At 42.6% G+C, this 131,757-nt stretch overlaps 7 protein-coding genes across 9 annotated transcripts; 2 read left to right on the forward strand and 5 right to left on the reverse strand.

The window, feature by feature from the left end:
• Nucleotides 1–6,115: 6,115 nt before the first annotated feature.
• Nucleotides 6,116–23,300, forward strand: LOC146393091 (voltage-gated potassium channel regulatory subunit KCNG4-like). The gene is made up of 3 exons (XM_084926167.1): nt 6,116–6,570; nt 11,586–12,425; nt 16,882–23,300. Exons 2-3 carry the CDS (start codon nt 11,667–11,669, stop codon nt 17,716–17,718), a joined length of 1,596 nt encoding a protein of 531 aa, XP_084782293.1. The 5' UTR covers nt 6,116–6,570; nt 11,586–11,666; the 3' UTR covers nt 17,719–23,300.
• A 24-nt stretch (nt 23,301–23,324) lies between these two features.
• Nucleotides 23,325–24,935, reverse strand: LOC146393092 (uncharacterized). Its single transcript, XM_084926180.1, has 4 exons — nt 24,681–24,935; nt 24,239–24,460; nt 24,030–24,159; nt 23,325–23,677 (listed from the first exon to the last, which is right to left on the reverse strand). The coding sequence occupies exons 2-4, from the start codon at nt 24,300–24,302 to the stop codon at nt 23,563–23,565; spliced, it is 309 nt and encodes a 102-aa protein (XP_084782306.1). The 5' UTR covers nt 24,303–24,460; nt 24,681–24,935; the 3' UTR covers nt 23,325–23,562.
• A 20,901-nt stretch (nt 24,936–45,836) lies between these two features.
• LOC146393093 (interleukin-17C-like) lies at nt 45,837–51,205 on the reverse strand. Of its 2 annotated transcripts, XM_084926197.1 has the most exons (3): nt 50,901–51,205; nt 50,602–50,822; nt 45,837–48,993 (listed from the first exon to the last, which is right to left on the reverse strand). In XM_084926197.1, the coding sequence occupies exons 1-3, from the start codon at nt 50,922–50,924 to the stop codon at nt 48,759–48,761; spliced, it is 480 nt and encodes a 159-aa protein (XP_084782323.1). In that variant the 5' UTR covers nt 50,925–51,205; the 3' UTR covers nt 45,837–48,758. The 2 variants fall into 2 exon arrangements, with proteins under 2 accessions (XP_084782323.1, XP_084782315.1); XM_084926189.1 differs by having other exon boundaries at nt 50,602–51,205.
• A 10,608-nt stretch (nt 51,206–61,813) lies between these two features.
• LOC146393094 (uncharacterized) lies at nt 61,814–63,156 on the forward strand. The gene is made up of 3 exons (XM_084926224.1): nt 61,814–62,011; nt 62,091–62,220; nt 62,718–63,156. The coding sequence occupies exons 1-3, from the start codon at nt 61,948–61,950 to the stop codon at nt 62,884–62,886; spliced, it is 363 nt and encodes a 120-aa protein (XP_084782350.1). The 5' UTR covers nt 61,814–61,947; the 3' UTR covers nt 62,887–63,156.
• Nucleotides 63,157–66,105: 2,949 nt separating this feature from the next.
• LOC146393095 (gamma-aminobutyric acid receptor-associated protein-like 2) lies at nt 66,106–78,255 on the reverse strand. The gene is made up of 4 exons (XM_084926237.1): nt 78,001–78,255; nt 75,536–75,591; nt 75,277–75,449; nt 66,106–66,590 (listed from the first exon to the last, which is right to left on the reverse strand). The coding sequence occupies exons 1-4, from the start codon at nt 78,032–78,034 to the stop codon at nt 66,500–66,502; spliced, it is 354 nt and encodes a 117-aa protein (XP_084782363.1). The 5' UTR covers nt 78,035–78,255; the 3' UTR covers nt 66,106–66,499.
• LOC146393096 (uncharacterized) lies at nt 72,037–75,270 on the reverse strand. Its single transcript, XM_084926211.1, has one exon. It carries the CDS (start codon nt 74,144–74,146, stop codon nt 73,334–73,336), a length of 813 nt encoding a protein of 270 aa, XP_084782337.1. The 5' UTR covers nt 74,147–75,270; the 3' UTR covers nt 72,037–73,333.
• A 1,322-nt stretch (nt 78,256–79,577) lies between the features above and the next one.
• On the reverse strand, nt 79,578–93,979 carry LOC146393097 (NAD(P)H dehydrogenase [quinone] 1-like). Of its 2 annotated transcripts, XM_084926259.1 has the most exons (8): nt 93,865–93,979; nt 85,685–87,928; nt 85,541–85,608; nt 84,579–84,746; nt 83,378–83,508; nt 81,753–81,866; nt 81,371–81,472; nt 79,578–79,995 (listed from the first exon to the last, which is right to left on the reverse strand). In XM_084926259.1, exons 3-8 carry the CDS (start codon nt 85,542–85,544, stop codon nt 79,636–79,638), a joined length of 879 nt encoding a protein of 292 aa, XP_084782385.1. In that variant the 5' UTR covers nt 85,545–85,608; nt 85,685–87,928; nt 93,865–93,979; the 3' UTR covers nt 79,578–79,635. The 2 variants fall into 2 exon arrangements, with proteins under 2 accessions (XP_084782385.1, XP_084782376.1); XM_084926250.1 differs by having other exon boundaries at nt 85,541–87,928; nt 93,865–93,978.
• Nucleotides 93,980–131,757: the final 37,778 nt, after the last annotated feature.

Genomic DNA, 131,757 nt, shown 5'->3' on the forward strand with positions numbered 1-131,757 from the left:
ACGAGCCTCAGCCAACGCTGGAAACACCAGCATAGGTCAGATTTCTATTCTGTACCATGTTACTCTCTTTTAAATCGTTTGTAATGTATCTGGGATTTAAACAGCCATTCAAACGTTTAACATATAAAACCAAACATACCATTAGGAAGAGCTGGAGCTGAGCTAATGTTAAAGCTGTTAGGTCAAACGTCAACGTTAACAAGCAGCCCTCGGGTTACTGACTTTAGGGCAGCTAGTCTGTAACAGTAAAAGGACACCTGGCCCATATAATCTGATTCATTGCTGAGGGCTTCCTCCATAGACGCTCCACAGACTTCCTGTCTTTCTTCATTCCATTATGAGAAACAGGAGACTGACAGGGAGCGGTTCAACCACAGCCTGAATGCTCGCTGAAGCATCGCTCACACCAACATGTCATATTAATGAAACGCAGTTCAGCTGCATTCTGAATCAAGGACAAGCCTTTACAAGTAGACGTTGGAAGGCCTGATAAGGGTTTGGAGGCAGAAGCTAATTAACAAGTGTTTGAGAGGACTGTTTGTGCCGAATCAAGGGTGGGTTATCAGTTGCCCTGGTGAGCGGGTCCCCTGGCGATTTGCCACAAATTGAGAGAGTGGAGCAATTCCCCAGGAGTTTGGTTTAATTTCTTCTGTCGGAGCGATTCCACTGAACTCTGCTAAGCCTCGACACCATCAGCAAATTAAGTTGCAAAAGAAGCTTAAGGTTTCCAAGCAAGACGAAATGAAAGGCTGGCTCAAATCTTTGACATTGCAAACATTTAAATGAGCTGCAAGGAGTCAAAACAGGGGAGAGCCCCAGTATACATCCATGTCCAACACAGAGGAGGTTCCTCTCTGATATAACAAACCTGCCACAGGAGATAATAAACCCGGAATAAACTGGAGCAAAGGCCCGGAAACTAATCTTAAAACTGGGCTTAATGTTTAATCCATTGATAAACCTATTGACTTTGTACAGGGGGGGTCAGAAGGGGCCCAACATTTGCCTCGGGGCATTTCAGGAGGTTAATACGGCCGTGCTCGACAGTCTCTTTGTGTCCCAGTGCGCTCTCTAGTTTTCCTTCCCCCCGCCCCCTTTCTGCTCCTGGATTATCATGTAATCCCTGATATTCATCAGCCGGGCAGGTTCAAGGTCATTTCAGTACAGTTCTCTGACTTTGCTCTCTGTGGCTGGATTCTGCAGTTCGACATGAGAAGGTCTGAATATGAGAAGTAGGTTTTACCTAAAATACCACGTCACAGTGACCAAAGAGATCCAATACCAACAAAATAAAAGCATTATTTAATAAAAAAAAACTGTAAACATTGCAAAGAAACCCAGTCACGACGCCTGCATGTTCACTGCCGTACCTCCACCTGCTTCATTTAATACAAAAACACTTGCTGTCATCGACTGTTTTAGCAGAATTCCTCGGGGTACAGAGGAATTGTTCCACACAGGCTTAAAACACATCTGGAGTGTTTTCAACACAGTCGTGCTCATTAAGTGGCGAAAACTCAAGTGTTTGATGGCCGTTAATTACCTGTCTGCTCACCCTTTGATTCCTAAAACTGTCACATAACCTCCTGTCCTCCTGCTGACTTCCTGCCCGAGGCAAAGTCTTCAGTGTCACAAAGGCGCCTCTTTTTTAACCCAGGTAGATCGCTATAGTAACCTGTTGTGCACACCTGATCTGCTTCGTGGCAGGTTATGTTCAGAGTTTGGATTTCAATCAACTCCGAGCTGATGCATTTTTAACTGTTTTTTTCCCTGATGATATTTTAGGAATAGTGTAACGCATTTTCGTGACTCTAATGTGCAGCTATGAAAAAGTGCACTGAAAAATACTGACTCACAAATGTGAAGAGTTTCTGCATCATTTCTCTCTTACTTTATTTGCACCACCAGCGTGTTTTTTTTTTTTTTAACTTATTCAAAATAGGAACTAAAGCAGACGTGAAAAAATAAAGATGAGCTCTATAAAAGCACCGGGGACAAACTTGAAGACACAAAAACCAAAGCAACAAAGACGGAGGAGCAGGTGAGACACAGGTGGAAATGTGAAGACGGAGACAGAAGAACACCGACCACAGGGGGAGCACACAGCTGCAGATGCAGGCATCAGAGTCGGGGTTCTGACCCTCGAGTGAGCGTTTCTCTCATCGGCATCTTTGGATTTTCAGATGAAATTCATTGTTGTCGTAATCACAAGCTTACAGAGAAGAAGCACGGCTGAACTTGGTGCTGACAAACAGACACAATCAGTCATACCATTCGCATAAAAGAACAATAAAAAAGAATAGCTCCTATTTTATCATAAATAAATTGGCAATATTCATAATGATAGCAGCTTTAAGTAGTGGAATAGATGATATAACAGGTTTTTCAGACTGTTGCACTGCACTTACTTAGATGTTGCACAGGGATCAGCGACGCTGCGCGCTCATGCGCTCCTGACTTGTCAGTCACTTAGTAGCTCTGCCGTAAAACATCAGCTGAAAATGAACATCATGTTTTATTCAGTGAGACTTTAAACTAGTGACCGAGACCATAAGCTCACGAGGAAAGTGTTTCAAATCTGCCTCTTCACAAGCTTCCTTTATTCATATGACTTATTTTACTTGAATTTCTTTTCCTCGTCTACAGTTTCATCTTTTTTATGATGTAGCCAGTACTCTGTGTAAAGTGTTACAAAGTAACATGTTACTGTTACGTATAACTGTATTGGATACAGTTACTAGGCAAACAATTATGTCTTTGTGTTCTTTCTTCTGCAGGACGTGGAAGTTTGACCAAAGATGAACCCATATTTATTCCTGCACTCACACTACAATCAGCTGACTTCAGTTTCCGAGGGGGGAAATGAAGGCGTGGTCTGCTGTTTCAGAGGAGCGGAGATATGAACATTACTCTGATTTCTATTGTTCAAGAGGACAAGAAGACAAATTGCAAACAGGACACCAACTCTTAGAAAGCGTCTTCAGAGACAGCAGGCCGACACAAAGCGAAGACGTGTGATGTTAACACTGAGCAGCGATGAGCATCAGACCTGCAGCGCTGTGGCCTCCAGTTCTACAGCAGAACAGCTGTCCAGAGCTCTGCGAGTGTTACTGTTGTGTTCAAAGTCAAACAGTAAAAGAAAGCGTGTGTGTGTGTGTGTGTGTGTGTGTGTGTGTGTGTGTCTTCTTTAGAATAAAGATTTGTGTCAGTGTGTAACCTCACACTTGTATTGCTTGTTATGGCGTAATTTGAAAGTAATGTAAGAAGTAGGGTAGCTAAATGCTGCGGGGAGGTAATGTGCTGTGGTGGCGACATTTTCTTGACATCATTTATTTGACCTGCTGTTTTTGGACTTTTAGGTTAATTTGAATCTCATTTTAATTATTTGATAATTTGTCTGTTTAGGAAAATCTGTCAAATCAAATATGGAGGGAGCCACCGGGGTGACCCTTGAGAATCTTCAGGAGCTGAAAGCAGCTTAAATGACTGTAAATTGCTTTTCACCATATGCTGTTTGTTTTATTACAGTTTTATGATTTTGCTTCTCAGTCATCTGTGAAGCACTTTGAGCTGCAGTCACCTGCACGAAAAGTAAAATACAAATAAAATTAGAATGATTGACTGATTGATTTTTGTTTCTCCCACAGTCTACATGTGAGCACATGAGTCGCCCCCTGGTGGTCATCAGCAACAATGCAGGTTTATGGGACTTCTGCACCTCACTACAGCTAGCCACATGCCCATCTTTTATATACAGTCTAGGCAGCATTCAGTTGGACTTTGTTGGGAAAAAAAACTCCAAAGGTTTTGTTGAGCTAACAGAGAGACCCTGACTTTGCTGAACTGCTGCTGTTGTACATGCAGGTTTGTGTGTCTTCTCCCTCCGCGTGTTTTTACAGTGCACAGCTGCTTGCATACTTGCTCGTGGCTCTTCTGTATAAACTGGATTTTACTGAAAAGCTTTTGTTTAAGTGCAGCGAAAGCCTGATTGTTAAAGTTTGTGCAGGCTGTCGTCCAAACGCAGAGAGGATTAATAAAATGGACAGAAGATAAAACACAGAGCCTTAGTGTGTGTGTGTGTGTGTGTGTGTGTGTGTGTGTGTGTGTGTGTGTGTGTGTGTCTCACAAACACAGTCACACACACAGGAAAACACACACTATTATGTCATTGATGATTTGCATTGCTGCTTTACAAGAAGCAGGTGGTTTCAGTCCAGATCTAATAACCAGAGCAACAGGCGCTCTGAAGGTGACATGCACGCTGCTATAATGTGACCGCCGTGTAATAAACGATTGGTAGGTTTGAGGAACGAGGCTCCCGATCAGCATTGAGCTACTGGTTATACGGTTTAAAAGTAAAAACCAAAAAATAGCTCAAAGCTATTTCTGCCTCACCCCTCCCTTTCACCCTGGGGGGTGGGCTTTCTCTAAGGCAGGGCCAGACTGAACCTATTATCATAACATAACCTTTGTTTTGGGTCTTTATTGATGGACACAGTGGAAATACAGGAAGCACACCCAGGCAGATGAGGGGACTGGCAGTAGCGCGCATGTGTTACCCTCCTTTAATATCTGGTTGAACAGATTGCTCCGGCAACCTTTTGTAGGAGGTGACAGAGTTGTCGCATTGTACACACACACACACACAAACCTGTGGTTTTTCACCACAGGTTTGTGTGTAGGAGCTCTGTCACGGCTGTTTTCAGCAAACTACAAAGCAACCCTGACTTTAAAACATGACATTTTTACACAGCTTAACTGCAAATTACATCTGGAGGGAACATATTTTCTCTCTTTCTAATATATTTACTGTTGAAGGGACCGACAGAGTTCACCTAAGCAGGTGGGTGAGGTTGAAAAAAATATACTCGACAGGCTTTTTAGCCAGTAGATTAAGGCTCCCCTGGTTTCTTTTAAATTTGTCTTTTATTGACTTCCAACTTTCATTTTCATTTGTTGTCTTCATGTTTAGAAGAAGAAAAAAATGTTCCACAGCATTGTTGGTTTGTTTTTTTCCACAAACCATTAAATTAATATATATGTACACACATGAGTAACATAAACTGTGTGAGTGCATGTAATCTCTGTGCATTCCCTTTTAGGTCAGATGATGTCATTAAAAAGGTTCAGACAGCACAAACATGGTCCAGAGGTCCAGTTCAGCGACTCCAGTTAGCTGAGGTGAAGCCTTGCAGACAGCTACCAGCTACAGCCACGAATAGGCCACGCCCCTTATAATGCTAACTTTAAGCCTTAAAGCAATTTAAACAGGTGAGTCATGAGCACATCCTCCCCCTGTACAGGTGTTATGAAGGAGGAAATGATCCACACAGAGCAAACAGTTTGTGTATCAGGCTGTAAACATGTTTATTTCTGCTGGAAAGCTTTAACATGGGAGTCTATGGGGACTGACTCACTGCTGCCTCTGCTGGTCGTTAGAGGAACTGCAACTTTTCATCATTTGTTTTTTACCACCTGTAATTTGTGACATTTAGTTTTGAGTATCTGAACAAAAACAGGGACTAACTCTGCGTATGTCCCTCCAGGAATAGAAAATAAGAACATACTGGTCTGTGGTGTCAGTCATCAGGCGTCTAATCAAGCTTTATATTATTTTCTAGAAGGCCTGCAGAACGCATGTACAGCAGGGTCCTGTTGTAGTGCAGCAGCACCAAATTGGAGTCTACAGAGTGTGTACATGAAATTGAATCCACTTGCATGTAGATGTGAGAAGCACAGCTCTGGCTAATAAAGAGGCTGTGCAGTAGACCCGCTGCTCTGATCAGAATGGATGCAGCGCGCTTTCTTTTTTCTCTTGGTTACATCAGACTTACTGTTGCAGCTGAGAGTTTTTGCAAACTGCTTCTCATTCTGACCTGTGATGGAGTCACACAGACTTGCTGTAAGTTTAAATCCTGCAGGGTGAATTATCCGGTCCGACCTCAGAGCTGTGGAGCTGTTAGTGACTCAACAAGATCCTGAAGATTAAATGGTTAAACTTTTACACGCGTCTCTTTCTTTTACCTCTTCTTGTCTCTCACATCAGACAAAACCGCCCCAAACTTCTTCCAGCACATTCAGCCTGTCTGTGTTTTACAGTGCATCGGCGAGAAGGGCTGGAGATGGGAGGGTGTGAGAAGAGGAGGATGGGGGGGGAGGAGGAGGACGGTCCTGCTGTCAAACACAGATGAAAATCCAGCGGCAGGTTTCAGGAGGACACCGCCGTTAGGTAATCGCATTTATCGTCTCCTCGGAAGCGGCGGGGGCGGGGGTCAGCGGACACCGAGCGCCGAGCTGCGCACAAAGAAATCCCTTTCATTCCGTTCCCTCCAACTCCGGAGCTGCTGGAGAGGCGACGTGTGCGTGTAGCCCGGTGACGGTGCACGGACACACACCGAGCCCAAACTTCAGACTGGATTCAGAAACTGGAGCCGGAGCAGCGCCTGTGCCTCGTAATTGGCGCAGTTACGCGGACGGTTGTGCGCCAGTCTCAGTGGCCGAGGAGCGTCTTCTAGAGAACATGAACGGGACACGTTAAAGAGCCGAGGCGGCTCGTATCCGCGCTGAAAGGTGAGTGAATCACACCTGGCCTGTATGGAACTTTGGCCGGGGTGTAGTTCAGGGTCCGCCCCTCATTTCTGTGTCAAGTTCAGGCTGAACTTTAATTTCAAAAATTGAGTTTGAGTCTCAGATCTTAAGCGAGAAAGTGGCTCAGCTCGCATTTTAATAAAAAATATGAGCTGACAGCTGGTTTCAGGTCGGAGAGGCTGAGGAAAGCTTTAGACTGTAGCTAAAAGATGGAGGACTCTACAGTCACATCAGCCCCTGGTATCTGGCTTCAACATTTTAAACAAAACTTGGACTGCAGCCATGATGTTTTTGATTATCTTATTTACATATAGCTTTTTTTAAATTACTTTATGTCTTTCTTTCTTTTCTTTGGAGTGAAAGTAGTTTGGTTCAGGCATCACACAGACACAGATGTCTGGTAATTACTGCTGAGTAAGAATTGAAATCAAACCCAAAAGCCAGAGCTCAACCTTCTTGGATGGTCTGTTAGTGCAGTGACCTCACAGCAGCCATATTATTGGTCACATGATGTCAAAATGCTCCAACAGCAAAAAAAAAAAAGTGGTCCAGAGGTCCAGTTCAGGTGAAGCTAGCAAACAGCTAGCAGCTACAGCCGCCTGTGTCACCGTCCACCTGTCATTCAAGAAGCCACGCCCCTAATGATGCAAACTTTAAGCCTTAATAAGCTTTAAACAGGTGAGTTATAAAAATGTTCTCCCCTGTACAGGTGTTATGAAGGAGGAAATGATCTCTTGAGACAAAACAATTTTTATAGTTTTGCTTTTAACATGGCCTCACTCCTGAAACCTCTTGTTGATATTAGAGGCGCTACATTAGCACAGCATAAATGAAGACTGGGCTGGAACACTGAACGCTTTGAAACATGTTCAGCTTTTGCAGGAGTGTACAGAGGATCTGTTTGCACTCATACAACCATTAAATGTCAGTTTTTCACCAAATTATGTTTTTAAATAAACCTCCTGTTCATTAGACTGAAACACACACACACACACACACACACACACACACACACACACACACACACACTGCACTGTTTTGTAGATTTAACAGTAAACGGATTAAAATGACTTTCTCCCTCCGTCACTCTATACTAAGTTTTAATGATTTTTCCCAATTTTATATTTCTTAATTATAAAGTATTGAGATTCTCTGCTGTGGCTCCAAATTGAGCTGCGTGCATCCTGCTCACTTTAATAATCCCTGACGTGTGCCTGAAATTGGGATCATAGATCATAGAGAGCAGCATGGCACTCAAACAGAATCTAGGACAGAATTCAGCGACAGGACAGAGCCATCAGCAACACAAACCAGGAAGTGGACTGGCTCTACTCTACCTGATCACCAAGTGCCTTGAATGATGTCTTACACATCCATTCACACACGCACGGTTTTCCTTTGTGTAGCTGCTTTGTGTCTAACAAGAAAGCTTCAGAGGTGGCTGCTTTTGCAGGAACGATGTAGACAAGAGTCCATAATGGGAGTCAGCATGGGATTTTATTTGAAATTACAACATCATTATATTTACTTACAAATATTTAAAGGTACATACACTAAAATAAGGAGGTAACAAGTCGGGTTTTTACAGAAAACGAAAGAAATGTGATGTAAATAAACTTTAGTACTGTGTAAGTAATTTAAAGTGGTTTCATTCATTAAGTAATTTAATGGGAATTCTGCAGAAAATCAAAGAATATTCTCTGATCTTGTGTTGTAAACATGGGGTAATTTTTGGGACATTGTATTATTAAACTGTCCTTTTATTTAAACACTATAAATATTTTCCTTTATTAACTTGTATGAAAAAATAAATATCTAAATCTGTAGCACAGCATGGTTACAACATGAAAGGGGAAATTTTGTTTGTTTTGCTTCACAATTACCACAAAAATGATGCAGTACTTAAATGACTCCTCCTTTCCTGTAAAATATATACAAATCTTTAAATTATTCATGCATTACTTAAATGTACTTACAGCATGACTTACAACTTATGTGTGGTTCGCTGTCACGAGAAGTGAGGATCTCAGTCTTTTATAGCTCACACTGAGCGACCTGTCAAACCCACGTTGCTTTCATACGAGCAGATTCTATATTCATCTTGTCGACATCAGGCCGAGGTGAAACTACTTTCTGCTCAAACCTGTAGAGCTGAAAGAGCTTCTTTGGTGATTCTCAGGCATTTTCTACTCTCTGGGTTCGTTCACGCCATCACTGTGTCTCACCGTCGAGTCACACAAATCGAGGCGTGAACTGGTGTGAAGAAACTGTGCAGGGTGTCGAGGCTAAAATGGGGAGTGTTGAGAGCTTCTTCCCCTTTCAGTCAATTTTCTATTTTACTGAAAAAGACACACGAACTAATGTAGACTCATTGATTTGTTCTTTAATGACTGGCATGGAAGAATTATTAGAGCTGTATATATTGTCAGATTTGACACCTGAAGCCCAGCTGGTTTAATACAGCACATCAGGATCAGTGTCTGATTTATTTAACAAAAAGCTTCATTTTTTTATCGTTGTCCTCGTTGTCTTGTTTCATCTGCAGGTTGGCCCCGCCTCTGGTCTAAATGATCATATAACACGGAAGAGTAGAAAACATATGGAAACTGAATGAGCTGTTCTTATAGGGTTTCAGGATTAGCAAAATTCTTATCTTAGCTACGTCTAGGTAAGCATGGTAATGTAAATGGTAAATGGCCTGTATTTGTATAGCGCTTTTACTTAGTCCCTAAGGACCCAAAGCGCTTTACTCTACAATCAGTCATTCACCCATTCACACACTGGTGATGGCAGCTACATTGTAGCCACGGCTGCCCTGGGGCGCACTGACAGCACATTATAGTCTTCAATGAATCTATAGTCACAAGCTGCTCTGCATCCAGGTCTAACTCCTCAGTATTGCCCATTATCAATGGAATATGGTCTTTAAGTCTGGCGTCATTAACTGTTTCCGTGTCAAAACTCTGCTTCAGGTCCCAAAGTCAAGCAAACACTGCGGCATCACTGTGAGTTACAGATTATCTAAATTCTTTCATCTGTAATAAAATAATCAGTGTGGCTGCTCTACCAGGTGTAACATCCAGACATCCACGAAAACAGAATTTTTTTAATTTAACAGAGTTAGAAGTTAGCAGGAAGTTAGCTCGCTAGTTTCCACCTAAACATGATATAGCATGTTCTGACTGAGAGATTTCTGAAACAAATTAAAACGTACAGCTCTGCTATCACTTCCAACATAAATGAAGACAGAAAACTAAACAGCAGTGATGTTTGTAGGGTTACTGAAGTTTGGCTAGCTGGTATATAATGATGTGCTACGTGATACAGCGACACAGCTAGCTTGTTAGCATAGCATAAACACAGTGAAGCTGGAGGATGAACGCTAACTTTATTCCACTCGATAAAAGTTAATGTGAGGGTTCCCGATGGTTAGGGACAAATGCAATCGCATGGCAGGATGCTGTAAACGGACCAAACTTCAGTCAGGAGAACAACTGAGATAATCCATCCACAATACGAGGTTAGTCATTCATATACTGCTGCATGGGCTGGGCTGGAGTTACATCGTAAGGTATTAAACACTGAGCTTTAAATTTAACGGTGGTAATAAAAACTGAGAGAGGCCGACAGTCATCACTGACTGTTTTTAGGGGTTTGTTGAGATTAAAAAGAACAAGATACAAAGAATTAAAACATGTTAAAATCACAACAGCTTTAATAAACAGAGAGTAGTTTGGACCTGGAAGCAGGGTTCATCACGTCATCACTTAAAAACTGGATGGCTTTGTCTTTTAGCATTAGCCTAGCTGAAAATCCTGCTTCGTATTTGACTTGAGAGTCCACTTTAGGTTTTCAGCTGTTGTTGATCCAAACTCTGCATTCTTTCTAAAGAACAGAAAAAACCTTTAATACTGAATAAAGAAAGAAAACTTTGTCACCCTGCTAACCTCACTCCCGAGTGGAGAATAAACGTTCGGACACAGCAGGTGGGTGGGGTTTTTTGACCATATTTGGGATATCCCCTCACCAGCATCATCAAAGAAGCTTCTAGAATAGAAGGAATTGTCTGAATCTGGGTATTTATTTGTACATACACATTTCATTATTTGAAAATCAGTTTTTAATATGACTGTTCAACATCGGAACAGGAGATATGACAGGAAATAAGAAAAAAAAAACACAATAAGTTCACTTCAGAATCCATCACCAAATTCATAGCAGACTAATAATGATTGCCACTGAGTCTGAGATTCAGTATTTTAGAAGATACGCATCAAATTGGGTGATATTCATGGTCCTGTGCTTCACTGAGGGTTGTTGTTCTCCTGGCAGCGACTGCAGTGATCCGAACTCTTTTTCCTGGCACGCTGATTTGTTTTGATCAGACTCATTACAGAAGATGAGGCTTCGCACAAATATGCGAGAGGCCTCATCTTCTCTCTCCGCGTTTCGGGCTGCTTTGCTGCTGTGGCTCAATATGTCTGTTCAGTGTTGTCTGTGATTAAACACATCAGAAACCGGCATCCTGCTCACATCCCATTTACTGCTCTTTGTTTCTTGATGGTATCTGACAGGTTATGACAGCGAGAGCTCGCTTTGAAAACTGCAATACTGACTCTGATGTCACGTCAAGCTTCAAGCCAAAACTTCTTAATCATTCTGAATTTGGATGTTTAACACCGATGTAGCAGTTAATTGAATGTGTCAGACAACATTTCCTAATAGTTTTACGTTGTGGGTACGAGTGGGGAACATTAAGGAAGATATTTTAGTCTTCTCTGCAAAAAAGGATGATTGAGTTGGAGTAACTTTAAAACATGAACATGAAAAGGCTCGATAAGTGACGTAAAAGGACTTGGATTTGATATCAGGACAGTAGGAGGTCTGGGACACTTCCTTCACTACATGTTGGTCCCTATTGAGCCCCTTGGAGACAAACAAGTTTGAATTAATGGAAGATTTCAACAGACTGAATCTGTCTTTTTGCTTCCCTACAGTTTCAGTGGAGCTTCCGTAAAACTCCGGTCAGTCGGACATAATAAAATCTCATCCATCCCGTCACACATCCAGCTGCCAGCATGCCCATCATCAGCAATGCCAACCACGACTTCAGCACCTACTCCATCAGCAGCGACGACAGCAGCCTCGACCGCTTCTTCACCGAGATCCCGGAGACCGAGACCCTCAAAGGCGTTTACTTCCAGCGCGCCCAGCTGCTGCGTGACCCGAAGGCCTCATACGTCGTCGACCGCACCCTGCAGGTTCTGATCAATGTCGGCGGCAACCGCTACACCTTCCCCTGGAGCACCCTGGAGCAGTTTCCTCAGAGTCGTCTGGGTCGCCTGCGCTTCTGCACCACCCCCGAGGAGATCGCACGACTCTGCGACGACTACGACGAAACCTGCCAGGAGTTCTTCTTCGACCGAAACCCAACAGCCTTTAGGGTCATCCTCAACTTCCTGGCGGCAGGCAAACTGCGTCTGCTCCGGGAGTTATGTGCCGTTTCGCTGCACGACGAGCTCGACTACTGGGGCGTGGACCCCGGACATATGGAGCGCTGCTGCCGCCGTCGCATGATGGCCCGGGTGGAGGAGGTGGCGGAGCGGGAGCGTAAGGAGGAAGAGTGGAGGCAGAAGAGGACGATGCTGAAGAAGAGCAGCACACAGACGGAAAAGGGCTATCGCAGACTGATCGTGGTGCTGCGCGATATGGTGGAAAACCCTCACTCCGGCCTGGCCGGGAAGATGTTCGCCTGCCTCTCCATCGTCATGGTGATGGTCACCGTCATCAGTCTGTGCATCAGCACCATGCCGGACCTCCGAGATGAGGAGACGAAGGTGGGTACAGAGCTTACAGAATATGGGTTTAAATATGGGTTTAAATAAAAAAGAAATTTCTGGGATCTGGCTGAATGTTGAACCTGACGTCTGCATCTGGGGCCACTGTGTCACGGTCCTGGGTCGTTTAACCCAGTGTTTCATTGTATTTTGATATTCATTGTTTATGTTTTGGTTCTTTTAGTCTTCTTTAGCTCCTCGGTTGCCTAGTTATAGTTCTGTGCTCATTTAGACTCCTTGTGTCATCTTCCCCCGTTCCCATAGTTTCCCAAGTTCCCCTTGTTGTTGGGTGTGTCTTACCTGTCATGTTATGTCTGCATGGTTCCTGTTGTCAACTTCAGGTCACATCTGAATCCCATCATGCTTCCTATTTACTTTGAAGGTCTTGTTGTCTTGTTCTATGTGCCTAGTTTACACTTCCCTTGTGGCGTCATTATGATTTGTTTGTGTCAGCTGTTTCCCAGTGTGCGGCCACTTCCCTTGATCTCCCCTTGTTTGTATTTAGTCTGTGTGTTTCCGTTCAGTCAGTGTCAGGTTGTCTGTATGTACCCCCATGTCATCGTAGCCAAGGTTATAGTCATAGTTTAAAGTCATATGTGTGGTATCCACGGAAACCTCTAAATCTCTGCTAAAATCTCAGGTAAACCATTTCTAAAACCACCAAACAAAGCGAAGATGCCAAACAGTTACGTGATTTTCTGGACTTAAATGTGACCCAGAGCATATTTTCAAAGGTGTTATGTGCTATAAAACACTTTAAAAAATGAGGCGAGGGAAATAAAAAATCAAACTTTTCTATGTTTGAGTACAGTAACTTTGAAATAGTAACATCTGCAGTACTACTTACACCTCTGATGAAATCTCACAAGTATTCGCTTTATTTTGATACCAAGATTGGTTACACAGAATTTATAATTGCAGAGAAATACAATGAATTTCCTTTTTGAACAGGAAACTCAGAAAACCGCTGTGGGCTTAACAGGTTAAACACATGGAAGTGTGTAAGACTTCTTTCTAACGGTCAGCAGCATCACAGACTCACCCAGTTTGTTCCTCTTCACACATTCGGGCTAATTGCAGAGTTCAGCAGTGCACAGCAATGCTAGCTCACACTCTGATATAGCACGTAGCACTGTAGCAGCTGGAATACACGCTGCACTCACCGCTAAACTGGAGTCTGAAAGGGGATTTTTCTGAAATATCTAAATTAAAACATGTAAATATTATTCAGGACTGTAATCACACAGGTGCCAATAAACCAGGAAATGTTATAGGAAAGAGGAAAACTGACCCCGGGGTCATCTGGCTGACCAGTAGAGGCATTTTAAAGGGAAGATTCATGGATGTAAAGAAGGAGGGCGCGCAGAGGGTTGGCGTGACAGAGGATGCTGGGATAGGGTGAGATGGAGGCAGGTGATGTGTTTTGGTGACCTCTGCAGGGAGCAGGTGGCAGAAGAAGAAGTTTGTGTGAATGTGTAAATGTTGTGATGTGTGATCGTGTTGCTACCTCTACAGAGCTGCACATGGCGCATAACTGCTTTCTGCTCCTCACCAAAGAGTCTTTGCATCTAAACTTAACAACTAAAGCTTTCAGATGGTCCAAGAACAGCGTGTACTCCAGCAGTGGTACAGTCTGTGCGCTCGCGTGGACAGTAAACAGTCCTACATGATGATTTTCATGGTACATTGTTAGTTTATGATGACTGCTTTGTTGGAGGACTTCTTGTAAAAAAGATGATCTAATGCAGAAAATGGTGCTGAAGAGGGGACCTGCTGATGCTGGTTAGAGCCGGTTGTTGCTATAAAGCTCTTGTTTACTTCCTGACTTACAGTTTTATGTGTTGCAGAGATGAAAACATCATTTCTGCTGTAGTTGGCTCTCTGGGTCGTTCCCCTCAGTGGCGGAGCCGTTAGTGAAGGATGGTTTTTAGCTGGAAATTTAATGAAAGTAATGAAAACTTCACAGAGCAGACTGTGTGTTGACTGAGAAACATTTCCACCACAACACTAAATATTTCATCCTATTAACGTCGGCTCACGTAGCTGTGATGTAAAGTGGGGCTGATTGTGATTAACTGACAGGTAAACTGATGCCGACAGAGCTGCAGATTTTGTTCTCTCACTGTGATATTTACAGACAGAAGCTTCTAGAAAAAACCAGAAAGCTCGCAGTGATAAACACGCTGCACGGTACCTGCACCCAGCAACAGACAGGAGAGTGGAAATGTGACGACAGATGAACGTGCGATGTGTGGGCTGGATGTGTAAAAGCAGCTCTTAGCTAACACATTAATCACATCACAGTAATATAACAGAGTATTTACATGTACATGTACAGTCTAACTGCACATTTAATCCCTGAGATATTTTAATATAAGAAAAAGAACAGATGCAACAGTTTATCCCAGAGTTTCAGTGATACAGAAACGCTGATTTAATTTGAAATTTTTATAAATAATTGTTTGTGCAGAAAATCCTGTGATTCTAAGACTTATATTTTTTTAATTAACAGAATATGTCTGTTTTTTTTACTATGACCCTAGTGTAAAAATATACATTTCTATGGCAGATAATTAAAAAAACTTTCTGATATATTGTTTATCTATTAGTTGTTTGTTTTGGTGTGTTCTGAATGGCCATGGAGATTTTTTTATCAGTAGGAAAAGCTGTAAAACTTATGAAAAGCTTAAAGTGGAACATTTTTGTCCTTTACATTTTCCAAATCCATCCAGTGGGCCTGATTCTGGCCCCTGGGCCTTATGTTTGCCAACCCGACTCAGTATGAGAAAAACGGGCATCCACAGAAGAGTCCAAGAATAAAGTTATGGAGAATAAATCCTCTGTAATTACAAATAGGTGCGGTTATAAATCAGTGTAACTTCAGTGATGGAAAGAGCGATGACAGTAAAAAGACAAATTAAAGCACATTAATGGGGCTCAGGCGTGGATTGAAAAGCAGCTTTTGTCAGCGTGACTGTTTGCTGGTTGTTTTCTGCCGGCGGTCTGAGGTAACCAAAGGAGACAGCGTGCAGAGCTGACTGCTGTTGTCAGTGTAACGAGTCTGAATTTGGCTTTTGTGAGCTGGAGACAATAAATCAATTCCTCCCGAACGTTTTTGCAGTCGGTCAGACTAATCGAGCCGACAGAAAATCAAAGTGTGGACGTGAGCGCTAAAAGAAGCTGAAAGTTCTGAATCTGGCCGACCTGTAAGGTGGATGGTTCTGCTGCAGATATAATCGTGCTAACGTTAGCTTACAGAAAATACAGTGTTTTTATTTAATGTTAATTATCAGGAGTCATGGTTTGAGAAAAAAATAAGATCTGACGGATTTGCTTTTCAAAAACAAAATTTCACCTTATATCTCTACAACTAATCAGCGCCGGCCAAATTCTAAAGACACCACTCAATGAAATTAGTAAATTAGCATAAAGCACTATCTTGACACAGTTTACAGCAGCCTCATATTTTATCCTTTGACTCCACTAGAGAAGTTTTGTATGATTTACAGATAGAGATAGCCCTTATTTAGCTCCTCCCACTTCAAGGCCACCCTTTAAGACCACTTTCTTTTGATTGGATACTCTCTATGACATCATGTAGAACCAGAAGTAGAAAAAAATTGTGGTAAACTAAGTGATTCTGGCTCACATGGATTACTTGTGCATACACTGTCCTCGTTATTAGAACGTCTGGTCATGTTTGTTATGCACATCATGGCTGGAACAGGATAGAAGAAGATCTGATGGAGTAAAACAGGAGAAAGCAGAATGGAAGCAGGAAAATCATTTTTATTATACAGCTTTCACCAAGTACCAGGCAGAAAGTTCAGGTGAGGTTCACCATCCTTTCCTGAATCTTAGCTCCCTCACAAATAATTCACCTGTTTCCAGGAGTAGTATTTTATCAGGGAACACAGAGTTCTAGATTAAAAATATAAATTTTAATGCTTGATGGAAGCTGCCCGACGGCGTCTTCTTGCCAGAAGTCGTTCACATTATGTGCAGTTAGAAAAGCCCGTGTTCTTCCAGGTTGTAATTTTCACTTTTCTTTTTGTCACTCTGGTATTTGTGGACAGTTCTTCATTCAGTCGTCTTTCTTTCTCATTTTTTTGTCATCATTCTGTCATCTGTTAAACTCACACTGGAATAAAAATGGATTTTTTCCCTGAGGCGACGCATACTTCTTATTACAACAGACACTTTTCTTTAGCATTCACCTCCAGAGAAATCAATGTAAGTGCTCTGCAGCTTTTAAATGTTTTCCAATTTCTGGCTTTGTGCAGACAGACGTGGAATTAAAGTGATGGTAAGGAAAACCGAGAGGCCGTTTGCCCTTGGCACGGCGAGAGGCAGCGGGCCTCGCAGGTCACTGTTTTCTGAGGCTATCTGAGCATCAAGTGTGAAATCGATGGAGCGACACTTTATATTTGCTCTGTGTTTCTGTCCCCGTCTGCAGGGCGAGTGCTCCCAGAAGTGTCACAACATGTTCGTGGTGGAGTCCATCTGCGTGGCCTGGTTCACCTTGGAGTTTGTGCTCCGATTTATCAACGCCCAGAGCAAGCTGGCCTTCGCCCGCGGCCCGCTCAACATCATCGACGCCGTTGCCATCCTGCCGTACTACGTGTCCCTGGTGGTCGACATCAAAGACGAGTCGCACGAGGATGTCATCATGGGGGCCGGCAGAGGCTACCTGGACAAACTGAGCCTGATCCTTCGCCTGCTGCGAGCCCTGCGGATCCTCTACGTGATGCGGCTGGCTCGCCACTCTCTGGGCCTGCAGACGCTCGGGGTGACCATGCAGCGCAGCATGAGAGAGTTCGGCCTGCTGCTGCTGTTCGTCTGCGTGGCCGTGACCCTCTTCTCACCACTGGTTCATCTAGCCGAGAGCGAGCTGGCGCCGTTTGCCGCCACGCACCCCCACCACAGCTTCAGCAGCATCCCGGCCTCTTACTGGTGGGCCATCATCTCCATGACCACCGTGGGCTACGGCGACATGGTGCCGCGCAGCATCCCCGGACAGATAGTGGCGCTGACGAGTATCCTGAGCGGCATCCTCATCATGGCGTTCCCGGCCACCTCCATCTTCCACACCTTCTCCCGCTCATATCAGGAGCTCAAGCAAGAGTACAAGCGGGTGTGGAAGGAGGAGCGGGACGAGGAAATAGCCGCCGAGTCGGGGAAGAGCTGCTCCAAGGATGATTCTTCACTAGATGAGCTCAAATCCGTGTCGAACAATGGGAACGACGGGATGAAGTCGAGCAACACTCCCACGCTTCCGTCTGCAGCGTTCTGATGGAGGTCATGTGACACTTCTGGTTCATTATGTGTTAAAAACTTTCTCCTTCCCGTACATTAAAACTCTGGAGCAATTGTACGATGAACAAAATAATATTCCACGCTCTAGATTCATGTTTCCATCAAAGTGTGTCCGCAACTTATCAGGTTGTAGTCGCCTCTTAACTTCCACCAGGTCACTGAGGTTTGTTTACATCAATCTGATCTTGATCCTGATTTTGGCTTCACACATTTAAATGGATTTGATCACGTAATATTATAAATGCACGCTCCTCCAATAAAAAGGAAATCGAGCGCTCCCTAAATCAGCGTCTGGCCACCTGCCTGCGTGAGCCAATCGCAGCTGTCCCCTGCACTGTGCCGCCGGCTGCACTGATTAACCAAGAAGATGTTATGCAAAGAGTGCAGGAGAGCTACGTCTGCACCATAAAGCAACCCGAGAACACCCAGAACTGTAGAGTAACAATCATCCAACATCAGCTCAGACGTCCATGACAGCGAGGCTGTGCAGCATCCACTCACAGAGAAACACTCAAATCTCATTTCACGTGGTCAAAGATAAGTGCCGACTAACCACGGTGAGTAATGAGAGCTTCGGGAAAATGGTCAGCTTACTGGCAAAACATCTGTTGTTACCTCATGCAGTTATTTTTCAAAGCAGCAAAACGTCGCTCGTGCAGGAACAACAAACACAGACTTTAGATCTTCCTTCTAGGAGATGAACGAACACTTGATTCATCTGCAGATATTCAGTTATAAAGAATAACTACAGGAATGTTGCATTATGTAAAAGTGGAAGCAGCACCCTGCTGATTTAAATTTCTGCAAAGTTTTGCGAAAAAATGCTATGAATTTATTTTATTTTGGTGCAAATATTTGTACAGATGTGAAACCATCGAAAAATCCGTGAACGATTGTAACAAATAATCAAAATAACGGCTTAAACCGTGCAGCCGTGCTGAACATTCATTACTTTTTATGGAGTTTTAGGGAAAAAAACAATACAAAAGGAATATAACATCTTCTGGTTTTTGCTGCAGCTGAAACAAAGTCCGTCTGTAACTCTGCACACGTCACTGCTGACCTGGTGGATGTTAGAGGTTCAAGTGTCCTGTTTCCTGTCCCAGCCGTGTTTGTTTTTAATGACGAGCTCGGCGTATGTAAAGTAATCCCTGTGCACCGCTGTGCTCTACACACGTTTATCGCAGGTTTTTCTATCGTTGGCTCTCTGTGATGTCAAGTGGATCTCCTTATATGGTCATCTCCAGTCCACAGCCCTGGCTGTGAGTGCAGAACCACCCCATGTTCAAACCTTTGTGTCTGTGAGCCACTCAGAAGATTGCTTTAAAAGGGGGAGGAGCTATAAGAGTTTGTGTTCAACGCTCAGTAAGATATGAAAGAGTTGTTTGGTATCGTGAGTCAGAGCAAAAGCACGGAGCTGGAAATGAGTCGTTCCCAAAGCCTTTCCCGAACGTTGAATTCTCCCTTTGTTTTCTGAGGAGCTCCAAACTGTGGTCTTAATAATCTTACTCCTCTCTGTGGCTGCTAGGAGACACTGTGTCTGTAGTAATACACTATTTTTGTACACACTCACACACACAGTGCACCAATCCAATTACAGTATGATTGTCTGGAGAGCATCAGTGTAATGGAAGATCACATTTCTTCCTCTTGGTTCTTTCAGTTTTAATCAGATAACTGAAAGAAGATTCTCAGCATCGTCTTTTCTTCCCGTTTGCTTTTGGACTGTGACGCTGACCCGGCTCTCGAGTTTCGGGATGTTGGAGTGTCCTCGAATGGACCATCGGCGCTCGCAGAAGCCGGTGATGAAAACTTCACTGTGATGGATTGCACAGCACAGACGCCGTCACGTCTCAGAGAGGATTTTTCAGAGGGAGTCGGTGGCAGCCTGGAGGGAAGAAAGTCATTTAAAAACCAATCAGCGGAGGTGTCGAAGCATTTTTGAGAACCACCAACTCGGTCCTTCAATGTGCACAGAAATTCGTGTCCTTCATTCTTTAACCGCTCACGTCTTTCTGGCATTTTTAAAATAAAATAACACTTGGATTCATTTGCTGTGATGAATGCTTTGGATTGTTTTATTGCACTCGAAGCTCCCGAGCAGTTTTAATGACTACATGACAGAAAAATGTGACTTAAAAAGAGGCCTTAGAGAACGAGATGGTGGGCTCCACTGTATTGAATGGAAGGACTAGTTAGTAATGAGAAAAATGCAACACTGCAGTCAGCAGCGATGAATTACACACTGTGGTAACGACTTCCTGTGGAGCTTTGTTATAAAGAAACTAAAACGGTGCTTAAATTCAAAAGTCACCCTCAGGCACCTCCTGCAGTGACCGGCTAATACCAGAAATGACCGTAAAACCTGCAGTTCCTCTACCGTCCAGCAGAGGCAGCAGTGAGTCAGTCCCCATAGACTCCCATGTTAAAGCTTTACAGCAGAAACAAACATGTTTACAGCCTGATACACAAACTGTTTCATCTCTATAGATAATTTTCCTAACATAACACCTGTTTTATAACTCACCTGGATTAAAGTTTGTATTATTAGGGGCGTGGCGTCACTGACTGACAGGTGGATGGTGACACAGGTGGCTGTAGCTGCTAGCTCTCTGCTAGGCTTCACCTCAGCTAACTGGAGGCCCTGAACTGGACCTGTGGACTGAGATGTTATGTGTCTGTGTGATCCTCTCGTTCACTCTGGCGATGGCCTTCTTTTCCCAGCTTAAAACAAATCTAGAACATTTAAAAAAATAAATCTAAAAAAATAAATAAAAGTGGAGCCTCCTGATGGCGTCTAAATCTTGGACAGAATTATTCACACCTCTGCTGATAGAAATGTAATGTCAGATCAAATATGGTCCTCACTGTAAGACGGGCAGGCAGACTGATGATGCTGAAATTTGGCAGGAAATCAGCTCCAGATGGCTAATTTCTGTGTTTCCTTTCAGTAAAACAGAAAAGTTTCAGATGAGAAATCTGCAGGGAGTTTGTGCTTTTTGCCCTGAATTACATTCATTTATGCAGCTCATACACATTAAACAGGCTGAAATAAACTGGAGTGACCCTTTAATAAGCTGCTGTAACTCTGCCGTCACAGCTTCATGCACATTTCTACTCTGAACAAAAACCAAAAGGTCTGACTTTGATGTATCTCATTATTATATTTTGTCATCAGTTTAAATTCAGCTGCACTTTTCCTCCAAATGATTTGTGCTGGAAGCCGGACGGATCATTTCTGTGTTTGCTGCCTTCGTGTGCATGGCTGTCTTCAGATGTGTTGTCACGCTGACATCTGCTGTTATCGTTCGTGTTCGAGACGCAGATGGAGGCTGTGCGAGAGCCTCTTTCTGTCTCTGCAGTACTTGTTTGACACTTGTTGGCACGACGGCTTCAGTTTAAATTACAAACAATGGGAACATTGAAGTCCAGCAGGCACTCGTTCTTCTCTTGTATCACTTCTTGTTTTCCTCCAACCCGCACGGCCTGCTGTCCTCACAGGAGACGAGGCTAACGGCGTGACACTCACGTGTCCTTCACCCCCTGCATCTTCTCCTTCATCATCCTTTGTCCGATATATCCAATATATCCACTCTCCCCCGTCTGCACATGTGCAAACCATCTCAGCCTCGCTCTTCTAACTTTAACTCCAAACCACAAAATAATCTAAACAGCAGTACATGAGCGGTCCTAGGTTTTATGAGCCCCGCCCCCAAACCGTGTACTCCTAGCAACAGTCTCAAGCTTAGATAAATGAGGACGGTTGAATCAGGAAGGGCGTAAATCCATAATATCCAAATCAAACATGCAGATCATCAGCTGCACTAATAATGAAATAAACTAACTGATTGATATTAATAAATAAAGTTCACTGAGTAGTGGACCCCACAGTTTTGACTGTATTGCTGTAGCGGTGCTTTGGCGCACCCTGCTGGTGATATATGGTCCACCATAAAGAACATATTATGGATCCAAAAGGATGCTCTTCAATCTCAGAGTCTAAACAAGTAACAGAATGTGGAGGAGACGTCAGAGCTGGACCCTGGTGGAGAGTTAAATGCCTGGGAAGAAGCTTCTCGGATGAGAGGTGGAACAAAGAAGTCCAGTTGCTTTTCTTTCCAAGCTCCTCAGACTGGAAAGACTTTAAACTTTGCACAAGAACTTAGACAAGCTCTAAATATTCACAGAATCCAAACGCTTTAAAAGCACCAAGGTCCTGGGACCATGCAGCCTCAGGGCCGTATCTGCTCCTTTGTGCAGGGAGAACAAATCAGTTACACGTTTGGGACCAAACCTTCAGAAACAAGCTCTACGAGGAGCGGCGTGAGGAACCAACCAGCTCGACTGTCCAGGGGACCAGAGGACAACTGGCAGGTCGCCACTAGTGACCCGATCCCGTCACAGGTGAGATCAGGTTCACAGTGGGTACACGTGACAGACACGAGTCTGGAGGTGCCGTGACGAGCGTTATGCTGCCTGAAACATCATCTGTGAAGGGACAATGGGCCGAAGACAAACGCTGAACGAGCTGGGCGGCGAGCGCAGGTCGGAATAAAAGATGTCGATAAAATTAGAGAGAAATCAGTCAGGAGGGACAAGCAGAGAGCACCAGCTGCTAAACTGCTGCCTGTTTGGTTGTCTTGTTGTTTCCTCGCCAGTGCAGGTGAACTGCACACAGCGAACGCTGTGAGGATCATGTGATCATGTGTTAACACGTTTTAACATTATTCACAACAAACGTGGAAAAGCTGGACCGAACGCGCTGCTTACACATGAACCCACACATGAACCCACACATGGAAGAGAAAACCAAAGCCCGAGGCAACATTTCCTGATTGGACTGGAACTTTTTAAAGGTTGTAATTTCTGCATCTGCTCTCGGATGTTCTTCTCATTTTGTGATCATGTCTGACGTTTTCTGTTTGTCTGCTCTTAACTGTACACTGGCCTCAAGAACAGAGATCTCAATCTTAATGTAATAACCAGCTCAAATAAAGCATCTAATAATTAAAAGGAAACCAAGTCAATCACAGCTCATCCAGACCCTCATACAGGACATGCCTGTAGTTTAACCAATAATCTTTGTAGTTTGTTTCATAAATAAATATCGCTGTAGGAGCCTCGATGCAGTTTGTGGAGTTTATATGTTTAACATAATTTGGCTTAATGATTAAAACTATAAAGTTATGGCTCACTTGCTTAGAGTTGTATTATATTGGAAGGAATATTTACAGACTGACATATTAAGAATAATGGAATAAGTTCTTAGCTTGATTTCTTGTGCTTAAAATGTATGCTTTTATTTTGATAGGGGACAGGAAGGGTTTTTTTTTAACCTCTCAGTGTCTCTGCATCTGTTTGAACTTTGTCTTTGATAATTCTGGATTGAGTCACCGTGTACCTGAGAGGACAAAGTGGCGCGTCGAGCTTCTGGAAAGCTACAATCGCTGTTTATTGTCTCCACTGAAATGTCTCATGATATTAGCTAAGAACAGCACGTATAATGTGACAAGCTTGTGGAACGCCATGACTAACCTTTGTGTGTGAGGAAGACATCCAACTCAGATTCAAACTCCAAAATAAATTGCAGAGAATACTTAAGTTCAAAAGTCTTTTATTCTGAAAGGTTCAGATGTACTACTTGGTATTATCTCAGTTTAAAAAAAAAAAAACAACACATGAAAGGTTTAAATAATTCAGTTTTCTTTGAAATCATCAGAAATATTGGGTTTAAGTTCTGTCACAGTTCAAACATGAACATGAGCACCGAGCTGTAAAAATCATTGATGTTTGACGAACACGCCCACAAACGAACAACGTGTTAAACTTTCGGGGCTCCTGACTGTCGGGATTTCTTCTTAAATTCTTTCAGATGCATCTGCGCGTGTTTCCATTCAGGGTCGAGGCAGAACTTCTTTTTGGCCTCAGTGGTGACTCTGTAAGAAACACACAATGCACACTGTAAGGACCACACACAGCGCCAGTGATGGGAAGAAGCTGAAAGACACGAAATACCCGAAAACACGTAAAAATGTTTCATTCAAAATCATTTTAAAAAAGTGGAACGATGATGAACCCAGTGAGAACGATCACATGAAGCAGATTTACAGGTCTAATGATTTGGAGACCAAACATGGAGCAAAGAGACTAAAACTAAAGCTGTAGCTGAGCAGCTGATCAGGGAGCCACAATAACACAAAGTAATTATGCCAGCTGTAAAACTCAAAACTCCAAATTAGATAACATGAATGTTCAACACCTGTCACATGACTTTCTGTGTTTACTCACATGATCGCTTTAAGGTTGCAGTCGCTGGTCATCGTCACGTTCGTCACCTTTGTCACTGGTATGTGGATTTTATTAGTGACGGCCTCGCAGCATTCGACACCGTTTATCACCATGTCTATAGCGACTGGCACTGTGAACACACACACAGAGTTAATACGAGTGCAGCTCAGACTCACGGCGCTCAGAGGTCAGAGGTCAGCGGTACTCACTGGCAGAGCTGTGCTTCAGGAAGCAGATGAGCGTCAGGACCGTGAGAGCCAGCAGAGTCTTCATGGTTCCCGACACAGACAGATGTTCTTCTCTTTGAATGTGCAGGGCTGATGTGCTCTGACCTGCTCTCTGCTCCCTTTATATCCGACGTCCACGTTCATGGCTCAGTGTGTTCTAAGAAGTTACGGTTCCCCTTTGGTTCCACTTCTCCTTTCTCCTTTCTTTAATACAGAGAAACAAAAAAAACGTTTTTGTGCTGCATTCTCTGAAGAAGTTTAACAGCTCTGATTTTAAAGCCTGAGGTTTATCTGAAAATTACACCCTCAGCAGCTGTGTACACCACAAACCACACAGAGCTTTCTCAGAGTGTCACAGTGACAAAACGTCCACTTAACTTCCATTAAAAGGTCCAAATCCAAATACAGAGTCCGCTTTATTTACCCGCAGTCGTGATCGATGGCAGCGTGACGTGACGATGTTTATGGAAGCTGCATCGTGGTGTTCAGGATTAAAACACAGTGAAGGTTTCATCCTCCATCAGCTGTTTAAATGCATTCCACACATCAGCTCTCTGCAGGAGCCTCATCATAATCCTCGGGGAAGCCGATCCATCCGCCATGGACTCTGCAGTTCAATGATTTAATGCCACATGAAGGTCTTTCTTCATGTGGCTATTCCAGGTCAGGGCTGTAGGGGTGCTCAAGCCCAGACCAGCCAATAGGGAGAGAGGCAGGTACATCCTGAGCAGGTCGCCGTCTGTCACAGGGCTGACTCAGAGAGACAGACAGATTCACACCTATGACCAATCGTAAATCACCGGTTAGTCTAATGTGCTGCAGACTGCGGGGAAAAGCCAGAAAGAACCCACATGCAGAAAGGCAAGAGTGATGTAATATCGATGAGAAGAGGAAAAATTTGTAGTAAAACGTAATTAAAGGGGACTTATTTTCATTTTCAGCTCCATATTTTAGTTACGGGACTCTAGGGTAGTTTTGCACGATGCAAAGATGAAAATAATCCTCCTTTGTCTGATACAAAGGAGGATTATTCAGAGACTACACCCTCCCATTGCCTCAGTGTGTAGTTCCTGAAATGCACTGCACCTGCAGCTCTGCCTGGGACCCTTGGAGACAAACTGGGAGCGTTTCACACCTATGTTTAGTCTGCACAAGGTCTTTTATTTTGAAAAATGACAGGCTGCTGTGTGCCATCCCCGAGTCTGACTTCCTGCCCTGCTCATCAGCTCTCTGCAGCTCCACATGCCATCCTTAAGAAATTAACCTGGAGCTAAATTTAGATCCGGGAGCAGAGGGACACCTCTGAGGCGCTTCTGAAAACACATACCATAATTATGAGCTATTAAGCTGCAGGCTCACATAGAATCGTTTGTTAAGACGGTGTAATTAAAGGGAAATACTTCATTAAAGTCTGTTATGTTAGTAAGGTTTGTGATTAGAGTTTTGGGGTCAGACCTCATCGATGCTTTGAAAGGACCGATCTGTACAACAGGCACAGAGGACGTCGTCACTGCTTGGCTGCAGTTCTTGCGGCATCAGCGAGGTGTGATTGTAGAACCACTGAATGAGTTTTATGAATGATGTTTCAGTCGGTTCACCCTGAACTATCCCTGAGACTCACAGCCCCACAGAACCAGCACGTAGAGGACGAGTGCAGTCACATAACAATAAATCAAAGTGAAGTGATTGGAACAGCAATGCTAACACTGCGTACAGCACTTTGTCTTTTAATCAAAACAGCATTAGCAAAAATGAATTTAAGACTTCGTGTTGGCAGATGAATGAAGGTGAATTAAAGACAGAACAGAAAGACTTTCTGTTTTACTTCCACTTCCTTTTCCTGTTCCCATGAATTTTTCTGCTGATTAATTCTTCTAAACATGTCAAATACGTCACAATGAAGAAGTTGTGGTTTTACGATAAACTTCTGCTGATTACGATTTATTTTCTTCTATTTACTGAATTCACTGAAGTTATTTTATGTGTGAAGCTGACCACAGAAAAGCCAGAACGCTGGAAGTGAACATGCCTCTGTGAGACATGAGCATGGAGCACATATAAATCCACCTAAAGCTCCATACAGCACATTTAATATGAAGAAGTTCAATGATGTAGGCAGGTGCTTGTCCTTGAAGAGCTCTATAAGTCAGGACCAGAATCTTAAAATGGGCTCGACGGGGATCCAGCGCAGGTGTGTTAGCAACGGTGTCACGTGCGAGTACTTCGATGTTTTGGTCAGAAGTCTTGCTGCAGCGTTTTGAACAGTCTGTAGACGCTTCGAGGAGTTTTTGTTTAAACATGTAAACAGTGAATTACAGTAGGCCAGTCTTCATTAAATGAATGCATGAATGACATTTTCCAGTTCAGTACGAGATACAATAGGACTTAGTTTGGAAATGTTTCTTAAGTGATAAAAGTGATAAAAGCAGGACCGAACCAGAGATTTGACAGCCGGGTCAAAGGTTACCCCGAGGTTCCTGATAGATCATTTCACAAATGTTGAAAGAGGACCGAGAGCATTCATAATCTTAGGTACATTCTGTCAGGAGCACATACAAGGACTTCAGTCTTTCCTTCGTTAAGTTGGGGGAAGTTGTCAGCCATCCAAACTTTAACGGATTCTAAGCACTCATTCAAAATCTGCAGCTTAGAAATATCTTGGGGCTTGAAAGAAATATATAACTGGATATCGTCTGTGTAGCAGTGCTAGCAGATGTCCTCAAAGGAGCTCAAAACATGCTGGAGGGGAAGTAGATATGTTAGGAGCGATAAAGGCCCCAGCACAGAGCCATGTGGCACACCATAGGACAGGGACGTGGAAGATGACCTGTACTTAGGCTACGTTCACTCTGCAGGTCTTAATGCTCAATTCTGATTTTTTGATCAAATCCGATTTTTTTGTTTGCTTGTTCACACAACAAATAAAATGTGACAGCAAACGCGCTCCAGTGTGAACGCTCAAAGCGGCCGCATGCGCAAAAGAAGACGTCACACACAACGCGCTCTGTTTAGACCCAGAGCAACGGTATTGTTTGACTGAAACAAAGACTTGTTTCAGACTTTACGTTTCCCAACTTTGCTTTAAGTTATAAAGTTATTTTGTTATCTACATTTGGCCTAATAATGATCCTTACTGCTGTTTTAGAGGAGCGGTGCTTCAAAGGATAGTTACAGATTTCTGTCAGAATCTGCAGATTATACAGTACAAATAAAATGTTCACGTTTCTCCAACGTTGTCTTCCCAACAGTTTCACTGGATGGCCAGGAAGCGTTCACGATGTCTTCTCGGGCGCTTCTCTGGCGCTGATAATTGCCGTCTGTCTTGTGTCAGCGACGTAAAAGACGGCTGGTAAGAGAAGCGCTAACTTAGGTTGTTTTTAAAGGGGTTGTATAGCAGCATTTTAAAAATAAGCTGGGACTTTACCAGATGTCAGTGAGGTGTTAATTATGGTGAGCACACAGGGACCAATAGAATGGAAGATGGCAAACAGTCAAGTGAGCAGGACGATGCTTTGCTTGAGCTAACTATTGTTACCAGCTCCTGTAACGAACAGGGTAGAAAACGTTCTAAAATAACTTTTTCTGTTATTTTATTTCACTTCTGAAGTCAGAAGCAGAAACACGTCTGAGTCTAGAGACTCGCAGCCTGGGCCGCACTTCCACCAGAAAAAGGACGCTTCTGAGAATCCGTTTTCACACATTTAGGACCTTCAGAAAGAGTTTCACAATAAATGTTTGTCCTTTGGTATTTTTGGCACATCGAGAAAAGGGAAGAAGAGAAAGAAAGCCAGTTTCCTTTTCCTTCCTTTCACCTCTGCTCCTGTTCCTGCAATCCTCACTGCACACATGCATGTGTTAGCACATGTATGCACATCAACCCTGATCGAAATTATAACAGCAAACATCCAAAAGAATATAAAGGTATAAATTCAACCTTTGACTCAACTGTGACTAAAATTTGATCTGATCACAGCATCAATTACAGCAGGAAGAAAATTGTGTTATTTACCTTATTTCATTTAAAAAGGCAGAAGTTGCCTGTAAGTTTTAGGTTTCATTTTAAAACATTTTAGTTTGAACCTTTGGGGCCCTACATGGTCAGGCTCCCCAGTACATATCTGACCTGCTGAGACTGCAATCCTCTTCCCGAGCTCTGAGGTCATCAGGTCAGAGACTGTTGGTGGCCCCACGCACTCGATTTAAAACTCGTGGTGATCGGGCCTTTCAGGCACCACGGCTGTGCAATTCTCTCCCACTGATTTTACGCTGTACAGACTCCTTTGATCCTTCTAAAAAGCAGCTGAAGACATTTTTATATAGGCAAGCTTTTAATTAACTTGTTGTTTTTATTTTGTATTTTACTGTTTTACATTGTTATTTGTTGTATTTCCATTATTTTTCATTTTCTTTGTTGTAAAGCATTTTGTGATTTTTATCTGCGAAAAGCGCTACATAAATAAATTTGACTTACTTACTGAGCTGAGCTCATACAGCTTTCAGAAGCCTCAGTGTTTCCTAAATCTGCATCCAGCACTAGGTGTAGTGGTGTCAGGAGGAAGAGTCACATGACGAGTGAAAAGCACACACACACACACACACACACACACACACACACACACACACAGGCCATTTGATAAACTCCTGTTTGTACTTTTGGACTTTTAGACAAAACCAACATTTACATTTTTGAATTAGTTCTTGGCAACATATGGACGCCATGTTCAGTTCATACCACTGGGTGGCACCATATGACCGGTCATTAGTATGATTTTACTAAGACGACAGCTTTAGGTGAACAGAGTTACTTGCTTATCTCTGCTGTGTGACGGATATTGTTACTTTCCTCCTGATAACCAGCCTATTAATGTCCTCTGTATTATGGACATTTGTTTGTGGTTTGTATCTTTGACTTATTTGAGCTACCTTACAAAGTCCTGATGTACAGAGGACATCCTTTGTTGATTTAGAATAGAATAGAATAGAATAGAATAGAATAATCCTTTAATTGTCCCACAAGGGGAAATTTGGTTGTAACAGCAGCCAGAAAGACACATGTACAACAAACAGGACACAGAACAGAAACATGCACAATTTTTCTTACATATTTACATTAAGGACAGTGGTTACTATAAGCATAGTACTGTACAGTTATTAAATTAAATAAAAATAACTACAGATAAGAGGCAAAGCAGGTTGTAGTGCGAATCGGTTGATTAAATTATTGCAGTTACAGCGCAGATGTAAACATCTGTGTTTGTTGGGAGCAGTTCTGATTGTACAGTCTGACAGCTGCAGGGAGGAAGGACCTGTGGAAACGCTCCTTCATGCATCGAGGATGCAGCAGTCTGTCACTGAAGCAGCTCTGCAGTTCAGCAACATTTACATGCATGGGCTGGGAGACTCTGTCCATCAGAGATGTTATTTTGGCCACAGTCCTTCTGTCTCCCACCACCTGCACTGGGTTTATCCAACCTCTTCCTCTCAGCTGCCGATAAACCGCTGCTCCAACATACAACACAGTAAAAAATGACAGATGCCACCACAGAGTCATAGAAGGTCTTTAATAACGCTCCCTGGACTCCAAATGACCTCAGCCGCCTCAGCAGGTAGCGTCTGCTCTGACCCTTCCTGTACAGAGCATCAGTGTTGTGGCTCCAGTCCAGTTTATTATTCAGGTGAACACCCAGGTACCTATAAGACCCCACTAACTCAGTGTCCACTCCCTGGATGTTCACCAGTGTCAGTGTGGTGGGTCTGCGTCTCCGGAAGTCCACCACCAACTCCTTGGTTTTCCCGGCGTTGATCAGCAGGTGGTTCTGCTGACACCAGTCCACAAAGTCCAGAGTCCACCGTCTGCACTCTGAGTCGTCCTCACCTGTGATGAGGCCGCCTATGGCAGAGTCGTCAGAGAACTTCTGTAGGTGGCAGCGTGGGGAGTTGATGGAGAAGTCTGCAGTGTAGAGGGTGAAGAGGAACGGTGCCAGCACAGTTCCCTGTGGGGCCCCCGTACTGCAGACCAGCGTGTCAGAGACACAGCGCTGTGTCCTCACATACTGTGGGCGTCCTGTGAGGTAGTCCAGTATCCACTGGGACATGTGGTGGTCCACTCCCGATAGCTCCAGCTTGTGTCTCAGATGAAAACCATCCATGTTTACGTGTGAGTCCGGAGTTAGCGCAGTTAGCCACGACTCACTCCCCGTAGCTCCTCTGATGTCGGGTAAGAGCCGCCAGCTCGTCTACTTTATTGGGGAGAGATCTCACATTCCCTATAATAACAGATGGAATCGCTGGCCGGTACCTCCTAACTTCACTGCGACGCCTGATCCCGGCCCGAGTACCGCGTCTCTTCCTCCTCACCTCACGGGGGATGTTGGTTTGCTCGGCGGTAGGCAGGGCAGCGGAGGCCCCGAGGGCTAACAGCTGATCCCTGCTGTAAACAATGGGAGGTCGGATCTCCACGCGCTCTCTGGGCACAGATGCCGTAAAAAATGTAATAAAGAACACGATTGTCCATAAAAGTCTGAGCTCCATTGTGGGGGACAGCAGTCCACAATAGAAAAACAAAACAAGAAACACAAGAACAACAAAGAAACATATATTAAAGAGAAAAAAGGACTCGGTCAGGTCGGAGCTGCTGATACTGGCTGCCAGCTCAGAGCGGCGCCGGAAGTTATTTATTTATTTATTTATTTTATTTATTTATTTATGCCTGTCCCGTTTGGTTCTTTAGCCATCAAAATTATTGTTTGAAGGCCAAGAAAGATGTCCAACGGATTTACTTTACCAAGTGGATCATCATGGCCTTGCAATATTGGTCCATTTGATTGACCTTTATTATTATCATGTATTTATTTTATTTTATTTTCAGTTGTTACAGACGGGACAGACATGACTGGGGGATAGGACAGGGAGAAAGAAAGATAGATAGATAGAAAGAGAGGGACAGGGAAGAGGTACTTAAAAAAATAAAATCACCTGTTGAGAGAAGAAAAAACAGAAGAGAAAACAAGCAAAAAAAGAGAGCAACATAATAAACACAACACCATCGCAATGATCTAGCTAACAGTAAACAGTAGACACTAAATATTGAATGTTGTTGTGCAACGCACAAGATCGACAGCACAATGAGGTAGCAGCCAAGAAAGTGTAGTTTGTGTCTGTCAACACCTGTGTACACCTGCGTGCACAGCTGTGTGGAACAGCACGTAGGAGATCCAGGCTCCAGACATCCAGAGGCCCCAGAGTTCGAGAGCCCAAGGAGGACCATCGGAGGGGCATCCGTGCCACCCTCCTGGGAGGAGCTGAGGAGAGCCCCAGACGAGGGGTCACCCAGCAGCCACGGAGCAGAAGCCAGAGGGGGCTGCAGTGGCGTGTTGATTTTCTGTTATTGATTTATAGCTCGCACACACCTACCTGCTTACAAGCCTGCAATAAATGAGCATGAAGGGAATAAGTGAGTCTCGATTCTTGTGTCCTGACCGACGCTCAGCGGCGAGCATCACACAGCCGCCTGTGCAAACACAGGCTCACCTACACAGGATGATGTGACAGATGTTGGATGGATGAGAACATAACTTTTCTTTGCTTAAGGTTCAGATTAGTAAATGTTGTGTCACCATGACTGGTTTCAGCATAATGACCAACAATTCATCCATTTATTTTTCTCATTGTCAGATTATAATATTATTTTATGCCATGTTAGACCCTTAATTAAAGATGGTGAATTATTATGTAGTTTTAGTTTGCATTATTCTCCTGAATTAGAAGAAGGTGATAACTATTGCATTTGTTAAGCTGATTTGCATTACATTAGACTGCTGGTTGATTGTGAATGAATGATATTGTTTTATGATGCATTATACTGCTGAGTTATGAGAAATACTGTTTGCAGAAAGTCATCGCCTTATTTGTCTGATTAGAAGAGAACAGAACACACTGGAGTTTTCTGCCCCATCTCAGCAGGAGCAGATAAACAGGGAGCCAAGGTTGTAGCTTAGGCGCTGTGTGAGAGAAAGAATGTGAATGTTTAGGCTTTTATGATTAGGTGGGGGCCACTAGAGGCTATAAGAGTTTGATCAATGCTCCACCATTTTGAGATCTGATGCTGTCTGCGTACGGTGTCCATCTCCCACGCGTGTGATCATTAAAATCATCGTTTGACGCAACCCGGCCGGACCAGTGTTGTTATTGTGGTTTTTCCTCTTGTATCCATCCCCAATATTTGAATCCGTAACATCATCCAATCACATCTTAAGAAAAATGTGTTTATTGCTCAAACTTCTGACTCAGACTTGCCCTCCTTAACACAACCTGACACACACACACACACACACACACACACACACATATACATATATGTTTGAAATGAAATGACTTAGGTTTCATTTAACCTGTTTTAGACTGAAACCACTTTCTCACAATCATCATCACTGATACCATCTATGACCCTTTGATTTGTTCTTAGTGGCTTTACCCAGAAACCCTCACTGCCTGCACGCCAAACAGGCCAACATCCAATCAGACACTGACATGTAGAAGTCTCTGATTCTTCTTTCTAACACAGTAAATCCACAGCACCCCTGAATATTACCCCCACACGTGACATTTTCACACCCACGCTCATTAATCTGCTGCTGTCAGGCTTCAGTTTGGCTGTAAGGACGAGGTTTTAGAACTTGTTCTTTCCATTCATGTCCGAGCTCCTGTTAACTCCACTCTGACAGTAAAATCATGTATAATTTATGCCACTGTGATCATTTCACTGCACATAATGATTTACATTTAACGCATTAAGTAAAATAAAAATCAGAAATATTCATAAAAACACAGAAATAACAGTAAAATATGAAGCTGAAGCTTTTTACATACAGCGTGTTCTAAACTGCAGCTACACTTCATCAAAAACAAACAAGAAATGTAACGAAATTAAAATAACAGATAAAAAACAAACAAACAAACAAAGAAGACACTTTCAGCTCCTCCAATATTGCAGGACACTGTTTATTCCAGCTTTGGGTCTTTATGAAGGTGATGTTTGTGATTATTATTATAACATAATATTATTATAACATGGGTGCATGTCTTCATGACTCACAGCTGCTCTAAATAAAGCAGTCGTGGTAACACCAACAAGCTCAGACACTCAGACAAGGACTCAGTGGGCTTTAAAGAGTACAAAAATAAAGCTTTTATTGTGAAAGGTGGAGCAATAAGGAACAGACATTTGAAACTTTCAGTCACAGTACTTGGTTTCTCTCATAAATAATAATAATAACAATAATAATCTCTCATATGATTTCCTCCTTCAGCAGGAGTGACGGGGCCGAGGAGAAGAGATTTAAAAACAGACAGAGCCTGACGTACGTACCAGGTGACTCTTACTGACTCTGATTTGAAGATGTCTGAGGTCGGACGCGACTGAATGCAGGACACGAGATGTTTTAAGAGGTCAGTGTCTGCAGGATAAAAATCACGGTCGCCTCTGAGCGAGCAGAGCTGAAATCCTTCCTGTCTGACTTTCACTGCCTCTTTCTGCAAGATTGTTGTAGTTTTAAATAACTTGTGTTTTTTCATCTTCCAGATACAACAACAAAAAACATATTAACAGCTAGGGATGGGTATCGTTTAGGTTTTATCCGATACCAGTACCAAACCGGTACTTTTGAAACGGTGCCGGTGCTTAAACGGTGCTCAAACCGGTGCTTAAAGAATGAAGAACACAAAATTGGTCCAAAAACCTCTCATGTTCAGCTGTTTTTTTGTAAAAAGATAACAATGTTAGCCTTTTCTGCAGCTATAGGGCATATATGGTATCACTCTTGGCTGGAAGCAGTGCTTAAACAATGGAAAAAACACAAACTTTGTCCAAAAACCTCTCATGTTTAACTGTTTTTTTGTAAAAAGATAACAATGTTAGCCTTTTCTGCAGCTATGGGGCATATATGGTATCACTCTTGGCTGGAAGCAGTGCTTAAACATGGAAAAAACACAAACTTTGTCCAAAAACCTCTCATGTTTAACTGTTTTCCACTTTTTCTTTGGTCATTTTAGCCTTTTTGGCCAGGGTGAAGGGAGCATCTGCCATCAAACAAGAAGACAGCCGCATGTAGCTACGACGGTGTTTGCTAGTTCACCTTACATGCATTAATGTAATAACGTGGTTAGCCTACTCAACGTAAATTACACACGAACAGCATTAAGCTACTCACGCAGAGAAGAACGGCTGCTGCTGCATCATCATCATCATCATTCTGCTACACTGGCAGGGCTAGGGGCCAGGACTCTCCTCTTCGGGTTTTTGGGGGATGTCGCTAACTCCGGGTCCGATAACAGGCACCACACCCGCAGTAGATGTGCTCGGTGTGAGGTCTCGCAGCAAGCTATCAAATATGGCGCATTTTTCGGCTTTTAAAAAAACGCTATGCGTCGCCAGGTGTTTCATCGGATTTGAGGTGTTACCTCCTTTGACAGTATCACAGTATCAGCTTAAAGCACTTGTTGCAGGCTGCTGAGTTTGCATCTTTTGCTGTGAAGTACAGCCAGACTTTGACCGCTTCGCCTTGGGCATTTTTAATCTGTAGCTCTGCTCTAAAAGAACGTACGTACCTGGACCCGCCTACTACGCTCGCAAAGGTAAAATGATTGGCTAGAATCCAAAGTGTGTGACATCTCAGGAAAAAAAAGCACCGAAATGTGCGCTGCTTTTCGGTCTGGTTACTACCGTTTATGTCAGAACCGGTGCCATGATGGCACCGGATACCGGTACCAATCCCTATTAACAGCTGTAAGTCTTTAAAGCAAAGAAATGTTTAGTTTGTTCTATTTTATTTTTGGGGGGTGATTCCATTCACTGAAGTTGATCTACATTTGAATTCTGGGCAGAAACTTTAGTCCAAGGAAATGTCCTCAAATGTGAGAAACCAGAGTTTGGTTAAAGAAAAGCTGAAAAGCTTGCAAAGCTACTGGTCCGGACGAGACCCCCGGCTGCGTCCTCAAGTCATGCGCGGCTCAGCTGCGCATGACATGACTTGATACACATATGTATATATACATATTTAGTATACATATTCAGTAATGTGCATACCTTCTATATTTGTACGTAGAGTTATTCTTATAATTCTCAGATTCCCATTCTTATATTTCTTATTCTAATATTATTGTATTGTGCACACCTCTGTTTCTTGTGAAGCTTGCACACAGGAATTTCCCTCACATGTGCTGTACCAGTGTACCTGCACATGTGTGACAATAAAAGTGATTTGATTTGATTTGAAAACCAAAGTGAGGGAAACACACAAAAACAAAGATGCTCAAAATCAAACAAAGTCCAACAGGAAGCACACAAAGCGCTCTGACTCCTCCCCTCAGTGTCATCTTCTTAAAGCTGCTAAAGTTCACATCAGAGCGCGTTCATGACGTGATCTCAGATACTTCAGCCTATTATTTGATGGAAATCATCTCGCCACTGATTTCAGGCCCTCTGGGTCAGAGTCGATCCATCGCTGCCGTGCAGACAGAACCGTTGCAAACTCAGTGATGGAAACCGCTGCACTCACTTTGATCACATTAATGAAGACAACTGATTTAAAATTATAATAAAATATTATATTATTGTATATTATTATCAGGGTTACTTTACACATTTAAAAAAACGGCTGCATGAACACAAACTGAAAACATTTCCGTGCATCACATCATCTCTGTATTTATAACGATACGACAAAAGTGCCCAAATGTATTAAAATGTATGTTTTCAAACAACTAAACATGCGAGCCAGCAGTGAGCTACAAATGATAGTGTCAGCATTTGTTATTACTCAGCAGCCAATCAGCTGATAAAGTTTGTCCAGCCTGGAGTTTAGTGATTTTCCTGAGATGGAGGCTGTCCCAGTAATGAAGTCAGTGAAGAGTTCAAATAACTTTTAACTTTTTACACTTTCCACTAATTTCCATAACTTAGAAATAATTTTGGTTTTAGGCCCAGTTGGAAGAATTTCCTTTTTGTTGTTCTGTGTTATTTTATTTCACTTAAAATATGTTGAAAAACACGATAAATACAGCGTCTAAAACACATATTGGACCACCACCCAGTGCCAGTTTTATGCCAAACTAACAGTACAGGTGATTACCAGAAAGGCTTTTTATGTTTCTACTTAATTCTATCTGTTCGCACTGAGTTTGTGAAAAGAGCTTTCAGATTCGCAGCTCCTTCCTCCTGAGATCATGAACTCGTCTCACTCAGTGAATTTAAAGGGCGTGAAGCAGATCATTCAGGCTGCCAGGGTTTGGCATCAGATACGTATTTTACAAAGTCTTCATTCTTTATTGATCCTGAAGTTTATACACGTTGGTCGTCTCTGACTGTACAGGAGCAGACTGTGTGCACTTGGAATGAAACTGTAATTTAACAAAAGGTGAGGCGTTTATTTGTGTCTGGGGAAAGGCACAGAACAAAAGGCAGACGCACAATGAGGCAACAAACTCGATGCCAAGCACGACAGACACAGAACAAAACCTGGAAACCTGGAAACATGATGAGAACTCAACAGACAGCCAGACACTGAACAAAGGAAGACAGAGGATTTAAATACACAAAGGAGGTGATCAGGGACATCTGGAGAATCAGCTGACTGGAATGAACAATAACAGGGCAACAGAACCAAAGTAGAAATGAGCTTAGACAACTAAATGAGAAACATAAACAATGAATATCAAAGTATAAGCAAACTCAAAACAGTGGGTCAAACAAACAGCCTGTGTATGAATGTGTTGTAATTGTATGTGCTGTTATTTTATCCCTCTTATGATCTGTATCTATGATTCATGGTCCTGCTATCCTTCTTGGTCAGATCACTTTGGTAAGACAGATTTTCAATTCAGTTCAATTTTATTTACACAGCGCCAAATCACAACAACAGTCGCTTCAAGGTGCTTTATACTGTAAGGTCGACCCTACAATAGTAGATACAGAGAAAACCCAACAATCATATGACCCCTATGAGCAAGCACTTTGGTGACAGTGGGAAGGAAAAACTCACTTTTAACAGGAAGAAACCTCCAGCAGAACCAGGCTCAGGGAGGGGCGGGGCCATCTGCTGTGATTGGTTGGGGTGAGAGAAGGAAGACAGGATAAAGACATGCTGTGGAAGAGAGACAGAGATTAATAACAGATATGATTCAATGCAGAGAGGTCTGTTAACACATAGTGAGTGAAGAAGAAACACCCAGTGCATCATGGGAATCCCCCAGCAGCCTACGTCTATTGCAGCATAACTAAGGGAGGATTCAGGGTCACCTGGTCCAGCCCTAACTATATGCTTTATCAAAAAGGAAAGTAGAGATAGTGTCTGTCTCCTGAATCCAAACTGGAAGCTGGTTCCACAGAAGAGGGGCCTGAAAACTGAAGGCTCTGCCTTTCAGTCTCAACAGGGTTTTTTTCTGGTTAAATAAAATTAAAATGGATAAATAAATTTAAAAAAAATCCACCAGCATGTGCAAACACTTTAACCCATTAACATTTTAATGATAAAAATAAAATGATTGTTGTTATCCATGAATTAAATTTTTTTTTTTTTTTTACAAAAGTTAGGAAAAGATATTACACCACATCATAATTTTTGATTAAGATGACAAATATCAGTTATTTACTTGTTTTCATGAACAGAAACATGTTTTAGTGTTTGATGGACTAATTTCTGACTTGTCGGATGAAATTTGGGTCTAAATGTGTGAATTCAGTTTACTTGCTGAATAAACAACATCATAATTTGTAGTTTTTGACAGATTTCTAAATTAAAACTTTTTCTGTGGCACATGTTCAGCAGTGCAGAGCTGCGACGCTGCGAGATGGTCAGCATTGCGCAGTTTTCACTTCCTCCAACTGAAAAAAGGTTTCTGAGAATAGCTGGTGACCACGCAGCCCGACAGACCATAAATGTTTTTGTTCTTCGTTCTTCTGCTTAGAAAAGGATTTAAAGAACGTGAAATCACATCACTTTCTTTCTCCTTATTTAGGTCCCGTTCTTGTTCCTGTAAAAATCACCTTTAACACAGATGCAGGCTCCTTTTCTCCTCTGGTGAAATCAATAAAGATGAATAAAAACACGATGCAGACCCACAGGTTTGAAATTTGGTGTCGTTTCAGCAGCTGTTATTAATGTTACCGTGAGGTTTACATCTGATTGCGTCATTTGTGCCACAAACACAAAATAACATCTGTAGTCGTTCAACAACACACAGCTTTCAGCCAAAGTTGTGCGTGAGTGCTGAGGGGTTTACTTTTGTGCCCCTCACAGGGTTTTGGTTGTGAAGGTGAGCGTGGGGAGGACTCTGATCTCTGACTTCTCTGCTTATCCTGCTGCAGCAGTTTTCATACCACAGATAAATGTTGTCGGTCATTCTCTGTCACTGACCGGTGACTAGGGATGGGTACCGGTATCCGGTGCCATGATGGCACCGGTTCTGACATAAACGGTAGTAACCAGACCGAAAAGCAGCGCACATTTCGGTGCTTTTTTTCCTGAGATGTCACACACTTTGGATTCTAGCCAATCATTTTACCTTTGCGAGCGTAGTAGGCGGGCCCAGGTACGTTCTTTTAGAGCAGAGCTACAGATTAAAAATGCCCAAGGCGAAGCGGTCAAAGTCTGGCTGTACTTCACAGCAAAAGATGCAAACTCAGCAGCCTGCAACAAGTGCTTTAAGGTGATACTGTGATACTGTCAAAGGAGGTAACACCTCAAATCCGATGAAACACCTGGCGACGCATAGCGTTTTTTTAAAAGCCGAGAAATGCGCCGTATTTGATAGCTTGCTGCGAGACCTCACACCGAGCACATCTACTGCGGGTGTGGTGCCTGTTATCGGACCCGGGGTTAGCGACATCCCCCAAAAACCCGAAGAGGAGAGTCCTGGCCCCTAGCCCTGCCAGTGTAGCAGAATGATGATGATGATGATGCAGCAGCAGCCGTTCTTCTCTGCGTGAGTAGCTTAATGTTGTTCGTGTGTAATTTACGTTGAGTTGGCTAACCACGTTATTACATTAATGCATGTAAGGTGAACTAGCAAACACCGTCGTAGCTACATGCGGCTGTCTTCTTGTTTGATGGCAGATACTCCCTTCACCCTGGCCAAAAAGGCTAAAATGACCAAAGAAAAAGTGGGAAACAGTTAAACATGAGAGGTTTTTGGACAAAGTTTGTGTTTTTTCCATGTTTAAGCACTGCTTCCAGCCAAGAGTGATACCATATATGCCCCATAGCTGCAGAAAAAGCTAACATTGTTATCTTTTTACAAAAAACAGCTGAACATGAGAGGTTTTTGGACCAATTTTGTGTTCTCCATTCTTTAAGCACCGGTTTGAGCACCGTTTAAGCACCGGCACCGTTTCAAAAGTACTGGTTTGGTACTGGTATCGGATAAAACCTAAACGATACCCATCCCTACCGGTGACATGTCCGTGTTTTCAGTTACAGTCATATGTTGTCTCCTTCCCAGACACTGAGAGCAAACACACACTGCACAGACTCAGCCTTAGAAATGACGTCTGAGACCTCACAGTGAGCAGTAAAGCTTTTTCTTCTGCTGGAGGCTGTTTCAAAGAAGATGAATCTTTAGACCGAAAGAGAACAGCTGATCAAAACGAGCTGTGAGATCCGGTGTGGCTGGAAGGAAGAGTGAGGCTGACTATGAGCGTCTTTTCCTCTTTGACTAAATTTAAAAATTTGGAAATTTTTGAGAGTTTTCCAAGTATTTTTCTGTGAGCTGTGCAGAAACTATGCAGAGGACAGACGAGGAAGTGAAAGCATGAAAAGAAAAGTAGACACACACTTTTACACCAGCTTTGTTTAAGGTTGTGTCACTCGTGGATTTCAGGGGCTCGTTCTGTTTCCAGGGTGGATAATGGCTTCAAAAAACAAGAATTAGGTGGACAAGATTTAATTTATGTTGGACTCTCTCTAATCCTCACAGTGTCAAAAGGCTCAAATGTATATACAAATACAAAATATATCCAAAGTCCACACCTTCAGGCTATAATGAAATTCGTGGCTTCCCACAGGGGCGAGCCAGTCGCCTTCTGGAGAAAAGTTTTATGGTCAGCTGAGACAAAGACTGAGCTGTTTGGCAACAATAACCAGTTTACGTTAGCAGGAATGAAGGTGAGACTTTCAAACCTGAGGCGGTGGCAGTAGCATCGTGCTCTGGGGCTTTTTGTTTTTACTGCCAGTGGTGATAGTATGCTGCACAAAGTGGGAATAATGAAGGAGGACTTCATCACCAGTTTAAATGAACTCTAACCATTCTGCTAACAAGAGCGGTCAAATATTCAGCCAGAATTACGCCAGAAGCTTGTTGATGGTTTCCCAAAAGCATCCGGTCGAGGTGCAACTTGCTACGGGACATTTAAGCTCATGTTAGTCTGGCTGTTTGTACATATTTGAGTCTCAAAAACGTTTAATGAAATCATTACAAGCATAAAATTACAATAATGTTCATGCTCATGATGACTGGATGTGATCCTCTGACCACAGCGGCACATATGTTTTTATTGTGCTAGAAAATAAAAGCATGACATGATTTCTGAAGACCATGAAACCATGAACTGAAGCACTATCAAGACCTCACTATCCTGCAGCACCGGCCTCTAGAACCGTCCTCATAAAACACAAACAGCATCGACTTTTAGGGATTTGCTTACCTGAAACTAAACATCTACATCTATCTGCATTTTGTTGTATTTTTGCACCAAGATGCCTTTTCTTCTCTTAGAGAATGTAAAGTAGCACCTGAAGAAGCTTTGATGAACACATGGATCTACAATGCCAGAGGATTGTATAAAGAGGCTGGTAGATAACGTACCCAGAAGTTACTGCTGCACGTTTGTCACATGAGGCCAACAAAGCAATCTATACTTTTATTTCCAAAGTGTTGGCCAGTCAGAACTGTTGGGCTTTATGACAGAAAACACTTTATGACTGAAAATGCAGCTCTATCATGCAGCCAGATGTTTTTCTCTGTATTAAAGAAAGGAGAAGAAGTGGAACCAAAGGGGAACCGTGACTTCTTAGAACACACTGAGCCATGGACGTGGACGTCGGATATAAAGGGAGCAGAGAGCAGGTCAGAGCACATCAGCCCTGCACATTCAAACAGAAGAACATCTGTCTGTGTCGGGAACCATGAAGACTCTGCTGGCTCTCACAGTCCTGACGCTCATCTGCTTCCTGAAGCACAGCTCTGCCAGTGAGTACCGCTGACCTCTGACCTCTGAGCGCCGTGAGTCTGAGCTGCACTCGTATTAACTCTGTGTGTGTGTTCACAGTGCCAGTCGCTGTAGACATGGTGATAAACAATGTTGAATGCTGCGATGCCGTCACTAATAAAATCCACATCCCAGTGGACAAGGTGACGCATGTGATGAAGACCAGCTGCAACCATGAAGCAATCATGTGAGTATCCACAGGAGGTCATGCAGCTGCTGCTTGAGTGTTATTATCCCGACTGTTTTCGTTCAGTTTTGTGCAGTTTAAATTCTCACTGTGACCAACTGATTTTTAAATTCTTTTAAATATTTCTCATCCAGCAAACTGTGAGCTGTGACAAAATCTGTGCCAAGGATAATTAATGTTCTTGCTGTAAAATGGTTTTATGAAATAGGGGTGAACCAATCTATGTCATGTAGATTTCTAATTATGGGTGTTTATACGTTTTCCTGTTGGCACATGTTAAATGTAACCATTACAACAACAGCATGGTCCGTGAGCTCAGGACTGTAAACTGTAAAAAAATAATAATAATAATAATGTTGAGGAGAAAATTAGGTCAAGCTAAGTAAATGCAGTGAAATCTGCCTCCAAAAAGATGTTTTTAGTTCTCGGGTCCTGTTCGGATCAGCTTCACTGATCTGTCAGGATCAACTGCCATAAATGAAAACTCAAGTCTTTGCTCTCGTTCGGAGTCACGATTGATCTGAATCAGTTCGACAATAAAGAAGTGCGATTTCTCTCAGTGGCTTCTGGTAATAACTAAATGAAATGTTTATTACTTCTAATCAAGTGTTTGCGACGTATATTCCAGTTTCTTCCCGACAGTGAAATTGCACGCGTGTGTTTAAAATGTGTATCATGTGTTTCTTGCAGAGTCACCACTGTGGTTCGGAGGAAGTTCTGCCTTGATGCTAAATGGAAACATGCACAGATGCATCTGGAAGAATTCAAGAAAAAATCCTCAGCCCAGAAACCCTGAGAGTGATGAAGGAGATCTAAAAACAGCAGAAACGAATCCCTCTGTGCTTCTGTGCACAAACTGACGTTTGTTTGATTGTGTTTGATTTAGAGCTGGGCGATAGAACGATAACGATATGTATTGCGAAATAACTTTTTCTCGATAGAAAAATCAAACTATTGCGATAGGCCTCACCGCTCTTGTCCTCTTAACAAAAAAAAAAAAAAAAGAACAGCCAATCCAAATTAAGTAGCGCAGAGCCGAACCAATCACAGCCGCAGCGTCACGTCACGTGACTTGTTACGTACAGCACAAGTGCCAAGCCGCACATGTGCATTTGTTTGGGAAGCAGCCAGCCGCCGTGCCGCCCGGGTAATGGAGGAAATGAGTGTGCCGACTAGAGAAAAATCAACCGAGAGGTGACCGAAGAGAAAACCGATGATGGTTCCAATGCCGGAGAGATTGTCGAACGGAAGAGCCACAGAAGTTCCGTAGTGTGAAGATATTTCGGCTATTTCAAGTCTGACAAAAAACAGAGTAACACGCACTGTAAATTGTGCCGAAAGCAAGTCTGGAAATACAATAAAGCGTGCATGCTCAATCTCTGACTGGAAGCGCTAATTCGTCATTCGGCTTCTGTCAGACTAAAGTAACTGTTAAAACTGTTTGAAAAGCTCAGCTATGCAACAAGGAGAGATTGAGAATTTCCTTTTAGTTCTCAGTTTATTTGATATTGACAAAAGTTAGTCAATTTTGTCTGTTCTTCTGTAAAACAAACTAAGATTTATTTTTAGAATTAATATTTTGTTTCTAAGTGGAATTGACAATTTAGTCTGTTTTGTTTGTTCTATTTTGAAACTTAAACGCTTTAGCGGCTGCCTTTTGTGTAGTTTGCAATATTTGCCTTTATTTATCTGAAAAAGTCTCGTGTTCCTTAAGTACATCTACCCTGTTGAACTTATTATGGGAAATAAATATTTAAATCAAAACAAGCTGCTGATTATTTCACATTTTACTTGTGAGCAACGGCACATTTAAATCTTACAAATATAGTTATTTGGCTTATATCGTGATATATATCGTTATCGCCTGAAATGAAAAAAACATATCGTGATATGAAAAAATCTCATATCGCCCAGCTCTAGTTTGACTGTGTTTGATTGTGTTTGATTGTGTTTGATTGTGTTTGATTGCGTTTGACTGTGTTTGATTGTGTTTGATTGTGTTTGATTGCGTTTGACTGTGTTTGATTGTGTTTGATTGTGTTTTTGTGCGAACACGGTGTACGTGTATGTTTTGATCTGCTGCAGAACTTTATTTGTGGTCAACTGTGATCACACAGAAACGTTTTCAGTTTGAACCTTTGAAAGTTTATTTTTCTCTGATGTCTTGAGCTAAACCAAGTAGTGCGACTGAACTCGTGTCATTGTATTTAAAAGGCTTGATAATTAATGCTTCACCTTAACTTAACTTAAAGTATTTTTAAAAGTACTTTTTTTTTAAAATAAAACTTTAAAATACTTTTAAAGTACTAATGAAGGGAATTAGATTTGACATCACTCCATAGTCTCGACTCTTCGCTGCTTTCAGCTTATTTAAGCCATTGTGCAGAAGTCTGGGGCAGCAACTATAAACTACAGTGACAATCATTTTCAGTGTTATTCATACTAACTCATTATTCTTAAAATGCTGAGGTTTGCAGATCTAATTGAAATAAAAGTATAACAGAAAGAGTCAGAGCATGTGTTTTTGTTTGTTTGTTTCAAGGTAAAAGCTTTTGTGTTTCTCTGTTTGGGGTCAAACTGTGGAGCACTGCGCAGACATGAAGCACTTCAAAAAAGAGGCATAAAGATCATAATGAGATCATAAAAATGGTGAATATTAGCGAACATCTCGGTTTAGTTAGCGACCACTTTGTCGGTGTTCACATTGTACAGCAAACGTTCCAACACTGGAGTATTTATTCGGCTTCGATGTGTGCAGGCTGCAAAAACAGGATCATAATAATTTGTATTTTACGTAGAGGCTTATTAGAAAAATGTTCTTATTGAGGTTCATATCAGTAAGGAAGCTGGATAAATGTCAACTGATAATTTTTGGAGAAGAGGTGGAATCAGATCAGGGTGCACGTCCTCCCACTCCTTCTCGAGGGCAAGCCAATCAGAACAGCTCGAGTGAATTTGATTTATTTGTCTCAATGAGCTTTCTTTGTATTGCTTACATGGTCAAAATAAATTAAACAGAACAAACCAAAAAATAAAAAATAAAAGTCATCATGCTCAGTGAAATGATCATAGAGGAACCAATGAAATATGATTTTACTGTTACAGTGAAGCTTGGAGAAAATCCACTTGGAAAATCATTGACTCGTCCTTATATAGAGCAATAACAGCGTTGTTATTGCCCAAAATCCAAACAAAGAAGAACTGAAGCAGCAGATGAATGAGCTGGAAATGTAAGTGTCCCGTGTGGGTGCAATAATAAGTCAAATTAAACATATTCTGCCTCTCTGAGATCATTTGTCCTCACTTGTCCACATAATTTTGTCTAGTTGGTGGCGATGTCTGCTTATCTTACTCTGCCAGGCAGTAACACAAGTTCACAACAATCCCTGAATGAGGCGCAGCTCTGAAGTAAAAATACTCCAATCCAAAAATACTCCTTGTACTGGAGTATTTTGGGATTTGGACTGGAGACGTATTTTCCCAGTCATCCTGTGCCTCCTCTCTGAACTCTGAGCAACATTTGTCCTTCTGTAACTTCCACCACTTAATCCTTGCCTCTGCCTTCGCTTGGTTCTTCCTTAAAGCCATCCTACAGACTACCATCTGACACCGCCTTGCACCTTCTACACCCATTTCCATGTTTCACAGAAGATGCTGTACATCAGGATTTCTCTCCTTAATGCCACAACCACCCAACACCTCTGCACCACCTTTGTTCCCTACATGTCCACTGCAGTCGTTACATTTACAGTCTGTGCTCTTCCACATTCCTCACTTTTTCTCTCCCTGCCTTCTAACATGCCATCCCCCATTGTTAACCTGGAGCTGAACTGATCATGCACGGGAATCTCATTCTGTAGAATCCACGTTTTATTTGAGAAAGATTCCCGATGCGGCGCTCCCCATTTATCCCTGTCATGATGGAAGGACGGGAAGCATGAGGATGACAGATCATACCATCTTGGATTTCTGAACCAGTTCAGAAGATAGATTCCCCGGCGTCTTAACGCAAAGAATCCAAAACTGGTCATGCTGACCCTATGCAACACAGCGCCCCCATGTGACAGATAAAAGAAACTGCTGTATGTAGACACTTGTGAGGACTTACAGAAAAGACACGACTGGACAAATCATAGAAAGAAACTCGTTTATTGATAGTTAAATAGTAAAATAAAGTGTTCTTTTAAGGATATGTTGAACTGTTTTGAGGTGAGACGAGCAGCCGCACAGGAGTCAGGGAGGCTTTCACAATTTTAAATTAAATAAATCTGTCAGACTGAAGGGAGACATGACTTCACATCAGCACAAAACTCTTTCACATTATCACTGAACTCTCTACAGAAATAAAAACAAAGCTCTGACGGTACATCTAGACCACATTAAGTCATACAGTCACATTTTAAAGTTCACAGGTGTCTTTATATCAGGGGTGTCAAACAGGAGGCTCGGGGCCCAGCAAAGACTCTAATTCGGCCGGTGGAACAAGTGAAGGAAGGCATATACATTTTGCCCTTTTAACTGTATTTCCATAAGTTTGCAGCTTTTCTTACTGATAAAGACGTCCAACATCCACATTCATACTATAACACAGAAATAAAATAATAGGAAATCAGTTTGAGGGCAGAAAAGTTCTTTTTTTAATAATGAGACTACAGTAAAAGTTTTCTGTGAATTAACAAAAACTTGGTGTTTTATAAGTACAGTGTGAGGAATGAGCTCTCTGAACATTTGTCTTACATTTAAGCCCAAAGAGTCACGCTGGCAGATTTCTTTCTTTCCTGCAGCTGCTTTTATTTATCACGTAGAAAAACTGAGCTGTACTGTGCAGACTGCCCTTCTTGGTCTTATATGAACACATGTCAGGGATTAAATATGTGCTTAAGCTTCTTTACGCTGACAGAAAGGGCACTTTCACTGGTCCGGGCCTTTTAACATAGGGTGGGCTGTATGTGGCCACAATGCAAACTGAGTCTGACACCCCTGCTTTACACCTTTATGCAGCAGAAACTGACAGTTTGACAAAAACAGCTTTAAAAATCTCTTCAAAGGGATCAAATCTGCATTATTACCTCACAACGAAAATACAAATAAATAAAAACATGAACAATATCTCAAAGAAATATAGTGAAACTGACTAAAACATTTCTTCACATTCATTCTCCTCTCTTCACACGTTCATTACTTTCTAGTCTCTTTAAAGCTAATTAATGTGCAGCTTCTTCATATTGTGCATGTGCCCAATACTGTCCTGTTTTGCATAGTTTAACATTTGATTCCTTCACAGTTTGAGGGGGTCGGACCGCTCTCACATCGCTCTGCTAAATGTGGAGCCATGAAGCTGTTTGCTTAGCTGAGCAGAAAAAGGTGCGTCTCTGTAAAGGCTCACAGCGTTTCTGCCAGGATCCAAACCAAGTCAACTTTAGAGGATTTTCACCCACTTGTTCCGAGCTCGAGCATCCTGACTTTTACTCTGCTGCAGGTCAGAGACCTCACCAGCTTTTTACTGCTCTGCATCCATCTGACAACAACATTAGTCACATTAAAAACATATTTATTTGAAGTCCCGACAGTAATTATGGACTCTTCCTTAGTAAACTCAGTGCATTTACATGATGCTGTTACTGACCGTGAAACAGTCGATCAGCTGACTGTCTCTCTGCTTCTTCTTTGGTAAATGAAACATACTAAAATGTTTCCTTGGACTCATCGTTACATTAAAACTCGAGGCTTCGTGCTCAGCTAAGCCAACGTCTCCTGGCCTCAAATTTGCCCAAATGTTGAACTATTCATCTTCTGTTCACGCCGAGCTTCCAGCCGCTCTGGCATAAAGTGAAGCTACAGCAGCACTCTGCTTTAGTGGTATTTCACATTAATCTGCATGTGCAAACTACTCAAAAAATATAATAAAATACAACAAAATAAATACTAAAGTGTGGAAGCACATCCTCGTGTCTTTGGTGAAGTCTCTGTGCTTCAGAGGTTAAACCTGCAGGTCTCACAGTTTTAACCGTGTGAGGAAAAAGAGACTTTTTAATTAAAAAAAACATGGGAAGAAATCTCACTTTCTTTGGAGTTTCTGGTCTGTTGGTTGGACGTTTACTGAAAGGTGGAAACAAGCTGCTTTATTCCAAGAAATAATCAAAAAACCTGACTGACTGCAGTCCTGCCTGATTTAAGTCACTCATTAAACTCTACAGAGCAGACTGGTGCTCAGACGGATGATGGATCCGTCTTCATCACAACTCAATTTTAACCTCCTAAGACCCAAACTCTGTCATGGCATGCATTTTTAATTTCTCTTTGCTATTTGGGCTGATTGGGACCTGATGGATGTAAAAACGAAGAATTACCTGTTTTGTTTTTGTTTTTTACCTGATTTTTGTTTCTGAGAGAAATCAGATCCACATATGAGGACATTCATTTTAAATTTCGATAGAACAGTGGCAGTATAATGTCCTTGTTAGTGGATATCAGGCCCTTGTAGAGCAAAATTGAGTATTTTGGTCAAACCGACCCAAAATGCGATGTCCACATATGTGGGCGCCAGGTCCTAGGAGGTTAAACAAAAAGAAATCACCACCAGTTTTCACTTGCAAGTAACGTCCGAATGAGGAGGGAAAGTTACAGGTAGTTGGAGATAAAGTGCTATATTAAATAAGCTTGATATGTATTTGCAGCAGCTGTAATAGTTTTCTGTTAGCAAGCGACAGGAAAGGTCTGAGGCTCTTTGAGGACGGGAAGCCTCTGAGTCTGTCTGCGGCTTAGTGTTGGTCCTGTTTATGATTAAGACTCCAGAATGACCGATCACGGTTAGTTTCTCTTAGTTTCTCAGCAACTATCCAGGCCCGTTTTGGCCTGGATAGTTGCTGAGATATTGTGGTGTGGACTGGCAGCTTCAGGACAGAAAATCTTCCCTCTGGCTGACAGAAGGTCCTACTTACAGAAAACATTTTCACATGCAGGCGGAAAGCTGTGATAAATATTCTTATAGTGTAAGTGAAGGTGCTGCACAGCTATAAATGGCCTTCAGTGTGAGTAAAGCTTAGTTTCTCAGATCAGTTAGTAATTTTGGGCCTTACACAAGTGCAACCCACCGGGACTTCGATACGCGTCTTCTGGACTTGATATGTGTCTGCGTCCTTACACTTGGTCTTCATCAGGACCACCATCGGAGCCCGAACCTCCACAGAGTTGTAGTCGTTCACTTCGTGCCCGTCGATGATGCATCCCTTACAAAGGCACTCGGCAAAGATGATGTCACGTGGATACCTGCTGTCGTTTCGGTCTATGCTGGAGACACAGACAGACAGAAAAGACCTCAACACGTGCAGGAGACAGTGAACACACAGCAGATTCAGTCGGGACAATACGCGGCTTCTCAAATCAAAGCTCGTTTAATATTAAAGCTGGTAGCTTTCATCTGCTCGCTGGTTCCAGGTTGAACTTCCTGAACCAGCTCAGCAGCTGTCCATCCATTTCTACTCCGCAATAATCCAGCCTGCTCTCTGCACGTCCAAACTTTGGATCAGCCACCACACAGGGCGAGAACAGAATACACCGGAAAGTCAGGACAGCACAGAAAGTCACTGCTGCTGATGTGTCCTCCATTCAGGGCTTGTACAAATCTAGAATCAGGAAACAGGCAGGCAATGCCACTGCAGACCATCACAGCCTGGACCCAACCTGTTCCCACTCCTGCCCTCTAGTAGGCGCTACAGAGCACTGTACGCCAACAGACATCTGTGCAGCTTCCTCCACAGGCCGTCACTCTGATGAAATCTTACTTACTGTCAAAAACATCCACCATACCTGCTGCTGAACCAAAGCATGATGTATATACTCTCAAATGCATCTACATCTCAGCTACAGTCACATTTTCTGGTAACACTGCACCCAGCGATGACATCTGTAGTTAACCTTAAACACTGATTAGAATTAGTTTTTTTAGTCTGCAGCTGACACCTGCAACACACCTGTGTGCTACATGAACACAGACCTGTTTTGTCACATTCTAGTTCACTGAACTCTTACTTCACTAAGCTGCCATCTCATTTTGTTATTTATTTTTTTACCGTTTCTTGATAACATATACATTTTCCAAATCCTCCATATATAAATATATGCAGTAAATTATTTTTTTTTATGCTAGTAAAACAGGGCTGTGAAGGAGCCTACTTCATGTACATTTGGCTGCAAGTATTTGTTTACAGTACTTGAGTTAATGATAGTGGTGTATGAATCAGGAATTAGTATTAATCTAAAATAACACTTTTAACTCACTGGTGTGCTACATGCAGGTTTATTGTGGACAAAAGTTAAATACTTTTTTACTGTATTTTGAATGAATGTCTTAATGTGAGTAACAAAATGGTAAAAATTCTGCTTTTAACATAATTATTTACTTTAACTATGTAATTCATTAACCACAGAGCAGCACATGCCATCTAATGAGATAACGTTCATTTATCCACAAAGCTGAGTGACTCCTTTGGGTTTTGTTAAATACAGGGGAAAAAAAGATGTGAGCTACATATACATATAACCTTACATATGTACACAGAGAGGCAGATATACAGGCATCTGCCAGCTTATTACTAGTATTATTAACACAACATCGTTTCAAATGTACTCAAATAATTTTACAAATATGATCTACACAAATGATTTCTCATTTCCACCATCATTTAAACTGGCTTCAATAAGTAGAATGGTAAAAAAAAAATCATTAAAATAAAATTTTAAACAACTTTTAATAATTTTAAATAAATTACATTTATAATCAAGTAAAAGTGTGTCGAACCTGCTCCCCGAAGCGCGCTTTAAATGCTGACGATGAGGCAAAGAACAGGTTTGTTTGTTGTCTGAGCATTTTTGTCCCTCTGCGGGTTCCATACTTACTAGTAACGCCACGGAGACAGCGCGCGGCCGTTGAGCTCGTGCATTTGCTGGGCAGCCTGTTCGCAGGTGGTCAGCTTCTGGTTCTCGCGGGCGTCGCGCTGAAGGTCGAGCTTCTTCAGGTTGACGGCAAACTTTCGCTCGCGGGCCTTCACCTTCTCGGCGCTGAGACACGTGGAGTTGGAGGCGGCGGCGCAGAGCTCGTGGAGGATCAGCAGAGAGATCTGCAAAGTGGCAGAAACACGCGTGAGAGTCAGAGAGAGCTGCCCGCGAGCCCGGGGCGCTAGTGTGATGTGATTTACCAACTGCAGGAAGCTCGCGACCATCTTGACTTCGGACGGCTGAGACTGGCGGACGCTCCATTGAAGCTGCTTTAAATACAGTAACGGAGCTCCTACGGTTGCCTGGTTGCCATGGGGATCTCCTCAAAATCAACATTTCCGCATGAGAAACAGTTCACGTGCGGCCCCGCCCCTCTGCTGGCTGTGCGCCGTGTTTGTGACTGGTGTACTCGGAATCCATCCTACCTCAAAAAACGTCCTAACCAATGTTTCTGCGCTGACGCGGCGCATGCGCACAACACCGAACCCAAATTAACTTCTTTTTCTCTCACCCATCTGGAATACTTCTTAAGGTTAGGGGTAGGTTTAGTCACAAGTCACCGTCAAATTATAATACGAGTAGGACGATTTGTCAGAGTAGGATGGTTTCCCAGAACACCGGGAGCAGACAGCCTCGTACCTCTAATAAACTCCGCTGTGAGCTCATTTTAAACATTTCACACGTTTCATTGTTGGTTTGTTCCTTTTTTAAAGGTAGAGACAGATGTTTATGTTTTACAGAGAAAGGTTTTATCGCCTGAAACGTGAATATTGTCAGATTTTCTGCAACTGCTGTCGTTCTGATCCTCAACAGTACATCTCAGTGTTTACACATCAGAGTCACAAAAGCTTCTGTCGGCTTCTTTTTCTGAGAGAAGAAGAACTCAAATGAAAAGTTTTCAAAATGTCAACACGGCCCATGAAACACTGTATTGTATGTATTTAAAAATAAAACGAGGTCATTCCTGACTCTTCACATGGAAAAAAATCCTCTTGGAGTCACCCTGCTCCTGCAAAGTCACTCATCGCTCCCATTTTTCCGTAGAAAAATGTGGAAACTTTGTCACGTGGACTATCAGCATCAGGAACAGCAGGCTACAGAAAAGTGGGAGCGATGAGTTACTTTACAGCAGCGGGGTCACTCATGATGTGTGTTCTCACAATGTGATTTCACTATTTGCATGAATCAGATTGTGATCTCACTTTTTTGTCTTCAGCAGCAATTCACAGTTTTTAGCCTGTGAGCTCTCTGTGGTCTCAGCTCTATTTTTTGTGCATGATGACATGATATGACATCAGTTCTTAGGCACTGAGTTTCATCCCTGTAAATCTTCCCACCCTGGCCCATCCTCCTGCTGGACCACCATCAGGAATATGAAGCCCTCGCAGCTCCCTCATAATTTAATAACAGCACTTGTGTGTGGCGCACCCTGTAGTTACTCTGTAACCTCCACAGATGTGTCCTGGTGATGCAATGACACACTCGAGCTGACTCAAGCATCAGATTACATTCACTTCCTGCTGCTGGAGTGAGGTTCTGAGGTCAGCAGAAGTCGAAGGAGGAAATAAACACAAAACATTTAGTGTTTGTTTTTAAATACATTTTAAATATTTATTTTGGAGGGTTGATGAATTTGAAGTCATGTGGAGCAGGATGAGGAAAACTGACTGAAGCAACAAAGGCGAGCCTTTATTTCATCTGATGAAACCTCCATAAAGGTCACCAGCAGAGTGAACGCCATCCAAAGTTGGTTAGGAGCATGCAGAGACGATTAAAAATGCAGAGACATTAAGCTGACAAGTTAAAACAGGAAGTGAGAGGCAGTAACTAAGCAGGAAAATACAGACACATGAATTACTTTCACTCGGGGAGTTTGTGAGGAAAGGCATAAATTCTTAATACCAAGGAACTAACCTAAAAATGAAGGACTCAGCCGCTGTAGTAATTTTGATATGACAAATGTAGGAAGTATGATCACGCACAGGAAGCGGGGCTACGTACCGGTTCCTCCTGCTGCCCCTCCCCTCGGTCCAGTGAGGAAAACCCTAAGATCGTAACAGCTCAGAATAACTCACGAGAATGTGTGCTGCGTTCAGGCTGAGAGAAGCCGGGCTGATAACCTGCAGGGCCCCTGACTGCGGGCATCATCACGTAGGTCATATAGCCTTCATATACTTCCTGCAAGTGCTTAGCCAAGTGAAACATGTGCTGCTAAAATACAGAGCTGTTTTTAACTTCTTGCCTTTTAAAAATGCATCTCAAACGGAAACTGCATGTATCATAGGCCACATTCTTCGGAGGCCGCATTTGTAGACCGATTACATCACAGCCAGGTGAGGAAGGCTGTCCTGATTCGAAGGCTGCTCCAAATGCGCCCTTCTTTTCCCCGGATTTGAAGGATGGTTCGGATGTATCCTTCATGGCCCAACCTATCCCAGAATTCATAGCGCTGCCCAGCCGATTCCTGTTTCCAACAATGGCGGCAGCTACTTAGTTATAATTTTACTTAAACTATAATTTTGCTCTTATTACTCTTTCTGTGTCACACGAGAATGTAGCTGTAGAAACTTCAAATATCTGCTCGGTTTATCAAGACATTGCATATTTGCAAAAGTGCTCCAACGTTTTCGGAGACGTCTGATACCCACCAGCTCGATAGCTGACCGGGGCGAGAACAGCAAACTCCCCCCACATCGTTTTCAAACCCCCCGCAGTCTTTCACTACTCAGGTTAAATATGATATATAAGTCACTTAGATAACTTAGATAACTTCGAAGGACCCGGCCCACGTAGACCGCGAAGGCCAGGTCCTCAGGAGGATGCGGCCTATGAATTGGGACATAGCTTATGCCTCTGCGGCGCGGCTAGCATGGGGATAACTTTCAGAACTACTGTGAGGCTCCACGATCCACCACTGCAGTACAACGTAGTCCATTAGAGTGAACTGAGATGATGCGACTCTTCCATTCAGCAGCTCTGAACTCCCGCTGTTACTCGGTAACCATGGATACCACAGAGCGGCCTAAACGTGTGCAGCTCGAGTGTGGTGTTTGTCCAGGACTCTCTGAAAATCTCTAATTAAGACTTTGCTCACTCACATGCAGAACATTACACACACCAAGTCACTGTGCAATGCATGAATTTTGAGTGTCGCCTCAGATCACACACAGCAAACAAAGACTGCAGGGTTTGGCAGTGCTGGGTGCGCTCACTGCCCCTCACCCCTGAATGTGGGTGGACTGCATGCGTATTACAACACAGACTGTAAGTACATGGTAGACTGTAGACAACCTGATGGACATGTGTGACTGACAGTTTGTTGGCTATCCTGGTTTACTGGCCTTTTAAATTAATGCAGCTTGTGGAGTGAGCTAACTGGAGTTAGCTGGTAACTTAGCACGCCAGCCTGTCATCCAAATGTGGTCACTTCTGGCTTCAAAAGTCTAAGGTGGCAGCAGCCACACTGCTAATGTTCATGTGTCTGACTGCAGAGTCCAAAATCAGTTGTTGACTAAAGATGGTGCCTAATTCCATCCTTTACATACATGCTGTGTCCAAATTCAGCATGAGGACCCGGCCTTCGCGGTCTACGTGGCCCGGGTCCTTCGAAGATAGAGAAAGTCGTAAGTGTGAGGCTGTGAAATGGGACGGTCTGGCCTTCAGCGTCACCGCTGTCTCTGTAGAGTTTAAGAAACTCGGCTCCTTGCTTCCTCAATATAACAGGACACAGGAGTAAACTCTCGACCGTCTCACTTCTGTTTAATCAGTTTTCTGTTTGACGTTTATTCAGCTGTGTGAAAACTAGAACTTTAATCTCAGCCAAACCGATTTACTCAGGAACAAATCAAACACTGAAAAAAGCCAAACAATAACATGTTTAAGTTATCTGAGTGACTTATATATCATGTTTAACCTCAGTAGCAAAAGACCGCGAGGGTCTGAAAACAATGTGCCGGGAGTTCGCTGTTCTCGTCGGCTCTAGTGAGCCTTGACCTCATGGTCAGCTCCAAGCTGGTGGGTAACAGACGTCTCAAATATGCGATGTCTTGATAAACCGAGCTGATATTTGAAGTTTACACAGCTACATTCTCGCCTGAAATTATCTTAAAAGTTTATTTTGTGACCCAGAAAGAGAAATAAGAGTAATATTAAAATTAAGTAGCTGCCACCAATGTTGGAAGCTGGAATTGGCTGGGCCGCGCTATGAATTATGGGATATGGTGGACTACGAAGGATACACCGAGCCATCCTTCAAATCTGGGGAAAAGGAGGACGCATTTGTTGGAGTCTTCGAATTTGGACAGCCTTCGTCCCATCGCTGTGACGTAGTCGGTCTACAAATGCAGCTTCTGAAGGATGCGGCCTATGAATTGGGACACAGCTACAGTCTGTGGCAATTATCCACGGGCTCAGCACCAACGTTTCAGTCAGTTTTTTCTCTAATGTTTAGGTCTGTGTGACGTCAGCTCTGTCACACCAGGATAAGAGCGAGTTATTCACTTCCAACCTGTGTTTTTAACGGTACATTTGCTGCTGGAAGCTTTTCTGAAGCCCTCAGTGCAGAGAGAGGGAAGCTTGTTTGGTACCTGTGGGGTAAAATTCAGGGCAAACAAAGCTCGCAATCTTTCAGCTTAAAATGTCTTTAAGATCCTTCTGGGATTCGTTATTAAGGTAAAAGTACAGGGTACGGGCCTTCAGCTGAATGATTCAAAGTGAAACTGTAACAGTGCTTTTACAAGTTACTGATTAAATCCAGCCTCTGTTATCACAATAAGTCTTATGCTAGAGTTTCCTTGTTTACTGTGTGTGGAGTTTATGCTCTTCGCATTTTTGACAGTGCTTTTTGGCACAGAAACCAGTGAGGTGATGCAATGCCGCTGCAGTCTCCTCCCTCTCACTATAAAGCCTTGCTGCCTGTATTTAGAAGCAGAGCTCGCCTGCCAGATCAGCCTGTCAGACATCCTAACTTTACGTTTAAAATTAACTTGAAACGAGTTTGTTTGTGCTTTGCGCCGTCGTGTTAAGATTCTAAAAGTCTTAAATCTTAAAAAACACAGGCAGTAGCTAATAGTTCACCTCAGCCTGCTGCTAAAGCTTGATGCCTTCACACAAAACCAGTTTAACAATTAACAATTACGCTGAATAAAAAACAAACAATTTCAGCAGCTTCCTCCACTGATTCTATAAATAACCTGTGTGTCAAACCTGTTCATTGCATCACTGTCCCACAGAAGAAAGAGGATATGTGTCTGATTAGAATTAACAGGCGATTCTTCCTGCTTCTTTGAACCCTTTCACTCCCATTGACCGACTTCCTCTCTGTGAGTGACAAGGAAACCAGGGCGTGTAATAAGATAAGCAGAGAGATAAGATAAAACTTTATTAATCCCTCGGGTGGGTTCCTCTGGGAAATTCGGTTCCAAAAAAGCACAGCACCGACAGAAGTTACAGAGTTACAGAATATTATATATATATATATATACACACATATATAAATACAAAGACACATATAGATAAAAATATACAAAGGGGATAAATAGAATAAATAGGAATAAAATAAAAATAAAAATACAAGTGAATTGCACATTTCAAGTATGGAGTCTATTGCACCGTTGACTATTAACAAAAAGTATTGCACAAAAAGTATTGCACAGTGAAGTGAAGAGGCACTACAGCTTAGTTGTTCCCCCCTCCTTTGTCCTCCTGTCTCCCCTCCCTCTCCCCTCCAGAGAGGAGTTAAACAGTCTGATGGCGTGTGGGACAAAGGAGTTTTTAAGTCTGTTGGTTCTTGTCTTTGGGAGAAGCAACCTGTCACTGAATAGACTCTTCTGGTTGTTTATGGCCGTGTGCAGAGGATGCCCAGCATTGTCCATAATGTCCAGCAGTTATAATACTGCGGGCACGACGGGTTTTCCACACTCACATCATCGTTCGGGCACCTGCAATGATTCAGGATGACGGATTCTCACTGTCATTGTTTTGGGTTTTGAATCTAATCCTCAGATTTTTTTTAAATATTCCTTTCTGTTGTTTTCGCTGCTAACATGTCAGAAATGTTGTAACCTCACACTCAGTAGTCCTGCACGTGTACGGCGTTTACACACAGAGACCAACATGAAGCCTTCTGTCTGTTGGCGGGACGTCAGTGCCTCGGAAACCTGTCGAGTTTTTATTATAGTGTCATTTTAGTCGGTGTATTTGGCAGCAAGTCTGCAGCTCCTTTGGACTTTTTCATATGTTATCTGTGGCGACCTCGTAAATCCTGATCCGTCTCATGAAAATCATCCTTTGTACATGAAACTCATAGAAAATGCACAAAAAATAAAGAATGCATTTTTTGTTATCATGCACACATATATGGAACATAAGTATAACCTTTAAACATTTACGTATGCCCCAATGGATACTCGTGAATATCTGAGGCAGGAATTTACTCTTATAAAGCACCTAACCTCCCAGGCGTACTGCTTACCTGGTGTCAGTGGAAAAGGAAGAGGAACAGGCAAAATTTACCGAAATAATGAAACAGTGATGGAAGCTTTAGATGTGTGTAAAAGGCTGTTTAGTGTCAGTAATTTTAGGTTTGTCTATAATTCAGCGTTTCAGACAAACAGAGTCTAACTGCTATGATTCATGAAAAGCACAAACTGTGGATGAAACCAAGAAGAGCTGTTTGGGATTCTTTGCATATTTACATACTTTAAATATATAATGATATTGAGGCATTTCTGCAGATTTTCCCTCATGTGCATGCAGCATACTGCATGCACACTATGACGCAGTGATGCAAACATGAACAGCCTTCTGTTGTTTCGGTCGGGCTGATGTACATACAGGAATGTGACGTGGGACTTTCTGCAAAATATCCAGCCAAGGCAGCAGAGTTTCAGGGGCATTCCAGTCAACACCTGCGACGCCATCTTCCTGTACTACAGCATCAAAGGGTGAAGTTTGTGAAGAGCGCTGGGAGGTGAAATTAAAGTGTCCAAGAAATTAAGAATGACGGGTGAATAATCGAGTAATGCAGACATTTTGTTCATTTTCAGTAAGCCGTGATTTACAGAATGAGTGAAATGTAACTGTGCACTGACATAAATCCAATGGAAAATAACCTAATCTGAGGTCACAGATAAAGGAAGCAGCAGGCTCAGTTTCTTATTGACGTCCAAATAACACAGGTCTGCAAACAGAACACTGCACATGATTTTTTGACTGTTTCTTATAGATTTTTACTCACAGAAACTGGGAAAAATCCTCCAAAAGTTCCACCTCATCAGGTTTTCTTGCAAAACTCATGTTTTTACTGTGATTAACCTTTTTAAACTGAAATCTGGTATCCTATAATTGAATCAAAAAACCATATCCAATAAGGATTCCTTACATTAATTTAATGTTTCTAAGAGCGAGACATACAACTAGAAAATGTGAGGAATTGAGGGGGGTCAGTAGGAGGGGGGAGGGTACGGTGGGTTTGGCGGTGTGAGGAGCTCAGATGATCGTGTCCCAAAAGGTTTATTTTGTTCATAGCCAAAGCTAAAGAAAAAGTGTGCACGGTTAAATTATTGATATTTTTCATCGCTGTTGTGCTTTTTTTAATGTAAACTCCTCGTGTTTTGCAAAAAACTGAACGTGATGGAGGGAAATGAGATCATTTTTGGATTCAGCACCCTAAAAAACATACAATTTACCCGAAATATCCCATGCAGCTGAAAATATTTTGTTTTGTTTTGTTTTTTGGAGACCTGCGTAATCTGAGTCTTTGCAGCAGTGGCCTCGCCCCCTGCTGGGCATTAGAGAGAATACAGGTTTGAAGACAAGAAGGAAGTTTTTGCATTAGGCCGTCAGGAGTCTGCCTAACCAGGTTATTATAGTTAATTCAAACTACACTAAAAGAACAAATTTAAATAAAATAAAAATAACTGACAATCTAAACTTGTAAATCTAAATAAAATGGAAATATGAATAAAACTCCCCACTCACCCCTGCGGGCGGTCTATCCTTCGAGCTCGGGTCCTCTACCAGAGGCCTGACTGCGCTCTTCTGCACAGAGGTCTCCGATGTTGTTCCTGGGATCTGCTGGAGCCACTTGCCCAGTTTGGGGGTCCCTACCACTGGGAGCACCGTTACCTTCACCCTCCACATCTTCTCGAGCTCTTCTCTGAGCCCTTGGTCCTTCTCAAGCTTCTCGTGTTCCTTCTTCCTGATGTTGCTGTCATTCAGTATCACTGCATCGATCATTACAGCCGTCTTCCTCTGCTTGTGTTCCGCCACTATGTCCGGTTGGTTAGCCACCACCACTTTGTCCGTCTGTATCTGTCCCACAGGATCTTTGCTTGGTCATTCTCAACCACCCTAGGGGGCGTGTCCCATTTTGACATGAAGTTTGTTATCCTTAAAGTTCTTTCAAAAGACTCCAGCCAATCCAAAATGCAGTGATAGACCTCACAGTACCATATCACCCTATCAGAGCACTTTGCTCTCACACTGCAGGCCTACTTGTTGTTCCTACAGTATTTAAAAGTAGAATGGGAGGCAGAGCCTTCAGTTTTCAGGCCCCTCTTTAGGAGACAGACACTGTCTCTATTTTGAAGGCTGCAGTACTGCATGTCCTTAAGTTTTGTCTTCTCTCTGTCATAGGGTGTAAGCAGACAGCTGCCCTTCCCTAAGTCTGGCCCTGATGAAGCCTGTTGGAGAAAAGGTGGTGCAGTGTGCCTGCTGTTATGGAAGGGGGATTATCTTTAGAGACTGAAACCGTTTTTATAGCTGTGTTACGTCCCCACATGACATGTTTATTTCTGCTGTAAGTTTGGACATTTGAACACGAGAGTCTGGGGGACTGATTGACTGCTGGGAAAGTGTTTGGTTTGTTTTTTTCCACTTAGACGTTCTTTCAGTTTCACAGCTTCACATTTCTCTGAGTCAGTGAAGCTGAAATAGGCTGATAGCAGCGGTCTGGTTAATTTGGGAGGTCACGCAGCCTGGTCTGCAGGAATTACACAGAGATGAAAAGTTTCTGTTTCCCGTTGAGGAAAAACGGGACTTGCCAGTTTTCCTAGCAAAGCTGCTGCTTATCTCTTTACAAAGATAAGAATGAAAATTGAAAAAATGCAGGAAAATTAACCTGACTGCTTAAAGACGCAGATCTGGTTAGTTTTCCTCATGGATCTGACTCACTGAGGAGGCGTCTCTCTCTATTCTGCTCTGAATTATTTACGCACATCCCTTTAGTCACCACTGGAAGGACGGAGTTTCCTCTTGTTATGACTTATCATCACTAATGCAAACAGTGAATTATGGGTGACTCAACACCTTAGCAACCGGGACACAGCTTTTAGGGATTTGGCTTCAGCGAGCCTGGCTGCGGTCCAATCAAAGCAAGCAACAGTCCCGTTTTTTCAGAAAAAGCTTTCTGACGCACAATGTGAGATGGGGCGGCATCACATTTAGCGGGACCGGCCCTTTTGTTCCCTTCTGTTAAATGAGTTGATTGCAGCACTGATAGGCTCAGACTAAAAGAAAGGAATCTGCTTGTTGCACCAAAATGCTGGCCTGCAGGTCATGTGTTTGTTTCCCTCACTATGGAGAGACTGTATATCATATTTCAGCAGGTATATTCCAAACATTTCACATAATGTACTGTCCCAAACTCAAACTCTGATTTATTAAAAAGCACATTTAAACACACAGGTGCAATATTAGCATGTGCATTTTTAAATCAGTCAGTGCGCCCAGGGTGGCTGTGGCTACAATGTAGCTGCCATCACCAGTGTGTGAATGTGTGAGTGACTGGATGTGTAAAGCGCTTTGGGGTCCTTAGGGACGAGTAAAGCGCTATACAAATACAGGCCATTTTAAATATATAGAGTCACGACCCAAAAAGGGATCAGAAACACAAAGAGCATCAGACTGGTGTCAAACACCACTCTAGTTTTAAACAAGTTGATGTGTCACAGCAAACAGAGGTTTATTTAAGTAAATTAATTAATGTATAACACAATAAAAATACCAAAATAAAATGAGATCAAATAAAACATGAAGCACATTATTTTGAAAATCCAAACATATATAAAATAATGAATAAGACAAATAAAATTCCCTCTGAAGTTAAATGAACACATTTAAGCTCATAATGAAAGTCAACAAGAGGAAATACGCTTGTTTTCCTTTCACTTCTCTCCTTTTGCCTCCTAAACGAGCTCACCACAACGAGGAAGTAGAAACACAAAATTGCACACAGTCACAATAAATGTGCGAGTTTTCTCAAAGTGTGAAAACAGATTCACAGAAACTTTTTTCTGGAGGAAGTGGACGAGGAAGTGAAAACCGCCACACAACTCACAATGTCACCCCACAGCGCTGCAGTCCGGCCTGTGAGTACCTGGACAGGTGCTTTATGTTTCAGACTCAACACGCTGAAAATAACAGAGATCTGTAATCTGTGCTCCGACCTCACAGGTCAGAGGTCGTGCTGACTGGAGCACTGTGACTTTGTTCTGCTAATACTACCAGTATTACTGTTCATTACAACAGTATTACTACCATTACTACTGCACTACAACTTTGTACCATATGTGCTTTATAAAATTAAATTCATATCAAACATATTAAACATAGCTGCTATGATCATTTCTACTCATTCCTCTGCATCTACCAGCAGTGTCGAGGCTCTGCGGTCAGAGGGTCCCAGAGGAAACGAAGTGACTGTTTTTAATGTTTCTAATGTTTCTAATGAAACGGTGGAAGGACTTTATTTGTATTTATTTAAAATGAGAAATGCCAGCAGCTTGTGGCCCCGTCCCTCTCTGAGCCTGGGTCATGTCATTGTTGTTGTTTTCGAATCGGATGAGTTCTGCCAATACAGACCGATCAGTTTGTAATTTTCACATAAAGCTCTGCCGAGTTTATTTCTCTGATTTATTGACAACAAATGAGAGAAATTAAAAAAATGAGAAATAGATCAAATGTGATATTCAAAGACAGATTTTTGCACCAGTTAAAAGTAAAATGAGATTTCGTTGCATTTTCTTTTGGGGGTTTTAGCATCATTTAAAAAAAAGAAATCCTCTGTAAGGGGTTTCTCTGAATCCTGTCAGAAAGGAGAAGAAGTGGAACCGAAGGGGAACCGTGACTTCTTAGAACACACTGAGCCATGAACGTGGACGTCGGATATAAAGGGAGCAGAGAGCAGGTCAGAGCACATCAGCCCTGCACATTCAAAGAGAAGAACATCTGTCTGTGTCGGGAACCATGAAGACTCTGCTGGCTCTCACGGTCCTGACGCTCATCTGCTTCCTGAAGCACAGCTCTGCCAGTGAGTACCGCTGACCTCTGACCTCTGAGCGCCGTGAGTCTGAACTGCACTCGTATTAACTCTGTGTGTGTGTTCACAGTGCCAGTCGCTATAGACATGGTGATAAACGGTGTCGAATGCTGCGAGGCCGTCACTAATAAAATCCACATCCCAGTGACAAAGGTGAAGCATGTGATGAAGACCAGCGGCTGCAGTCCTGATGCAATCATGTGAGTACAAGAAAGTCATGTGACAGGTGTTGCAGGTCTCTGTCCAGATGCAGAAATGTAGAGTGCGGCTAACCTGCATTAAATATCTTTGATGTTTTAGTTCATTTAGGAGGCATCGAATTTGGAGGAGTTGCAATTAAAGAGGATTTTAGAACTTTTTGACTTTAGAGGTAAAATAAAAATCTCAGTCTTCTGATTGAGACAGTTGTAGTATGTTATTGTGAAATAGGCTTACACAAATGCAGTTAGAACTGTGAGGCTCTTATTGTGAAAAATCAGCGTTCACTCTCCTTTGGCTCCATGTTTGGGCTCCACCAGTCTGAAACTCAGTAAATTTGATCGTCTTCTGTGTGTTCATCATCGATTGGTAAAACTAAGTACTGAGAAAAATGAAACTGGCTGCTGTGTGACTTATTTTTCAGCTTCTTTCCATCAGTGGCCCTGTTTGCGATGTTGTGATGTGTGCATTGACACTGTGTGTCGTGTGTTTCTTACAGCGTCACTACTCTGAAGAAGAAGTTCTGCCTTGATCCTGAATGGAAACATGCGCAGATGCATCTGGAAGAATTCAAGAAAAGATCAGCGCCCACCACTCTGGAACCTGAAACCACTAAAGAAATGAAGACAAACGTCTCGTCCACCACTCTGAAGCCCACAACCACCTGAGTCTGGAATCCCAGAAATGATCAAAGTGGTTCTCTTCTAGATTATTAATCTGATGAAGCTATTTGTTGCTCTCATGTGTTTTGAACTGTTGCAGAACTTTGATCATTAATGATGATCACACAGAAATGTTTCTAGTTTAAAAGCTTTAAAGTTTTTCTTTCTTGGATGTTTTTTATGAGAGAAACCAAGTACTGTGACTGAAAGTTTCAAATGTCTGTTCGTTATTGCTCCACCTTTCACAATAAAAGCTTTATTTTTGTACTCTTTAAAGCCCACTGAGTCCTTGTCTGAGCTTGTTGGTGTTACCACGACTGCTTTATTTAGAGCAGCTGTGAGTCATGAAGACATGCACCCATGTTATAATAATATTATGTTATAATAATAATCACAAACATCACTTTCATAAACACCCAAAGCTGGAATAAACCAGTGTTTGCTGTATACTTTTGGGACCTTTGTGTCTTCGCCATCAGCAGCCGCATCTTCTAACATTTATTTTTAATTATGAAAGATGGATTTTATTGTTGTTTCACCATTTTTGCACATTTTTTGTCAAAGTAAAAGATTTGACTTGTCGTTCTACAGAGTTTTAACTCAAAGCTGTCGACACGAGTGATGAAAACAAAGACGAGCAGCGCCGCTTCAGCGGCTCAGAGATCAGATGTTATTTAGAGAAAGAGGAACTTTGGTTTGTTTACACCCGAGTATCCTTAAAATTCAGAGAAAGAACGCAGACGTTACACGAGGAAGTGAAACCAGAAGAATACACACAGAAACACACAGTTTTACACAGATTGATCATGAATTAGTTTTAGGTAGTTAAATAAAAGTGTTTTATATGTTTCTGTTGTAGATTTTGTGTGTATTTCACATTTTTTGGAAACGATTACAAATGTCTTAAATCAGACCTTCCCAAAGGGGGGGCCCGCCCCCTAGGAGGGGCGCAGAGCCATGGCAGGGGGGGCACGGTATGAAAAGGAAAAAAACAAAACGCTTGGACACTGCTAGCAGGGGGCGCCCACAGACACGTAAAGCAGAAGATGAAGCATCGCTGAATATGTTTCCAAACCAACTTCATTCTAAGCCAAAGACTAGAAAATATGGTGAAGCAAATCTTCCCTTTGGCTTCACCTGCACAAGTGCCGAGGTCGGTCTCCCTGCAGGATTGGTTTCCCTGCGTCGGGAGCAGCGCTGGGTTGTTTAAATCACGGACAAACAGGATCCCACATTCTTGATTTTTAGTTCACAAACACTTCTTGTAATGACTAACTACTCCTGGAGATGTTTGCTCTTTATACAGTAAAGTTACAGCGGGATACAAATAACATCAGGCTGATCCTGCCACGATTTGTCCCCCGGTTCAAATCACGGACAAACAGGATCCCACAGCTGTTTATGTTTTTAAATCCATTTTGCACAGAGAGACATTTTTTGAAAAATGTATTGACAGCAATGTTGAATATTATTACACAGGAACAAAACAACTACAGTAAAATAATGACACCGTGACGCCTCTGCCTTTGTAAATGGAGGGACAGTAACTGCGTGTAAAACCTGCAGACAGTCAGATTATCATCTCATGCAAACAATAACGTGGCGCATAGCGTGACGTGAAAAAGGCACGTACCTTTGACGTTGCGTGAAGAACTCTGTATTCCTCGTCCACACGGAAACGCAAAAAATGAGTTTTTAAAAAATCTCCGTTTTCGGTGATTCGAAACGCCGTTTACGTGGACGAAACAGCTGCGCGTTCACAAATACCCGTGTAGGTGCGGACGTAGCGTAAAAGAGTTAGTAGTTTACTTTCTTGCTACCTGTGATTTATTGCAGATTACTTGTATTTGCTTAATTGTTTACTAAATGTTTGAGGTGTGAAATAAACCGCAATGGAGCAAAATATGGGTGCGCGCACACGCACGGGGGGTGGGGGGCGCGAACATTTTTCTTGTAAAACAAAGGGGGACCAGCAAAACCAGTTTGGGAACCGCTGTCTTAAATAATGATGTTAGTTTGGACATAACGTTGACAGTTTTTTTGTGCTAGCTTGAGTGTTTATGGACGCTAACACGGGAACGTTTGAAACATCTGAGATGTTTCCTGTAAACTTTTATGCATTTTCTTTAGTTTTCACAGTGAAGCGAGAGAAACATTCAGTGGCCGCTATAGTTACATGTAGTTAATAATATAAGAAGAAGAATTTGATCATTCCAAAAGAATAAAGTTAAAGCATTTAAAGTGACATTAAAGAGTTAAAATCTCTGTGAAAAGGTAAAATAATAAATAATAAATGTAGTGAGTGAAGAGGAGTCGCTGAGTTCAGTACTGAGTTCAAACGTCTTTGCTTTCGTAGAAGTCAGTAACCACATTCTCACAACCTCACTCAGATATGGAGTGTCTGGTTCCTGATTCGAGCTGCTAATACCAAGTATGAGAACTCAGCACGCAGACGTGCTTCCATGAACTTTCATGTGTCCCTGGTCGGTTTTACCCAGAAATCACTGCGGCAACTTCATCACACAGAAGAGCTCATTGCACTTTGTGCAGCGTAAAATGTCACGATTAGAAACTCTAAACAGGAAGTGAAAACTACTAAATGAATGAATGTTTTGCAATAAAGTGACTGAAAGTATCAAAGGTTAAAATCACAACACAAGTCATAAATGACACCAAACAAAAAGAAACTACACTTCCTCCTAAAGCGTTCCACAGCAACTCTTTACAATCAGATTTCACTAAAACCAAGGAGCAAAGAGTCAAAGCTCAGTGAATCATCACGCCTCAAACAACACGTTTGAAAAGAGATTATTCTGAGCGTATCATCAGCGCGACGTTAGGATCATCCTCAGTGCTGTGGGAGGTTTTCTGGATATTTGTTACACGTGCACGCTCCAGACCATCAAACAAATCTCAATATTAGTTAAAGATAACCTGAGTAAATACAAAATACACTTTTAATTGATCATTTCATTCATTCGGGGAAACAAAAGCTATGTGAAATGACACCACTCTGTGCAGATCCGTGATTCTCTGCAGCATCAATCTCGTCTCATTTGTAACAATGTTGTAGTTTTTCTTTGTTTTTTTGTCGCTGTTGTGTCATCTGTTAACACCTCGACTGGAGGCGACACTCATGGGGATCTTTTGTGCTGAAGAGTCACATGACCCCCCTGTTTGCATCAAATAACACACAGTTTGAAGAAATGAGGAAGGTGCCCAGGATTTATTTTTGGCTTTTTATTGGTTAGGTCATCCAGCTACCTTACCGTCAAATAATTCATTTTTTTAAATATCATCTTCAAAGAAGAAAGCACAACTGAAAGCAAAAGTCATTCACTCGTCACTTTTAAAAGGTGGAAACAATCAATAATAATAGTAAATCAAGGTTCCTACTAAAACACTCAAATCACAACATCAAACAAAGAGTAACTGAAATGTGACACACTGGATCTGTAAAGAGGAGGTGAGACATGAGCCGGGACAAGCACGCCGGAGTCTCCTAATGCGCATCCGTGTCTGTTCCAGTCTCTGAATTTCCCTCGCTGTCTCCCAGGGGCCAAGTGAGGGCTGTGATTGGATGTGGGTGTGTGTCAGGAGAGGCAGCTTTTATTTTCCTCTAAAAGCCAAAGGTGTTCTCCCCGCTGTAGGCCACGTATAAAAAGCCGTCCTCATCCTTCTCCTTCTCGTACAGCTGCCCCATCGTGATGCTGAAACATGGAGGGAGACGCAACGTCGTCACTGAACACCAAATAAGAAAACAATCCACCGCAGAAAAGACACCGACAAATCCGCCTGGTTAGCATTTTTTCATAAATAACACCAGAAATCTGTGAACATTTGGAGGAGTAAACGGCCTGTATTTGTATAGCGCTTTACTCGTCCCTAAGGACCTCAAAGCGCTTTACACAACCAGTCATCCACACATTCACACACTGGTGATGGCAGCTACACTGTAGCCACAGCCACCCTGGGGCGCACTGACAGAGGCGAGGCTGCCGGACACTGGCGCCACCGGGCCCTCTGACCACCACCAGTAGGCAACAGGTGAAGTGTCTTGCCCAAGGACACAACGACCGAGACTGTCGGAGCCGGGGCTCGAACCGGCAACCTTCCGATTACAAGACGAACTCCCAACTCTTGAGCCACGATCGCCCAAGTGATGCACACTAGTACATAAAGAGCGGCCGACAGCCTGTAAACAACGGTAGACTTGTGCGTAACAAGCAAGCGAATAATGAAGAAAACAGATTTTTAGACGGGAAACTGTTCTTGAAGAGAGAGAGAGAGAGAGAGAGAGAGAGAGAGCTGTGCATGAAGTGTGATTTTATCCTTTTTTTTCTTTTTTTTTAAACTTCTATTTTAAATGTATTTTTTTTTCACAAATCATGGTCACAATACATAATGAAAACGTTGCCATTATACAAAAAACAAAACAAAACAAAAAACCCCCCAAAAAAAACAAAAAAAGAGAAAACCCCCTCCCTCCCTCCCCACCCGAGGCTCATGTAAACATAAACAAAACAAAAACAAACAAAAAACGTATGTCACACATCTGGAAAACACGTTTTTATATAGTCAATAAATGGGTTCCAAGTCGCAGAGAATTTTTGTTGTGATGAGAGAACTCTGTATCTAAGTTTTTCCAGTGGTAAAAAGAAAAGCACCTCCTTTAACCATTGTATGTATGAAGGAGCCTTATCAGACTTCCAGTGGAATAGAATAAGTCTACGAGCAAGCAACGTAGCAAATGCTATGGCGTTTTCCTGAGATTTACTAATTTTGTATTGAGATGGCATAACTCCAAAAATGCCAATGTGGAAATCAAGCACTAAATTCTGCGCACTGATATGAGATAATACTTTAAATATATTTCCCCAGTAATTATCCAGGTTCGGACAAGACCACATCATGTGACCCTCATTTGCTGGATTATGTCCACACCTGGGACAGGCAGGATCGGCTTCTGGGAAAAATTTTGAAAGCCTCTCTCTTGTATAATGAAGACGATGAAGAATTTTAAACTGAATTAAACCATGGCGAATGCAAAGGGAGGAAGTATGTATACGATTCAAACAAGATCTCCACTCATCATCAGATAAATCCACCCCAATATCTTTTTCCCAATTATTTTTAGTTTTTTCCCAAGTAACAGGCCTTAAGCTCTGCATCAGTTTGTATATGGCGGAGATTCTCCTTTTGCCAAAAGGATCCATTTCCAAAATGGTATCCACTTGATTTTTAGGAGGTAGGTAGGGGAAAGAAGGAAACAATGTTTTTGCAAAACTTCGTATTTGCAGGTATCTAAACATATGTGAGGTTGGTATATTGTAATCTCTCATCAGAGCGTCAAAGGTGTTAAAAGTTTCTCCTGAAAATAAATTGTAAAAAAACTTCAAACCATTATTGTGCCAAATTTGGAATGCTTTATCTGAAATGGATGGCAAAAAAAAGGGTTAAAAGCAACAGGGAAAAAATTACTAACCTGTTGCAAACAGAAGTGCCTTCTGAATTGAAGCCATATTTTAATAGATGTTCTTACAACTGGATTTGTTATTTTCTGTTTTTGATTTAGAGCTAGGGATGAGGTTAGGAGGGGAAGTGGATTCGACATCAGTTCCATTTTTACCCAAGCCTCACCCTCGCTGTTCTCATAAACATATTTCCAGTGCAATAATTTGGTGATATTAGCCGCCCAGTAGTAAAAGATAAAATTTGGCAACCCTAGCCCACCAGCCTCTTTTAGTACTTCCAAATATGTTTTTGCTATTCTGGGATTTGAATTTTTCCAAATAAATGTTGCTATTAATCTGTCTAAATCTTTGAAACTTGATTTGGTTACAAAAACAGGAACCACTTGGAAAACATAGAGAAATTTTGGTAAGACTGCCATTTTAACTATATTTATTCTGCCTGCTAATGAGATTGGAAGTGTTGCCCATTTTTTAAAATCTTGTGATGTTTGTTCTAACAAAGTGTCAAAATTATGAATCCGCAACTCGTTCATTGTACGGGTTATATTTATTCCCAAATATTTAAACGTTTCTTTTTCTAATTTAAAAGGGAAGGCAGAGAAATCTTGCTCTATGTTATTAATAGGGAACAGTAGGCTTTTTGAATAGTTCAATTTGTATCCAGATATACGTCCGAAGTGGTCTAATACCTTAAGCAATTTAGGGATTGATGCCGTTGGGTTAGATATATACAGCAATAAATCGTCTGCATACAATGATACTTTGTGTACTGTCCCGTCCCTAGAGATTCCGGCAACCTGACCGTCCTCCCTAAGAGCGATAGCTAAAGGTTCAATTACTAAATTGAAAAGATAGGGAGATAAACTACAGCCTTGCCTGCAGCCTCTACCAAGCTGAAAAATGTCAGAGGTTACATTATTTGTCCTCACTGCTGCAACTGGAGAGGAATACAGTATTTTAATCCATTTTCGAAACAATGGGCCAAATTCAAATTTATTTAGGACCGCATGAAGATATGGCCATTCTATACGGTCGAAGGCCTTTTCTGCATCAAGAGAAATTATTATTTCTGACTTTTCTTTTGGTTCTGATGCATATAAAATATTAAATAGGCGGCGCATATTATAAAATGACTGTCGCCCTGGTATAAAGCCGGTTTGATCAGGATTAATAATTTTTGGCAGTGTAAGATCGATTCTATTAGCTAAGATTTTTGTGAGAATTTTGTAATCACAATTTAAGAGGCTCACCGGTCTGTAGGAGCTGCATTGTGAGGGATCCTTACCCTTTTTGTACAGCACAGAAATTATGGCTTGTTTCATAGTATCTGGTAATTTCTCTTGAAACAATATTTCCTGGTATACATCTTTGAGTATTGGTGCTAGTTTGTCTATAAACATTTTATATAGTTCAATAGGGAAACCATCAGGTCCCGGTGCCTTGTTACTTTGCATTGATTTAATTACTTTGACAGTTTCACTAATGGTTATCTCTCTATCAATTTCTGTTCTGTCATTTACCGATATTCGTGGAATCGGTAATCTATCAAGCGTTTCAGCAATCTTTTTTTCATCAACCGGATCTGAGGTATAAAGATTGGAATAGAACATTTTAAACTGGTCATTAATGGTTTTCGGATCGGACGTCTTTTCTCCAGAGGTTTTACAGATTTCAGAAATCGTGTTAGCTGATATGGATTGCTTAATTTGATGTGCCAAAAGTTTTCCGGCTCTTTCCCCATGTTCATAGAACTTTTGCCTTGATTTGAAAAATAAACGTTCTGTTTGCTGAATGGACCGAATTTTGTATTCTGAATTTAGTAATAATTTTCTCTTATATAGGTCTGGTGTTGGATTTTCTGCATATAAGCAGTCAATCTCTTTTATACTGTTGGCTAGGTTGTTCATTTGTTGTAAGTATTTCTTTTGTTGAAATGATACATATGAAATTATCTGGCCTCTAAGATAGGCCTTTAATGCCTCCCATACAACAGTCATTTTCATCCCTTGGGTTTGATTTGTCTCTAAGAAAAACTGTATTTGCTCAGAGACCATTTTTTTAAATGAGTCTTTAGTTAGGAGTAAAGGATCAAGTCGCCAGGCCGGTTTTTGACTTGAGCGTTCATAAAAATTTACATCTAATTGTACTGGACTATGGTCTGAGATAACAATAGAGTTATATTGGCAATCTAAAACCTTGAGAAGAATTCTATTGTCTACAACAAAAAAATCTATCCGTGAGTATGACCGGTGCACTGGTGAGAAAAATGAGAATTGTTTAGATGTAGGATTTTTGTTCCTCCAGGGGTCAAAAAAAGCATAAGATTGCATAAAGGATTTTAGAACATTACCCGCTTTTGAAATTTTGCTATCAGGTTTTGGGTTTGATCTGTCAAGTTGAGGATTAAGTACGCAGTTAAAGTCACCACCCAGTATCAAATGGGACTCTGTTAAATCTGGCAGGTGTTTTAAAAAGGTACAATAAAAATTTGGGTCGTCCCAGTTTGGTCCATATACATTAGCAAGAATTACTTGTTTCCCATACAACCTGCCCTGTATAATAATATATCTCCCTCTGGTATCTGCCACAGTTGATAGTGGAATAAATGGAATCCCCTTCCTAATTAGAATAGCCACACCCCGTGATCTATCCTCAAATTTTGAGCTAAATATTTGGCTTATCCATGTTTTTTTTAGTTTAATTTGTTCACTTGATCGGAGGTGTGTTTCCTGCAGATATACAACATCGGATCTCAATGATTTTAAATGAGTAAAAACCCTTGTGCGTTTAACCGGATTATTTATACCTTTAACATTCCAGCTTATAAAACGAAGAGGCAGATGACTTTGCGAGCTTGCCATTCAGGTACCAAAATGCAGGTGCAGAAAAAATATGTCGCAACCTCTGGAACCCCCCCCCCCAAAAGAAAGAGGGGGAGAAGAGAAAAAAAAAAAAAAAAAAAAAAAAAAGGGAAAAAAATAAATAAATAAAACGAGCCTCAAAACCCCATGCTGATCTACTACAGGGAGTGCAGAATTATTAGGCAAATGAGTATTTTGTCCACATCATTCTCTTCATGCATGTTGTCTTACTCCAAGCTGTATAGGCTCGAAAGCCTACTACCAATTAAGCATATTAGGTGATGTGCATCTCTGTAATGAGAAGGGGTGTGGTCTAATGACATCAACACCCTATATCAGGTGTGCCTAATTATTAGGCAACGTCCTTTCCTTTGGCAAAATGGGTCAAAAGAAGGACTTGACAGGCTCAGAAAAGTCAAAAATAGTGAGATATCTTGCAGAGGGATGCAGCAGCCTCAAAATTGCAAAGCTTCTGAAGCGTGATCATCGAACAATCAAGCGTTTCATTCAAAATGGTCAACAGGGTCGCAAGAAGCGTGTGGAAAAACCAAGGCGCCAAATAACTGCCCATGAACTGAGAAAAGTCAAGCGTGCAGCTGCCAAGATGCCACTTGCCACCAGTTTGGCCATATTTCAGAGCTGCAACATCACTGGAGTGCCCAAAAGCACAAGGTGTGCAATACTCAGAGACATGGCCAAGGTAAGAAAGGCTGAAAGACGACCACCACTGAACAAGACACACAAGCTGAAACGTCAAGACTGGGCCAAGAAATATCTCAAGACTGATTTTTCTAAGGTTTTATGGACTGATGACATGAGAGTGAGTCTTGATGGGCCAGATGGATGGGCCCGTGGCTGGATTGGTAAAGGGCAGAGAGCTCCAGTCCGACTCAGACGCCAGCAAGGTGGAGGTGGAGTACTGGTTTGGGCTGGTATCATCAAAGATGAGCTTGTGGGGCCTTTTCGGGTTGAGGATGGAGTCAAGCTCAACTCCCAGTCCTACTGCCAGTTTCTGGAAGACACCTTCTTCAAGCAGTGGTACAGGAAGAAGTCTGCATCCTTCAAGAAAAACATGATTTTCATGCAGGACAATGCTCCATCACACGCGTCCAAGTACTCCACAGCGTGGCTGGCAAGAAAGGGTATAAAAGAAGAAAAACTAATGACATGGCCTCCTTGTTCACCTGATCTGAACCCCATTGAGAACCTGTGGTCCATCATCAAATGTGAGATTTACAAGGAGGGAAAACAGTACACCTCTCTGAACAGTGTCTGGGAGGCTGTGGTTGCTGCTGCACGCAATGTTGATGGTGAACAGATCAAAACACTGACAGAATCCATGGATGGCAGGCTTTTGAGTGTCCTTGCAAAGAAAGGTGGCTATATTGGTCGCTGATTTGTTTTTGTTTTGTTTTTGAATGTCAGAAATGTATATTTGTGAATGTGGAGATGTTATATTGGTGTCACTGGTAAAAATAAATAATTGAAATGGGTATATATTTGTTTTTTGTTGAGTTGCCTAATAATTATGCACAGTAATAGTCACCTGCACACACAGATATCCCCCTAAAATAGCTAAAACTAAAAACAAACTAAAAACTACTTCCAAAAACATTCAGCTTTGATATTAATGAGTTTTTTGGGTTCATTGAGAACATGGTTGTTGTTCAATAATAAAATTATTCCTCAAAAATACAACTTGCGTAATAATTCTGCACTCCCTGTATTATCCCTGAGATCGCAACCCTCCAGGCTAGGATAGCACAGTGACTAAACGTACTGTTAACCCTCAAACAGCCCCTCAACTGGGCAAATATATAACATTTAATAACTAAACAAAACTCCAAAACTTATATTTTCCACTTTCCCCGTGTTTATTCTAATCAAATGCCCCAGAATAACAGCAATATCTCGAACATATCAAAAATCGGAACGAAGAAGGAAGGCAGAGTATTCATAATAAATTAAATCAAAATCATTCTACCTTCCGGCCTTTTATGACTATGGCCCAATTATTTACTTGACATCTCCCCAACACCGACGTATAACTATGTCCCTTGAGTTCAAGCAATCGCACATGTGGAGTCCAACTTATCTTTTCTCACTCGGCCGTACCTCTCACGGCCGTAGTAAGTCTTTTTGGATAAAGTCTATTGCAGCCGCTGGGTCGGTGAAACGATTGTCCTGTCCCGTAGGTGAAGTGATGCGGAGAACAGCTGGAAACAAAAGTCCAAACTTAACGCCAGCGCAGCCTCGGAGCAAACGTTTAGCCTCCATAAAAGCAGCTCGTTTCTTTGCCACCATTGCTGTAAAATCAGGAAAAATGCTTATCTTCATGTCCTGCAGCAGCAACGGCTGCGACTCGGCGGCCCTTCGGAACACCTCTTCCTTCTCTTGGTAATAGTGAAACTTCACCACGATTGCCCTGGGGGAGTTTCCCTGTTGACCCAAGCTTCGATGAGCGCGGTCCAGCATCGGAGTAAAGTCGAGGCCCAGTATGTCTTTCAGCATTGTAGCAATAACTGCAGTAGGTTTCCCGGTGTTTTCAAAGCCCTCCTTCACCCCTACAATGCGTGCATTGCACCGGCGTTGTCGCCCCTCGATGTCGTCCAACTTGCTGGTCAACTTAGCAACGTCCGATTTCAGCTTGCTAACCTCATTTTCCAACTCCACTGTCTGGTCTGAATAAGTATTCAAAGCAAACTCAACACTTTCCAAACGGGTCTCTTGCTTCTCCAGATCTTCTTTGATTGTGTCTATTTTATCATTTAAATCTTTCGTGCTTGAATCGATACGGTCCAATATCCTCTTTTCAGAGCTAGCAACAGCTCTCATAATCTCACTCATGTCAGGGGGTGGTGCCTCCGGTCTGTCTTCAGCATGGTCCGAGGCTTTTGCGGCCTGCTCTTTCCCCGATCTAGTTTTGCTCATATTTCGTACACCGTAGCCTTGAAGATGTAAAAAGTGCCTCAGAGCAGCACACGGGCGTGTTATCGTACTGATGTTAAAAGTTCGTTAGTTTTGGAGCAATGGAATTATGAAAAAAGTTAGTCCATTGAGGAGCCCTGTACAACACGTCTTCACATGGCTACCACACACGCCCCCCTAACCACATAGCTCGTGTGATTTTATCCTGGTGGAAGCAAAACAGCAAAATTCAGAGTGAATTCATGACGATGTTTATGTGAAGCGTAGTTTGGATCTTCTTTTGCTGCTGGTTCGGTCAATATTGTTTGGAGAGAGATCAAACTAACAGCTTTAGAATCATCTGCACAAAGACGTGAACACAAAGCGCGGACCCGCCGAAACATCGGAATCAGCGAGCTGTCGGCTTTCAGCCCCGACCGTGTCCGTGCCGTCGGGTGAGAAAGGCGACATCTCACTGATCCTGATGATCCTGATCCGTCGGCGGCTCCGAGCTTTGTGTTTACGTCTCTGTGCAGAATCCGTGTTCCTGCTCTCATTCACTGTTTTAGCTGTTTGGTGGTTGTTGAAATTTTGTGACGTTTCACCTGAGATTCTGGCGTTTCGGGCAAAATAAATTAATATTAAAAAATCGATTCAGGATTTTAATGAATCGATATCACGTTATCCAAGCCAGAATCGATTTTAATCGATAAATCGATAATCAAAACCCACCCCTAGTGGAAACTGACCCACTAACACTGAGATACTGAGACGTGCAGCATTCTGACGGCCGAATGCTGAGAGACAAAACTGAATGAGTACAGTATTAAATGAATGACGGGAAGATTTACAGTTTTCATCTGTTGTGTTTTGCAGCAGATTAAATATCTTCCTGTCAGGCCTTCTTTTATCATTCGTCCTCCAAAAGCCGAGCAGATTAATGGAAAATTAAAGATATCATAGATATGATGTCTTTTATCTAAAGACCTTTGAAACTGAAATGGTTAATGGTGGCGGCCACCAGTATTCGTTTACAATCAAACATTCAACCCTCACACGACCTGAAGTTACAGAGCGAGGTCATTTCAGATCTCATTATTTTACTTGATAATATAAAAATCAGACAACGAGGTCCTCTGAAAGGCTGAGCTCACCTGGACTGAGGCACCGTCTTATCCACAAACAGGAAGATGGCCTTCTCCGAGGGCAGCTGGATGCGTTTCCTGATGATCCACATGAACTGGGCCACTGTGATGTCAGAGGGGACCAGGTACTTCCTCTTGTCGATGTCCACTATCTGTGATCCCGACACTTTCTCCACGATCACCTGAACGCAACAACACACACATTTCATCATCAGCGAACTGGCCGACTTGCAGAAGCAGCCGCCCACGTGTCGTCGCGCTCACTCACCGGGACGCGGTCAGGGTACTTGTTGCGGATTTTGGCTGACTCTATGCATCGATGTTCTGCAGGAGACAAAGAAACATGCGGGTTATTCTGACGGGTGTTTCTCGGCACCTCGGGCTGTTTCCAAGTTACATAAAATTTTTTTAAACAAGGCTAATGAAAGTTAACCAAAATGAAACTATGAAGAAAATTATTATTATTATTTTAACAATAATGAAACAAGAAACTGACTCTGAGTTCTCACTTGATTAAACCACAGAAACAAACATGATTAAAAAGACAGAAAACTACAATAACGATCAAACAGATGCAAATTATAAGCAACAAATAACAAAAAACAGACATTACAAAGAGCCGCTATTCATTGCAATCTAATGTTCAACTTAATTCGACATATTTATATTGCCCAACGGCTTTGCATGATTCACAGTTCAAAATAAGCCTCCTTTATCTCACACAGAGCCTTGTTTCATATGAACATCCACCAGGAGCAGTGGATATATGACAGGGTTTAACAAATGCAGATTTAAGTCCACTTCAATCAGTGAAAAAAGGTTTTCAGTAACTTTCTAAATGCAAAGGCAAGCTTTTGCTCCCTGCAGCGCCCCCTGTGGTGTGGAGGCTAGCTTCAGCAGTTTGTTTACATGTACCAAATATTATCAGCCTTCCTAAATGATCAATAAAAGCTACATTTCAAAAAGCAGCTGACTTCTTCAGTTTAAGTCTTTAGGTCCCTGGTGGTTATGTGAGGAGTTCTTCAGAGAGGTTTGTTTAGAAAAAACCTTCCTCAGACAGCTCTCAGCACCTCCTGCTGCTGATTATGTACAGAGATCGATATCTGACGGTGGAGTTGTTGTCAGTTAACACCACCTCTGGCCGCCCGAACACCTTCGATCCGCTCACTCAAAAGAAGAACATGCAGGCACTGAATCTTTAATAAAACATCACCATGTTGCCTCTATGATATCACGCCGCATGCATTCCTGCAAGTATTTATTCTGGCAAATATTTGCACTAAAGTAAAATAATCACTCTTGTTTCTAACAGTTCAACAGCTCCTTTTCCTTCAGATCATTCGTTTTCACTGTGTCACAAATGGACAAAAATCCTTATCGGGGTTTGTGGTCAGCTGGCTGAAACAGCGCTCGGCATGAGGCCGCAGGAACCACATCTTATCTTTCACAGGAAGCACCGGGGGTGCCCTGAGCTCCTGTTCAGGTTTCACAGTTGGCCGCCATAGACATGCTAATTGCTGCAGTTGCTTCTAGTTTGCATGGAAGATACTGAATTATCTGCAAACCCTCGCTAACTACTTCCTGAACTGTAGTGAAACACAAAGTGCAACGCAACCCAGAAATTCGCCTTCCCTGCATTTTTCTCATTTTTACAGCTAGAAATTAGCGAGCATTTCCAGACATGTCAGCATCTTCCTTCCAAACAGCGACTGGGACGACGTGTAGCGACTTAAGCAATCGCAGGAAGGTCCATACAGGTAGCACCTTGTACCGTAAACCTCCAACCAGTCCCCTCATTGATCTAGGACCGTGTGACTCTGTGGGGCCTTGTTCACGCCACCCTACAGCATCACAATGGCAAAATGGTGGACAGGTTAATGGTCATGTGACTACAAACCCTGAATAGTGCTAGCTTGAACCCTTCACCAACATGTGCTTGTCTTTCTTAACGGAGATAACATTTGTACTATTTTAAATCCTACAAATAATATTTCATGATAACTTTCAACCACTGGTAGAAGTCAGCTTACACAATATTTATTACAATTGCGTAATTATAGAATAATACAATATTTTTATGTGAAATTAATGGATATAAAATTATATTACAGTAACACAATCACAGGGAAGGTGCTCCTGCAATATTCAGTACTTCACCAAGTGAGTTTTCCTGATTACCTTGATTTACTTTACTGTACTTCAGCTGTAACTGAGCACCTCTTTAAATGATCCCTCAGCATATTTACATGTCTAAACAGATGTTTCCAGCTGTGTTGCATGCGGCTGGCCCGCAGTGTTAGAGCTGTTTGGTCATCCAGCTGCTGATGAACTGCGAGCAGAGGCGAGGCCCGACTAGCAACTTGCTGAGCCAGTATACACGATTAGCCTGAAACTGGGTCGTCGTGTTAACAACAAAGACACGATGGTTTGTCCCCTTCCACGAGCCCAGTACACGGCTTTAATACTACAGGTTTAAAAATTAACGTTAACAGGAGCGGACATCAACATTTACACCTGTATGTCCCCGTTAATGGATCGCTGGCTCCTCTATGGACAAAAGCCTGGAGGACAGGCCCGGCTCCCCGCAGGGCCCGTTTACCAGCGACACCTTAGAAACTTTAAAGCCCACATTAACTCCCATACGGAAGAATAAACAGCTAGACTTTTATAACATAATAATAACAACTCATAACTATTTTTCCTCACTAATCAGAACATCGCCTCCATTCTCACCCAAAGAGTGGTCTTCTTTGAACATCCATTTCATGTTTGCCGTTTCCGGGCTCCTCTCGTCGGGTGCAGCGGGCTGTAAACGCGACTCACGGTTAAATTTGGGGCTCAACAATCTTCCCGCTCGCTGTCCTCTCAGTTTTAACCACAAACGAACACGCGGCTCGGCACCTCCCAGCGCTCCAGCTACACAACAACAACAACAACAACAGCAACAATCCTCTTCTTCACGATCAGCCTGCTGAGCTCCGCCCAGCCCGTGACGTCACCAAGGCCCCTACCATTCCTCCATGTAAAGGGGGGAGAGAAAGACGGAAACATCGACTCTTTCTCTCTGTAAACGTAATAATAACGAACAAGCAATGGCGAAATGCATCATAACTAGGCTAATAACCACATAAGACCTAAGTAAGATTAAATGTTTCCATTTCGCTGTATGCACAAGCCGATATTAACATTTCACATGGTAGTTTATGCACTGTTCCCCCCGTAGTGATGCGCAGTCATCTCCTCGCTACAACATAAACACAACCAGCATTACAGCATTGTCCCCACAGACATGCGCAGTTTGAATCCCCTAAATGCAACCATTACTTTCGTTAACAAATGCTGAGTATTAAGAATGTTTTATGATGTCGTGGCAGGGCTAAGACCTCTACATTAATTAATTGATATTAAGATATAAATGAATAAATATCTATCTTCCTGTTTTGCTTTGAAAGGAGAGATCCAGAGCACAGCCTCCAACTACAAACCCATGGCCTTGGTAATTCTGCTTCTGGAGGTGTTGCAATCAGAAACGTGTCATTGCTTTTTTTTCTCTTCTCGTTTTATTCGAGTAACATAGAACTAATCTGTCCTGAACCTTACATAACAGGGGGGGTCAAACTCATTTTACATCATGGACATACAGAAAGAGCTCTGGTAGCTTTTTGCCAAGACTGTCCTGAATTTTGGACTAACTAAAAGTTTATATTTAAAGAAGAAAATAATAATTTAAATTTATTTAAAAAAAATAATATTTTTTTCTGTTTTTCTATCTATTACTGGCTGTGGGCAAGGTCTTTGTCAGTAAAATAATTTGAAAAAATCTGAAAATACAAATAAAAGCTCAATAACTTGTGCCCTGGGTATGGCATCTTTTCTATACCCATTCAGCCCACGGACTTTATGTTTGACATTCCTGTTTTAGAGTTTTACAAAATAAATAAAAACCAAAGGCATGAATACATCTGGGATTTTTAAAAACCTTTCCAAAAGCTGACTCACTAAAACAATATTTTTAAAAAGCTGGCATTAAGTAATTTAGTTGTATAAAAGCAGGTGGGTGCAACTTAAAATGTTACGTTTAATGAAATCTGGTGAAATAAACTTTATTTGATTAGGATACATTCACTTTACATCAAGCATAATTTCTTTGATGATTTTTTGAATACATAAAAATTTTATTTCATACATTTCAGTTACACTTTCATCAAATGTATTGCTTCATGTTTATGAAGACAGAATTTTTTTTAGAGTAAAAGCTTTTCTGTGTTCAGATATTCTAAAAAAAAAAAATGCTCCAGCACCAAAGTAACTGCTTTAATACAAAGTTTTATTCAAACTTCAGTAAACGTGTCTAAAACCACACGTGAATTACACTGTACGAATGGAGGCACACGCCTTCTTCCTGTGGCCTCGTTCGTCTTCCGCTGTGGCCGCTCTGGTCTGGTTATCGGGCGGCAGCGGCTTCCCCAGGTGGTGTCCTGTGGAGATGCCGAGAGGCTGCGTCGCTAGTTCCTCCTTCACGTCCGGCCGAAGTAAGAATCCTCCCTGAAAGCTGAGGTCAAAGAGCTCACAGCGGGCAAAGGTCAAAGGATTTTCTGTAAGTAGTCCTTTGAGTCGAGTCCGCCACCCCTCGAGCATCGCGGCTCGTGCAGCTGGGGGACTGTGAGCCGGACTCCAGAAAATCTGAGGAGCCAGAACCTGAAATCCACAGAAGTGCAGAATCCCATTCTGGAAGAAACAAGAGCAGGCAGAAGGGAGGAAGATTATTCCACAAGCATTCATCTTTGGGTTTGTTATGTGTTATTTGTGTAGCTTTCCGTCTTATGCCCTTCTTTATCAACTTTAATTGTGTTAGGATTTGTCTCTGTGCTCAGTCATTTCCTGTTTTATTTTGGTAGCTCTTTATTTCCTTGATTATTTTCACCTGTTTCTTGTTACCTAGCTGTTTTCACTCCAATCATTAACCGTCAGCTGTTGGCCTCCCAGTCTTATCATCATCTGATGCTTGTTCTCATTCACTTCATGGATTTTCTGTATTCTGGGTTCCTGCTTTGAGTCAGTTTTGTTTATATGTTTACCTCCAGCTTCTGTTATTTGATAAAAAGAGAGACACAAAAGTCCCAAAAGAACTTTGAACTTTTGAACTGCACATACCAACAGCTCGGTGACTGGCTCTTATCTCTTTTTTATGTAATCACACCCACATCAGCAGTGTTGCTGCTTTTCAAAGACTCCTGATGCTCAGTTATAGCTTCATATTTCTTTCCTTGGACTTTCCTACTGTAGCTTTGCATGAATTAGAGGCGCTCCTTTATCTTACGCTGGGCCCCTCAGCAGTCAACAAATTATTTCTGTTCAGCTCCACGAGCCTGCCTGTCAGAGGAGGAGGCTGCCTGTCTGTTTGTATCAGCTGATAACGGCAGTAAATGGGCCAACGGATGAGGACAAAGTCAGCTTTGAAACACTGGAGGAGCTTCAGTGGTTTATCACAGTTTTATCAGCCGAGATACTGAATCACATTTGTACCTTTGTGTGTGCTGCAGCTTGTTAGGATCAGAATAAGATAATCCTTCGGGATAAAATATGCCCCTTCACTACAATAACCATACACACTGAAAAAAATGAGCTTTGAGGGCCAGGCCCGTCTCCCTGATGCCGTACCACATCCATCAGCTGGTGTGTGACTGAGAGGCTCCAGCAGATTTGATAAAATTGCGACATTTAATGACAGGAATGAAAACAACATCTGTCTCCAACAGGAACATCACAGCTATGATCGATTCCCATTAATCTGCCTCAAACAGGTTTCTGTATGTGAGATTAGGATTACAGTGGATCCTCTGAGTTTGTTACTATTCTGCAGTTTGAAGTTTTGAATTCTTTTGTTTGATTTGTTGCAGCATCACTGAGTCTTTGGTTTTCCTCCTAAGAACTTTCTGTTTTGTGTGTTCTGGTTCACGATGTTGCCTTAATGTTTTGACTTCTCATCTTACTGGATCTTACTGCATAGTTGTGCATGCCGATTAATTATATAATTTACTATGCTTGTAGTAAGTTGTGAATTCTTGGTCTTTGTTTTGAGTTTATTTCTCGGGTGTCTCACCTGCAGAGGCCACAGGGTGACGTTGATGTCTCCGTTGATGCCGTCAGGCTGAAACATCGTCGGAGCTGCTCCGGTCGTGAACGACAACATGGCTTTTTTATCCTTAGAGGAAATATAACATACAGTTGGATAACCAGACCAAAACACGTCCACAAAGAAAAGCTCTTTATTTTATCAACACCAAGTTTTCCAATAATTTTCAAACATATGTACAGAAATTCCTTTGTTGTCTTTTGCTTTTCATCTGTGAAACATGAGCGCATCACCTGACTGTCCCACCTAAATGTAGGTTAAATCGATAAATCCAGACTGATATTAATGGAGTTGGTTGTGTTATTTGTTGCATCCTTCTAATGATTTGTTGTTCTCTGCTGAAACGTACCTTGAATATCCCGTTATCGTACATCTTTTCCAGGGAGAAAGCGAAGCCCTGTGACAGCACTCTGTCTATCCAGCCCTTCATGACGGCGGGAAAACTGAACCAGTACAAAGGAAACTACAGAAGGAAAAAATAATGTTGTTATTAATACCATTCAGAGTTTTATTATTCTCAGTCATTTTCTAGTTCAACACTCTTTTACATCAAGCATTTCCAAAGATGCAAACATGCCTGTACTAAAAGCTGCAGTTCCCCTAATGTCCAGCAGAGGCAGAAGTGAGTCAGTCCCCATAGACTTCCAAACTTTACAACAGAAACAAACATGTTTACAGCCTGGTAGCTGGTCTCTGTACATGGAAGAATGTTTCTATAACCAGTGTTGGGAAGGTTACTTTTAAAATGTATTCCACTACAGATTACAGATTACATGCCCCAAAATGTATTTGTAACGTATTCAGAATACTTTGGATTACTATGTGGAGGTAAGCATGGACGACACAGAGCTCTCAGTTCTCACTCCTTCTTTATTCCTCTCCAAAATCAACTGAACACATCGCGCCACAAAACACAGCAACACACTTCCTCAACACTGGGTGTGAGTGGAGCCCTCTAGTGGTCCACCACAACTTAATATATTATCATGCTATTTACAACTACATGAATGTGATTTATTACTATTACTGAAGGTCCGCGGCACTGAACCGTAGCAAAGGGACCTCTGGCTAATACGTGTGGGACTCGTAGCCAAAAACTAGCTTTACTTTGTTGTCTGGGTCAACTTTGCTAGCGAGAGACAGAGAGAGGCGTTGAAAGGCTGCTCCAACGGAACTTATTGTTTCGGAGGAAAACACGAACACAGCGTACAGTCGAGTCTTAACAGCTTACTTACAACTGGGCTCGTCAGGCTCTCTTCTTGGCTGCAGTGGTTGTTATTATATTTACATGCTTCCAGCTCCCGTTTCTGCTCGGTGACAGCTCGTACTTTTCCTTTTTCTCCCTCCTCGCGCTCACAGACACATAACGGGTATGGCAGTCCATTCTCCCTGCAGCACGGACTACACTGCCCATCAGGCTACATTTTTTAGGGCTATGCCTGTAGCATTCTGCCTATTAGCTTAGCACAACAACAATAACAACAACAACAACAAGGCGCTCTCTCACCGTCCGAGAAGGCGGAGCTCCAGGTTTGGAGGATTTTGAGAATTTTATTTGCAATAGAGATACGACAGCTACTGAGGAAGATGAATTTTATCACCCTGAAAATCTAAATCCTATTTAAATCTAAATTTATTTCTAAAACCACTTTACTTCATGTTGCTCAGATGGTGGTTTTATTAGTCTGTGTTCTGCTTCACTTTAAATATTCTGACCTTTCATGAATCCGCCTCAGGAATAATCTTTCAGAAGAACAACAACATTCCCGATGAGCAGGGCGATTTAAGGAGCTTGTTGAATTTAGAACACAGAAGCTGAACATTACAAACCATTAAAAATGGAACCGATCTCTGTATTCTCAGGATAATCCAGGATGTGGGCTCACTTGTGTTTGTGGGCATGATGGAGAGGTTACTCATCATGAAATGGGAAGTTGTGACACTCAATAACTGCAGCTTTTAGTGACCTCTGACCTGGAAGATGATGAGCTCGGCCTCTGTTACTTTGCGCTGCTCAGCTACGATGTCTTCACTGAGACGGCCCTCCATCCCGGCGTGCAGGGTCTCTTCTCCGTACTGGAAATGCTCAGAGTTCCTCACATCACCTGAACACAACACGCTCAGTCAGAATCTCACTGGGAGGTTTTATCGGTTCACTTTAATTGGGTGTTTTCAACCCAGAGGCACCCTTTCTATATAAAACAAACCTTTGACTTAAGCTGAGAGTTATTTCACTGATACCCATTAAAGGCCATAATTTATTAACAAGTGTGATGCTTGTGAGGGGAGATAGTCCAGTGTGCAAAAAACTGATCAGCAGCATTTTTTAAAAACTTTCTGTAGAAACTATAACAAAAGCTGTAGCGGCTGGAAAAAGGCAAATCTCACATAGTCCTGAGAAAACTGAAGAAACCCTGAAACATCCCTTCAGGTCAGCATCTAAGGTCTGAGTGCAAAGCTGAGGCAGCAGAGCCGTTTGTTGGGTAGTTTCAAAGTGTTTGATGAGGTGATGAAGGCGAGGTTAGCAAGAGTCACATGGCATGCCTTCATCTATCAGTCCAATCATTAAAAGTTCTGATGATAGTTCAGGGCGCACAGGGGCTGTTTTTCACCAGGAGACGTGTCTTAAAGTTTCAGCTTCCTCTTTGGTGTCCACTGCACACAGAAGATGTGTCACCATGTGGAGCTGAGGGGCATTTCAGCCCAGAGCATGCCCAGTCTGAGCACTACAGCATTAAAGAGCAGACTACAGCGGACAAAGAAATGATTAGCCTGCAAATCAGACCAAGGTATGTTTCATTCACTTTAAATATTTACACAGATTTGAAGGTGAGGATTTAAAGGTGAGGTGATGGACCACAAACTGAGAGACACACAGAGAGCAGCATTAAAGCTTGAGTTGGTGTTTTCCCAGGATTTGCTGACAATGAGAAAGATGAAGCTCGGCTCAAAACGTGCCCAAAGACACAAAACAAGAAAGAATAAATATGTCAGATGAACGCAGACGAAGCACAAAAAAGGCCAAAAACTGACTGACAGATGCAACGTCAGTCAGAGAGACACGCCTGCAGTCATCTCTGTCTCGCAGCATCTGAAGTCATAAAAGTTTAAATGTACAAATATGATAAGCTCCTGCACTCTGCTCTGATTTAGAAATAAAAAGATGATGGGTCACCGATGATGTCATCCCGCGTGGCACTGGCTTTGAAGTTCATGGCGTACAGGTCAGACACGACGACCTCGTATCCCTGCAGCTTCAGCTCCTGCAGCGCCACATCTCGAGCCGCCGCGTTGAACGAAGCCGGACTCTGGTGGGCGTAAACGATCAGAGCTGTCTTCTGAGCTGACACACACACACACACACACACACACAGAGCTGTTAAACCTTGAGGCTGAAATCAAGTTTGATGACTTTCTTTGTCGTGTTGCTCAAAATATGAAAACTGGAACAAACTAATGAAAAAAATGAAAAGAGTTCAAATTTAAATCTGGATGTTTATCAGAAACATTTCCTCTTTAACAGTAAACACAGACGTACAGCTCGTCCGACACAATCGAGCTTTAAATAGTGTTTCTAAATACAAAAGACAGGAAGCAGAAAATCCTGTAAATAACCTTCAGAAGGTGAAACTAGAAACGTTTAAGTCACAGCAGGCTGACCGCAGGATTTCACAGTGCTTTCTGTTATTATAAATTCCTCCTCGTCCATCTGGACATAAGAACAAAAACATATTCCTTTGTTTTGTTTTTAGCTTATTTTTTTTATTTCATGCACAGCTTCAGAAGTCCGAGAGAATAAAAAAAGAAACACGAAGCCTCCAATTTTGTTTTTCCTTCCTCTTTAACCAATAAGCAAATGTGAGAACACCCAGTGTGGGGTGTATTAATTCATTACGCTATTTTACATTCCTACAGTGATCCATTATCGACAAACCTGAAAATCTTTCTTAATTAGTTTTTACAGTTCTGAGAGCAAACTTTATTAAGAAAATAATTACATATACTTGGAAATATAAAGAAAGACATACACCTGAGGTTTGTTTGGGAGCTGTGTGGATGCACACGGTCTGCCCACAGGGCGCTCAGCAGTTTATAGATTTATTTCTCAGATTTTTAACAATGAGCGCAGACACTTACCCATGCTGCGTCTGCTGGACCTGTCGGCACAGGAGACCGGGTTCGCGGGGCTTCTTATAGGCCCACGGCTTTGTTAGCGTGAGAAACACGGTTAGATCAGATGTCAGGATAGAACAAACCTGTCTGAGAGTCATAACAACATACCGTCGGGGTGGGGCATGTTGTCAGAGTGCAGGGCCGGTTCAGCGGGGTGCTTTGAGAGGGAGGAGTGTTGTGTGGACTCAGCGTGGAGCAATCCGGTCGTTAAGTCTGACGTCACTAGCCGTGTCTGGGCCTAAACTCCGCTGCAGGTCCATATATCAAACGATCACTATGGCATTGCTGAGAGTTGAAAAACTGTCTAAAGTCTTTCATCTTTAATAAAATGATCAGCGTTCTGCTCTACCAGGTGTAACAATTGAGTTTATCATCCAGGCATCCATGAAAATGGAATTTATGACATTTAACGGAGTTAGAAGTTAGCAGGAAGTTAGCTCGCTAGCTTCTATCTAAATACAATATAGCATGTCCTGACTGCGGGGTTTTGGAAAGAAATTAAAACGTACAGCTCTGTTATCACTTCCAACATAAATGAAGACAGAAAACTAAACAGCAGTGACGTTTGTAGAGTTACTGAAGTTTGGCTAGCTGGTATATAATGATGTGCTACGTGACCGCTAGCGACACAGCTATGTTAGCATAATATAAACAAGCTAACTTTTTTTCCACTGATAAAAGTTAACGTGAGTGTTCTCGGTGGTCAGGAACAAATGTAATCGCATGGCAGGATGCTGTAAAAGGACCAAACTTCAGCCAGGAGAACAACTGAGATAATCCATCCACAATACGAGGTTAGTCATTCATATACTGCTGCATGGGCTGGGCTGGAGTTACATCGTAAGGTTTTAAAAACTGAGCTTAAATAAATGATTAAAGGTAATAAAAGCCGAGGGAGGTCAACAGTGATCACTGACTGTTTTAGGAGTTTTTTGAGATTAAATGGAAGAAAATACAAAACATTAAACATGTTAACAACACAAAAGCCATATTAAACGCAGACTACTTTAGGCCCGCAAGTAGGATTCGTCACGTCATCACTTAACGACCGGATAAGATTGTTTTCTTTTGGCCTGCAAAAGAATGTTTGGGTCACTTTCAAATGATTATCCTGCAGGGTCACGTGGTTTAATGCACGCTTTAATCCCGCTTCATTTCACCTTGTTGGAAGAAAAGTGGACGAAGGCGTCAGTTTGAGCAAAGCCTGATCCGTCCAGTCAGTGTCTCCAGTTTGTCTGCACACGGACTCTCATGACTGACAGCAGAGTGGACTTTCACATAGTTCACAAATGATTACAAAATCACATAATGGAGACATGATGAAGAATATGAGGCCTTTTTTATTTTGATCTCACACAGTCCACAGGACTAATCTTTAATCAGCCAGCCAAGCAAAAAATAAAACAACAAAAAAAAAGATGAAGTGGAAGCAAAAAATTATAATGATAAAGTCCAAAAACAGGCTGGACATGAAAACAGCCAACGCCAACCAGGAAACCACAAGAACACCAAGAACAGGAAGACCTCACACAAAGAAAAAGGAAAGAAGGAAACCTGCAGCGAGCAGCAATGCGACACAGCGTGAGGGGAGCAGGCGGGAAATCAGCTGATACTGAGGGACAACGGTGAGGCTTTCTTACTCAGCTAACATCATGCTCGTAAACTGTCAGTACGAACCACGGCAGTGAGAAACAGGTTCTAATAGCATTATTATCCCTTTGGTCTAAAAGGGCAAAGGTCAGAGGTCAAAGTCTGATCAGGATCCACTGAAAGCTTTTCCACCTATCGTGTTTACAGACGCTCAAACGCTACAAAAACCATAATGTCCTTGGCTGAGGTAAGTGGGAATCAACGAAGAAACCCAAAAACCATCGAGATTCACTGCTTAAAGGTGCAGTAGGCACCAAGTTTAAGTCACTTCCATCAGACAGGCACCGGGACCAGGACCGGGACCAGAACGAGGACCGGGACCAGAACGAGGACCGGGACCTGTAAACAGCTTTGTAAAGTGAGACATGTTTAGAGGCAATCCCAAGAAAACATCTTTCACCCCTGAGGTTGCGTGCTGCAGCTAAACTTAGAGACGGTCACTTTATCTGTGTGTGTGTTTATCTGTGTATGTGTATGTGTGTGTATGTCATGGTACAAGAGAGTGTCTTGAAGCTTCTATCGGACGCTGGTCATACCTGGAAAGCTCATCTGTAACCTTGGAAAACCAACTACTCAACACACTTACCTGCCTGCCCTCCTGCTCATCGTTCTCCTCCTGGACTCCCTTGGAACTCTGGATTGGATCTCCTGCTACTCCCACTGCTCTCACCTTGCCCGGACACTCGAGCGTGCATCTGAGTCCTGATTGGATAAGGCATAGACAGGAAGGAAAAAGTGATGATTATTAGTACAAATGGAAGAAGGTGATGGACTTGGATAAGTTTAGCTTCTTCCTACTCCTTTTTGAATATGTTACCATATTAATTATGACTATTCTGTTCTCCTTATGTTTTACTTTGATATTTTTTTTTCATTTTCTTTCTGTATTTTTTTAAAAGAAAATAAAGGCGTACAATTCCAGCTCCAAATAAATTCAAGATGTAGAAACGAGTTATGTTTCTGTAAAATATTCGGCGTGTCTGCATTAACCTGTCTTTTCCATATCTGTCAGATGTGACCTTTATCTGAATGATCCTGAGGTGGATCCCTGACACGCTACTCGCACGCTACAGTTCAGGCTCAGCAGGCTGCACTATCATAGGAATGCTACCTGCACACCTGTGTCACCTGCTGTTCACCTGATTAGACCTTCAGATAAGAGTGTGCTTTACATGCTGATGTGCAAACTGTGAATGCAGCTCTTCCAGGAATGAAGCGCAGCAGCGCTGCATGCCTTTCAAACACACAACCAGATGGTGCAGTCTGCTCTTCTGCACCAGTGAAACATCACAGTTTGATCCAGTGTGAACAGCAGCCAGTTGTTCAGCTGGTGCTGAACTTGTTCTCTGGGTTAAAAACATCACAGCTGCTGCTGCCGGATCTCTGAGCACCTCAATGCTTCTGGACTCAAACCTGTAACTCCATCTCATTCACACAGAGTGAGCTCTGGGGCTATGAGGTACACGCTGAAGTGCCAAAACCTGCAGTTCCTCTAACGTCCAGCAGAGGCTCCAGCAGTGACTCCCCCTTCATAGGAACCCTACAGGGCGGGGGGTTTAGATTCACCAGTGTGGGTCAGCTGAAGGAAAATGGCAGTTCTGGTGAAAGTTGAGACGATGAAAGTGTATTCACGCCGTGTCTGTGGTACCTCTGTCAGCCGTGACCACGAACTGAGAAGAACCGAGCCGGGGCCTTTCAGTGTAAGTTTTGCATGTTCTCCCTGCGCCTGCAGGTTTCCCTCCACAATCTAAAGACTCACGCGTTAGTTTGATTCTATGCTGGCCATGTGACCTGCTGTATGAGTGTGCGGTCAGAGCGCCACATGCAGTTCAAAGTGCTCCCATTGGTCACTAAGAGGTCATAAGATTAGAAATGCAGCTGAGCTGTGGATGTTTTTCTGATGAGGCAGAGAAGACCGTGTGTAATTGTGCTAATGTTGTTTTAATAAAATATATTTACATTCTGTCATGTTATTATGTCCTGTGTGTCTAATCGAACACAGGACAAACTCTGCACAGTAAAAAAGTCTGAAGGACTTTCATGCACTTATTTTACCGTTTTTCACCAGACATTGAATTTGACCATTTACCCATCATAGAAACCCTAAAAGTTACCAGAGATTTTACAGTGTGTGATAACAGACGTTTTGCTCCTGAATCGAGTGTTGTCAAACGAGGAAAAATGCTCTCTCTGCTTTCCAAAAACATTAATTAAGCTTTACTCATTCATGTCAGAAAAAGTCTAAATAGACCTCTGGTTTAAAATTTGCTGTAGAAATGTATCCGGAAAATATATTTAATACTTTTATTTTATCATCAGCACATCGTCAGAAGGTTGCTGTCAGATTTACAGGAACATTACTGAGATGGCTGCTGTGAGACAGTCTGTTAGCTCATTTAAGACCAAACACCTGCAACAGTAACCAGAACCTTGCCAGTGACTGGAAAGCATTAATAGATCGATTTTTATTGTAAAAAAAATCCTCATGAAAAAAAGTCTGCAGATGTTTTTCTTTCTTTTCTGTAAGCAAGTCTTTTCTCAGGTGTACTCCGCACCTGACTAATTATGTATCTGTGACTTGATGCCATCCAGCTCAGGTGAGCCAGCTTCAAATCCAGGTGAGCAGCAGCCTGAGAGGAACACGGATTTAAAGAGCGCAGCTCTAAGTCTGATCCCACCGTGTGCCTCGATCTCATAATTTCCTCTAACATCACGAGCGCCCATTCACAGGGAAAACTGTCACCTGTTGCTGCACTGTAAGAGCAGAGGAAGGAAACACTGCAGCGTCAGTAAGATAACATCCTGCTGCGGCCTGTATGAAATATCCACAGGACTCTTCACATTCATCATACCTGCTGCCCTCTGCTGTCCTGATGCTCATCTGTGGCTTCAAGGTTTGGCATCGTGCTGGATTTTATTTCTTCTTATAATCACAAAAACTGAAGCTACACAAAAATCCTTTTTTATTTTACCAGGAAGTTTCACTGAGAACAAATCTCTGTGGCTGAGGAAGCAGCAGGCGGCGTGCAACAAACAAATTCAGTAAAAACACAGCAAGAACTTTGGGATCAATACTTGGAACCTTTGTCTGCCTCTGAGTCTCTATTTGAGTCTTTTAAATAGTTAATTATGACAAATCTCCCTCACCCAATTCTTTATGATGCACATGTGTGTATATGTATGTCTGTGTATGTGATTGTATATGAGTGTGTGTGTATATGTTATGGTAGAAGAGAGTGTCTGAGGATTTTGCAGCTGGAGTCGGTGTGTTTCCTGTGTCTGCCCTCGTGGGTGGAGTCCCTGGTGTCTCACCTGAGTTCCATCCACGGTTAATCAGCAGAAGGTTCTCGAGGCCAGCGCTGTCCTCCACTCTCCACCAGTTTGTCAGCTACGTTCTGGTGGTAACTAGGTCTTCATGTACCTTGTTTTTGTGACTTAGTCCTTGTGTTTAATCTTGTTTCCCTGTTCCTTAGTTAGTGGTCACATCTCCAGACCCATCCACTGCTGAAGCTTCTATCGGACACTGGTCATACCTGGAAAGATGGGGTGGAGCCACCACAGGAACCCACACTGTGCATCACTGCAGTGTTCGTGTGTTCAGCTGCTGATGCAGAAAATGTAGAATTGCTTTAATATTTGAATCCAGGGGCGGGTCCAAACTTTTAGGGGGGCTCAGTTTCCAATCATACTGTCATGCATGCAGTGCCTTGTAATTAATATTAATGATTCAACTGGAAAACATCACAATGTTACGTTCCAAAGCCACCTAATGTGTTGGATGACCTATTGTAGTGTCTAAGAATAATTCAGAGGGAATAATCAGAGATTTCAATCTAATCCAACGTTTTAGGGCGGAGCCTGTAGTTATCGAACCCGAGGCAAAAACTCAGCCCCCGAGGCCTGGAGTTCGACACCTGTGTGCTGGAGGGTGTAGGGAGCCACAGCCCCGTCCCCCAGGGCATGAAGCATGCATGGAGGAGATCCAGGCCCCAGAGTGCGAGAGCCCAAAGAGGACCACCGGAGGGGCATCTGTGCCACCCACCTGGGGAGCTGAGGAGAGCCCCAGACGAGGAGTCAGCCAGCAGCCACGGAGCAGAAGCCAGACGGGGCTGCAGTGGCGTGCCCGTGGACTCTGCCAGCAGCCAGCTGTGCCAGAGTGTTATTGTAACATGTTATTGTTAATACTATTAATGGTTGTTTTTAGGGATGCTCTGATGAAACTAGTCTATGCTTGAATCTCACTCTGCTCCTCAGACCTCAGAGTCCGAAGAGACACTCAAATATTTAGAAAAATCACAGGGCTTTGCTGACAGTGGTGAACAAACACATGGAATCAATTATTCAGGGGAAGGGGCATCCGAATTACACAGTCTTATTGCACCACAACAGTTTATAGTTTCAAGCAGGTCCAAAACCAAAAGTGGAAGCAAAACAGCCAAAGCAAAAGGAAATTCATGACGATGTTTTCAAATGTGTTTTGTTGCTGGTTCGGTGAGTTTCGGTTGGAGTGATGAAACCTGCAGCTTCAGAATCTGAGATGTCGGCTTTCGGCACAGACGGCGTGTCCGTGTACACTTTGTGTTTACATGTTTTAAAGGAATCTGTTTACCTGCTTGCTAATCGTTTGGTGGTTGCTGAAATGGTTTTGTGGGCTTTTAGCTGAGATGCTGATGTTTCTGTGGACAACACACGTGTCTGTATTTAAATAGCAGCTGTGGCGATACATCCCATTAAACCAGATGTTCTCCCCGGGTACCGGGGGCTCTGATTTTCAACAGGTTAGTTGTTTCTTACTTAATTACTTTGTGCTGTATGACTGGCCATAAGGAGGTTTTAATCAGTGGGAAAAGCTGTAAAACTCAATCACAGCTAAACGTCCAAAATTTAAACTCGCGCTTGTTTGTTCTGCTGCTCACCACAAACAAGTGAACTATAAATGGCTTCAAGCGCACATTCACACACATTTAGACACTGCGCCACATGCACACACACCTCTGCCATTCAAAGACACTTTGTGTATAGTAATAATAATAATATAGTATATTGTAATCTTCAACAGCAAACTGAACGTTGACCTCTTCCAAGGACGTTTTTTTTCATTCAGCATTTTCATAAAACGCTTATTTTTATAGATTTACTATGCAGTCAGTCATATATTGAGTCTGAAAGTTTCCCCAGAGATGATAGAAATATCCGGATGTGACACATCAAAGAAGCGCTCTGACACTTTTATGAATCGGCTGCTGTGATTGGATCGCAGCCAGCAGCCTGCTCTGAGTTCTGAGACCATCCGTGACACAGCACAGCTTCCACTGCTTCCACTGCTTCCACGGCTTCCACGGCTTCCAGCAACGCCGCCGCCTCGCGAATTCTACTCAAGGTAATGAGTAGAAACACCAACAAGCCACACAGGTTTGTTCCACTAGAATGAGACAGAAAAGGTCATTTTGCAGTTCCGTTTAAGTTTATTACTTAAAGGAAAACAATGTTTTTATCACGGTCCTGTATGTGATGACCAGTGTTGGTCAAGTTACTTGAAAAAAGTAATCAGTAACTAATTACTGATTACTTCCCCAAAAAAGTAATCCCGTTACTTTACTGATTACTTATTTTCAAAAGTAATTAATTACTTAGTTACTTTTTAAAAGCACGATTTACAACCTGAATAGGTGATAAAGCGATAGTGTCACGGCTGGCGGGTTGAGCCGTGGCCCTCCAGCTGACGAGGCAGGAAGCTGGACGGGCTCCTCGGGCCCTCCAGCTGGCGAAGCAGGAGGCTGGACGGGCCCCTCGGACCCTCCAGCGGAGACAGGCGGCTGAACGGGCCCCTCGGACCCTCCAGCGGAGACAGGAAAGTGCTGGCCGGGCTCTCCAGAACCCCCAGCGGAAATAGTCACTGAACCAGGGGGCACAGGGGCCCCTGGCACACGCAGGGCTGCACCAGCAGGCACACGGGCCTCTGGAAAACACAGATCAGAACCAGTAGGCGCACGGGCCTCTGGCAGGAACAAATCAGAACCAGCAGGCGTACGGGCCTCTGGCAGGGACAGATCAGAACCAGCAGGTGCACGGGCCTCTGGCAAACACATAGCAGACTGCAGCTGCACAGAGCATTGACTCAGCTCAGGCAGCGACAGCCGGGTGCGGTCCTCAGCTGGCTTCTTAACCTCCAGGGGTCCAGAGTCGGCTGGGGGCTGAAACCCAGCCTCTGGGGAGGCCCTGGAGTGCGTCTCAGTCTCTGAACTGGCCAGCTTTTGAGGAATGTTTTCACAGTTATTAGGTTTGTCTCTCTGCTTAGAACAGGAAGTTGTTGACCTGTCCTTTATGGGTTGAACTGTCATGGCTTGCTGTACCGGAGGAGTTGGTGAAGATGAAGGCTGAAGAGGAGGCTGAGCTGATGATAAGGCTGATGAGTCTTCTACCAACTGAGCTATTGACTGGGCTATGGACTGTAACATAGTGTCTAATAAGTCTGGCTGTGACTGTAACTGGGCTATGGGTCGTGAGGCTGAATGTGATGGAGGTGACGACTGAGCGGCTAACTGAGCTAGCGGCTGGGCAGCTGACTCAAAAAACACAGCCCCGGTATAAACAGTCACACGGTCTGGCGAAACAGAAAAAGTGTCTTTTCCACTCACCACAGCCGGCAACTCAGAAGTCTCGGGTTAGGGTTAGGCTGTGGCGATGGGCGTCGGCGGCGTGAACGTCGCTTCCTTCTCGGGGATAGCTCCGACCGGCCGGGTAATTCCTCATCCGGCGGGCCGGGCCGCAGATTGCCCGGCGGGCAGTGCAAAACATTCACCACCGGGCTGGGTGAGGAAGCGGTAGCAGCTGGAGGGTGAAGGTGAAGTTCGTTGAGTATGAAATTCTGTGCGAATGGGTGAAGAGAGTCCAGTAGCCAGGAGTGAGCAGAGATTAATTGCTGTAGCCTGGCTTCTACAGCGCGGTGAAATTCCTCTCCCTCATGTTCAAGCCACAGGTTAACCAACCTCGAAACGGAGTCAATCACTTCCTCCCGAAACTCCTGGGAAGGTGCGGATGCTGCTGGGTCCATGTTTGGTCGGCTCGTACTGTCACGGCTGGCGGGTTGAGCCGTGTGGTGTGGAGGAAAAGGAGGACCCAAAATGCGGCAGTGACTGATGTTTCGAGTGATGTTTATTTACAAGGTGGCAGTGGCAGAAACAGGCAACGAAGCGTGAGTAATTACAAACGGAAACCTAAACTGGGAGAAACTAAAGAGCAAACCTGAAATCTTAACAAAACGGGGAGCAGAGCAGAGAGACGCAGACTAAGGAACAGGAACACCATAGAACGCAGACGAGCCGACAACGAACACAGACCGACACCCACTAAATATACACACACACAAGGTAATCGGTTAATCACACACAGGAGGGAAGAACAGCTGAACCCAATACACATGAGGACCGGAGGAGACAAGCTGAACACAATGACAACAGACACAGACCTTCAGAACAAAACAGGAAATCTAGAACCCGAACCGGACACAAGGGGGGAGGACACCGAATAACTAGAACAGAGGGACATAATCATAAAACACAAAACGCTGGGCCAACGACCCAGCACCATGACAGATAGATCTTTCAGCTCAATTCTACTTTTTCTGCATAATCCATCATACAAAATGTAATCAAATGGAAAAGTCTCTTTTTAAAACTTGTTTTATCAGTTTTAATCTTTTAACTTTATGCATCAAGCAAAAATGTAATTATCTGCAACATTCTCTGACTGGAATAAATTAGTTTAACATTTAAACCTATTTTCTGCACATTCCAGCACATAAAATAAAATATTTTTTTGTGTTTACACTCAGTCTTTCAAATAGATGCAAGTAAAACACAGCAGAAAATAAATAAAGTCAAAGACTAGCGGTCCTGTTGCTCTATTTTCACCTGTAAATCAGGAGCAGGGTAGGCGGAGGTTTACCCTGGTGCAGGTGTGGCGCAGCGGTCAGTGGAAGAATCCGCGAGTTTCTCTGTGAGTTTCCCATGACGTGGTTGCGCACTCGGTCCTTGCTCGGAAGTTTAGGGGTTTTTCTTCGCTGTAAAAAGAAGTTTTCTTCCCACGCACAACGGACACTAATGTTTTTGTCACTTTTTATGGAATCAAACTCAAAGTAAGGTCAGTACTTCCACGCTTTAAACGCTGCACGCTCATACTCTCTCCCGCACTCGATATATGATCCACTGTTGATCTGCACACAGCTGTTGTCACAAATGTCGCACTCGCTTACGTCACTGTCATGAGACATTCTGGCAAAAAAAAATCACGGTTTTAGTAACGCAGTAACGCAGCGTTCCTACGGGAAAGTAACAGTAATCTAATTACCGTTTTCGCAATAGTAATCCCTTACTTTACTCGTTACTTGAAAAAGTAATCAGATTACAGTAACGCGTTACTGCCCATCTCTGGTGATGACTCTGTGTTTTTGTTTTGATTAATATTATCACTGTGTCCCATGTGACTCCTGTCCCTGCACTCCGTGTTCCCTCTGCTCAGTGTCAGATCGGTGTCTCGGTGCCTGTCGTTATGCTTCCTGTTTTATTTTGATGATCCCTGTTCTGTGTTCAGTCTCTGTCCCCATGTTTTCTCTGCGCCTGTTCTGGTCCCACTTCTCCGTGTCAGTATTGTCGTAGTGTGACCTCAAAATGGACAAAAAAGTAGGATTAAGCAGACAAAACATCCACAACTTCTATGCAGCGTGCACCACATACATACCACGCCCACGCACCTGCTGGCAATAGGTCAGCATTTTCAGAACAGGCATGATTATTTATTAGTCGCCAACCTTTCACGGACGGTTTAATTTCAGGCACTATTTTCACGGACCAGCTGTTAAGATGTGGCGGATAAATACAACAAAATAAAATGATACGACCAAGACAAAAAACTGGTATTTTGTAAATATAATAATAAACGAGAATTCATTGTGTAACTTTATTAGCAGCGTCCTCCTGAAGTGCACCAACAACATTGAGAGTAACATACTGCTCTCTGGTCGCTATAACGCGGAAACATTTCTTTCAAAATAAGACGCACAAGTACAACACGGGAAAGACCCAGAGGAACCGAGTTAACGATAAAAACCCCGAAAACCATAAATTTCACACCCGAGTCTCAACTCTCACGGCATAAATCATCCTGCTATATTATCATAACAGGAGGAAACTGTGGGAGTTTTCCACTGAATCGCTCCACCAACTCACCTGCCTGCCCTCAGTCACCGTCATTGCATCCCACCGATTTCCCGCTCTCGGAACCCAGCCGCCTCACCCCACCTCCCCTGTTGCCACTTCTCCACCTGCAAACCTCTATTGAGACTCCCGGTTGCGCTCCCTGAAGCCTGCGCCTTTCCTTCGTGCTCCTGAGCTTCTATTCTAGTGAATTTCTCTCATTTTCACTGCCATACTTTTAATTAATGTATTTTGTTTTATACTACGCATATTTTATATGTCATTAGGTCATTTATTGTGGAAATTCTCATGCATTAACTATTGTACTGCATGTTGGTTCTGCTGGTGCACCTGAGTGAGATGCATGCCCATGTGGATGTATGAGCAAAGCAAGTTGAAGCAGTAGAGGCCAATTTAAGTCAGAGCAAGTTCAAATGTTCTTAAAAGTATCTGTAAAGTGCTCATTTCTGCCTCAAAGCGGAGGTCAGCCAGCGAGGAATGTTTTGTATGTTATATAGATCATTTTATGTCTCTATTTCACCCGTCGCACTATTTATTGAAGTTTATGTTGTTTTAGTTCGACGGGAGTGTAGTTTGTGATCAAAGTGATACTGTAACAATATCAACCGCAAGACCTTACAACTCACATTACAGCCAACTTCATGCCATCACATAAAAAAGCTCTTAATTGACTATAAGAAGAGGTGGAAGTGATAGTCGAACTCAGAACTGCATGATTCCCGCCCCCTGGTGGCGAAATCGTGTCATTGCACCAAGGACCAAGCTGCTGCAAATGTTATTGGACACAATGATTCACCAGTTGCTTCTTCATAAAGACGTCCAGAAGCCAGATATTGTAGTTCATGTTTGGAAACGAGACACAAGGATGAAGAAACAATAAGAAACTGTGTTTAAGCCTGACAACAACAGCACCACAAGTTAGCCAGAAGCCTCAATTTTATCTCACAACTTAGACATTCACATTACTCACACTCTCATTACACATACATATAGGATCTTGGGGGTGGGCACGCTACACGGAATCCAAAAGACAGTCAGGGTGTACAACCTCACCCCTGGCATCGTTGCCTACCTCTCAATTTTAAATACACGTAGACACTGAGGGCTATCAGGAGGGGCTATGCGCTTACCTGCTGCTCTCTGGCAGGTAGCTCCATGCCCTCCTGGGTTTTAAATGCACCTTAGAACACACATGCATCAACACTACATATGAGCGGGCGGAGGGAGGTTTGGAGTCTTCACACACTCCCGTTCTCTGCGACCTGCTGGAGCGGGGGGCCGGGAGGAGGAGTTGGCCGTCCGACTGGGGTCTGGAGTGTGGGGCCTCCCTGCTGCTGCGGAGTCAGGGCGGTCTGCTTCTCCCCACCGCAGGGAAAAGGGTAACACCACCTGGGTCTGGGTGCAGTTTCCCCCTCCAGGGGCAAGGGTACCTAGACCCGGGGCTTAGAGTACACTTGGGGAGTGTGATTGTGTGTACAGTATCTCTCTATGTCTGTCTCCACGTTGGGTGAGTGTTGAGTAATTGCATATGAGAGCATGAGGGTGGGAATGGATGTTTGTATCTGTGTGTGCCTGTTTGTCTGTGTCTATATCTCAGGCCGGGTATCAGACGCCACCTCTCTGGGGACATCTCAGGCCCTCCAAGGTATGGAGGCCTATCTCCCCCACCACTTCCCCTGCCAGTGGCAGACGCCCTCAGACATCGGTGCATTGGTGGTTCTTTGTGTCCGGGGTTCGGCGTCCAGGTACCCACCGGCTCACTCCTTGGCGGCTGCTTGTCGGGGCCTGGAGCCTGGGGCTCGCTCGAGCCACTTCGGGGGTGGGGTGCCCTCGGCCTCTCGGCCTCTCGGCCTCTCGGCCTCTCGGCCTCTCGGCCTGGGGCTCGGTCACTCTGGCACAGCTAGCTGCTGGCGGAGCTCACGGGCACGTCACTGCAACCCCCCCTGGCTTCTGCTCCGCGGCTGCTGAGTGACCCCTCATCTGGGACTCTCCTCAGCTCTTTCTGGGATAGTGGCGCGGCTGCCCCTCTGTTGGTCTTCCTTGGTCTCTTGTACTCTGAGGGCCTCTGGATGTCTGGAGTCTTGATCTCCTCCATACCTGCTTCATGCCCTGGAGGACAGGGCTGTGGCCCCCCCACACCCTCTAGCAGATCATTACATGAAGGAACCTTTTAAATACAAGCGCGTCCATGCTCACAGGTGTACACACGGGTGCTCACTAGGGCTGCCACAAACGATTATTTTGATAGTCAACTAGTCACCGATTATTTTTGCCAGTAGTCGACTAATCAGATCATCATCCATTGGATGTAAAACTACAGCTTATTGTACCAGCAGCATCTGCTCTTATATAACTATCATTAGCTTACAGCTTTAAGTGTTTCAGGTATGTGCTAACTAAAAATAAAGACAAGATGATAGTTTATTAAATTTTAATGAAATTTGCAGATTGTTTGGTGAAGTTTAATAAACTCCTTGCTATCTAAAATATAACAGGACACCGGAGTAAATTCTCAACCGTCTCACACTTCTGATAATCAGCTGTCTGCTTGAGGTTTATTCAGCTGTGTAAAACTATAACTTTAATCTCAGCCAAACCGATTTACTCAGGAACAAATAAAATACTAAAAAAAGCCAAACAATAACATTTTTAAGTTATCTAAGTGACTTATATATCATGTTTAACCTGAGTAGCGAAAGACGGCGGTGGGTTTGAAAACGATTTGCCGGGAGTCCGGTGTTCTCACGGCTCTAGTGAGCCTTGCCCCCGGCGAGCTATCGAACTAGTGGGTAACAGACGTCTCCGAAAACGTCGGAGCGCTTTTGAAAATATGTGGTGTCTTGATAAACTGAGCAGATATTTGAGGTTTACAAGAGAGTGATATTATACCCCTTATGTCAAACTGAGTGATTTATGGCCCCAATAAATTATTCATGAGCTCAGGAAGTAATAAAGGAAGTAATAAAAATATGATATTCATAAAAATATGATATTCATAAAAAATATGATAGTTCATAACTCATTGCTTTTTTTCCCCTAAAAAAACAACTAATTGATTATTTAGAAAGTTTCTTATATATCAAATAGCATTCTTTTATTTTTTAAAGCCATTAAAAAGTTTTTACTTTTTATGCTTAAAAAACGCCATCTGGTGGTGGGTCAGCGTGTGTGTGTGTGCGCGCGTGCGCGTGCCCGACACTGTGTGTCTGGGCGCGCGGGGGCGCGCCTGTGTCTCCGGACCGTGCTCTCTCTCGGGCTCCGTGCTTATGGGTTTAAAAATGTATTAAACCATATTAAAATTGTTTAGTTAAACTTGTGCTTTTGTAACGTTCAGTATGGCCAGAAATACAGGTTGCATGCCTTGGGGGAAAACTTTATTTCGATTTATATGCATTTGTAGATTTAGAATAAAACTCATAGTCAGAAAAAAACTCTCGCGATCCCCGCAGCCCCCTCAACCTAATCCTTGGACACTTGGACACAAAACTCCTTAAAAAACCCTCCGCGTTTTCTCCAAAAACCCTAGAATAACTTGTTAGCTACCCTCTATTCCCAAAAACCTTATATTCAAAAACAGGGCAAAAATCCTTAGTCTTTTTTCTTCAAAACCATCCCTCTTACTAGCAACCTCTAAAATTCAACGCAGAGTCTAAGTTCTACCTCGCTCTTAATCTCCGACCCGCAACTGCTTGCAGAGCACAATTTTTTCCTGCATGTTCGCTCCCCGCTCTGCTCCCGAATGCGTTGCTTTCCTCGTTTGAAAATTTCCGCCAACATTCGCGCGAGCGAGCTCCAGCCTATGGGTTTCACACTTGCACGGGAACTTGCTAAAAATTTCATCAGGTCCAACATTTGACTACCTACTATGGGCTTTTCTCTATGCATCAATTCGCCCTCGTCACTCCATCCGATGTGACCTTTTGATGCTAATATTCTACGCATTAGATATTCAGTGTTTCTCTTTGAACGTGGATTTATGTGGGTTAAAACATCGTGTAAAACCTTATTCACACTTCCCATCTTCCCCCCCTCCTCGCTTTCTTCCTGCTGGTAGTCATCTGATCTCTCACTCTGACTCCCTTGACGCTCTGCGGGGAGTCTTAGTGTTATGTGTCTGCTTTCATCTGATTTCTGTCTCTCAAGCACCAGGTACTTTCGTAAAAGCATATTATACTTTTTAATTTTCTCATCGGGGGTTAGACCTTGAGTCTCCAATACACGTCTCATTTCACTATCCAGATCATCCTCCGCCTTGTCTCTGATATTCACTCGAGAAGCATTTGCATGTGTTTCATTTAAGCGTTTGATCTGCTCAGGCGAGATCAGATACATTTTCTGCATATTTATTTACGAATCGCGCCAATAGCTAATTCTGCTACAATAGGTAAAACTGTTGTGAGGAGAGGTAACAGGAAACCACCTTTTTGACTCATTAGCTTCCTTTTCTTCTTAGCACTGTCCTGTCTGCTGGCCATCTGTCTGATTTTCTCTCTGTACCGTTTCAACTTCTTATGCTGGCATTGTGTGACTGGAATATTTCCTTTTAAAAGATTCATACAAATCTCACAAACAGACTGTATAAAATCGGGTGAGCATTCTTCTAAAATAACCTTACGAATTTTAGGGGAGCTTGTGGTTAGTGTTTTCAGCAAAGCAAAGTTTCTTCTCAATCTTACAGACATTGTTTCTCTTATTTTTTCCTGGGCAAGAAAACACACAGCTTTTCTGAGGGTAGTATCCCTGTTCTCAGTCTTAGTTGCTCTGGACAGGTGGGGGTTAAATCTATCAATAAATATCCGTGTGGCTCTCTCGTTGCTTCTTCAAAACTTTCCAAAAAGTATTGCACACGTCCTGGGCATATTTGTCTAGCTAGTGTATTAACTTGTAATTTATCACGAGGGTTTTTAAACAAGACCATATAAGTACTGTTCAGACTGATCGTCCTGCTGTGTTTACCTTGTAAAAACACGTTCTGGCTCAAAATCATCACACTCATATTTTTATGGTGTCTGTATTGAGTGAAAATCCGGACCACTTCTGGATGATTAGCTGCTTGAAAAATAACATCGTCCAGTACAATGAGATGACTTTGGTGTGAGGGAAACAAGGTCTCATCTTGAAATGATTCAGGAAGACCCTCGATAAATTTAATGTTTTTATTTTTCTCTTGAAGCTCAGAATACAGAGGTTGAAAGGATGTATAAACCCACACAACATTGTCAATAAGCTTGTTCAAAACATGTACACAGTTTTCCAATACAGATTTCACAAAAAAGGTCTTTCCAGAGCCACTTGGCCCGACAACCATACAGGAAAATGGCACATGAAGTCTGGGGTCAAACTCGATTAAAGCAGGCTGAAACATTTTTTTAAAAACAAACAAAAACGAAAAACAAAAATAATCAATAACCAAAGGGTAAAGTCAGACCTCCTGGCAGCAATCTACGCTTGTCATAAACAACCCGGAATTTTTGGGGAAATGATGAATTTTGTAGTGAAAAGGCTGATTTATTACGCACGATACTGTGCTGAGGGGCCTCAAGTGTAGACCCTCGTTCACAGTTATCAATGTAATTGTCAACAAGAATCTTTACAGATTCAAAGTTGACCCTTTCGCAGACCTCATGTGTTTGTGTGATTCCTTTTGCTTTCAAAACAACTTTACCTTTTCTGGTCATGTAACCATAGCTTTTAGGTCCAGCTGCAACAAACTCTGTAATGAAATCATCCTGCTCTAACTCATTTGTTAGCTCGCCTAAATACCTACCTAATTCTAGTTCAGATTGATTATCTCTGGTTAAATAAACAACACTGTCAGTATCATAGTAAATAGCTCTTTCCTGCAGCTGATCCAAGTAACTGTAGAGTTTCATACGCCCATATGAAGTAGTGAAGGCCGCAATGAAGATGTTATCTGTGGAGTTTGGGAGTGGAGTGCAGAGGTCACCATAGCACCATTGAATAAGAGCCACATCATCGCTGACAAAAGAGAAATAGCTCACTTTGTATTTTGGAGAGAACATGAGGTTAAAGAATTCCTCGGGGTCACTCACCAGTTTGCTCTGTGTGAGATTATTTCTCTGGCCAAATTTTCCCCAAAAAGAGTTTAAACACAGTTTGGCCATTTGTCTTTTAGCGGGATTTAGTTTTATGTTTTCAGGGTCTAAAGTTATTCCTTGCTTAGCATGGTAGTCTTTAATGTAAATCTGTTTAGCCTCCTCAGTTACAGCATCTGATGGGTAGCCTGAAGCTTCTTGTTTTTTGCGCAGGAAATGATGTACATAGTCTGTGAATATTGTGTTACTCTGTCTCTCAAAGTGCCATACCTCTGTGATTCGACCTATTTCATAACCCTTTTCTAATGCGAGGTTAAACTCGGGAGTGGTCCAAACCCCTCTGAGTGCTCTATCCTCATTACTATGGTTACAGGCTCCCTCTTGGTTGTTCATTTCAGCACAAGTGCGACAGAGAGTAAAGAGAAGTTTTCCTGACTTTGTTTTATAGGGTAAAACGGTAAAATAGAGTGCTCTGGGTGGGTAAACAACAGCTTTGATAAACCCAAAATAGTTTTTAGGGTCCTGAAAATTTCGAAAGATTATTTGAGGATGACCTAAGGGGTAACTACATGTACTATTTACATATGGATACAGGGAGGTCACGTCGACATAGTTGATTTTCTCACCATGCCCAGCACTACAACGCAGCTGTGCTGGGCTTGTACGGCCTCCAAAGAGGGCATGGCGAGGGTTCAGAGGCTCTGGTGGATCATAACATTTGAGAAAGCTGATTACACTCTCATCACTACGTTTTAACTCGGTCCACTCATGCTCCCAGATTATAACAAGAGACACATTATGCTCAGCTCTCAATCTAGCGAGCCTGTCTTGAGTGGCGCTGTTTAACTCTGCAAAAGAGGAACCTAGCAGGGGGTTAACATCAGACTGATTCGAAAAACACTTAACACACCCATGGAAGTAGCAGCCCAAAAATTCCCACGCGTATGTTTTACCATTATTTTCGGAATATCCATCTACATAATAACTACCGAGCTGTTTTTCTCCTTGATTGAGCGCATGTCTGATAAAAACACCTTGCGTGCATGAGAGATATTCGAGCCATTGAATTGAGGACGAGGAAAATGATTTTACCTGATTATGGTAATTTAAAGGACAGGGCAGGGCCAGAGAATTGGCAGGCATGAAGTTTGTCAAATAAGTTTTAAGACAAGCGTGTTGCGACTGAAAGGATCTACTCCTGTCTCTTCAATAAACCCGTTTCTAAACAATGCGCAACCCCGAGCTAGAATTTCAACATCGTTTTTACAGTATAACAGCGCCTGTTTCATGAAATTGAAGGTGCCAGAGCTGACTGAATCATACCATCTGTAAAATTCCTCTCTGCATTTGGATGTCATGCGCTCGAGACAAAATGCGGAAGGGGGAGGGTAAGGTCCAACATAAGTTAGGTTTTGTCTCGAGCTGAAAGAATGAGGAAAAAAACCTTTAACAGTTTCTGAAAATCCCATCGCTTTTGGGATCGCTGACAATGGCATAGGTAGGAAACAGGAGGAGTCCATATAACGTTGATTAAAGTCTGGGTCTGTAAAGCTGATCACTTTGGAACCTTGCATTATCAAGTTTGGTTTTAAACCTCGCAAAACTAACCCGCGAAGGATAATGTATGCATCGAAACCCTTTGCATTATGAGCGATAAAGATTGAGCCCTTGAAGAGGGGGCGTCTAAAATGAGCGAGAAAGTTTTCAACGCAATGCTCGCCCTGAGAGCTCCAAGATTTACCATCTGATGTTTTTGTACACACCAGAAAAGGGCTGTGCTCACCGTGTTCGTTAACAAACGTTTCAAAATCATAAAAAATCAACTTGTTATTATGTTTTGTTTCGCGTTCTAATACCTGCATGTAGCACTGATGTGTTTGATGATCACTAGAGATTTCCTGACGACAGATTGGGCATTTTCTCTTTTGGCATTTGTGAGGTTTTTCACGTGCTGCTAAACAATATAGCCTCGAGCACTTGACACATTTTTTATAGAGGTCGCAGTTGCTGGCGGACCTTTGACGCCTCTCAACGAGTTTTTTATGGCTCTCAAAACAATAAGGAGATCTACAGGTGCGATTACAATCGGTACATACAATAGGCGAGAGGAAATGCTCGTTGCAGTCAGGCTGCATACAGACTGAGCAGCGAGCAGGGCAGAAATGGGATAACACATGGTTAAAGCCTATGTAACAATGAGTACACAAATAGGCTGTCCCCAAAAATCCTTTTAGATTTTTGATAGCGTAGTAATGATTGTCAAATAAAAATAAACAGAGGGCTTTTGCGCTATTCACTGTACTAGTCTGAAATTTACAAAGGCTGCGATCATGCTCGTTACGGTAAAATACTATAATTTTACATCCTAGTAACCTTTCAAATGTAATTATTTGATTAAACCCGACAGGCGTTTGATCATTTAGACCAGCTTTTTGTTGAATTTCTCTAGCTAATAATTGTGCTTGATAGTCATTAAAATCGGGGTGCAGAAGGTGGGCGAGACTTATAGCAAAACATAACTTATTCGCGGGGTTATGGACCACGTATAAAAAACGTCTTTTCTTTTTCACAATTTCGCTGTCGAGTATGTGTTTAAGCAATCTTTTCCCACTGCCATTTGGGGGTCTAACAATCTGAGCTACAACCTCCAGCGAACCATCACACATTACTGACCAGTTTGACTGTACCGCTCTCAAGAATAAATTTTCAAATTCAGATAAATCATGATTATCACGTAAAATCACTGAAACATTATTTTGTAACTGCTGGCCTATCAATTCTAACTGGATATGATCACCTGGACGTGCGTGGGGGAAAACCCCGTTTGATATTTCACGCGCACTCGACATTACGCCTTGATAATAATGCGTATATCGTTTGGAGGAGGAAAATTCAAAATTTCTCTAATTTCAATGTTATTAAATTTATTTCTAACAACTATAGACGGTTGTGCTGGATTACCGGCGCAACTCTGGTCTGGATTACCCCCTTGTTGAAAGGAGTGATCATCGTTTACTGGGTTAAGTGGGTCGTTAGCAGAGACAATGTCTGGGGAAGAGTGGTTGCGCGCTTCGTTAGCACATGCATTGTCTGGGGAAAAGACTAGCGAATGCTGGCTTTGAGAATCAATGAAACGATTTTGATTTAGCCTGTTTATTTGACTCAATAACTCTGGCGGTATTTGAACCTCATGTTGTATTTGGGCCAAAGCTTCTAGAGCTCTATTAATTGCTAAAAACGGATCAGAAGAGGAGATGTTTCGTGTCAGACTCATTTGTGAATGAGCCGCGTCTGACTCTGTTTGGATCTCATCATGATCCACTCCCAAACTCAGAAAATTAAGCAATTCTAAAGGATCATTATTATTGATCACCTCAGGTTGCTCACTGTTTTGTGAATATGTAATCTGAGAATGGTGTGTATTTTCATTTAACCTAGCTAACGCTGTTTCTAAAGCAAGAAATGGGTCTGTAATATCTTGTTCTTGGTTATCCATTTTTTTTTTTATTGTTTAACAGGAATATATTAAAAGAACAAAAACAAAAAAACAAAACACAGTTTGTTTGAAAAAAGCAAAAATGAAAAAAACCTTTTTATAAGATGAGCTGAACTAATTCAGCGAACAGAGATACCGCACGAAGAGCGATTGAAGCCAGCTGTTTTCGCGTACGTGTTCGCCTTGTCCTCTTTGTCCTTGCGATCCTACCGGTCCTCCTCCTATTCCTCCTTGTGAGATGCCCTAGGAATTTGAGGGTAAGATAGAAAACAGTTAGTAAGGTTAAATAGAAAAGGGATAGTTTTTATAAAATGAGAAAAAAGCGAGAACCTAGAGAGAAACTGACCGTGATTGGATCTCAAAGGCAGGCGCGGTGTATTTCGTGTGTCTGATGGCGGAGAAGAAGCGTTGCTGGTGCTCCGATTGGCCGGAGCATCGGGACCGAGATCGGAGAGCAAATCTTGCCTGTCCCCAGCGGACAGGCGCAAGTTATGCAGATAGGGAAAGAGGCGCCAGTTGCTGTTGATCCCTGGTTCGTGGCTGTTGCGAGCTCGCAAGCAGTCTGAGCGGCGCCAGTTGTTGATATGGTTGAAGGCAGAGGTCTTCGAGGGTTCGTGTTCAGGACCGAGGCTCACCAGCAGGTCAGGATGGTCGGCACACCCTCCACAATCCCAGTGAACAAACCAAAAATAAAACTTTAACACCACAGCCAGAAATGAACAAAAAATAAAGAACAAAAAAGACGAAACAAAGAACAAAACAGAACATCCTGCGGAGCAGCAGCAGCTCCAATATCTGCAAAACTGCATTTAGTGGAACGCCACTTTCTGCACAGGAAACGACAGCTTATACACACCCGGCCCGTTAAACTGCTCCACCTGGGCGGGAGAGGGAGGCTTTGATACCCGGCAGCAACAGGTGACGCAACATATCGGTGATTTTGCCGTGCAAATCGCCCACGTCAGGATAGTTTAGGCCCCAAACCAACACCACTGTCAACAACACGATACATACCTCTACTGTATGCAAGCAGGCGATGCCACAGCAAGACCTCAAAGTGGACAACAAAGTAAGATTAAGCAAACACAACATACACAACTTCTGTGCAGCGGGCACCGCATACATACCACGCCCACGCACCTGTTACCATGCAGCCCACGCCAGGAAATTCAACCATCAAAGAGTCTTGACGCATGCTCAGTCATCCAGGTAAGGACAGGGTCTCTGTATATACTGTCCAGAAAAGGACAGGAAGTAAATAATCTCCTCGTGGAGAGCTTCTTTCTTTCAGTGGTTAGTGTGACGCCTCATCTGGAGTTCTGATCCACGAGGAAGAGCTGCGTCTTTGACTAATCTGTGTCACTTCACTGCAGCGGGATATAAGCAGATTTGAAAATGCATTCATTTTATTTGCCCTCTTAGATAAAACAGTTTTGCAGTCGCATGTTTATTTTTTATCTGTTTCTTTAAAAAGCTGTTTTTCTGTTTTCTCTGTGTATCCAACAAATATATCTAGAGATAAGATAAGATAAGATAAAACTTTATTAATCCCTCGGGTGGGTTCCTCTGGGAAATTCGGTTCCAAATAAGCACAGCACCGACAGAAGTTATAGAGTTACAGAATATTATATATATATATATATATATATATATATATATACATATATATATATATATATATACACACACATATATAAATACAAAGACATATATAGATAAAAATATACAAAGGGGATAAATAGAATAAATAGGAATAAAATAAAAATAAAAATACAAGTGAATTGCACATTTCAAGTATGGAGTCTATTGCACCGTTGACTATTAACAAAAAGTATTGCACAAAGGTAATTGCACAGTGAGGTGAAGAGGCACTGCAGCTTAGTTGTTCCCCCCTCCTTTGTCCTCCTGTCTCCCCTCCCTCTCCCCTCCAGAGAGGAGTTAAACAGTCTGATGGCGTGTGGGACAAAGGAGTTTTTAAATCTGTTGGTTCTTGTCTTGGGGAGAAGCAACCTGTCACTGAACAGGCTCTTCTGGTTGTTTATGGCCGTGTGCAGAGGATGCCCAGCATTGTTCATAATGTCCAGCAGTTTCTTTAGTGTCCTTTTCTCTGCCACTGTCACCAGAGTGTCCAGCTTCATGCCGACCACAGAGCCAGCCTTCCTGATCAGTTTTTCCAGCCTGGATGAGTCCTTCTTTGCTGTGCTGCTCCCCCAGCACACCACAGCATAGAAAAGTACTCCAGCAACCACCGACTGGTAAAACATCCTCAGGAGCTTCCTGCAGATGTTAAAAGACCTCAGCCTCCTGAGGAAGTACAGTCGGCTTTGGGCTTTTTTATACAGGTGCTCTGTGTTGCATGACCAGTCCAGTTTGTTGTCCACCCACAGCCCGAGGTACTTGTACTTGTTGACCACCTCCACCTCCTCCCCCTCTATCTGAACCGGCAGTGGACCTGCTCTGGACCTCCCAAAGTCCACAACCAGTTCCTTAGTCTTTGAGGTGTTGAGTTGCAGGTGGTTTTGTGTGACTCCATGTGACAAAGTTCCTCACCAGACTTCTGTACTCCTCTTCCTGATCATCCCAGATACACCCCATGATGGCTGTGTCGTCTGCAAACTTCTGAATGTGGCATAATTCAGAGTTGTAGCAGAAGTCAGAGGTGTACAGGGTGAAGAGAAGTGGGGACAGCACAGTTCCCTGTGGTGCTCCTGTGCTGCTGACCACAGTGTCAGACGTGATGTCCTTCAGCCTGACGTACTGTGGCCTGTCGGTGAGGTAGTCGGAGATCCAAGCCACCAGGCAGGGGTCCACCTCCATCCTGTTCAGTTTTTCCTGAAGCAGACAGGGCCGGATGGTATTAAAGGCACTGGAAAAGTCAAGAAACAGGATCCTGACCGTGCCTTTTCCCCCATCCAGGTGTGAGTGGGCTCTATGCAGGAGGTACAGGATGGCATCCTCCACTCCGACATCCGCCTTGTAGGCGAACTGTAGTGGGTCCTGGGCATGTTGTACCTGTGGTCGGAGGAGGTTGAGGAAGAGCCGCTCTAGAGTCTTCATAAGATGTGACGTCAGTGCCACCGGTCGGAAGTCATTCAGCTCATTGGGCCGGTTCCTTTTGGGGACCGGGACGATGCAGGATGTCTTCCATAGGGCGGGCACTCTCCCCAGTCGCAGACTGAGATTGAAGACTCGTTGTAGCGGCTCCCCAAGTTCAGCAGCACACGCCTTTAGCACACGCCTTTATCTTTCTCTCTTCATGTAATCGTTTTACATTAAAACCTTTTAATTAAATAATATTTATTTAAATATTATTTAATTCATGCAAATATAAAATGTATTGTCTGTGAAAGTTTGCAGGCAGGTGGATTAGAAGGAGAAGACAAAATAAAAATGAAAATCACTGTCCACTTAACATCAATTCCTTGGTGTCCAGCTGGCAGAGAACCTCTTCTGGTCCTTCAACACCAGCTCCATAGGTAAGAAGGCCCAACAGCATTTCTACTTCCTGTGGAAGCTCCATCCTTTCTCACCACCTTCTACAGAGGGACTATTGAGAGCATCTTGAGCAGCTGCATTCGGAGGTACCGGAGCATCATGTCCCTTGGTGTATGAACAAAAGAAATTCTCTGTTTTTTGCACATTTCGATTGCACTGTTGTGTCTGCACCTTTAATTGTTAGCAAAACTGTGGTTAATAGTTAAATGTTATTGTTGGACTCCACATGTACACACACTTTGCCATTAGAGGAGGGTTGAGCTTATGATTTTATTTGGCTGACATCCTGCTCAGCTTTAGAATGTCGGCACCACCTCGAGATAACAATGCAAGAATAACACTCTGCCTCCCCATCCATTCCAGAATGACTTTTATCTGTTTGACTACATGAGTCACGCTTCCCACTGTGAAATATGCCCAAATCCAAGTGCAGTAAACTGTGAGCTCGGATAAGACATCCTGGTTGACACTATAGAAACCAGAAAATATATTTTTGGTGGGATTTGCGTGGGAACCAAAATCCAAGGATTGAACACAGGTCCTGGGAGCATAAACATCATTTTGTAGTGAAATGCTGAAATTAGGCCCTGTTTGGGGCAACTGCATTGCTGCTGCTTTGATGATTCTGGCTTTACAAGCTGTTGGAGCCTTTGATGCAAAGTCTTTTTGAAATAATTGTTCTAATGGTAATCTGCATCTATTTGCCTCAGAAACACATGAACCCATTTCTGCTTGTGTCAAATCCTTAAAATTAAAGGTTTAACAGCTTGTGATCTTCCCCAAGCAGCTTCGTACTTGGATGCACAAACCTTTTATTCCAGGTATGTCTACCACAGAATCCCTGACTAACGCCCAGTTTATGTTAATCTAAGTCCCCAAACCAGACTCTACCCACGGGTTCTCAGTGAGAAGCCTTATTTATTTAGTCAATAAAATAGAGTCAAAGTACCTAAAGTAAATACACCCATTGTGCAGAGTCATCCATATTGTGATGACCCATTAACACGTGCGTCACGTTGATGTTGCAGTTGGTGATAATTATTTAATTAAATGCTCCTGAGTAGCTTTATCTTTAATAAAACCATCAGATATAAGGAGCTTTGCATTATGAAGCCTTTAAAATAGGAAGTAATTGCAGCATAACATTAAAACTGCCTGTACAGAATCATCATTGTCACTTGAATTATCCTGTAGACTTCAGGTCAGTATTCAAAGGCTGCCATGATTCTCTTTGTCATTCACCAAAAAGATCAAAACCTCTATTACAAGGGAGACCTGCGCAAGCTATCAGACGTAATAATTCACAGTAAATTGTGATGAACACAAAGATGGCGCCGGTGTGTGTGGCTTGCCGCCTGCCTTTGTTAATTGTGTTGTTTGTTTTGTTTCTGACCATTCTTGTCACAGAAATCAACTCACGATGGTGTATGAACGCCAAACACATTTGTTACCATAAGTTCTGAATGCGCTCGTCAGAAGAAACAAAGAGCAGGGTATCCACCGCCCCTGGCTGATGTCCCTGCTTACTTGCTAAGTGGAGCGCTTCCACCTGCCCAGACGCACCGTCGTAGACGCTGGGATGAACGTGTCAGTCGGCCGGTGAAGCTTAAAGTTTGCCTTACTTTTTCTTCAGCTGCTCCAGTTGGTTATGGTCCGTTCCATCGCATCCCACGGCGTCTCCTGGATCCTGTCATCTCCTGTCTGGTTCCTGTGGTGGGTTTAAGTGTCCATAACCCTGCTCGCTGCTGTTGTCTGTGTTTTATTTTAACTTCTACCCAGGCTCCAACTCCAACGAGGATGGCTTTAATAAATAATATTAAATAAATTCACTGTTTTAAAAAAATAACTTCAAGTACCGGTTTCCCCCTCCAGCTTTGAATTTGATAGCGTGTGCAGTAATAGAGTTTAATAAATTACTTTTTATGCTTTTTGGCTGAAATTGTGCCTAAATGTGATCAGATTTTAATAGGTGGTGACTTTAATATTCATGTCTGTTGCCCTGATGGACTGCTTGCTCAGGAGTTTTTTAATCTATTTCAGTCTTTTAACCTTGTGGAAGGCCCTACACATCAAATGGTTTCTCTGTTTTTAATGTGGAAATTGGGGATTCAGTGTCTTCTGATCACAAACCTGTTTCATTTAACATTTCTCTTGTGCACGAGTTTAAAGCTCCACCAGGCGCTGCCGTGTGTTTAACTCCTCCGCCGATGCTCTCGTCTCCTCCACTTTTATGAAGAAAATCTTTACTCTCCCTGAGATCAGCATCGGTGTCACCCTGGATGAGCTGCTTTTGCAGTTCCAGGAAACCTGTACTGAGACCCTGAACACTGAGGCCCTGTTAAAAACCAAAAACACTCCTCAGCCCTGGTTAAATTAATCCACCCGAGTTTCTTTTGAAATGTTAAAAGTCTGTTGGAAATTTTATCAGAATACAGTGAAAAATGAGAAAAACAGATATTTTTCTCAGATCATGCGTTGCGTCAAAATCCCCGTGTTCGTTTTAAGACTATCAGCTCTATTCTGAATGTGCCTCAGTCGACCACCCTGAAAAGCTCTGCTGGTTTATGTAATCAGTTCCTTTCTTTCTTTTTAAACAGGTTGAGTCTATCAGCTCAGCAATAGTACCTCCTACACATGAACCATGCATGTTTATTCCCTGCTCAGCTGTTTTTTCACCAGTTTGAGCCAGTTTCAATTACCGTTCTCACTGAGGTGTTTAGGCAAATGAAACCCTCTGGCTTTCCCGTGGACGTTATCCCTGCATGGCGTTTTAAAGAGGATTTTCCCTCGACTGGAACCTCAGTCCTTGCTATTACCAGTGTTGGGGAGTAACGGAATACATGTACCGCCGTTACGTATTTAAAATACAAAATATGAGTAACTGTATTCCGTTACAGTTACAGTTTAAAAAGGTGGTATTTAGAATACAGTTACTTTGCTGAAATAAATGGATTACACGGCGGTACTACCCTGTTTCATATTGTCGCGGGTCAGGACTGTTTGGGTTTCGTTTGACAGCTACCCAGGAGCACCCAGCGTTACGGTTGCCATGGTTACAGGGCGACGCGCTCTCTGCGACTGTGTGATTCCTGGGTGAGAGAGCTCGTTTTTGTTGTTGTTGTTGTGATAAGCTATGCCGAGCAGTTTGGTTAGCGGCAGTGTGTTTCTGTTGGAAAATAAACGGCTGTGATTTAATATGAATGCAATAGGCAGAGTGTTACAGGCATAGCGCTAAAGAATGTAGCCTCATGGGCAGTGTAGTCCGTGCTGCAGGGAGAATGAACTGCCATACCCGTTATGTGTCTGTGAGCGCGAGGAGGGAGAAAAAGGAGAAAAGTAGGAGCTGTCATCGAGCAGAAACTGGAGCTGGAAGCATGTAAATATAATAATAACCACTGCAGCCAAAAGCCCAGTTGTAAGTAAGCTGTTAAGACTCGACTGTACGCTGTGTTCGTGTTTTCCTCCGAAACAATAAGTTCCGTTGGAGCAGCCTTTCAACGCCTCTCTCTGTCTCTCACCTCTCTCGCAATCAAAGTTGACCCAGACAACAAAGTAAAGCTATTTTTCTGCTAAGAGCCCGACACGAACCCGAAGTATTACCCAGAGGTCCCTTTGCTACGGTTCGGAGCCTCGGACCTTCAGTTATAGTAATAAATCACAGCAATAGTACATTCATGTAGTTGTAAAAAGCATGATAATATATTAAGTAATCCAAAGTATTCAGAATACGTTACTCTCATTGAGTAACGTAACGGAATACGTTACAAAATACATTGTGGGGCATGTAATCTGTAATCTGTAGTGGAATACATTTTAAAAGTAACCTTCCCAACACTGGCTATTACAATTAGCAGTATTACTTCCAGTGTGGCTCCTGATGGTTTTAAACATGCAATTGTATTATAAAAAAAATCCTGGGCCTGACCCCTAGGTTTGCACATCCTTTCCAAAATTGCTTTTGTGGGTGGCTGTAGCTCAGTTAGTGCCCTGGCTTCTCTAGTCTGCATGCCGAGTATGATTGGGCAAGACATTAACCCCAAGTTGCTCTATGAGTATGAATGTTAGTTGGGAAGCACTAAAAAGCTTAGAAGAAAGTGCTTGGGTGAATATGGCATGTTGTATAAAGTGCTTTGAGTACTCTGGGAGAGTAGAAACGTGCTATATAAGAATCAGTCCATTTACCTTTCAAAGTTATTCACATTTTTTTTTACCCACTTGAATACATTTTTGGATACTAATGGTTTTATGGAGGTTTCTCAGTCTGGTTCCAGACACTGAAACAGCACTTTTATTGGTTTTTAATGACATCCTTACAGCAAATGATTCTGGAAGCTCTGTGATTCTGGTGCTTTTGGATCTTACTGCAGTGCTTGATACTGCGGACCACAGTATTCGTATCTGTCGTTTGGAACACTTGGCTGGTGTTAAAGGTGTAGCACTCACACCTCAGCCACCCTTTTTGTGTTTTTTTTTTTCTTAATTTTATTTAGTACAGTGCATGTTAATGAACATACATGTAAAAAAATTACATGAATGTAAACATACCAGATTATAGCCAAGGGCTAATGTCCATCTGCCGTCCATAAAACATAAAAAATAGACATAATTCATAAAAAAAATCACAATTCATTCATAATAAAAACTCCATCACCAAACTCACACACACACACCATTCTGTTCCCAAATAAAACATTAAAACTATACAACTTCTACATGATCACACACTTGATTTGTCCATAACCAGTTTTTAACCTGTGCCTTAAACAAGTTGAACGTTGAGCATTTTCTAATGGATTGAGGACGACTGTTCCACAGACGACTGCCAAATTTATCTGCCACCTAATAATCACAAGCATGAACATATCTCACCTGTCCTGTCCTCTCTTCAGTGACTTCCTGTTTATAACAGAATTCATTTCAAAGTCCCAATGTCAGCTTATAAATGCCTGGCCTTGTACCTCCGTACCTTTCTGAGGTACTTCAGCCTTATATTCCCTCGGGGGTCCTTAGATCAGCCAACCAGGTGCTTGTGGTTGTCCAGAAAAATCGAGGCTAAAACTTAGAGGAGAACCAACTTCTTTCAACTGTAGCTCAGAAACCTTGGAATAGGTTTCCTTTAAATATCACACAGGCATCTTCGCTTCCTGTTTTTTAAGTCTCTTTTGAAAACTTGAAAACACACATTTTTTTTCAACAGGGGTTTGTTATGCCTTTTATGCTTTTATGTGAGTGTTTTGATGTGAACGGCTTTATTTCTTATTTCGTTTTTGTACAGCACTTTGGGCTGTTTTTTGTGTTTTTTTTTTATTTTTTAAACGTGCTATATAAATAAACTGGATTTGGAGTTAAATTCACAACAAACTTAAAATGTCACAAATGCAACACAAATTGCAGCACAAAACAGCATGCCACCTTAACCATTTTCTCTGAGGCCTTGTGTTTAGGATCTTTCTGCAAAGTTTCCCGCAGACAGAGTGCAGTAAGTAAATGCAGGTCAAAGTCAAACGAACACTGCGGCATCTCTGAGAGGGATTATGTATGAAAACAGACTCATTCATCAACAGTGCGTCAAAAATACGGTAGTCTTTTGTTGTAGTGATGACCTCGTGGTTTCCCTGGAGACGGATTTTCATTCTTATTTTTAATCAGGTGGTTACTCCCGTCTCCATGGAGATTTTTTGGCAGGGCATTAGAAGACAAACAGTGTCATTTATGAGGAGCAGATAAGCAGCAGGATTCCAGCTAGGAAGGAAAAGAAAGGAGGGAGGAGGGAAAGGTCCTTTGAAATACCATTTTAGTTTCCCTTTAATGTTTTTCAGTTATTGTTTCAGCTTGTTTTGCAAAGTTCGGTTTTGCCTGATTATTAGTATTGCATTCCAAGGAAGAGGGAGGAAGTTATCAGCATCTGTAAAGGTCTTGGTCTTCTCCCAATGCTGAGGCTGAAATTAATTATTATTAATTATTAAAGTGTCACAACTAAGCATATGCATAAACCCTTAAATACTTTAAATGAGAATAATAGAAATGTTCTTTTACATTATCCACCTGCACTGTGAAGCTCTGTCTCATCAGTTTTGCAGCATTAGCGAGAGTACAGCCCTGAGCACCTCATAGTTCATCCTCCTGCTTCTACCAGCAGTCACGTAATCGATAAACACCAATGACCCGGTTTCTCTCTTAACCACAAAGGACCAGTAAAGTGCCCGCATCACTGCATCTGCACCACCAATCCCAGAGAACCAAGATGGTGAAGCTCTCGATTTACCGGTCGAGCTACTTCTCTCTTTCCATCAGTTTGGTTTCGTCTGTCCACAAGTCGTTTTTACAGAACTGTTGCGGCTCTTTAAGATGGTGTAACCAGAGGATTGCACCTTGCTGTAAACTCTCTGCATTAGCATCCATCGAGGCGTCTCTTGATTGTAGACCTTCATACTGATCCTCCTGCCTCTTCAGCAGTGTTCCTGACTTGGTTTGAAGTTGGTTTTCTAAACCATGGAAATAATTATATCATCATGCACTTAAGTTGTCTTCTGTGTTCTTTTAGGCCTGTTGGTGTTGCCGAATTGCTGAGTGTATTCATTTTCTCATCTCTCTGATTGGTTTATTTGGGGTTTTCAGCCTGATAATGGCCTCCTACACTTGCACTGGCATCTCAGATATGATGTCTGCTTCATTTATCATGAAATAACAAGATGGGAGGCCTCACTGGAGGACTGTGATCTCTACAACTGAAATACCTGATGTGAGGTGCCAACAAAGCCCGCTCATAAATATATTCCAGTCCAGAGACAAGAGACCAGAGGCTTCGTCCACTGTAAGTGGTAAATGAACTATATAGCACGTTATACAACATACCTCATTCATCCATTGATTATTTCCCCATTTTTAAAAATGTTTTTCTACCTACTTTGAATGCATCACAGAGCAATGTGGGGTCGAGTGTCTCACCATAGGATACTTGCAGCACGCAGACTGATCTAGCACTGAGAAACTGGATCAGATCATCAACCTTCAAGTTAGTAGATGATCTGCTCTGCCTACTGATCCACAGCCAGCTCTAGATCAGCAAGAGCTCATTCACCACCAGAGCTCTTCCTGCAGAGTGCTTAACTCAAAAGCAGACTGCATTGGCTCAAATGAGTCATGTGGTAATAAATATTTCAGAGGCTGATTTGAAACAGGTCTGTGGTTATTCAAAAGAAATATTGCATCTTTAGTGATTGTAACAGCTTTAAAACACCCTGGGAAAAAACGGACACTGCTGTAATATTGCATCAGTCCACTGGGACTCGTAGTAGCAGCCTGTTTTTGTATCGGGGTGTGAATGTTTGACTGTTATTTCCTGAACGACCTAAAAGCTGTTCAGCTGAGTCACTCAGCATTTTCGTCATCTTTATAAATATCGCGCTTCTGCAGTCAGAAATTTGTAACTCAATAATAACCCTTTTCACAGTTGTGCATGTTTTTACTATTTTTAATCTTCCCTGTAAATGTTATTAAGGCACACTTCGAGTGTGATCATAGACGGTGTCATGGAAGTTTTTAAGTAAACTGCAAACACTTGATGAGATTCTTTTATCGCATGCTGCAGCATGGTGAGAGCGCGCCGGTCAAACGCCATCTCTAAAGATGGGCCGCCACCCTCGTGTCGTGTATACGAACTGACAAAACACACAGAGCCAAAGGGATTTCCACAGCACATACAGTAGGTCTGTGCCTTCAGCTCATCCTTAACTCCTCTGGGAAAGGGAATCACGACTATGTTCTTCACTTAGCCGTCACCTAAATGTGGCAGCACGGGGTGGGGAAGAATGGAGAGTCTTCACAATTTGACAAAAACCCGACAACGCCACCCTGGGAATTTCACCCAGAGATTACTGGATCGAGATGATGCAAATCACCAAGAAGGCACTTAGGTTCGTTATACCCAGTACAGACACAGGCATCAGGGATAAAAGAAATAATTTATTAACCACTATTTAAAACATTGCATAAAAGCATTAACAGGTTGAGCAATATGCATGTATTCTAAAAGGTTCAGAGTGGAGGCTTACCAGTGGGTGACAGAGATGCCAAATAAGGACAAATAAAAAAAAAGAAAAGAAAATCCACCGATAAATGTGCAGCACACTGTCACGCACACTCACACTCTTGTGCAGCTCAAACAAAGGTGTGTAGTACACCGAGGGTCCCACCGCCAAGGCACCCTAGTCACTTCCACTTCAGGCTCTCTGCATCTGAATAAAAGAAACAAAAGGAAATTATAATGTATTCAAAACAAACTTGATATACTCCCCCTGTGGTTAGCCCAACCGCAGAACACACTGGTGATCCGCAGCTAGAAAAAGGGCCTCCTTCCAGTGGTGCGAAGCAAAAGCAAAAGGTTACAAATCAAAAACATTCAAAAACCAAATATACATCGAAATGAATAAACCCTGTGCTCTAAGCAGAAGGCGTCACAATATCACTCCAAATCGTCGTCCATCTGATTGAATGATTCAGTCAAATGCACGTCAACAGGCTTCCATATCTGACGTGTATGGCGCCGCTGTTCTAAATGATCCACTTCAAAGAAGCTGCTGGCAACAGGGAAAAGGAAGGCAAAGCAACAGCACTTCTGTCAGCGTAGCTTAGAAAAGGCCGCTACTATTTATTCTGCTCCCCCTAATGCGCCGACTAAAACTGGGATCAACCAGAACATATAATATTCATCCTGCTACATAAAGAGTTACCTCTCGAATCTTCCCCACAATAAGCCTGAGAGACTCTGACTTACTCACAGCAGCCTCACTGTGTGTGTGCATGTATGTGATAAAGCATTAAACACACTTGTGATGCTGTCCTATATAGTGGGATGCAAAAGTTTGGGCAACCTTGTCATTGTTTTCCTGTATAAATCATTGGTTGGTACAATAAAAATTGTCAGTTAAATATATCATATAGGAGACGCACACACTGATATCTGAGAAGTGAAATGAAGTTTATTGGATTCACAGAAAGTGCGCAATAATTGTTTAAACAAAATCAGGCAGGTGCATAAATTTTGGCACCACAAAAAAAAGAGATGAAATCAATATTTAGTAGATCTGCCTTTTTGCTGCTACACTAAGGAATGTTTACTGTTCCTCCACTACCTCAACTCATCATCACAAAACCTTATTATTATTATGTTACGTTGTGGTTTTTTTGTCACACTGTCACTTTGTTGCTCTTGTTTGCACATTTGCACGTGCACTTTGTTGTCTGCTGTCTGTTAACAAAAAAATAAAAAATAAAAAAGTCTTCCTTAGATAGTTAGTTTTTGTTAATTTATGTTGTAATTTATGTTAGGTCAGTCTGTCTTGTCTCTGCTAGCCAGCTAACTAGGCCTCTTAGTTAGCTAGTTTAGTGTTTTCTGTTAATTTATGTTGTAAATTTATGTTGCATGTAGCACCTTGGTCCTGGAGGAACGTTGTTTCGCTTCACTGTGTACTAACTGTATATGGTTGAAGTGACAATAAAGCCAACTTGACTTGACTTGACTTGACTTGACTTGTAGGTCTTTGGTGCTGGTCTGTGGGTCGACTCTGACTGTTCTCACCGTCACTTCTGTCTATCCGAGATTTTTCTTGGTCTGCCACTTCAAGCCTTAACTTGAACTGAGCCTGTGGTCTTCTTTTTTCTCAATATGTTCCTAACTGTGGAAACAGACGGCTTACATCTCTGGGACAGCTTTCTGTGTCCTTCCCCTAAACCATGATGGTGAACAATCTTTGTCTTCAGGTCATTTGAGAGTTGTTTTGAGACCCCCGTGTTGCTACTCTTCAGAGAACATTAAAAGAGGAGGGAAACTTACAATTGACCCCCTTAAATACTCTTTCTCATTAATGGATTCACCTGTGTATGTAGGTCAGGGGTCACTGAGCTTACCAAGCCAATTTGAGCTCCAATAATTAGTTCTGAAGGTTTTGAATCAATAAAATGACAACAGTGCCCAAATTTATGCACCTGCCTGATTTTGTTTAAACAATTATTATTATTATTTATTTTTTTTTTATATAATTCAAGTATTTATTAGATTTTGCATTTTATAACAGCAAATACAGAGATGCAGCAACCAAAAGCAAGAAGCAAACAAACAAAAACAAACAAACAAAAATAAATAAATAAAAAAAAAAAACAACAACAACAAAAAAAAAACCACAACAAAACAAAACAAAACAAGTGAGGTTTTAATATATGTTCTATTAAGCTCAAATGTCCAAGTCAGGTAGACATGTAGGTGCAAAAATTGTCCCACTGTTCCAACGCAGCTTCCGTCACATGATGTATTTTTCCCAGCATCTTTTCGCATGCAACATTCCCAATCATTCTGTCTTTCCACATTTTAAGCGTTGGAATATGGGAGTCCTTCCAGTGTTCCAAAATGACACGGGCACATGTTACCAATGCAGTACTTAACACTCTAAACTGGTGTTTATTTAATTGCAGCACCTCTCCTTTGTCTCCTAGTAAACATAATTTAGGTGATCTGGGTAGGTTACAAAGTGTCCACCCCTGCAAATAATTCAGTACAGTGTTCCAAACTGGAAAAACCAGCGGGCATTCCCAGAGGGCATGTATCAAAGTACCTTTGGCTTGTTGGCATTTCCAACACAAGTCATCTCTACCAATCCCCATTCTATACAGCCTTGAAGGAGTATAATAGTATCTGTTAAGAATTTTGTATTGTGTTTAAACAATTATTGCACACTTTCTGTAAATCCAATAAACTTCATTTCACTTCTGTGTGTCTCCTCTATGATATATTTAACTGGCATTTTTTATTGTAACAACCAACGATTTATACAGGAAAATACTGACTATTAACAAGGTTGCCCAAACTTTTGCATCCCACTGTACGTATATAACTAAGTGATAAAGTGATCATTACTATTACTAAAGTGATCAATACACAAAATAAAGAAATTTCCATCACAACTGTATATAAACTGGATGTCATTACTTAGTTTTGGAGTCAGTATTTGACTGAGAGGGTGGAAATATCTGTTATTAAGGGTTGAGTGACATAAAATACCTCTGCCACGTCTCTCCCCCCTGGATGGACGGGTGAACTGGCTTCAGTTGTCCCCGTGACCTAAATACTCAGAGTAGCATCGCTGCTATCGACGGATGCGCCGGCACATCCAAATCACATGACTAACTTAAAATGCAGCTACACCGAGTTTCCATTCCAACTTGTGTTGAAAGCACAGACTTCAAGCTATAACCAGTTTTTAAATTGTGTTGATGGGCCACTTAAACCAGAGTTATGATAGAAAAAACAATGTACACGATGTTTTTCCTGAACACTATGGTCTCGTTTATCGCAGGAAGAAACTGTAAAAAACGCGTTTTCTCAGGATAACAAACAACAAAACAGAAAAAACATGACACCCATTTCCTGTTGGTGGAAGAATGCACCATGTCAACCAATTGAAAAATAGCATGGAACATGACATTTGGTTCAGGGAGAGGGGAAAGTTTTGAGAGTGATGTGGGAAGAGAGGGATATCGATAGTGAGCTAGTGAGATAGTGAGTGGTCTTCTGTTGTTTTATGTTTTAGAACAATGAGCGCTCTGCTAAATGTCACAGTTGAAAAGGCCTGAAACATTCCAGTGAGTGTGTGTAAACGCTGTTTCCTGTTGGAAAACAGGACAATTGTTGAACCTTTGGCTGTTAGGCCTGTGACATGCTTCTCTGTTTTATAGCGGACAAACTATTTTTTGGAGTGGCACAGATCATTTCTGTGGCACCGGATTGTTCTGTAATCTTAATTTTAGTAAAGCTCACTGATCAACATGTGTTGGGTAAGTTACTTTAAAAAAGTAATTAATTACTAATTACTTAGTCAATATTGTATTTAAAATACTTATCTAATTACTGTGTCAGAAAAGTAACTTAATTACTAAATAAGTAATTTAACTAAATACTTCTTAAAATCCCTATAAACCTCGAGTGGGCAAACAATAGAAATTAAACTCTTTAAATAATAAATACATTTTTTTAAAGACGGAGACTCTACAGTACGCAGCGGTAGCATCTCTTCCACAGTGTAGCCTGCAATCATTTTTTAAGCTCACCTTCAGACGCTTTCTGTGCTGCTGAAGTAAAATCAGGTTTTGCTGCTTAGCAGGAGTTGCCGCGGTGTTATCCATGGACTCAGAAGTGTTCGTCTATGCTCTCGTGTCAGGCGCTTCAGTGGATTACTCGTGCTATTAACAGCAGCTGATAGTTTTTTCTCCCCAGGACATAGCTTACATATTACTGTAATATTTCTTGTCTGCTTGTTTCAGAAAAGAGAAGAGACGGGAATATGTCCATTTCAAAAAACAGCCACTCGCTTCAGCCGAGTCCGACAGCTTCCGCTTTAGAAAACGACTATGCAAATGACGTGCAGCTGCACTACAGCGATGTTAAAGCGGCAGAGTTTACTTCTACGTTTAGAAGATAAATTATTGACATTAAATAATGATATTCAGCGAGTTTAATTATTTTACAATGTAACGCAAGTACATTGTAAGTAACTGTAATTAAAATACCTAAAAATGAACAGTAATTAGTTACTCTACTTTTTCAGTGGAAAAGTAATTTAATTACAGCAATGCGTTACTTAGTAACGCATTACACCCAACACTGCTGATCAATGACCATGAGTCCCATTCACAGAGAGTTGGGAATGGCTGTGCCAGGGCTCTATGTGCGGGCAGGCGGAGAGGAGGATCCAAGCGCAGGACTCAGACACTGAACTGTAACTCAAAACCTCAGCTTTATTGCTGGCATGAAACAACACATAAACTGAGCAATGGCAATGAACGTGAAACACTGACACGAACACACACACAGGCATGATCTGAGGGTACGACGCGACACCGAGCACGGGAAAACACAGGGCTTAAATACACAGGGTAGTAATGAGGGAATGGGCAACAGAAGGGAGACACAGCTGGGAGAGATCAGGGCTAACGAGACGGGGGGAACCAAGCTGCACACACTAACATAAGACAAAGACTTTCACAATAAAACAGGAAACATGAATTACTAAACAAGAACGCAGACTCGACACTGAGAGACAAAATAACATGGAATACATACATGGAACTCAAACAATACATGAATAAAACCAAAATATAATAAACTCAAAATACTGGGTCCAACGGACCCAGAACCATGACAGGCTGCAATCACAGCATTGTAAGATGGTGACAGATGTACCCTTAGGCCCCCTCCTCGATTCAGAGATGGTCTTTCCCTTTTCATGTAAATGGTCAACGGTCTTTGATCAGTGAGCTTTGTAGGGACATTTCCAAATAACCACGTTCACCAAAAGAGGACTCGTGTTCCTGGTTTCCAAAAGAAACGCTACCAGTTGCATTATGACTTGAAGATTATTTATTGCAAACTAAAGACGTAACAATGAAAACCTTCCAAAAGAAAAAAAATAAGACGTTTATCAGGAACAACCGGTGTCAGAAAACTGTGACGTCTCCGTCCACGCTCCTCCTCGTCCTAACCACACAGCTTTTCATGCTGCCGTTGCACTTACATGCTGTAGGCACCTCTTTTAGGTTCTAATCCCAAACATGTCATTACCTTACATAAATGTAACTTAAGTGTTCAAATTTATTAATCCTGAAAAGTTCAATTATGTAACTAATCTATGAATTATAAACCCAACATGAACTTAATCGCAAATCAAAGTATAAAATCAACATCTGACCCCTACAGGCTTTGATCAGTGGTTGTTGATCAGTTTGCATATTATTGATCAAGGAACTGACCACCCAGCCCCTTGTTCCTTCAGTGATGCTAGTTTCAGTCATTGTGCAGATGTCCTGTTTATAAGGTTGGAAACCTGCAGTCAGCTGATGATGATGAAACGTTTCTCTCACTGAAAACGTCCAGATGAGCAGAAATTTGGGGAACGGCTGCAATCACAGCGCTGTTAGATGGTGCCAGATGTAACCTTACTTTCCTGGATTGTCACCGTTTGTTTGGCAGAGGACTCAATCGCAGGACTCAGAAGCTTAGAGAAAAGGTGAAGGGTTTATTTATAATATTGCAGCAGATGAAGATATATACATATAAACACGGTGCTGCAGGGAGTCCAAAGGTGAGGGAAAGGTCCAGGGCAGGCACGGACACACACAGACACACACACGTTCTTCTTTACGCTGTCTGTGACTCACTCAAGCAGTCTGATCCAAAACGCCCACCGTCACTCACACACATCCCCAGAGGTCCAAGCTGCAGGGGAGACAGGAAGCCTGCACGCAGAAGAAAAAGACAGCAGGGAGAAATCACAAGGAAAAGATGCTCAAGAGGCTGGGCTACACTGACGCTACTTAGTACAGCGATCCAGCGAGGGAGTAGAGCAGGGGTAGGCAACTCCAGGCCTCGAGTGCCGGTGTCCTGGAGGTTTTAGATGTGTCCATGATCCATCACAGCTGATTTAAAGGGCTAAATGACTCCTCAGCATTTCTTGAAGTTCTCCAGAGGCCTGGTAATGAACTAATCATTTGATTCAGGTGTGTTAACCCAGGGTGCGATTTAAAACCTGCAGGACACCGGCACTCGAGGCCTGGAGTTGCCTATCCCTGGAGTAGAGTCTGCTGATGTAATGTACCCTGATGCCAGGGTAATCACTCATGATGAGCAGCCAGAGAAGGATCAGCGTGAATGAGCAACAGGTGTGCGTTGAAAGCGGGTTCAGAGGCAGGGGAGCAAGGTCCAGCTACGCCCTGGTGGGAGAGGCGAAGGCAAAAAACGCACCACACATTCTCCGGATCCTGAGAACCATGACATGGATGACTGAGCATGCCTCAAGAAATTTGTGTTGTAGTTTTAAATGGTTGAAAAAAACAGCCTGAGCCACTGGCTGCAGCTTTAGGTAAATAGCTGTCTATAAGTTTGTACATACATTTCTTTAAATTTACCATTTATGTTATATTTATAAATATAAATGTAATCTATATATTTCCAGTTATGAAAATGATTCATTAAACATGTTTGTGGTATAACTTTTTCCCTACTTTAGTGTTTTGTGTGATTTTAGATCAGTATGTCAAAGTGACAAAATTACTGTAAATTCAGACATGTGAGGTTGTGCTGAAAAGAATGAAACCAAACAAGGCGAGGTAAAAAGTTTTAAAGGTGAAGTAGTCCAACTCCAATATCCCTGTGAGGTATTGGTCTCTGCTGTAAGGCTGGGCCTGCAGGCGAGCCCTGCTTCTAAATACAGGCAGCAAGACTTTATAGCGAGAGGGAGGAGACTGCAGTGACATGGCATCACCTCACTGGTTTCTGTGAAGTCTGTGCCAAAAAGCAGTTCAAAGACACGAACAGCACAAGCTACACAGAGAGTTAATCAGAGAAAAGCTGGTTGGTTCCAGATCCTAATTCTGTGCAGCTTTTGATGAGCAGCAGTTCAAAGTGAATCATCCCCAGCAGCCCCTCATTTCATCAGCCTTTGGAATATCCACCCTGTCTGACATCATGAAGTCTGGATGCTCAGTGCATTCGGCCACTTCAGGTGCTTTAAGCTGCATTTTACTATACATTTATAAAGTGTTTTGTTCTGTACACCTACCTCTCATCCACTGGTGGTTTAGAGCAGCGTCTCTCTATATGCTGGTCTGTATGTAGCGGAGATGACAATAAAGTTTACTTTGACTTCAGCAGCGAGCAGGCGCACCGAGGGCTCTCGCGCTCACTTTTCACGTATAGAATTTCGAAAAAACATCGGTGCAAATTATAAGTCTGTATCATGATGTCTGGTGTTTTCGTGTTTGTTGTTTTGTTTTTATTTTGTTTTATTTTGCGTTTTGGTTATTAGATGCTGCTCCAGCCAGCCAGGGGATCCCCCGCCGCCCCGCCCTCTCCTCCCTGTGCAGCAAGCAGCAGGCGCACCTCGCAAACAGGGGGCGCCCTTACTCCCAGCAAATGGGCGATAGAAAACCGCCACTGCTTCAAACAGTACTGACAAATACACATTCAGCAAGGTAAATAACAACCAGTGAATGGGAGCCTCCAGCAGGAAAACTGCTGTTAAAAGTCAAAATCACACGTGCATCATCCCCAGCAGCCCCTCATTTCATCAGCCTTTGGAATAACCACCCTCTCTGACATCATGAAGTCTGGATGCTCAGCTCATTCGGCCACTTCAGGTGCTTTAAGCTGCATTTTACTATACTGTTCTAGCTAAGTTAACAAGCTGCATTCATATAGCCTACTTCAAGACGTGGAAGGACTAAGGAAGAGAACCTCAGTTTTGTCACTGTTTAACCTCCTAGGACCTGGCGTCCACATATGTGGACATCACATTTTGGGTTATTTAGACCAAAATACTCAATTTTGCTCTACAAGGGCCTGATATCCACTTACGAGGACATTATGCTGCCACTGTTCTATCGAAATTCTAAACAAATATCATCATATATGGGTCTCATTTTTCTCAGAAAAAAAATCAGGTAAAAAAAACAACAATCTGGTAATTCTTTGTTTTTACATTCATCAGGTCCCAATCAGCCCAAATATCAAAGAGAAATTAAAAATGCTGCTGTGGAAGAGTTCGGGTCTTAACTAGAGGACGTTATTAGTGGACAGCCTGGTAGAGGTTGTAATGAACCCTGAGGTTTAAAGCTGTAAATCATTAGCATAGAAATGAAAGCAGATGTTTAATCTCCTAATAGTATCACCAAATGGAAGCAGACACAATTACAAGACGACTGGTCCCAGGATGGATCCCAGTGTTCTCCGTAAAGTGAGAACTGAACCAGTGATGAGCTGCAGCCTCAATGCCAACCCAGTGTCTGAGGCGAAGAAGGCAGCAGCTCTGAGGTCCATCAGATTCAGGGCTGCATTATCATCTGAATCTACTGTGAGTGACAGATTATCACTCACCTTCAACGGCACTGTTTCAGCATCGGCTCAGAAGCTTTCAGGCCAAAACATGATGTAACCTTTTCCTTTTTACCAATCAGTAATTTCTCACAGATAATCATTGGATGCTTCTTCAACTGGATATATGTGAGGAATGGATAGCGCTGAATGACATCTTAAGTCTCTGAGAACATTTCGCCCTGATATCAGAGAGGCACGCATTCCCAGCAGTGTTACTCTGAGGTCAGGCGCATTTCCCCTCTGCCCAATGGGGGTTTCCTGACAGGGCAGAGGGGTGGGGGCTGCAGTGGAAACCCTGTGTGTTTCCCTGTTTCCAAGGAGTGCTATTCAAATATGTGGGAGGAGTCCACATTCCTAAAGGTGAACTCAGCAGGATGACTCAGGGATCTAAAATTAGCTGCAGGGGATGGGTCTACCCAGAAACTGATGTGACCCGTGTCTCAAGGTCTAACAGCTAACAATAAATGAGCCAATAAAAAACAGTTTCACTCTCTTAAATGACACAGCCTGAAGGAGTCATGCAAATGATGCAATGTACCACAATGGCAGTGCCAAGTTGAATTAAATGTGTGAGCAACAGCGATAGCGCCCTACCTGAAACACAGCGGTGGGGCTAAGCTTCTGCAGTTTTATAAGCAGTGCGATGACGCCATTGTGCTCCACCCACTTGCAAGGCCCACGAAATATGTATGTTTTGTGCAAAATTTCTTTTGGTTTAAGCATGTCTAGTTTTTCAAATAAGTGATTAATTTTTGCAAAGAATAACTGTAATAAATGAAAGTGCACACGTCTGGCTGCAAATGACAACATCTGCATTTCTGACTGGGGTGGGCACATGTTCATGTGTTCATATTCAAAAAGTCACTTTGTGTTGGACCTGAACCAAAACACCTGCAAGAAAAACTGGAAAAAACATTTATTTTTATTCCTTTCTTCGACATCTCCGTCTGCAGCTGGTCCAAAATCCTGCTGCACGACTTCTAACCAGAACCCGTAAAAGAGAGCATATAACTCCTATCCTGGCTTCACTCCATTGGCTGCATGAGTTCATTTTCAAATTTTAATGCTTGTTTTTAAATGTTTTAAAGGTCTTGCTCCACCTTGTCTCTCTGAGCTTCTTCGTGCTCCATCATTGTCCACTTTTAAAGCCCGTCTTAGAAATCACTTTTACTCCCTGGCTTATGACACAGTCTGACCCAGACCTTTTATGGTTTTTGTCTAATTAAATTTGCTTTTCTTTTTTTTTTTTACATATACTATTTCACTTTGTTATTTGTTATGTCATGTGTACAGCACTTTGTTTTCAGCTAAGATCTGTTTTGAAAGTGCTATATAAATAAATTGCTTGCTTGCAATTTATTTATAAACTGAGCAATGTGTGTTAAAGAGATTGACAGTCTGTCTTCAAATGAATTGGTTCAAAGCTGATTTAGGCCCAACCATTCCTAATGTTGCGGTTTTTAAGGTAGTCGACCAGTGTAGTTTCTCATGATTTGGTTTTTTTTTAAGAAAATAATTAGGCAAATTTACCAATTGGGTTCTTCTTCAAGCATCTCTCATGTGCGGTGAATTAGAGATCCAAGAAGACTGTTTCAGTAGACTTAACCTTGCAATGTTGCGTGGAGATCAGGGGCAGTACCCGTGGACTGGCAGACCGGGGTGGTGGTCCCCATCTTTAAGAAGGGGGACCGGAGGGTGTGTTCCAACTACAGGGGGATCACACTCCTCAGCCTCCCTGGGAAAGTCTATGCCAGGGTGCTGGAAAGGAGAGTTCGTCCGCTAGTCGAACCTCGGATACAGGAGGAACAATGCAGTTTTCGTCCTGGTCGCGGAACACTGGACCAGCTCTTTATCCTCTCAAGGATACTTGAGGGTGCATGGGAGTTTGCCTAACCAGTCTACATGTGTTTTGTGGACTTGGAGAAGGCATTCGACCGTGTCCCTCGGGGTGTCCTGTGGGAGGTGTTGCGGGAGTATGGGGTGTCTGGCCCATTGCTACGGGCCATTCGATCCCTATACAACCGTTGCAAGAGCTTGGTTCGCATTGCCAGCAATAAGTCGGACTCGTTCCCGGTGGGTGATGGGCTCCGCCAGGGCTGCCCTTTGTCTCCGGTTCTGTTCATAATTTTTATGGACAGGATTTCTAGGCGCAGCCAAGTGGCGGAGGGCTTTCGCTTTGGTGGCCTCAGAATCTCATCTCTGATTTTTGCGGATGATGTGGTTCTGTTGGCTTCATCGGGTGAGGGCCTCCAGCTCACACTGGAACGGTTCGCAGCCGAGTGTGAAGCAGCAGGAATGAGGATCAGCACCTCCAAATCTGAGGCCATGGTTCTCAGCCGGAAAAGGGTGGAGTGCCCACTCCGGGTCGGGGATGAGTTCCTGCCCCAAGTGGAGGAGTTCAAGTATCTCGGGGTCTTGTTCGCGAGTGATGGGAGAAGGGAGCCGGAGATCGACAGACGGATTGGGGCTGCAGCTGCAGTAATGCAGACGCTGCACCGGTCCGTCGTGGTGAAGAGGGAGCTGAGTGTAAACGCAAAGCTCTCAATTTACCGGTCGATCTACGTCCCTACCCTCACCTATGGCCACGAGCTGTGGGTAGTGACCGAAAGAACGAGATCGCGGATACAAGCGGCAGAAATGAGCTTCCTCCAAAGGGTGGCTGGCCTCTCCCTTAGAGATAGGGTGAGAAGTTCGGCCATCCGGGAGGGGCTCAGAGTAGAGCCGCTGCTGCTCCACATCGAAAGGAGCCAGCTGAGGTGGTTCGGGCATCTGACAAGGATGCCCCCTGGGCGCCTCCTGGGTGAGGTGTTCCAGGCATGTCCCACCGGGAGGAGGCCCCGGGGCAGACCCAGGACACGCTGGAGAGATTATATCTCTCGGCTGGCCTGGGAACGCCTTGGTGTTCCCCCGGATAAGCTGGAGGAGGTGGCTGGGGAGAGGGAGGTCTGGGCCTCTTTGCTTAGGCTGCTGCCCCCGCGACCCGGCCTCGGATAAAGCAGATGAAGATGGATGGATGGATGCTTGCTTGCTATCTTGTAAAATTACAGCAGCGTGTTCACTGACAGTTCATGACGACCTGGGGGGGCCCTGACGTCAGAACCAGTCCCCCCACAAAGAGAATCCAGTGTGCAGTTAGTAAAAACGGCAGCAGCCATTTTTCAGCTGCTGTTCCCGATGCTGATATTGCAGGAGACGTTTCCAGATGTTTAAACCTTCAAGAGGATTTTTTTTCCATGTGAAGAGTCAGGAACGACCTCATGTTTTATTTTTTAATTCCTCGTATGTTTTATCTTTTATTTCACATTTATATTTTACAGGAGAATACGGGTGTTTCATGGCACAGTGCTGACTTGAACCTTGGACCGTTTAATTAGGGTGACCATATTTTGATTTACAAAAAAAAGGACACTTGGCCCAGTCATGAAGAACTTTAATAATACTGTTTGCTTAAAGAAAACTTTAACATATTTAAACGGTACCGTCTCTGTGCGGTTAATGAATGGTGAAATAAAAAATGTCATAAAGGTTTTTACAAATCACCGAGTGCAGAAAAAAGAGGACGTTGGTCACCCTAGTTTAATACATTTTGCAAACGTTTAACACTTGAGCATCCCTCAAAATTTACATCCATTGTTTAACCTCTGGACCCAACAGCAATATCATATATGAATTAATTTTTCATTTTTTTCACATCAGATCTTTTAAACAACTTCAGACCTAACCATAGGTATAAAGTTTTTCATTATTTTTTAAATATTTTTTAGGTTTCTATGGCTTTATTGTCATAAAGACCCCTGTTTTTTGTTTTGTTTTGTTTTGTTTTTTTTGGGGGGGAGACCCATAATATGCAATATTTTTCAAACATTAATTGCAAAATAGATTATTTGGCATGAGGTTATTACAGCCTTGAATAGGTCAATAATTTATAAGAACATTAATTTGGATGCATTATTATTTTTGGAACAACAACTCTTTATTGCAAAAAACAAACTGAACTGACCTGAACAAACTCAACAACAAACTAAACAAAGATGTCATTTACATTTTATAGCACAAACCTCTAGATGGATGGATTTTGCAGACAGGACATATTCTACCATTTGCAGCAGTTACGATAATAATGCGCTGTTTGCACGATGAGCACTGCTTCCAAGCCTCCCCTAAAATGACTGTGCGCTTCGTGTTGTGCGTGCGCGCGTCTGTGCATTTCGTGGCGTCTGTGCAGAAATGACTAGTAAGACCAGGCTGCAAACTATTCTCACAGACTTCAAATGTGCACTTGAATTAGTGATGTGTCGGTCGCGAATGAAATGGCTCTTAGAGCCGGATCTTTGACGTGAATGACGCGAGCCGGCTCCTTATCGGGAGCCGTGTTTTTTTTTTTCTTTCTCTCACCCTCTCTCTTGCACTTTTTTTCTGCTTCACTCCACATGCGAGCCTTGGGCTTTGCGCTGAGCAGAGGGGGGAGGGGCGGTAGTTACACTCGCAGTAGCACAGGAACAGAGCAGGAGGGAGAGAGAAAGAGTATGGGCTCAAAATGTGGTCATAAATATTTTGTACTTGTAAATCAGGGTTTGTATGTGTAAAAAAGATTTGTGTGTGGACTTTGCCAAAAAAAAACCCTGCAAGTTACAAGTATGAATTTTGACCCTATTTTTCTTCCTTTCATCTGATTGGTCAATGTCATGTCAATCACAAATGTAACAATCCAATCAGAGAACAGATGGGTTTGGCTGTCGAAGGGGCGCTTTTTTTGAACTGCAGGTCTTTGAAGGGAATAAATGCCCCTTTACATGCCAACCCAGCGTTTTCCTTCATCACCACGAAGGAAAACAGTCTGTGGTCGTCCAAGTTTGGTGATTTTTGTGTCACAGGACCAGAGGTGGAAAGTAACGAATTACAATTACTTGTGTTACTGTAATTGAGTAGTTTTTTTGTGTATTTGTACTTTTTAAAGTAATTTTTCAAGTCTGTACTTTTACTTTTACTTAAGTATATTTTTTAAAAAGTATTGTAGTTCGCTACGTTTTCAATCACACCCGTTACTGAGTAAATTAAAAATTAAAAAAAAACATTGCGCTTCGGAAATACTGCAGGGAATGATGGGTAGTAGAACAAATTGGCGCTAAGGTCGCGTTAAAGATGGAGTCTGACATCGGTGTTACGGATCCAGTGAAAAAAGAAGCCCCGTCGAATTCTGCTGACCCTGAATTTGAAGAAACGGATGTGAACCCCTGGCTGTATTTAAGGGACCATTTCGGCTGCAAGTGCAAGAAAGGCAACAGCTTTATTATGCAGTGTAAGCTGTGTTTGCCCAGAGAGACCGAGTTAGCAGCTTTTAAAAATTC

Source organism: Perissodus microlepis, chromosome 1 (assembly GCF_051167445.1).
Source record: "Perissodus microlepis isolate ML-2025 ecotype Zambia chromosome 1, ASM5116744v1, whole genome shotgun sequence".
NCBI lineage: Eukaryota > Metazoa > Chordata > Actinopteri > Cichliformes > Cichlidae > Perissodus > Perissodus microlepis.

Bases quoted from the DNA above. Each gene is read 5' to 3' on its own strand.
- LOC146393091 (XM_084926167.1), top strand. From the start codon at position 11,667: ATGCCCATCATCAGCAATGCCAACCACGACTTCAGCACCTACTCCATC. The intron at 12,426-16,881 runs GTGGGTACAGAG...CCCCGTCTGCAG, and splicing joins TCCGAGATGAGGAGACGAAG to GGCGAGTGCTCCCAGAAGTG.
- LOC146393092 (XM_084926180.1), bottom strand. From the start codon at position 24,302: ATGAAGACTCTGCTGGCTCTCACGGTCCTGACGCTCATCTGCTTCCTG. The intron at 24,160-24,238 runs GTGAGTACCGCT...GTGTGTTCACAG, and splicing joins CCTGAAGCACAGCTCTGCCA to TGCCAGTCGCTATAGACATG. The intron at 23,678-24,029 runs GTGAGTAAACAC...TGTTTCTTACAG, and splicing joins TGCAACCTTAAAGCGATCAT to AGTCACCACTGAGGCCAAAA.
- LOC146393093 (XM_084926189.1), bottom strand. From the start codon at position 50,924: ATGGTCGCGAGCTTCCTGCAGTTGGTAAATCACATCACACTAGCGCCC. The intron at 48,994-50,601 runs GTAAGTATGGAA...CTGTGTCTCCAG, and splicing joins CTGTCTCCGTGGCGTTACTA to CATAGACCGAAACGACAGCA.
- LOC146393094 (XM_084926224.1), top strand. From the start codon at position 61,948: ATGAAGACTCTGCTGGCTCTCACGGTCCTGACGCTCATCTGCTTCCTG. The intron at 62,012-62,090 runs GTGAGTACCGCT...GTGTGTTCACAG, and splicing joins CCTGAAGCACAGCTCTGCCA to TGCCAGTCGCTATAGACATG. The intron at 62,221-62,717 runs GTGAGTACAAGA...TGTTTCTTACAG, and splicing joins TGCAGTCCTGATGCAATCAT to CGTCACTACTCTGAAGAAGA.
- LOC146393096 (XM_084926211.1), bottom strand. From the start codon at position 74,146: ATGAGCAAAACTAGATCGGGGAAAGAGCAGGCCGCAAAAGCCTCGGAC.
- LOC146393095 (XM_084926237.1), bottom strand. From the start codon at position 78,034: ATGAAATGGATGTTCAAAGAAGACCACTCTTTGG. The intron at 75,592-78,000 runs GTGAGAATGGAG...TGTCTCCTGCAG, and splicing joins CAAAGAAGACCACTCTTTGG to AACATCGATGCATAGAGTCA. The intron at 75,450-75,535 runs GTGAGTGAGCGC...TGTTGCGTTCAG, and splicing joins AGTACCCTGACCGCGTCCCG to GTGATCGTGGAGAAAGTGTC.
- LOC146393097 (XM_084926259.1), bottom strand. The intron at 83,509-84,578 runs GTGACCCATCAT...TGTTGTGTTCAG, and splicing joins CACGCGGGATGACATCATCG to GTGATGTGAGGAACTCTGAG. The intron at 81,473-81,752 runs GTACGTTTCAGC...ATTTCCTCTAAG, and splicing joins ACGATAACGGGATATTCAAG to GATAAAAAAGCCATGTTGTC.